The following is a 144179-nucleotide window of genomic DNA, read 5'->3' as shown; positions in this document are numbered from 1 at the left end:
CCACATCTTTTGCTTTTTTATAATCATCCTTCTTATGGAAAAACATTAACTACCAAAACAGCTTTCTGTTGCCAGGTCCCATAGACTGCTTCTAAGTTGTGTAGCTATGTACCGTGAACTATTAGGTTTTAACAAAATTTAGACTGTTATTAATCTAAATATGTAAGCATGAGTTTTCTGGTCTGACTGATTCTGTAGCTCTTAAGTCTCAAATAACATAGGACGGCTATATTATAAAATTGTTGACTGGTGACTTGGGCTTCTTATTGGATAACTCCATCATGATTAGTAACCCATTTCTACTAATCTAAGTATTTCCAGGTGGTCTTATGTTATGGGAGAATGTCTGGTGCATCCTTTCTTCTCTGTCCTTACATAGCGACTCTGTCTGCCTACGTTTTCCAGAATTCTCTTCATATCCTAGCCCTGCCTGTAAGTCCTATTTGGCCAATTGCCAATCAGTGTTCTAGTCATCAAGCAATAAGAGAAACATATATAGAAGGGCAACCCCCATCATGAATGTGCCCACAACACAGTCTATGCTTCTGAGATTTTCATAGAAATTCTTCATCCTCAGCTTTTTCACAGAAGTATGAACTAAATGTTTATGTAGTTAAATACCACACAAACTCATTAGGTACTTGTAACTGAGTATTTTGTAGCTATTAATGAAGTTAATCTTAGTGGGAAAGTTACTCTTTTTAATTATATAACTGTATTGTGTTTGCCTGTCACAGCATTAATCTCTGGTGTTTGAAAGAACAAAACAAGTTTTGTCAGATAATAACTCAAAATATACAGGCAGGGTTGTTTCATTAATACAGAGTATACTGTAAAAAGAAGATAATTGCACATACCCTTGTTTTCCTGTTTATTTCTCTAAACTGAGGTAATAATCCAGGCTACTTCATAGAAGACAATGTGACAGTATAAGGCTAATTTCTAAGGCTGTGGTAGATGACCTGTCAACAGTCATGTGGAGGAATCTATAATGGTTGACATAGTCAGTCTGTTCAGAGTTAATAATAAACATTTCTGATTCATTAAACTTTCCTTCAATCAAAATACACAAACAATATAACATGAACATTTGTTAGACAATATGTTAGCAGAATAATATGCAGCTAAACCTTATGCTTTCTCACTAGTTGGGAAGTATCCATAAATACTGCTTAGTTCAACTGATATACTGCAGATCCTGAATTATCTTGCTCTGACTTTGTGAAAATCTTACATTTCCTCTACTTTAGTGTCCTATACAACCAGACACCTGGAGAGACAGAGTACAGTATCTTTATTCTTTTTAAATACAGAGAATGTTGCTCTAGTTGGCTCTCTGTTCTAGTAAACACCATAAACAACCTAAAGAGAACTGTATTTTATCCTGCCACTTATAGTCCATTTTTGAGGGAGGCCAAAGGATGAACTCAAACAGGAACTCAAGGCAAGACCATTAAAGAACATTTCCTACTGACATACTTCCAGACTAGTGTACAGAAAAAAAAATATGAATACACACACACAGAGAGAGAGAGAGAGAGAGAGAGAGAGAGAGAGAGAGAGAGAGAGAGAGAGAGAGAGAGAAAGAGGGGCGAAGCACCCAGAGTCATCTGCCTAGGGACATAACTACTCACATTACTAGCCCATGTAGTAATAAAGAAAATGCTTTACAAAGTTGGAACCTATCTTGACTTATTCCCTAATTGAAGACCAGAAAACTCCAACGTGAACAATGACTTGTCCTAGAGCTGAAAGAAATGAGCTGAGGATGAAGAAATTAAAAAAAAATTCTCTAGCTTCTATTGCAGTGTGGTGTGCAGTTCTCCTTGTTTGTCTTTAACAGTAGTTGGAACTTGGAGAACTTGCGTCCTGATGTATCTCTCCAGTCTTTAATTTGTCTCCTCCTCTCTCCTTTCATGGGGACCTCTTTCACAGACCCCCAGCTCTTAAGGTCTCTCACTATGAAACCAAAGAAAACTAATGTCTGTTCATAATGCAGTAATGACAGGAGATCCGAGTGCTTCTATCGACAAATGCTCAAATACAGATGCTCCCTTGTTGGTACATTAAAATTCTGAAAGATTCTGAAGGTTTACAAGATGTCACTCCCAACCCAGACTGCTTCCCTCCTGTTCCTCACTTGCATGTGTCCTCTTATACTTCTGGATCTCAACTCAAGTTGTCTTAGGTAAATGATCTCTCCCTCACTTGTTTCCCATACAATACTCTAGTAATTTTCCTCTTTTTTCTAGGACCTTTGAGCATTCTGTATATGATTTTCGCATGTTTGGTTGCATTGGTGTATTTGCTGCTGCAGAGAAGGAACCACACCTGACTATTCCCATCATTTCCTTTTACAATGATCACATAGAAACTGCTTCCTGAAGAGAGTTCTCCAGTCACCAAACATTGCTATGCAAAATTATCAACTTGTTACGTGTTTCTCAGTATGTTATGGACTGTTTATTCAGGAGGATCTCTTATCTAGAGGCATTATCATAAGCATAAATTCCTATGAGGTAAGAGGGCAGAACGCTATGGGTCATCTCACAGGAAGGTGACTATATCTTTACCTTTTCTGCATAAAGCAGATGCATGCTATGAATCTGAGGCTCCTATGCTGTGGACCAAGACAAATATGCCTATTTTCTGTAATAAACCAGATTCTAAGAGATAGTGAGACAATTTCCTCTCTGCCTAAACTGTGATAGTCTTCCAATGAGAAGAAAAAGACAAATCCTTCTTTGCATCTTTAATTTTTGAGATTATGCTATAATTGCATCATTTTCCCCTTTCCCTTCTTCCATCCCATCCGTCTCATATTCCCCTCCTTGCTTCCTTTCATATTTGTGGTCTCTTTTTCATTGATTGCTGTCATGGGCATATATGAAAGCAAACCCTTTTGAAGCTGCATCTTGCTTTACATGCTCCATGTAGTTTAAGAAGTCAACAAAAGACAAGTTAATTGACCAGCAGGTGGCCCAACAGAGGATGCTATGCTCTAGCCTCAATCTTATCCCCAGTAAATTCTAATGCCTCAGACCATCCATTGAGGAAAAAAATGCTGGTTATCTTAAAAACATATAAATGCTTATGCCTAAGTATCTGGCAGTTTATAGTAACGTGTGTGTGTGTGTGTGTGTGTGTGTGTGTGTGTGTGTGTGTGTGTGTGTGTTCTGGCTTCTGAAGTGGTATTCTATCTCAGACTTTCCAGTTCAAAAGCTAGCTGTGCAGGGATCCACCTTTGTTCTCTGTGTGTCTTCTCAGGGGTTGTTTTCTTCTTAAATTTCATTCCATTTTTATATAGTGTGTCTTTTTATTTTTAACTACCAAGTCCTCATTTACACACCCCATACCTATATATATGTTTGAATCATTCAATAACTCTGCAATTTCAACTAGGAGAATTTCAACGTTATCTCTGGAAATAGGAGAAGTTAGCATTCGTAAACACTGAGAAAGTGTCAGTGAAGATGGTGATGCCTCAAGTCATTGTATTTAAACATACGTGTCCAAAACCCATCCTCAAAATGGTCTTCCTAAGTTCTAAGAAAACAATGACATAACTGTAAAAACCAAAGGAAACCAGAACGAATACCCAAATAACTCAAAGCCAGGAAAACTGCTTAGACTGGATTTCCATTTTATCTTATGAAACATTCATTATGGCTCCTCAATGAATAGAAGTGGTTGACGATAACCCCGTTTTACATTGTTCTCAATTAGGTTTCAAGCACTTTTCAGCTGCTTAAAGAAACTTATTTTTTTTACATGGGATATTCAAGATGTGATTATGTTAGAGCTAAGGAAGAGGATCCATTAAAGATTGCAAGGGCTTTTATAAAGCTATTGTCCTTGGAAATGTTCAGACGCCTGCACTTTCACCTAGCATACAGAAGAGATTTAGTACGTATTTGTAGGAAGTAAAAAGGAGAAACTAAGGAGGAGGGGGATAGAGAGATGAAGGGAAGGGAGCAGGAAAAATGAAGGAGGGAAGAAGAAAAGAAGATAATGGGGAGGGAAGGGAGAGTGAAGAAAGGAAGACGTGAATGAGGGGTGAGGCAGGAGAGAAGAAGTGAATGATGAGTGAGGAGGGTCTTCAGGTCCTGCCACTTGTTTCAGTACATCAAGGAAGAGGCACATAGCTTCCTCCAGAAGAGCCTGAGAGAGAGGAGGGTTAGTATGACCTTTTGAAACTGCAACCACACCCAGACTTGGTCACATCCTGAAGCATCGCCAATGTCCCATTATTTGCAAACTAGAGCCCCAGGCTAGATGGAGGTAAGGACTAAAGCTGAGGTTCACTTGTAGACAGGAATATCAGATCTTTGTGGGGAATGGCAGGGAGCCTGTGCTAAGGCTTTCCGCCTGTACCAACATCTGGATGGCCCAAAACTAGGTGTCCTGAGAACAGTCTGTTTCAGTGTGAATACAATCTACTTTCTCCAATAACAACATTTGGGTATTCTAATGTAAATGATTATTGAGACTTTGGAAAAGTCATTTATTTCATATGAGTGTATAGGAACAGTAATGTAAAAAACTCAAAACAAAAGCAACAATAAAAAAAACCGATTACAAAACAGAATTCATTGCCTAATACACCATGCGTCTATTATGCACAGCTCAGATGTTGGGCTATGTGACTCTCTAGTTGTGACGGTCTTGTAGAACATATTCAATAAATGTCTCTTAATTCATTGCTCTCAACTATGGTGCCCAAGATTAAATCGGGTAGAAAAGCAAGATTTGAAAATGTGTCCCTCTAATCTTAATTACTTCCTTATGTAACTTAGTCTTCACTATCTCCAAAAACCTGCAGCAATGCAGAAAAAATAAAGAGTTAATTTAGGCAGGTTTTTTTTTTGGTGACTTTGATTAATGCAGAAAGATATTACTCACTAATTACAGACAGAAACCCCTTATTTGAACTCAATAACAGTTCTAATTAAAATTCTTACTCTCCCAAAGCATGGTCCCCTTAACCTGGTGTAATTATTTTTGTGAGTCTTGCCTATGACCTCTTGTTAATTTGTATGGTGCAAACATGCTTCTTTATTTGTCTAGCTATTGTGGGAAAATTTCACATTTTAGCTAGCATCAACATTAACCAAAGATGCCAGCTGATTAATTGGACTTAGAGATGTGTCACATGTGCACTAAAAGTACAGATAAATGGTGAACATTAGTGTTGACTATTTAATAATGACATGAAAGATTTCAGTTGATTCGTATCATTTTTATTATTAAACTTGAACTTGTTAACCTTAATTAGTGCAATTTCAAAGGGCAACCTTATCTTAAGATTCTAGAATCTGTGCTGTTTCAAGATGGTGCCCAAGTCAAACGCAGCATCTATATCAAAATTTAAAATACATAGCATACTTGGTCTATGAATTTAAAATGAGTTCCAAACATGTAAACAACTTCAGGAATTTATTCTTTAGCCAGGAAGACACATACAGAAAATGACTTCATAAAGAAGTTTTTGTGACAGGAGTGACAAAGTCCTAAATATTCATCAACAATATACATATATAACAGTATGCATGTCTCTGTGCATACTTATATGTCTCTATATGTATGCATAATATTTACAACAGTATATTTAATATATATCTATATACACATATATATTTCTCTATAGTACAAGCATGTACATCCATACATGAGACCATGTCGCCATGCACTGTAGAGTGCTACATACGAGTTTCAGAGATGTGGAAAGCACATTCTGCCACAGCTGTGTCCCTGATCCGTACGAGTGTGTAGAGCATGCTCACACTGGGTGATGTCACAGGGAAGAAGTGCTGGTCTTCCTTGTGCACTTTTCCTTGCTCCATGCCTCCTGAGTGCAGAACCACTGCTGAAGACGCTCTCACAGAGTAGGCCTCTGTGGGTGAGGAGCAGTGAGTTGGATCTTTGCTTTGATGAATTTTAGCAGCAGAATGACCACATCACACAACACAGAAGAAAAACTGGTGTCCAGGTATCCTTGCCCTGGGAAGTTTCTCCTTCGTAAATTATGTAGCCAAGAATGAGGAAAGGATGAGATGGATGTATGCAGAGGATTATAAGAGGAGGGAGAGAGAGGGGAGAATGGAAGGCCATGGTGAGAGAAACCAAGGAAGGGAGGGAGGGGAATAAATGACGAAATGGTGTTCACAATGCCATGCATTGGTTCACGCTCACTTCATAAGAATAGAATAAATTTCACAAAAGCACCGGGGAAAATCACGTTTAATTGTCAGTTGTATACTCTTTCTTTTTTCTGCATTCCTCAAGCATTTTTAATTAAATATGCAGACCTTATTAATAAGATCACAAATGTGCTAACTTTAACACACTCAGTCATTTAGTCCTTCACTGACTTTTATTAAGTAGAGTTGGAAGGCTGGGCATTGGTGGCTCACACCTTTAATCCCAGCACTCTGGAGGCAGAGGCAGGTGGATCTCTGTGAGTTCGAGGCCAGCCTGGTCTACAGAGTGAGTTTCAGGACAGGCTCTAAAACAATACAGAGAACCCTTGTCTCACCAAAAAAAAGAAGTAGAGTTAGAAATATTGAAGGTAGTGGTTCTAGCTTCAAAGTACACACACGCACACACATACAGAAGCACACACAATACATGTACAAATAAATATGCACAGATACACACATGAACACAGAAAATGGACACATACATGCCTACATACTTATATATATATATATGTACACTCACACACACACACACGATAATTTATCTTACATACTTTAGCAGTGTCTTTGCTACGGTACATAAATGTTTTGCAGGGACCCTCAACGATACGGAGTGAAGAAACTGAACAATATGCTTCAGCTGGAATTGTGTTTGGGCCTTAGCTTAGGCTGTCTGCTAGCTCTCTTAACTTAACCAGTTTCTATCCATCTACATTTTGCCACAGGGCTTTTTGCGTTTCTTTCATTCTGTATGTCATACTTTCCTGTTTCCTGTGTCCGTCTGACTGGTTGGCCCTTGCATCTCCCTGTCCTCCCCTTTCATTTCTTCTTCCCAACCCTAAGTTCCTCTTCCTACTAACTCTCCCCCACCAGAAGTTATGCCTGCACCTTCTCCATTACTATTGGCCATTCAGTTTTTCTAGACCAATCAGGTGCTTTAGGCAAGCAAGGTAAAACAGCAGCACATCTTTACATAGTTAAACAACTGCAGCACATCTTTGCTTAGTTAAACAAATGTTCCACAACAATATACATGTCTTCCTGTCTTATCACCTGTATACCCAGGCACATATCTACATAGCCATGAAAAAGAAAAATACATGATAAACTTGTTAAAAGCAAACTTTCATTTCTCACTTGTGGAGATACATCCATACAGTTGAGCGGTGTTTTCTTAAGACAAAAATCAAGGAAAATGACATACTTGTCATTTAATTCATTTGAAATACATAAGAAATGAATTGTGGCCACATATGTTTCCAAATGTCTCCCTACTGAGAAAGTGTCTCAACTTACATGACAAAGACAATATGCAATGGTAACACAGTCACAGGCAGACTAGGTAGTGCCGTGGCCCACACTCACTGCCCATGCTGCACCAGTATTTTGAAATCTACAGTTTGTACTTAGATTTGTTAGAAGAAAAGTTCTACGCCTAAGAGTTGCTTTAAAACTTTTGGCTAATGTAGATAATTTAGGAATGATAAATCATAAAGCAACAAAATTAAATGATTCAAAGGTAATCATATAGCAATATACGGCATCATGTTACTTAAAAAAAATCAAGCTGGGCAGTGATGGCGCATGCCTTTAATCCCAGCACTTGGGAGGCAGAGGCAGGCTGATCTCTGTGAGTTTGAGGCCAGGCTGGACCGACAGCCTCCAAAATAATACAGAGAAACCCTGTCTCGTAAAACCAAAAAAAAAAAAAAATCAAACCCTTCACAACATGAATGGTGTCTGATCACTTACAAGCCAACAAGCCTCTATGGAGTCACTGCACTACATCAGGTTTGTTTATTGCAAAGTTCTTACCCAAAATGTCAGTGGTATGGCTGTGGCTGTATGAGTGTGTGACATGTGGGCTGCTGTAATTCTCGATTTCTTTCTGTGTCTTTTCTCAATATCTTTTAATATTCTTTTAAAAAAGAAATACAAACTCAGGACAATGATTGTGATGGTTGTCTCAAATTAGATCCGGAATCAACCATGAGACACACCTTCAATTGGTATGATAGTATTTCCAGGAAGGATTAATAGGGGAAGATGATCCCCTTGAAAAAGCTTGCTGCAGGCAGCCCAGATGCAAACATCTGTGAGGGAAGTGAGGCTGCTGTTCCCTGCCCACCTTCTCTCCTTGTTTGTGAAGGATACACACTATGTTGGTGCCCACAACTGCTCTTATCCTTTATTGACTTCAGGTCTTCCAATGCGTACTGGAAACCTGCAGAATTCCAGGAACCCTCTGAACTTCCAGCACCAGTTTGCATTGCTGAGGAACCTAGCCCCATGGTCTCAGCTCAGGTTTCAATTGCTGCAAAGAGACGCCATGAACACAGCAGCTCTTGCAATGGGAAGCTTTTAATTGGAACTAACTTAACATGGTTGAAGTTTTAGTCTATTATTGTCATGACTGGAAGTCTGGAGACATGCAGGCAGAGATGTTGGTGGGGAAGTAGAGTTCTACATCCAGATTAACAGGCAACAGGAAAAGTGACAACGTGCCTGGCTTGAGCTTCTAAAACCTCAAAGCCCATCCCCAGTGACTCACTTCTTCCAGCAATGCCACACTTTCTAATAGTGCCACTCCCTAGGAGCCTGTGGAGCTATTTTCTGCTATTTTTATTATTATTAATTTATCGTGTATACAGCATTCTGACTGCAAAGTACGCCTGCATACCAGAAGATGGCCCTAGATCTCATTGTGGTCCCTTGGAATCAAACTCAGGACCTCTGTAACCCTGAGCCATCTCTCCAGCCCCAGGGATTTTCATTCAAATCACCATCCCCATGATTGGAGCAGCCATCAGGGAATTTGCATATTAAATATCCTTCTTTGACTACAATTGAGAAATGAATTATGATTCATACCAGCTGCAAAATTACAACTATGAAGCATCAATGAAATAATTTTATGGTTGGGGGTCGCCACTGTATTAAAGGGTTAGAGCATTAGGAAGGCTGAGAACAACTGTTCCAGTGTGAAGACAGCCATATAAAGTAAGCCAATTTAATAAAACCCCTTCATGCTATATATTCTATATTCTTTTTTTCTTTTTCTTTTTTTTTGGTTTTTAGAGACAGGGTTTCTCTGTATTGTTTTGGAGGCTGTCCTGGAACTCACTCTGTAGACCAGGCTGGTCTCGAACTCACAGAGATCCACCTGCCTCTGCCTCCCCAGTGCTGGGATTAAAGGCTTGAGCCACCAACACCCCGCTATGCTATATATTCTTATTTAATGAGCTACACTCCTTTTCTGCTTTCCAGCCATCCTGTCAGGTCTCTATGAATAATCTCAGTCATGGTAAGAATTACTGATTCCTCTGCTTCCTTGACCCACCACTCACCTCATCTTTAAACTTCAAAATATTATGCTTGAATGCTATTGGCTCCCTTATGATGCTTCTGCGGTTTCAATCCTCACAATCAAGTCTACCTTGCCTTAATGTCTGTAACAGAGCACAGTAGAACTTGACTCGTTCTGTATTCTCTGGGTATGGTTATTTAAATAACTGTCCCCCCCCCCCATGGGCTCTAGAATTTGGATACTTGGCCTCCATATGGCAGTGCTGTTTGCAGAAGGTTACAGAACATTTAGACAGTGTGGCCTTGCTGCAGAAAGCATGTCACTTTGGCAGGCTTTGAGAGTTTGCCGTCTTGCCCCATTTCCAATCCTTGTTGCTATTTCCTGTGTGAGGCTGATGTGATTTCCATCTTCCGATTCGGGCTGCCCGCTGCCATGCCTCTCATCCCTCTGAAACTTTAAGCCAACATAAAAACACTTCGTCTATAGTTAACTTTTGGAGTGGATGTTTTAGCACAGCAGTAGAAACGTGGCAGATACATTGGGTAAATGTCTCAGATCTACAGTTCTGAAAGGTTTGAAATGGTGAAAGCCATGTGTGCAGGATACTCAAGTCTTCTCAGTCTTGTTGCTTAACATAACTGGCTCACTATCAGCACTCTCTGTCATCCCAGAGGGCGATTGTCAACCTTTCTTACTACAGACAAATCTCATCACCCAGTGAAGTGGGGGGGAAGTTTATCCATAAAATTCCAGAGCTGACCTAAATCAGTGTTACCAGCAATGATAATTTCCCTTCTTTATTTCTCTTTGATAGAGAGCGTCTAACCGCTGTGTTGGAGTGCACATGTAAATGTGTATTGTGGAAGGGTGTGGTTGTACGGATTCAGGCATTATGCTGGCCTGCCTCTGTCACCTGGAAGAATGCACTCACACTCAGGCAGTACTCTGGTCAGTCCAGGGTTCCACGAGTACTAGTCTGCACACGTAGTGCAAAGGACCCCTTCAAAAGACAGTCCCCCACCCACTTATGCTCTCTTATTCTCTTGCTCTCTTGCCATTTGCCCCCCCTTTTCATGCTCTCTCTTCACCCCTGCCTCTCGTCCTCCCCGCCCCCGCTTTAATAAATTTTTAATGGATCTCTTGGTTCCTGTTCCATCACGATATCTAACAAAAGAATAACATTTTGGTGCACGTGACTGGGCAAGTTTTCCTGGCATTTGTTCCTGCCTGTGGTAGTCTGAGATATGCTGGGACCCAGTAACCTTCAACTCGGGCACTTTTCCAATTCTCTGGAATCTTCCACCCACCACTGCCATGTCTGGTAAGCCCGCCCTTTCCTTTCTACCTCTGCCCAATCTTCCATGAGTTAAGACTCGTACTCTTATGGAGACTGTGGTCCCTAGCCTTTTTGGCCCACTCAAAAATCCCAGTACTGGGTGATCATGCATCTGTCGAGCTCCGGGAGTCCTGGCCCCTGATTTGTGCTCGAGGGACCTTAAAATCAGTAGGTGCTTTAAACATCTGATCTTCCCTTAGTCTCTGGGACGCTGCAGATGATAGTCTTTGGTCTTCTCTATCTCTTTCATGCAAGTTGGGTCCCCTATATCAAACCCACTTATTGGCACCCTACATTCTACATGCATAGTTGGGGGTGCGGCCTCTGCTCCTTTTCACCTGTCTGTTTCCCTTTTCTCCTGCCCACCACAGCAGTGTGCTGCCACTTCCCAGCATGGCTGACCCTGTCTCAGGGCAGGAACCTCCTTCCACTTGGAAATGTTCACTTTCTCGTAGACCTCTTATGCTCCTGTTTGAAATGCCTCTCTGTTAAAAGAAGCTTTTTCTTTGAGAGAAGCCTTCCCGCCAGCCTGATTCCAGAGCCGCATCAGTCCCAAATAAACACACAGGTGGCTATATTAATTATGAAGCTGTTGGCCTTGCTTGTTTCTTACTGGCTAGCTCTGACTTAAGTAATTACCCCATAATTGTTAATATAAGTATGTCTCTTACCGGAGAAGTTTCTGGGCTTCCTACCCCCTGGCGTTATATCTCGACTCTCTAATGTTTCTCCTTCCCAGAGTCCTCCTGGACTCCTAGTCCCACCTATCTAGATTCCTATTGGCTCAACAGTGCTTTATTGACATAAGACTTCCCCAACACCTCTCACTCTCCTGTTTGTCCTATTTCTGCTCTCCGACAGTGTTTCTTCTCTGTGCAGATGCCAGAAGCTCACAGTGGCCTGGCGTCTGCTCAGGACACTCTTGAAGTCTGTTTTTTAATTCCCCCCCCCCACATATGCGGTTTTCAGGTTTTGTACCCAATCGCCCCTCATACAGACTGCTGCATTCGTTCCTCAGACCCCCAAGGTGTCTCTCTGGTTTTGTACCCCAGCACTGCCATAGACTGGTGCCATTGTTTCTCAGACCTGGGGTGGTCTTTTTGGATGTTGTGCCCCTTGGACTCTGGTGTCCTGTTGGTTTCACACATCTTTCTGACTCACTAGTGGAGAAAAAAGCCAACAAAGTTACATCTCAAAACTTTCTAACAACGAAGTTACATCTCAAAACTTTCTAACAACGAAGTTACATCTCAAAACTTTCTAGCAACGAAGTTACATCTCAAAACTTTCTAACAACGAAGTTACATCTCAAAACTTTCTAGCCCTGTCAGCAGACGGGAATGGAGTTATGGCAGCCGCCATGAGGCCTAGCCATAGGTCCGCCTACTCCATGCCTACACGCAGGGGCAGGGTAGCCATCCCTGCCGGACATAATCCATTTACCTTTTCCCTTTTATTTGTTGTCTCTAATTCCTTCTTTCACTGGCCCTGTTGCTCATGGCTTGTTTGTGGAATGGTGTGCCTTTCCAGGGCCCTGTAGGGGACACGTTTCACACAAAAAACTTGCCTGATGTATCTGCAATCACTCTGCTTTCTTGTTGCTGGCAGTTTTAAGTCTACTCCTTATCTTTAAATGTCTTGTCTGTTTGCTGCAACATGAGAATCAGAGGTCACACTCTGGTTCCTCTCACTTTTACCTAGTCCTATTTAATATATCTATGTGTATACACACGTGTAGCTACTGTTTAAAAATGTAAGCTAACTCTATGTAACTTAAATTCAACTGTGCTTAGTTTCATATATTTCTAAAATGCTATATATCTTTAAATGATGGCAAACATTTTAGTTTATAAAGGTCCATTTCAAATTAACAAAATATTTATACCACCCAGTCCTTCCTGTAAGCTGTTTACAAAGTTTAAGCTTCTATTACAAAAGGGAAATTTTTTTTCTGTTTTGTAGCCATACTAACCTATAGCCATACAAATTAAATTACAGGCATAAAGCCTTACCTAACCAAGTAACTAAAGACAACTTTGTCTGCTGAGATATACTAAACAGACGGACAGCCCTCAAATGCTCAGAGATCTAGAGAATACGGCATTTAAAATGTTTTATTAAAAAGCATTTTATAACAGAGACAGGCCAGCTGCTGGCTCCACCCCATTTTCTTCAAGGAGACTGCTGGGCACTGAAGAAACTCCACCTCACAAAGGTGGCAATGCTAGCCACTGAGCAACCTTGACTTTAACCTCAACTGCTGCAAAGGTCTCTTTAGACCGAGGACAAGAGGACAGTGGAATCAACTTTCTCCTTGGGCCAACAGCAGGCAAGCCTTCCTACAACTCCTAATGAACAGGTCCCATGCTATCAGCAGAAGCAGATGTCCTTAAAGCCTCTGCCCTTAACAACTACGGAGGACCTTGGAGGTGGCTGTCTGTGTAGCCAGATAGCAAGTCTCTCTCATTGTGTAATAATAATTCAGGTAAATTTTTATTCTACTCAAGAACTCTGATGCTTTTGATGACTGTATAGCTTTGCCAGCTTAAAGCAACAGCCAAAGCTCCAACTGTCACAAAACAGATTTCAGGAACAGGCATTTTAGGGTTTATCTATGTGAAGATAGGAAATTGTAAGGTTATGAAGGTCTGAATATGTAAGTTACAAAGATCTGAGGTTGGAAAGGTCTAACAAGGTGGATAAATGCAAGTTATGAGGGTCTGAAAATGTAAGTTATGAAGGCTTGATAATGGAAGGTCTAAGATGGAAATGTAAGGTGTATGAATTAAAGTTATGAGGCCTGAGAATAGAAAGCCTTAAGTGATGACAAAAAAAAAGTGAGTTGAGACATTCAAAGGAATGAAACATGTCACAGAGTTCTTTCATTATGCTACTCTTCATAGTCTTAACAATAATTAATAAAGTTTTAATAAGCTACTAATCTAAATCTGACAGAGTACAAAACAACAAACTATACCACTATACAATCATAACTGCAAGGTACAGATTAAGGTACTTTTTAATTGTGCTAAAAATATCTGTCAGTTTTAAAAATGTTAATGCTTTCAGCCAAATATTTCCCGACCTGAGTATACTGCTTATGTGTCTAAAATCTATGTTTTCACAAGCTCAAAAAATTCTTGTAAGTTCCAGGGAGCCAAATTGGACCCATCCAAACAGGTCAGATTCACTCTAGATATTATTCAACCTTTCCCTGGTCCCAGCACTCCCTTCCCTCACCTCCCTCACCTTGGAAACCCCTAGGGAACCCCTCCTTCATTTTACAATCCTCCCCTCAAGTACCATAACCTAAGAATTTTTTTCCCTAAACTTAACTTTGTCCTCTGCTCTGCCAACATCTTTCCAGGACTATGATGAAGCAACAAGCTAACCTAACTTTCTCAGGTACAAAGATGGTCAACACCTCCCACCCCCCAATCAGCAGGAAGTAGTCTTAAGAACTCAGCATCTTATTCCCTAACCCACCATGCCTAACTCCTCACCATTTTAATAATAAGTAAAGGTGGGAATGTAAGGATTCAGGAATTATGCTGGCCTGTCCCTGTCACCTGGCAGAATGCACTCAGGCAGTACTCTGGTCAGCCCAGGGTTCCATGAGTACAGCCAGCACACAGCTGCAAAGGACCCCTTTAAAAGCACAATCCCAGCCCACTTGTGCTCTCTTACTGTTACTCTCTTGCTCTCTCCCTGCTCTCTCACCCTTTTCCTCACACTCTCTCTTTGTGTTCCTCTCTCTTTACTCACCTAACTCTACCACCTTTAAATAAACTCCATGGTTAATGAATCTCTTAGTTTTTGTCCCATTGTGCCACCTGTAATTTAGAGAAAAGAACAGTAGTGGTGGTTTAAATGAAAATGATCCCCAAAGGGAGTGGCACTATTAAGAGGTGTAGCCTTGTTGGAGAAGGTATGGTCTTGGAGAAAGCACATTACTATGAAGGTGGGCTTTGAAGACTCATATATGCTCAAGGCACACATGTATGACAGTCTATTTCCTGTTCATGTGGCTGCATGTTGTAATAGCTACCTCTCTAGCACTATGTCTGCTTGTACACCGCCATGGTTTTCCATGATGAAAATAGACTGAAACTCTGAAATATAAATGACTCACCACAATTAACTATTTTATTTGTAAGATTTACCATGGTCCAAGGTTGTTTTGGCTATCCGGGGTTTTTGTTTTTCCATATAAAGTTAAGAATTGATCTTTCAAGTTCTGTGAAGAATTGTGCTGGGGTTTTGATGGGGATTGCACTAAATCTGTAGATTGCTTTTGTCAGGATTATCATTTTTCCTATGTTGATCCTACGTATCCAAGAGCATGGGAGATCTTTCCATTTTCTGGTACCTTCATTAATTTCATTCTTTAAAGACTCAGAGTTCTTTGTATACAGGTCTTTTACTTGTTTGGTTAGTGCTACCCCAAAGTATTTTAGGTTGTTTGTTGCTATTGTAAAGGGTGAAGCTTCTCTCATTTCTTTCTCAGCCCATTTATCATCTGTATATACTAGAGCTACTTTTTTTTTTTGAGTTGATCTTGTATCCTGCCACTTTGTTGAAGGTAGAATTTTTCAGGTCACTCATCTAAACTATCATATCATCTGCAAATAGAGACAGTTTTAATTCTTCCTTTCCAATTTGTAACCTCTTGATCTCCTTTTGTTGTCTTATTGCTCTAGCTAGAACTTCAAGTACAATATTGAAGAGATATGAAGAGAGTGGACAGTCTTGTCTTGTTCCTGGTTTTAGAGAAATCACATTGCATTTTCTCCATTTAGTTTGATGTTAACTGTTGGTTTGCTGTATATAGCCTTTATTATGTTTAGGTGTGTTCCTGTTATCCCTGATCTCTTCAGACCTTCATCATGAAGGGATGTTGGATTTCTTCAAAGGCTTTTTCAGCATCTAGTGAGATGATCCTGGGCTTTTTCTTTTTCAGCTCCCTTATATGGTGAATTACATTACTATATTTTCATATATTGAACCATCCCTGTATCCCTAGGATAAAACCTACTTGATCATGATGGATGCTTTTACTGATGAGTTCTTGGATTTGGTTTGCAGTATTTTATTGAGTATTTTTGCATCAATGTTCATGAGAAAGATTGGTCTGTAGTTCTCTTTCTTAGTTGTACTTTTGTGTGACTTGGTACCAAGGTAATTGTAGCCTCGTAAAATGAGTTTGGCAATGGCCCTTCCACTTCTATTGTGTGAAACACTTCGAGCAGTACTGGTATTAGCTTTTCTTTGAATTTCTGGTAATTCTGCACTGAAACCGCATTTCCATGGGTTTTTTTTTTTTTTGTTGGAAGACTTTTGATGACTGTGTACAATTAAGGAATGTGCAGAGACATCACCGGGTCTAACTACAAGCTGTACTTCAAGCTGTAATATAAAACTATATTAATGAAAACAGCTTGGTATTGGCACTAAAATAGACAGGTAGACCAATGAAATCAAATTGAAATGTCTGATATTCACCCATACACCTATGAAACCTGATTTTTGAAAAAGCTAAAACTATACAAAAAAGAAAAAAGAAAGCACCTTCAACAAATGGTGGTTGCATTACTGTATGATGGTATATAGAAGATTACAGGCAGATCCATATCTATCACCATGCATAGAACTTAAGTCCAAATGAATCAAAGTCCTCAACATAAATCCAGCCACACTGAAACTCTTTGAAGGGAAAGTGGGAGGTACCCTTGAAAGAATTGTTACAGGAGATCACATCATGAACATAACTCCACTAGCACAGACACTGAGATCAACAATTAACAAATGGGACCTCCTGAAACTGAGAAGCTTCTCAAAGCCAAAAAACAGTCTATAAGACAAAAGGCTGCCCGTAGAATGGGAAAAAATCTTCAACATTCCCATATCTGTTGGGGGAAGTCCTCCTGTGTTTATGTTGTCCTATTTGTTGATAACTAAAGCACTGTTGGTCAATAGGGAAGTAAGATAGGTGGGAGCTGAGAAGGATTCTGGGAAATATAGTCAAGAGTGGAGAGTTGTCATGTGATCCAGGGAAGAGAGGACACATGAGCCTGTATCCTAGGTAAGATAAGACCTTATAAAAATATATATTAGTAATTATGGATTAATAATTAATTCAGACCTAGCCGATAAGAAACTATAGCAAACAGTCAACAGCTTCATAATTAATATAGTGTCTTGTGTGTTATTTGGGTGGCTAAAGTGGTGATGGGACGCAGGTGGGAATCCTGCAACACATATGTGACAGAGGTCTGATTTCTAAAATATACAAAGAACTCAAGAATCTAGTCACCAAAACACCAAACAATTCAATTAAAAAGTGGGGTGCAGAACTAATCATTCTGACTCTATCTCCCATGCACTGGAGTTAGAAACACACTGGACTACTTTTCAATGGGTTCTGAAGGATGAGCTCTGTTACTTGTGTCTACAAGACAAGAACTCTTTACAGATTGAGTTTATCTCTCTCAACTTTTTCTTAGGTCTGTCTAGCTTTGTTTACTTAGCAGTTGTTAAGGCTTGGCATCTTTTCACATATTTTACTGTGAGTTTTCAATTTCCTTGCAAAAGAGAAGAGAATTCCTTCAACTGACTTGCATCTTTTCATTCCCTTTGATTCCTGGGAGGATGAGGGTTGCAAGTGAGGAGCCAGATGCCTGTTTTTCTAATAGCTTATAGTAAAAGTCTTTAAGATAAAATTGTATAAGCAAAGGTGATTTAATAAAAACTCTGGCTACTGAGGGCATGTCCAAGTTCTGGGACGAATAATTGTAAAATCACTGGAGAAAGTGCGGTGACTTCAAGATCAGCTGGGTATGTAACACCCCGTTTAACAAACAAACAAACAAAAAGTGTTATGTTCTCAACTTCGTCCTAGATAGTTCAGGCTCTGTGGAAGTACAGAATTGAGAATTTCTCAGATGCTTCTTGCCTCAAGCACAGGGTCCTGGCACCTTCATATGCTCACCTACAAACATCATTCTCGATGTCCCCACCAACTTTCCAAGTGGCCTGCTTGAATGGATGTTTTCCCTGGAACATCCACCTCTCCCGTGTCACTTTCTCACTTTACAATTCCCCTTATGTCCATCTGTTACTCTTTATTCTATGATTGACTCTCCCTGAGAAGCCATTTGTGGTCCCTTATTATGAAGAATTTCCTATAAAAATAAATTATATTATGCTGTGTTTGGGAGATAAACCTGATGGGGAAACAGCTGCAGACAGCAGCTTTGTGCAAACAAGTTCAAAACAAAATCCAACCAGCTGCTCTCTGTGAGTCCTCTGAGAGCTGAGATCAGCTGCCCGGCTACCCACCCATTACCCTACAGAGAACCGTGTGCTGGGAGAAAAATGAAAGAGAAACTACGATGAAAGGCAGGAAAAGGAAAGATGCCCTGTTCAAAAACCGAGGCTCTGATAATGATCCCTCCTCTCTCCCATGGGTTTGTGGCAACAAGGGAAAATAAGATAGATTCTGTCTGAAGGAAGACATTGATATAGGCACAGCTAGGGTGTTTCTGTGCTGAGAGACTGGATTTGAGTGTTGACTAACAGGGGAAATTTAAACTACCTCCCTCTTGAGAGGTTGTAAGCTTATACATTTTCTGATAAAACATTTTCACAGAAAATTTTGAAAACTTAACCCGCTTCACGTTATTTTTTTTAACTGCAAGACTATGAGTAACATCCTAAGGATCAAGGATTGACTTGTCTTTGAGGGTCAGCTAGTGTACCCTGGACGCTTTTACTCTTCTAAGCAGGAACTCACTCTTCAAAGGAAAGAGAATACTTTCCTCCAAATGGCCTACCTAACTATGCAGATGCCTTTCCACTTAAGATGGGCGTCAGGTCAAGATAAGGATATAATACACTAAAAAAAAATGTTACAAACGGAAAGTTAACATGAACAAGTATCTACCACCACAGTCTACTGAACCTGATGGCAGCAAATGGGTGCACTGTAGGGTGTTTGCCTTGTTGGATTGTGTGGATAATTAGCTAGAGGCTCACTGCTGTTGCTCAGCATCACGCAACAACCTAAAAAAGGTCAAACATCAACAACTGAAATACAGTTCCTAACATATATATGTGTGTATGTATGTATGTATGTATGTATTTATATAACCACTGCTGTGTTACTTTGAAGGTGGAAATTCCTAAGTCCCACTTTCATACACACCAGGCTTCATGGAAATTGCCCAGTAGTTTCCTTATGTACTGATTTTAATCAGTCTCTTTGTATCTTTTACCTAATAGTCTTTTTGTTCTCACAAGGAGAAATAAATCATTGTCAGTCATTTGTAAAAGGAGCTAATCTTCATATCACAAAGGTTACCATCATCATACTCTGGGAAAACATGGGTGTTTGCCATCATCATACTCTAAGAAAACATGGATGTTTGCTTTAACAAGGTCTCCCACACCAGAGTCAGTTCCCTGAAGCAAAATCATTTGAAAGAGTTCCAGCTGATTTCTGTTAAAACTTAGGGCTCAGAATTATGTGAAATATGCAAATTGCATTCTGAGAAATGAGGATTAAATTGTGATCATTATTTTTTAATGTTAGATGGATGTTAATTTCAACCTAGGTTGATTTATATTTTGGATGTTTCATAATATTTTCATTCACATTTAGTAATTCATTTAAAAAGTGCTTTCATTCCATTATTATATGTAACTGTACTATGTAGTCTCCCTTTTTAGGTTTGTATAGTTAGATAGTGGCTTCACTTTAAGAATTAGCTTTAGGCCTAAAATATTTTATTATTGTTTTCAACTTAAAATGTGTGAGCATATCTTTATATCTTATTTTTTCCATCCAATATGCTTTCTATTCTTTTTGCTTCTAACTATCAAAGAAATTGAAGCATCATTGTTTTCTATGAATTTCTCCATTAAATTTCCAACCCTATATTAAGCTAGGTTATCTTAAGGACATGTATCACAAACCATTTTTTTTTATTTGGTTTTTACGAGACAGGGTTTCTCTGTATTATTTTGGAGGCTGTCGGTCCAGCCCAGCCTCGAACTCACAGAGATCCGCCTGCCTCTGCCTCCCGAGTGCTGGGATTAAAGGCGTGCATCACCACCGCCCAGCAATCACAACTCATTTTATTCTATTTTTAGTTTACCCCTTCTACTTTCCACAAAAGTATATTGGAGTCACCTCTCTACAGTCTTCATGGACCAGGGGACCTCTCCATGGGAGGAACACTTGTAAGCCTCCACAAAATCTTTGCATAAATCTTGATCAATTCAGATAATGAGTGGAAGACAATGAGAAACTGATGAAAAGATAGATAATCTGTTTTTCCAAAAAAAAAAAACATAATTGTAGCAATATATAGTAAGGAATCGTCTCCTCATTTGTATCATTAGTGAGTCACTCAGACAGCTCTTGTAGTAATTATATATAGCATTTCCTTTGTACTTTCGTTTACTATAATCCTTTATTATTTTCATTTTCCCATTTTACAGTTTTTGTTGTTTGGTACATACATGAACATACCAATACAATGGATTAGCTTTCATATTGGTATAGTTTTCTATTTGTTCGTTTGTTTGGTTGGTTTTTTGAGACAGGGTTTCTCTGTGTAGCTTTGTAGACCAGACTGACCTTGCACTCACAGAGATATTCCTGCCTCTGCCTTCCAAGATCTGGGATTAAAGCTGTGCACCAACACTACCTGACTTAATATTGGTATAGTTTTCAAATGAAGATTAAATACTTTCTACTCTCTGTTTCTGTATCAGTGAAGTTGGTTAACTTCAACTTGTTATTATCATTTAAGTTTTCACAGTTGCTATACACAGCATATTGTACTATATAATATTGTATCCTAAGCATAATAGCTCTACTCATACTCTCCATCTTCCCATCTCATATGTAAGGCTCAAATTCCAAATTTGGTTTTGACTCTGACAAATTCACTGAGTTAGTCTTGCCACTCACTATGACCAGCATCCCCGTGTATCCCCAGAAATACTGGCAGTTCACACTCATCCTAACTCTGTAAAACAGGGGTCCATTTGAACAACAGGCAGTACTGAATCAAGTAGCCTGTATCAAGTCTCTTCTTCAACCCCCTTAATACTTAGATATCATCTAATTGCATCCTAACAACACCATCAATTTTTCAAAATACAATAAACTTTTGCTATTTTAGCTTCTTTCTTGGTTACTTTTTATATTGTCATGGTCTCCTTACTAAATTACATATTTTATAATGCAAGAATTTTGTCTTTGGTGTTTGCTTCTATATTATCAATACCAATCTATCCCCTGGCCTGAAGTGATAGTTCAATGATGATATTTTGGATATATTGATAAATATGAATTTTAACTTTACAAAAATAACAACACCAAACATTTAAGTAAATTTTAAACAGAGTCTGAATCACTTTCCTGTTGTATGCTTTTCAATATAGAAATCACATGAGAATTTCCACTCATACTGATGTGGTAATGAATGCACAGATCCCTGCAGTAAATTAGAGACTGATGCTGGTACTGTGGGCCTCAATGTAGAGTGTGGGTTAGCACTTGAATAGCACTTGAATTGTTACCTGTATATCAATTCATTTTTGCAACACAAATAATACACACCAAGAGACAGACATTGGGGTTCAAGCTAAATATCAGAGAAAAGTAGCTAGCCAGTAGCTCTTACCTCTACCAAGGCTGAAATGGAGATCCCATCTTCCCTGTGACTGGAAATTCAATCTCTCATGAGATCCTTTGCTTTGTCCTCATATACCTCTCTAGTGCTGGGATTAAAGGTGTGAGCTCTGTTTCTCTTTTAGACCGATTCATTCTTGTGTAACATAGGGTGGTAGGCTTGAACTCACAGAGATCCATCTGCCTCTGTCTCATGAGTCCTGGGATTAAATATGTGTGTAACCACTGCCCAATTTCTATGGCTGTGATGAGTTTTGCATTCTGATCTCCACTGGCTTTATTAGATCATAAACAATGTATCACCACATATTTGAATCCAATATCAAAATGGTAAAAGATCAAAAAGTGAACTTGACTTCTCAGATGAAAAGCAAGCAGAAAACAGGGATGGGACTACTATCGCCAAGAGAATATCATTGTGTAGACCTGACACTTCTGATGTTTGCATCTTCAATGTCCTTTTGTTGTTAAACCAGCAATGTGATGTGGACAATTCAAAACCATCCACTGTGCTGGAATTACATAATTACATAATTATTAAATTGGTACACAAAGGACGTGCTTATCTTTTTTAGGGTTTGGAGATCACTTATCAAAAAACACAAGTAATAGAAAAGATTTGGCAAATATTTTAAAAGCTAGAAAATTACATGAATGCTAAGATAGAAAAACCTCAGTGATATATGAAGTCTCCTCATGTTTTGTCATTAAAGGGAAGGAGGATAAGAAATAGTTAACTGAATTTCAGGTGGTCCTTGAGGACTTTCTTCAGGAGATATGATTAAAACATCTATTGGATTCCTCGGAACAGGATCTTCCCTTGCTCTTTGTTCAAGCATGCATGTAATATTGCATTAACACCAGAGTGACAGTGTGTCATTTAAGATTATGTACACCTTACCAACTTGGCTGATCCACTTATGAATTAAAGAATTAATAATGCCATATGCAAGCAATAAGCTGAAAATTATTGCAATGCTTAAAGTACAGTTGTAACTCATATCTATGTCATGTCCCAAATTAGCAACTTTTCACTTTTGTTTTGGAGGGAATCTTGACATGTTAGATTGTTGACAACAAATAAGAATAAGCCATTTACAGGCTAAATAATTAATACTGGAATAAGATAACATTAGTAGTAATTGTAGGATGAAGGGAATGAAACAGCCACAACTCAATCTGAAATGTTAGATTGAACCCAGAGTAAGCTTGCGAGGGAGCTTTACAAGTGAATCATGAACTACTCTGCTGCCCTCAATATTAAGTCCAAGTTTTAAAATATAATTGCCAACACTTTATATTTCTTTCTTCCTCTTTGTGTTTGTTGAAAATTAAAGTGGTGTGTTCTAAGTTATATGTACATTCCTCATCATTAATAAAAATAGCACTTTTCCTAACAGCTTTGTTCCAGCAGAGATGGGTGAGCTACTTGTGGCTTACCATCTGTGACTGTATCACTCCTATACATTCCTACTCACTCTGTTGAAGTTGGACACATTCCATTCTTTAAGGCTTAAGCAGTAACTCTCCTGCTTCTTTCTTATGGTGACAATCCCTACTTTCCTAGAAGTCTAAGGCATTTCTGTAGTCCTCACAGATACTGAGGCCATGAACTCACAGATACAGTGAACTCAGGCCATGTATTTAGCGGTTGGTATTAATGTTTGGTAAGGCTGCAGAGTGGAGGGGTGTGGGCACTACTCAGCAACTGTTAAGCTTAGAGGTCTCACGTCTGATAATGTAACAGAAGCTCTAGAATGAGGGTAGTTTGGGTGACTAGTTGGCGTCTCTGAGTTTGTTACCTCTGAGTTTCTGTAGATTCATTTCTTATGTTGGTAGGGCGGAAGTGATATCTTAAGCACTTACAGGAGTGGTACCAAAACTGTTCAATTTTCCCGTGGAAAATTGTTTCCCCACTAACTTCTAGGAGCCTCAAGAGTCAGACCAGAAATTCCAGGAGGATGTGATGTAAACAGATCGGTGGGATGAGAGAAACAAACTGGAAAGCAGGCATTTCTTGAAAAGGAGAGAAAAAGCAACAAAGGCAAATCCTGAACCTGACATACTAACTATCTTTGTAACAGACTTCGCAAAGACCTTGGAGCAGGAGAGACAGTCGTTTCCAGGGAAGGGTAATACTACACTTGAACCCTTTTTGACCCAGACACAGGTTACTCAAATGCTGAAGAAGAGAAACATCAGAGACATAAAACTGACAACGTGCCCCAGCACAAGTCAAGGTGGTAACAGAGCAGTGGTTAGAAAAGGAGCTATCCTTTCTCAGAGGGACATTTCCAAAGCTGCATTTCCAAAGCAAGGTGGTTGTCAGACTCTAGAAGAGAAATGTGGAATCAGATGTCTACACTGTGGCTGCCAAAAGGAAGTCAGCTTAGTGAAGGGGAGGTTAGCAGAGCAGAGGCTAATGAAGAGGAAACCAGCAGGTAAGGGACCAGCATAGGGGAGGGCTGCAGAGGGGAGGTCAGCAGAGGGGAGGTCAGAAGGGGGAGGTTAACTAGAAAATAGGTCATCAGAAGGGAGGGCAGCAGAGCAGAGGTCAGTGAGAGGAGGTCAGCGGAGGATAGATTAGTAGAGGGGAGGTCAGAAGAGAGGTGAGCAGAGGAGAGGTCAGCAGAGGAAGAATGGCGAAATGGAGGCAGCAGAGGGGAGGGCAGCAGAAGGCAGATCATCGCTATTGTACAAGAAGCTCCAGAGAGGCAACTAATGCTAGAAGGCTGATAGGAACACATGCAAATGAGCAATTTCCTGAAACAAGAAACAGGATGGTTGCAACAGAGAATGGTGATGTGCCTCTTCATGGAGCAGGGCCCGGGACAGTCTCATTCTCTGGGCAACTCTGTCTGAGGACCGGCTGTTTGTGCACTGGTAAATTGTATGAAAGGCAGAGCACCCCTAAGAAGGTAAAGCAGAGATGGGGCAGAACCTCAGTAGTGAGACGTACCTGCACTGATGCTTGGGCCCATGTGAGGTTGTTACAAAAAGAAAGCTGCTGAGTTCTGTAACTTGCTAACTATAAATGGAATGAAGTCATTGGCATCTGCTATTAAGATGGAATAGAGCAATGTCCCGCGCTACCGTCTCGCCAGCAAGAACGACGCAGCACACTTAGGATCCTTCTGCAGAACAGCTTTAATGCGTCTTGAGAGGGAGAGCATAAGCTTACAGAGTGGAGACCCCGGGGAGCGAAAATCCCAACCCTTATATAGTCCAGCAGTCCCCGCCTCGGACGTGTCATCTCCTGACTGGCTCCTGCTCGTCAGCCCATATGACGCCATGGGAGAGGCAGAGAGTAAGGGATGGAAAAGTACCAGGCACATGCGCACCAAGGTTGTTTAGTCCAACCGACAACGGGTGTCGGCGCCATTTTGTAACGGAGAATGTGGGGGCGGCTCCCCACATCTCCCCCTTTTTGTTTTAATAGCAAACAGGCTCTCCCAGGACATTAGAGGGTAGAGACAGTGGTTGAACTTCCCAAAGAACAAAATTAGTGAGACATGTACGAAACCTATCCCTAGATTCATCAAAATCCAGGATGCTTCTGACCTGTCCTCTGCCTTTTTCTGGGAAAAGGGAAAAAATACAGCAGGTAACCCTTATGCAGGACAACATGTCTCTCAGAGGAAAATATCTCTCTGTGCGATGCCTTTGCTCAACACCCCTCTTGGGAGGCCAGACTAAACACTCTACCCTGTGCAATGAACCTAAGTTCCGGGTGTGCAGGAGCTGTTCAGTCGGCAGCCTATTGCTTAAGCATAGTCAACCAGATATTGGTTGACGCCCCTTGCTCGAGCACAGCCAGTGCTTGTGCTATGACCACCTTATCTCTTTTGTTTTGGGTTCTGAGCTTGCAGACCAGCCAGAGAATAAACACTATTCCGCAGCATAGGACTGCTCCAAACAATCCCACCCCCATCCATTCTTTGAAATATGAAACACCTGAAGAAATCCACGAAGACAATCCCTCCGTGAAGGACAGGTCAAGGCGGGTAGAATTAATCTGAACAATGGCGACCCTCAATTCGCGAAGCGTCTGCTCAAATTCATAGGTCCAATTCATTGCAATTAGTGCCATCAGTGTCAAGTTGTTCCTCTTTGTCACGGGAATATGTCTCGCCATCCTTTTGCTCCATAACGGTTCTGGTGAGTCATTCTGGGACCCAAAAGGGATTTTCTTCATTCTGTGGAAAAACACAAACAGCTCCCCTGGATCTTATTAGAATAGGATCCGGGCCTTTCCATTCATTAGTTAGCACATCTTTCCATTTTACAAATTCTTTGGGTCTTTGCGGATCCGAGCAATGCCTTGTTGCTGCATTTTGACCCTTATCATCCAGATTTTAAAAATTCATAGTAAACAATGCCATGGCAATAGCCACTCTTGGTGTTGAGGGCAACTCCTTCATAATTCCCCCTTTTTGTTTTATTAGGTAAGACTTAAGTGTGCGATGTGTTCGCTCCACGATGCCTTGTCCCTGAGGATTGTAGGGCAGGCCTGTAGATCATCAGGATGATATCTCTCTTCCTCATACCTGGCCGCTTCTTCTTCCAAATCATATTCCTCCTCTGGATCTAGATCGTCCCCTTCTGTGTTCTCTCCACTACTAAGATTTAAAGCTTCCAGTTCCTGAAAAGGGTATAAGCCTTCTCCCCTTTTTTTTGTTTATCTTCTAATGCCCCTCTTGGGGACTGTAAGGGCAAACCCTTATCCTTAGATTTACCGGGGAGGTTATCTTTCTTAGATACAACCGGTTTCTTTTTTTACGTGCACCTAACCTCTCACTACACTTGGTTTCTGACGTGCTATCCTGAACTTCTTCAAGGACATCTCGTCCCTCCGCTACAGCCCCTTGACAGTTTTCATCCTCTAGACAATTCTTAACAAGCTTCCAGATTGGCCTGGTCCCTTGTCTCAGGTCCCCTTCGATTAATTTCCTATCCAGATCTTTGCCTAATTTATTCCATGAAGCAATAGTCAAGGACCCTGAGCAGGCAAACCAAGGAGCTACCCGGTCTACCTCTTTAACAAAATTCTTTAATGTCCGGTGACCAATCTTTATGTCTCTTTGTTTAAGTACCGACTCCAGAGCAGTAATGACAGATTGAGAGGAGCCCATGATAAAAATAACCACCTGCGGCTTATCTACTTCCGACTTATGGGCACAAATGAAACAAAAGTAACGACCACACACAGCTCTTTTATCTACAAGAGACTAAAGCACACAGTCAGGCACTGCCGCTTATTTACGTCGGACTTAAGGCACCTAACAATTGTAACAATGTAACAATTGTAACAGAGGCTCCAATCCAAAGTCCCAGAATAACATACCTCTCCGAGCGTAGTCACCTGCAGTTCTGAATCCTCCTTGAGTCCAAGGGGTCTCCGATGGTGCTGACGATGATAAGGTCTCAAGTTCCCGGGTTTCGGCACCAGATGTCCCGCGCTACCGTCTCGCCAGCAAGAACGACGCAGCACACTTAGGATCCTTCTGCAGAACAGCTTTAATGGGTCTTGAGAGGGAGAGCATAAGCTTACAGAGTGGAGACCCCGGGGAGCGGAAAGCCCAACCCTTATATAGCCCAGCAGTCCCCGCCTCGGACGTGTCATCTCCTGACTGGCTCCTGCTCCTCAGCCCATATGATGCCATGGGAGAGGCAGAGAGTAAAGGATGGAAAAGTACCAGGCACGTGCGCACCAAGGTTGTTTACTCCAACCGACAATGGGTGTCGGCACCATCTTGTAACGGAGAATGTGGGGGCGGCTCCCCACAGAGCAATGCCTTGATTGCACTTGATAATATCTTTCTGTTACCTTCATTAAATTTTAAACAACCTATCCACTTTATACCAAGACCATAATGCTTGGAATATATAGTAGACATTAAAAATTGCCTGTTAGCTAAACATATAAGTGAAATCTTGTCCAGAGACTAGAAAACATGATCCCCTCCTGAAGAACCTTGTTTCATCCTACATATGCCTGTGTACATTTGTGGGTGTGTATTGAACAGCATGTGGTCCATGAAGAAAGATGTGTATGTAGTTATGACACCTTCTAAGAAGAGTGGGACACCTGTGATATAATAAATTTTGTATCAGCAAGTTCCTTAGACACTTGGGAGGTGTTGAACTGTAATGAGCAAAATGTTTTCAAGGGCCCAAGGGTTTTTTTTCATAGATCCTCATTCTCTTTCAGACAGTTGAGCAAATTTGTATTAGTTACCTTGACGGTAGCATTCTAAGCTGTGAACAAAGGCTTCTAGGACTCACTCTATGAACGCCATCTGCATGATGGTCCAGAATTACTGGCTCTGCCTAGATGCTATTCACATTCGATTCCGTAGGGCTTTCATCAGAAATTCCCTCGACTATTGCAAGTATTTGGAATCCTAACATTTTAACGTACAATGAGATCTTACTTCCATAGAAGGCAAGTGTGGAATATATAGGTCATATTTGCAAGTAAGTAGATTTCTGTTCAATTGAAGTATTGGATATTTATAATATTCTCAACTATGTTGTGCTGTTCCTCTCCTTGGAGGTGTGTGTGCATAGGACCATATGAGCATCTAGAAGACACACAGTGGTAGTAGAGGAATCTAGAAAATAGGATTAATGGGTACAGACTATGAACTTTTTACTTTGATTTCTTTGACTATATTTGTCTCAGAGAATTTGTCTTTTATAATAACCTCACTTCTCTGGACAAAACGTATTCAGTATCCCGTTACCCCCATTCATATATATTCACCACTCAAAACACACTTAAGACTGTATCCAACTGAATATGCGTATTCAAACTTTACCTTTTACTTACAAGTTACTTGATGGAAGTCAACTCACAGACATCACCAGAAGATGCTGCATGCTCAAATAGGAAGTTCTTTTGATGGTAAATTTGTATTAAAAATTATGCTGATAGGGTGTGGGGACCAGAAGGCAAATATAAGGACAGAAAAACTTTAAATAATCATAAAAATGACCAGAAAATTCAATCACCTGGTCAGTCTCCAACCAGCCCCAAGAAAGACAAGGAAAACATGAGTTCCTGACGCATCTTTAGAGCACTGCTTTGCACAGCAGAAAGTTGAGACCGAAAGCCAGAAAGGGGTAGACTGAAAACTTTAAGTCATGATACTCTTATAGTGGTTTTTGCTTTACATTTGGATTTGAGTTTTTCAAGGTGATAAATGTGGATCTATTTTTATTCTTTTATGTGCAACTATTCAGTTTGGCCAGCACTATTTATTGAAAATGATGTGTTTCAATAAATCAAATAAAGCAAATGTTTGGCTTTTTGTCAAAAAAAAAAAAAAGCCAGGTGTCAGGAGGTGTGGAGTTCACCTTTGATCCTATTCTCGTGATCAATGAATCTGTTTTTAAGCCAATGTCAAGCTGCTTTTGTTTCTATAGCTCTGTAAAGCAACTTGTAATCTGGCATGGTGATACCTATAGAAGGACAGTTCTTTTATTATTTAGGAGATTGGATTGACTGTGTTTCTTTTGTAAGTCTGTGAGACACAATCTGATATTCTAGTAAGTATGATAGATTATTAAGATTTCATAGAGTTTAAAACAAAAAAAAAAAAACAAAACAGAATCTCTGTAAAATGAGCTTTGAGTCTAAAGCTCAGGGAACATTCTGGAAGAGGGGGCAGAAAGAATGTAAGAGCCCAAGGATGATGACATTCACTGTAGGAATGTATCTCCTAGAAATGCCTGAAGCTACACGTATAAAGTCCCACCAATGTGGCTGCCTGAACATGAACTGAATAGGAAAACATGTATAAACATACTAAACTGGTATAGAGGAAGTCCATGGGACCTAAGCCCTTCTCAGAGAACTATAGGCAGCAAAGGGATGCTGAGGGTAGAAGAAAAAGTATTCCCCCAGGGAACAGTACACCAATTGGTTATTCAATAACAAATAGCCAGCCCTGAAAGCATACAAACATGTAACACTACACAGCCAAAGCAGGCTGCATTTATGTATTTAGGAACATGTATGTATATGTACGCAACAAGGCTTAATGAAAAAAGAGGCCATACATTTTGCAAAACAGCAAAAAGGGGTATATAGGAAGGTTTGGAAGGAGAAAAGGGATGGGGGAACGATGGAATTAGATCTCAAAAAAATAAAGAAAAATTAAAACTGCAGAATTAAAAAAATAGCTGCAGTGTACAATACAATGTTTGTTTTGCAAGTAAGTTATCTCCCTTGCTTTCCTGCATGTCCTCTAAACTGGACCACAGGAAGTATTTCAGAGTATCAAATTTGTAACTAATTTTAATATTATAAATGTCTATTCTAATCTTCTTTCTCAAAGAGAGTACAATCTCAGAATTATTTAGATTGTCCTTTACATTTTTTTATTTCAATTTAGACGATTGCTAATTAGTTCTTTTTCTTTCCAGTGTCCCAGAACCTAGCTGACTAAATTACATATGGAAAAATATGTGAATACATGAAAGCTAAAGGCTACTGTTAAATATTCATGAAATTTATATGAGAAATCCAGTTCTGATATCCCAGTATTTCAGATTAGAAAATTCATTTTTATAATAGATGATTGAGACTTTTTGCTATTGTTTTGCGTTATGTATGATCTGGAGTTTGTATGCAAGAAAAAAAAACCTTTCTTATATTCACAAGGTCTTTGCTGGGGACCTTGGAAGGAAAGAGACTGATACAGAGAAATCAAATGAAACTGAGTTAGACAAAGTGATGGTTTCAAATTCAGACTTAGCTGCCAACTTTGAACTGAGGTTGTTTGTGGGAGTCACACCTATGTTTCAGGGTCTGTGGTCTGATTGACGGAATTACAGAGAGGATTCCTGAATGTCTAGAGCAAACTTTACTGTGAGCTTTCTTTAGTCTCCTCAATAGTCACCTTAACAACATGTGTTAAAATAACTAACCGGACATCCTTGTGTTTATCCTAGCATCATTGTGACTAGTGAAGTTCTGAATTTATCAACTTAACAGACCAGTAGGTACAAACAATGCTAAAGCCAAACAACACTAAAGCCAGCAATGTCATCAGATAGAAGCTGACATGTATAGATATTATTTTCCTGCTCGGCTCTTACCTCATGCCCCCGCAAACAATGAGTTTGGCAAATGTACTAATTCATGATTTTCTTTTGCTGTTACTATGTAAGTTTGTGTAAACCATTTCACAGCTTGCCATGCCATTCAGGACAATGTGAAACTGTGTACTCATGCAGAAGTTACTAATATTGTATCTCAAAGTGAACTTACATTCCCTTTAAAGCAAGAATTTTGTGTCAACAATTTTGTACACAAAAATAAAAGAAGGCTGTGGGATTGAACACTTAAAGAAATAGTGACGAGAAAAAGGAATGATAAATATTTGTAAGGATTTCCATGCATAGTTAAAATATTATTTTCTCTATTTAAAATATTTATATTGTTCTTTTTCACAGAAGAAACATTCACAAATGGGGTATCATTTTACAAATGGAAACTTTCCTTATAAAATGTTCCGTTAGGCGATATTCAAGATTTGTTTCCTTTCTGCTGTTTCTTAAAAAATAATTGAACCCCAAGTATTCTTAAGCAGAAAGCCAAAGCAGGAGAGGCACCTTCTCCTCTTCTAACATTCTCCTTCGTGGGGTATAATCTAATCTACAAACTGCAGCCAAGGAAAAGAAACTCTACATGTGAGATGGAGGGAAGGGAAGGAGATTGACCTGGATGTCCTTGTTTCATTTGAATATTTAACTCTTCTCAGTTTCACAGACTGATAAAAGCTAAAATTCCCGGGCTGGACCGATAGCCTCCAAAACAATACAGGGAAACCCTGTCTCATAAAAACAAACAAACAAACAAAAAGCTAAAATTCATTCCAAGATGGAGGAGCCCGCAGAGCCAGAGGGTAAAAAGGCCATTTTCTTCAAGGCTATATGTCCTCCCCACACTGATTACTTCGGTTCTGATTTATCTGTTGCTTGGAAAAGATAACCAAAACAACTTGGTTCTTTCCCACAATCCACTTCTGTACCTCAGGACTTCTCCTGTATGCATGGAGTCTACTGGGGGTTGGTGGGGTGGGGCGTGGATGGGGGACGAGGGAGGGACCTGTTTCACTCTGATTTCCTCCACAGACCCTGAGGAGGAATGTTACTCCTGCAGGTTGGTAGACTCTGCAAAGGAGGCTTCTGTATTCTTGAAGACCCTTACGGAGGAGTTGCCAGTCATTACATGAAATAAACCAACTTAATACTATTGAGAACAGAAGGAGCATTGGACTTCAAAATAAGAGCATATTCAGCTGAGAATGTTGCTTAGTAGGGAGACTATTTGACTAGCATGTCCATGGCTCATGTCTCCACTCCAGTGTGGCATAAACAAAAGGCATAGAGGCTCATGCTTCTCATTCCAGCACTTGGAGGCCAGCTTTAAAAGGATCAGAAGGCCTAGTTCATTCTGTAGTAAAGTGTTCAAAGGTAGGATGGGCTGCATGAGAGACCATCTCCAAGGTGAAGATTACATAAAATGAAAGCATATTTAATTTGCTTGTGGTTTGCAAAAATGAGCTTTTCTCACTTCTTAAAAAATAGACTCTACAAAGACAGTAAAAGTCCTAAGCCTCCTACAGGACTCTCAACCATCAGAACAGACTGGGTGGGTCTTTGAAGAGATCAGATCTACATATCAGCCAGGTCACAGCACAAGATACTTCCTCTTCTGCTAAGGGTCCATTCATTTCCCCCCCAGGCATCATTTCTTCTTCTCTAAGGTATCATATACCTATTTTCTTTCCTGTGAATATGAAAACATATATATATATATATATATATATATATCACTGGATGTGGTTTTATTCATTTGTTGTTTTGCTTTGAATGGCCCCTATAGACTCTGATGTTTATAGGACTCTTCCAGATGGATTAGGAGGTGTGGCCTTATTGGAGAACATATGCATTTCCAAAGCTCACCGAATCCCAGTTAGTTCTCTGTATGCCCCAGGATTGTGGGCCCAATGTAAGATCTCTGCTGCTACTCATAGTTATGTATGCTTGCCTGCTTCCATGTTCCCTGCCATGACCATCATGGACTCTGTCCTTATGAAACTTTAAGCAAGCTCCAAATAAGGTCTTCTCTAATTTACTTTGGTCTTGGTGTCTCTCCACAGCAATAGAAAAGCTGAGTGATCAGAGAGAAGGAGTAAGCCACTTTATCTCCTTAGTGCCTCAGCTGGCCAGAGCACGAGGTCCTGTTTCTCCCTCTGTATATCCCCTCTCTGCCCAGCCATCTAACTTCATGTATGTCTGTACAGACCTCCAAACCTCTATGGTTAGCTAGTGGCAAGCTCCATTCTCTGACCTTCAGACAGTCTTTATTCATACAAGCAAGGTATCTGCACATAAGATACTTGTTGTTAAGGTGAGGCTGTGATACCCACAGGTACATATTAAATTTGTATACCTTTCTCCTGTTGATATATCTTATAACAGTCCACTTCATGCACTCAAATTGAACTTTTAAATAGAAAAATGGAAATACACTTCCATGCATATATAGGAAAGAAAAAGATTTCTTTGTTCCTTTTGGAGGAGATGTTACAAGTTAGACAGAAAAAAACATTTATCAATTGGTTAATAGCAAATTCATATTTTTTTTCAATCAGTTTCTTATTTTTATTGAAAAATCACATAACCTATTGCTTCATATTTCATAAAGCTGTACCACCCCTCTGTGATATATATCCTGATGTTTTATTTTTCTCTTCCTTTTTTTAATTTAAGTTAGAAACATGTTTGTTTCACATGTCAATCCTAACTCCCTCTCCCTCCCCTCCTCCTCCACCCTCTTCACCAGAGCCACCAGTCCCCCATCCAATCTCCACTCCCTTCCCCAGGGAGGATGAGGCCCTCCATAGTGGATCTCCAGAGTCTGTCATTTCATCCAGGGCATGGCCTAGGCCCTCTCACAAGACTCCAGGCTGAGAGAGCATCTTTCATTGTGTGATGGGCAATCAAAGTCTATTTGTATGCCAGGAATAACTACTACCCAAGGCTCCATAGATTACCTAGGCCTCCTCAGTGACACCCACATTCAGGGGGTCTAGGAGAATCCCATGCTAACTGCCCAGCCATCAATCTGGGGTCCAAGAGCTCCCCTTTGTTCAGGTCAGCTGTTTCTGTAGGTTAAACCAGCCAGTATTAGCTCCTTTGCTCATCAGTTCTCCCTTTCTGTCACTGGATTCCAGGAATTCAGATTGGTGTTTAGCTGTAGGTGTCTGCCTCTGTTTCTACCAGTCACTGGATGAAGGTTCTGTTTCCCAGACTCTCTGGCAATGAGATTGTATGCTGCCACTCCCAGACTCTCTAGCAATGAGATTGTATGCTGCCACTCTCCTGATCCATGTCTAAAAATCTATATATGAGTGAGTACATACCATGCGTTTCTTTTTGTAACTGCGTTGCCTTACTCAGGATGGTTTCTTCTAGTGGTATCCATTTGCCTGTAAATTTCAGGATTCCACTGTTTTTTTTCCACTGAATAGTACTCCACTGTGTAGATATACCACATTTTCTCTATCCACTCTTCAATTGAGGGGCATCTAGGTTGCTTCCAGGTTCTGGCTATTACAAATAGTACTGCTATGAACATAGTGGAACAGACATCCTTGTTGTATGAATGTGCATCTTTTGGGTAGATGCCTAAGAGTGGAATTGCTGGGTCTTGTGGTAGACTGATTCCCATTTTCCTGAGGAATCTCCATACTGATTTCCAAAGTGACTATATGAGTTGGCACTCCCGCCAGCAGTGAAGGAGTGTTCCCCTTTCTCCACATTCTCTCAAGCATAAACTGTCATTGGTGTTTTTGATTTTAGCCATTCTGATAGGAGTGAGATGATATCTCAGAGTTGTTTTGATTTGCATTTCTCTGATGGCCAGGGATGTTGTGCACTTTCTTAAGTGTCTCTCAGACACTTTAGACTCCTCTACCAAGAATTCTCTAGTTCTTCACCCCACTTTGGATCGTTTGTTATTTTGGAGACTTGCTTCTTGAGTGCTTTGTAAATTTTAAATATCAGCCCTCTGTCAAATGTGGGACTAGTGAAAATATTTTCCCAATCTGTGACTTGCATTTTTGACTTGCTGACTGTGTCCCTTGCCTTACAGAAGCTTCTCAGTTTCAGGAGGTCCCATTTATTAATTGTTGATCTTAGCATTTGTGCTACTGGAGTTATGTTCAGGAAGTGGTCTCCTGTACCAATTAGGACAAGGATACCTCCCACTTTCTCTTCTAACAGGTTCAGTGTGGCTAGATTTATATTGAGGTCTTTGATCCATTTGAATTTAAGTTTTGTGCATAGCAATAGACATAAATCTATCTGCAGTCTTCTACATGTCAGCCTCCAGTTATGCCAGCACCCTTTGTTGAAGATGCTTTCTTTTTTTCATTGTATAAATTTAGCTTCTTTGTCAATGATCAGGTGTTCATACATGTATGGGTTAATGTTGGGGTATTCAATTCAATTCCATTGGTTTATCTGTCTGTCTTTGTGCCAATACCAAGCTGTTTTCAGGACTATATCTTTATAATACAGTTTGAAGCCAGGTATGGTGATGCCTCCAGATGCTGCTTTGTTGAACAGGGTTGTTTTGTCTATCCTGGGTCTTTTGTTTTTCCATATAAAGTTGAGAATTGTACTTTCAAGTTCTGTGAAGAATTGTGCTAGGATTTTAATGGGGATTGCTTTAAATCTGTATATTGCTTTAGGTAAGATTGCTAATTTTAATGTTGATCCTACCTATCCAAGAGCACGGGAGATCTTTCTGTTTTCTGTTATCTGCTTTCATTTCTTTCTTTAAAGACTCAAAGTTCTTATGATATAGGTCCTTCACTTGTTTGGTTAGCATTATCCCAAGGTATTTTATATTGTTTGTGACTGTTGTAAAGGGCGATGTTTCTCTGATTTCTTTCTTAGCCCTTTTATCATTTGTATATAGTAGGGGTACTGATTTTCTTGAGTTGATCTTGTAGACTGCCACATTGCTGAAGGTATTTATCAGATGTAGGATTCCCTGGTAGAGTTTTTTGGGTCACGTATGTAAACTATAATATCATCTGCAAATAGTGAATGTATGACCTCTTCCTTTCAAATTTGTATACCCTTGATTTCCTTTTGTTGTCATATTGCTCTAGCTAGAACTTCAAGGACAATATTGAAAATGTATGGAAAGATTGGAAAGCCTTGTCTTGTTCCTTATTTCAGAGGAATCATGTTGAGTTTCTGTCCATTTAGTTTGATGCTGGCTGTTGGTTTGCTGTATATAGCTTTTATTAGGTTAAGGTAAGTTCCTGTTGTTCCTGATCTCCCCAAGACCTTTATCATGAAGGGGTGCTGGATTTTTTCAAGGAATTTTTTAAGCATCTAGTGAGATGATCATGTGATTTTTGTTTCCCAGCTTGTTTATATAATGGATTACATTGATGGATTTTTGTATGTTATCCCATTCCTGGATCCCTGGAATGAAGCATACTTGATCATGGTGGATGATTTTTCTGATGTGTTCTTGGATCAGATTTTCCAGTATTTTATTGAGTATTTTTTGCATTAATGTTCATGAGGAATATTGGTCTGAAGTTCTCTTTCTTAGTTGTGTCTTTGTGTTTCTTGGATATCAAGGTTATTGAAGCCTTGTAGAAAGCCTTTAGCAAAGAGCCTTCCGCTTCCATTGCGTGGAATACTTTGAGAAGAATTGATATAAGCTGTTCTTTGAATTTCTGACAGAATTCTGCATTGAGGCCATCTGGACCTTCTCTTTTTTTGGTTGGGAGACTTTTGATGACTGCTTCTATTTCCTTAGGGGTTATAGGTCTATTTAAATTGCTTATCTGTTCTTGATTTAATTTTGGCAAGTGATATGTATCCAAAAAATTGTCCATTTCCTTTAAATTTTCAACTTTTGTGGTACAGGTTTTCAAAGTATGACCTGATGAATCTCTGGATTTCTTCTTTGTTTTGTCTTCTTTTTGTTTCTGATTTTGTTAATTTGCATCTTCACACTCTGCCTTTTAGTAAGTTTGGATAAAGGTTTATCTATCTTGTTGAGTTTCTCTAGGAACAAACTTTTTGTTATATTGATTTTTTGTTTTGTTTTCATAGTTTCTACTTTATTGATTTCAGCCCTCAATTTGATTATTTCCTGGTGTCTACTCCTCCTGTGTGAGTTTGCTTCTTTTTGTTCTAGAGGTTTCAGTTTGTGTCTTGTATTCCTGTCTAGTGGTGAGAGTGGGATGTTGAAGTCTTCCACTATAAGTGTGTGGGGCTTTATATGTGATTTGAGTTTGAGTAATCTTTTTAATTAACGTGATGCCTTTGTATTTGGGGCATAGATATTCAGAATTGAAACTTCATCTTGGTGAATTTCTCCTTTGATGAGTATGAAATTACCTCCTTCATCTCTTTTGATTGATTTTATTTTAAAACCAATTTTGTTAGATATTTGGATTGCTACTCCCACTTGTTTCTTGGGTCCATTTGTTTGGAAAATCTTTTCCCAACCCTTAACTCTGACATAATGTCTGTCTTTGAGGTTGAGGTGAGTTTCTTGTATGCATCAGAAGGATGGGTTCTGTCTTTGAATCGATTCTGTTAGTCTGTGTCTTTTTATGGGCAAGTTAAGAGCATTAATATTGAGATATTGAGGGATATTAATGACCATTGATCCATTGATTGCTCATTCTTGTTTGTTTTGGAACAGTTGATGGTGGTGGAATCATATGTGTATTTCCACCTCTTTTTTTTTCTTTTGGCTGTTAGTAAGGTGGAATTATCTATTTCTTATGTTTTTCTAGTTGTAGGTAACTTCCTTGGGTTGGAATTTTCCTTCTAGAACTTCCTATAGGGCTGTGTTAGTGGATAAGTACTGTTTAAATCTGGTTTTGTCATGGAATATGCTGTTTTCTCTATCTATAGTGATTGAAAGCTTTGCTGGGTATAGCAGTCTGGGATGGCATCTATGGTCTCTTAATGTTTGTACAATATCTATCCAGGAACTTCTGGCTTTCAGAGTTTCCATGGAGAAGTCAGGTGTGATTCTGATATGTTTGCCTTTGTATGTTACTTGGTCTTTTTCCTTTGCTGCTCTTAACATTCTCTCTTTATTCTGTGTGCTTGGGTGTTTTAGTATTATGTGGTGAGGGGACTTCCTTTTGTGGTTCACTGTATTTGGTGTTCTGTAGGCTTTTTGTACTTTCATTGGCTTGTCTTTCTTTAGGTTGGGAAAGTTTTCTTCTGTGATTTTGTCAAATATGTTTTCTGCCCTTTTGAGGTGGTTTTCTTCACCTTCTTCCTAGGTTTGGTCTTTTCACGGTGCCCCATGTTTCCTGGATATTTTGTGTTAGGGATTTGTTGGACTTAAGATTTTCTTTGGTTGATGAATCTATTTCCCCTAGTGTATCTTTAACACCTGAGATTCTCTCTTCCATCTCTTTTATTCTGTTGGTAATACTTGCATCTGTAGTACCTGCGGCCTGTGTCCGAGAACGTGCGGAGCGTGTCGGGGATTGACAACACAGAGACTTGTTCAACGATGTAAAGAAAACTTTAAGCAGGCCCCAAAAAGGTTCAAGAAAACTTCCTAAGAAAGGCTCCCACCAGAGGAGCTTCTGCTCTCTCCTCTCCCCTGGCTGGTTCTGCTCTGACACCAAAAAACTGATCTGGGCGTGGCAGAAGAGGCAGTTAGTCTTTGGACAAGGTCGAGGTCAGGGTGGTTTCTGTGGGCAGGCCTTTTCCAGGAACTTATTGCCCCCGGGCATTGTATTGTTTTTAGTAAACATGTTTTTAGTAAACATTGTCTTACAGCTGCCTACTCCCAGGCAGAAGGGGAAGTGGGTCTCTGCTCAAGGTCTGGTGTTCCCACATTTGTATTTACAGCATTCCTTCAGACTGTGGTTTTTTTATTATCTCTATTTCAGCTTTCAGCAATTGCACTGTTTGAATTGTTTCTTGCAATTTTTGCTGTGTCTTTTCCTCTCTTTCTTGCATTTGTTGGATTTTTTGGTTTGTCTTTTCTTCCATGTCTTGCATTTTTGGGTTTGTTTTCTCTTCCATTTCTTTAAGGGATTTTCTTGAGGGCCTCTATCATTTTCATGAAGTTGTTTTTAAAGTTTTTCTCATCTGATTCTTCTGCAATGGGCTGTTCAGGTCTTGTGGTTGTAGAGTCTCTAGCCTCTGGCAGTGTCGTATTGCTTTTTCTGTAGCTGAGTATTTTTTTATATTGTCTACTTCCCATCATTTCTTCCTGTGGGTGTAGAAAGAGTCTCTTCTTCTCCTGATGGTTGTGTGACCATGGTTCCTTTCCAGTGGGTGGGAGCATGTTCAATACCCTGGTGGCTTTCCTCTTGCATGGTTGGGGGGTCACCCTAGTATTAGTATCTTGGCAGTCTCTGGGTAGGCTGGACCCTTCCCTGTCCCGTGGGTGGAGAATGGGACTTGGATGCTGGTAGTCTCTGGGTAGGCTGGCTCTTTCCGGGATGGGGGCTGCAGTGTGCACTACCCTGGTCTCGGCTAGTTGTGTGCAGATCACCAGAAGGTTGGCTGTATACAGGCCTATCTACCCCTGTGGATGGAGAAAGAGACTATAGTGCTGGAGGGCTAAATCCCATCAGGTTGGGATCTACCCTGTGCAGTCCCCAGATCTCCAGTGGTTCTGTTCTGGGCACCGAAGGCAGGATGGAGACAGTCCCACACTTACCTTGCCTGTCCTTGGTTGGAGAATGGGACTTGGAAGCTGGCAGTATCTGGACGGGCTGAATCCCTTTGGGCTGGGATCCACCATTCGCAGTCCTCAGGTCTCAGGTGGTTCTATTCAGGGCACCAGAAGTTAGGCTCCAAAATACATGTTTTTTAAATATTTATAGTATATATAAATAATGTAGGAAAAATCATGATGAAAACCCAAAGTGATTGATAAATTTACTATATATAGTGACTTTAAAAAAAAGAATAACTTTGTCAAAATCCCTTTGTGAGATTAAAGAGGAGGTGTTTGGTTCCTAAGGCCTAGTATGAGGATCATTCTCTATTTTATTGATAGTTTAGGTCAGACATCATATGTGTCCCTTCCTATATGCATCTGATTTCAATTATATGCATACCAGTTATACATAGGCATATGGTAAATAAGAGATTTCCCTGAAAGTTCACAAAGAGACACAAACTTGCTTTTCTGCATAGGCATCTCAAACAAGCTTAGGTAGGATGGACCTTTCTATTCTTTGTACTTTGATCTGTTGAAAATATAATTGAAGAGAAACTCTCTTAGTTTGATCATTATTGAGGGAAGGGATAACTAATTCACTCTTCAGAAAGGTGTTTAATTGTTTCCTGATACAAGTGGGATCTAAAATTACTAGTCTTAATCCTATCAGGTAAGAATAAAACCTCTCCCACAGTTTCTGAGCCAAATGTGCAGCAAGTTTTACTAAATACTGGTCAGAACAATGGACATTGGCCAGATCCATGCCCAGGATTCTTAAGGAATGGCAGTGAATTACATGGGGACTCATGAGGACAAAACCCACAAGTCTATATGTACTTTCCTTCTTCATGATTTACTTCTTAGTTACATACCTCCTGCCTATGTGTGATCAAGAACATCCTGTGAAATTGGGTAAACCAAACTCATTTGCAGAAGACAAAACACATGGATTGTTTTCTGACATGAGCAACAGCCCTCAGAATTCCAGGATGTTCCCTGTCCTTGGACAAGTGGGGCTTTCAGATTAGAGGCAGATTAAGCACAGTAATTTAAATTTAAAACTTTAACCACCACACTAGCTGCACTGTTCTGATAGGGATAAGTATACATGTTGCCTACAGATAAAAGAGCTACACTGCCAAGTGGACTGTCATAACATGGTCACATACCTAATCCAAACCAAGTAAAGTCCCAAGTTGCTGAGCTAGTCCCTATGCTTACCTGCCTCAGCTTTCTTCATGACCCCTGGTTTCCTTCCCATCTGGTCCACATTCAGGCATTCTGCAACTTCCTGGGTTCTCCGTTGTATCTTTAGTAGTTTCACACTGCATCCTGAGATGGGGAAGTCTGAGTAATACTGAATCTGATTACATGGCAGGTGTACCCAGGCCTTCCTTTGACTCCTGCGTGGAAGCTCACATAGTTGCCATAATTGTTTCACGCAACCTGGGTGTCTGGGTAGGTGACATCACCAAGATATAAAGATGTTTCTGGATCTTAGAGCTAGGAACTAAGAAAATTGGTGTTTTTCTTCTCTCACTTCCCCTGCAGCCATCTGACTCCTTCTTCTTCTTCCTTTTTAACATCTTGGCTTATTCTACCCAATTTTCTATCTACAGACAGTTTTGACATAATTCCTTGAGTGTTATGAAGAGTCATGTAGGCTGGAAATTGATATTGACAATCTGCCCAAATGATTACTGTAAATCCAAAACAGCCACTAATATTCAATTCTTCAAAGCTGAAATACTGGGTAGCCGAACATTACGAGGAGGGAAACATGAAACACACACACACACACACACACACACACACACACACAGAGAGAGAGAGAGAGAGAGAGACAGACAGACAGACAGACAGACAGACAGACAGATGGACAGACAGAGACAGAGACAGAGACTAAGAATGAATGAGTGAATTAATGAATGAAAACAAAAAACCAGACTCAATTCGTGACTAGAGACCCGCTGCTGGGTCTGAAAATAGGGCATCTTTAATGGAGGCTCATTTTCTATATTAAGTATATTTGCTATACTTTAAAAGTGCAAACTACACAACACTGAAATACAGCAGACAGATGATGAGCTGAACTTCAAATAGGGGAAAATGGTTTCCAGTTCTCAATAAACTGAAAAATGATGTCACGTCTTCCCTGCCAAGATGTGAGATCTGTGGATTCCAACATATTGGGACACACTACAGAGAATGCCTTATCTGAATTTTGACGATGTACATAGTATCCAAGATTATCTAAGGAAAAGCTATTCTGCACAGGAGGGAAGGGAAGCCTCTTAAAAGAATTCTGTAACTAATTTCAGGAGAATCTAGGTCTCCAAAATCTGCTCACTGTTCAGTCCCTTCCTGTTAGGTAAGCAAATTACATGCACTTACTTCCTTGTTCAAGTTTTGCAAGTGGGCACTCCTTAACTCTTTGTCAGCTTATTAAGCTGGGCTAGCTTCCTGGGGCTAAACACACAACCATTTTTCATTTCTTCCCAATCTGGTCTATTAAATTTGCATATTCAAATATGCAGCATTTATGTGTGATCCCTAAAAGAAAACTCACTAAATTCCTGGTAGGATTATTCTCTCCCTTTCTCTTTGACTGCAGATAGAAATTTGAATAACAACTGAGAGAGAAAGCAGAAGCTAGGCAATGCATAAATGAAATTAGCAATTTTCTACAATTTAAAGGTTCTATTTGTAATTCTAAAAACATTTCCCCCTTTTCCTTGCTTAGCTTCAGGCATGAATAAACGTGGTGGGGAGGGGAGCAATGTTTGCTTTGCTTCCTCTTAATGGGCAAGAGATAACTAAATGCTGAATTTACAAAATACATCTGTTGGTTCTGGATTGAATGCCTGAGCTCAAGATGAATATCATGGCTTGGATCTTAACTGAGTAAATTCTGCAAAGCCACTCTGCTGCAGATAGGAAAAATCTACATTGTTTAACTTGACAATCTTCTCAAATGAGATCCACGAGTATTTAGCATTAAAAAGCTCAGTTTAGGATTTGAATTGCTAATGTGGAGCTTCCAATTCAAGGTTCTACAATCCAAAACAAGCTTGAAAGGGGAAAAACAAAAAAGAAACAGGCAAAATTAAAGAGAAATTGTAGGACTGGCTCCAGTTGATGCCTTTGCTTGTGGTAACTCCAGGGGCCTCTGCTGGGCTACTTCCAACAGCCTCCCATCGTACCCAGTTCTGGGTAGAGCTTCCTTGGGAAAATATTGACGTTATTGTTACTCAAGAGAGAACGCACTATTGATTCTACTCGGTGAGAATAAGACCACAACCACATTAATTTAGCCAGGTTTGAAGCAAGCTTTATTCAGTCCTGGCCAGGATGATGGACAATAGCCGGTTCCATACCTATGATTCCTGTAGAATGGCCCTGAATTAGCTTAGTCAGCTGTTTATAAAGGTTAAACCCACAAGACTACACTTCTCACCTTTGTCGCATGGGTACAAACATACATCCTAGTTACTTCCTGCCTATGTGTGATGAAGCACATGCAGTACATTTACGGCATTCCAGGAAGTTATCTGTACTTGGGTAAGTGATGCTTAAAAGTTAATCTTAGGGCAAATGGGGCTTAAAGGTTAGAGGCATTTTTGTTTTCTAGATGGCTTAAGCACAGTAATTAAGATTTGAGACATAACTTTAACCCTTATAGCACACACACACACACACACACACACACACACAGAAAACTCCAGCAAAAATTTTAAGGAAAATGATACCTCCCAACTTCTCACATGTTGATTCTGTTTTTGTTAAGAATTCTTTCTAATTATATCCTATTCTTTCATTCCAGACAAGATTTTCCCTTTCTGTGGACAATTGTCTAGAGAATGAAACCTTGTACTGTGTTCATTGGTCATGTCTCTGGCAGTAATTTTTTTTCACTTTAAGGTATATAGGTACCATCAGCACATTTCTGATTGAAAATCACTAAGGAATTGTAGCTAACTATGGTGGAAATCAAGAATCAGCGATTAATCAGGTCATATCCACCTCCTATGTAGAAGCTATATTTATACAATTGATAAAAAACAACCAACTCCATAAAAGTTTTGCTATGCCATCCTTAATCCATGCAAAGATTTTCTGAAGCAACAAAACCACATTTTTCATGGGGATATAAACTGAATTTGTCTCAAAGACTTTATTGCTCTGGATTTTAAACAGGGTTTATATGAATATCACATCTTGGATAATATTCTAGCTCATTGATTAATGAGAGCACCACTAATATTCCTGATTAGAGGAATGTTAGTTCCTGATTGTATGATGGCATTTAAAAGCATACAATTGGGATTTAGAATTCTTGGATACATGTATTATTGTTTAGTGTTTTGTCTGTGGAAAGTAATGAAACATTGTTGAAATTCATTTTCTCAAGTGGTGTCTAGCCTTGTTAGACAAGACTTCCCAGTTTCAATAAGAAATATACATTAGTTTAGGAAAAATACTAAAACACACATCACATAAGATCATTTATCCATTTTTTTCTTCTCTCTCTCTCTCTTTCTCCTTTAATCCCAGTACTCAGGAAGCAGAGACAGGAGGATCTCTGATGGGTGATATATGTTTCTTTTATTGGTTAATGAATAAAACACTGATTGTCCAGTAGCCAGGCAGAAAGTATAGGCAGGGAAAACTCTTGGGAGAGGAGGCAGCGAGAGGCCACCAGGGAGATACCATATGGCAGCCAAAAGGAGAACATGCTAGAACATTATGGGTAAGCCACAGCCTCATGGCAATACATAGATAAATAGAAATGGGCTAATAATTAAGAGAGAGTTATCCAATATGAAGTCCAAGCCATTGGCCAAACAGCTTCTAATTAATGTTTAGTCTCTATATATTTATTTGGGGCTGAATGACTGTGGGACCAGCCTGGATAGAAAGTCCATTCACAGATCTCTGTGAGTTTCAGACCAGCCTGATCTATGGAGCAAGTTCCAGGGACAGGCTCCAAAGCTACAGAGATATCCTGTCTTAGGAAAAAAAAAAAGATCACCTACCCTTCCTTCAACCGGGATCCAGTCAAGCACAATCTCAACCTTCCCTGTGACATTTTCCTCCTCATAACTTTCCATCTGTACCTATCCTTCTGCTACTTCCTGCTGCTGGGGCTCAAAAACACTGTTAGTCAGGTTTCTGATGCAGATACAAAAAACCAGAAAAAAACCTCAGAAGAAATATTCATTTGTTTCATGGTGATGCAGCTGTCCATGGTCAGTTGGTCATATTTCTTAACATCCTATGCTTGAGGCTACACTCGAGGGAGACACATGGTAGAGGAAAGGTATTTACTTAATGGCAAGGGCATGGGAAAAAGAAGAGGGAAGACAATTTCCTATAATTCTCTTCATGGGCAAGCCCTTAAAGACATAAAACTTTACAGTAGGCCCCCACTTATTCAGATTTCTATAGAATACAACAGCACCAAGCTGGGACCAAACCTTTAAACTCTGTGTCTTGTGCAGTGGATAATTTCAGATGAACATTTTAATAGAAAGCAATACCCTAAAGTGTGCTGTTCTGCTGCCCTGGGCACTTTGATCTATAGAAACAGCCTCAGGGACAAAGTCTCTCTTGTCCTTCCCAATTCCTGCCTCTTTCTTATTACCCTTGGCTTGTGCTGAATTTCTCCTATGTGAGTAAAACAGTCTCCACAATACAGTTCAATTATGATGCCGCTGTTAGAACAGGAATGAAAGTCCATTATGGAAGAACTCATTCTGGTCAAGATAATAGAATGGCTCAACTGGATGGAGACCCAATATTTTAGTTGAGGGGTCAACCACCAGGTCAAAAGACTACCCCTCAGCAAGGAAAGCTCACCCTTAGGTGAGGCCAGCCTTAACACATAGAAAGAGATAGGTGGAATAATTATCCTTTTAACGAGATACTAGCCCTTTTTCTCCCAGAATCCCTGACTGGAGTCATAGACTCTGAGCATAGTTATGAAGTATAAATCTGCCTGCTTTTCAGAATTAGACAAAGGGATAGTCTTTCATTGTCTTCTTTCCATCTCCTTTCTAATCAAGCTTCCATAAAATATTAGGCTTCCCAACACTTTTCTCTGGAGACCTCTGTCCCTCTGCCATATAGGTATATGCTTCTGTCTGGCTAACTTCCGTGTGGGCTTAACTGAAGCTTCGTGGCTGCCCACCAGCCTTCCCATACTACCTCCCTCCTTTTCTGTGGGCTGCTGAGATTTACAGCCTGCATATCCTAGGATATTTTCCCTTTGTTTTCTTATAAAACTGTCCTGAAACTTCTATTTAAGTGAGTCCTTAAATTATTTTATTAGTGATTCTAAGAGTCTTAAAAGATGACTCAATTTTTCTGGTGATCCAGTTGGGACTCTCCTCCACACACTTCTGGTAATATAGTGCTGTGAGCTCCTTCCTTGGAACTGCAGCAGCCAGAGAGAATTAGTTCATATTAAGGGAAGACAGCAGTTACAACACGTTTCTCACACAGAGGGGCATTGACACAACACTTCACCTGTGCTGAGGGCTAAAGATGAATGACACAGATTTTGTCTGCCACATTTCTTTTCTCACCCATTCTGTAGCAGGTAATGTTTTGCCATCACATCTCCTGAGTAATATCAGGCTCCATACCTCTCTGCTGTTTAGGGTACTCAGTAAACTCCAAATGTCTGCTCTTTCTTTGAGTATTGTGTAGCTCCATTGCACAGGCATGTAGTTTATCTATATGCTTTGTCTGCTAAAAACACATCTAATGCAAGTCTGAAATTAAAATTGTTAACATTTTCAAAAATGCTTTAAGATGGGGACTTGGAAGATTCTCTTGCAAAAACAGAAAAAAAAAAACACCGAGTCTTCATTGGGGAGCAATAAAATCAGGGAGCAGTCCTGGCATCTCTGTCTTTATTCTGTATATCTTTATTCCACATTTTTGCTAAAGAATTAAGATATGTGATTGTTCTTAAAGTTTCATCTTGAATTCCAGGAAGAGGAAAACCTCACAGGACACATTGCACTCCAGGTGAGGATCATGATTCATAAGGGTGAGCATACACTCTCTGCACTAAACAGATTAATAACCTTGAAGGATAGAACTTGAGGACACCTTGACCAGAACTGTTTCGTTTGTCACACCTCTTGCCCTCTGTGATGTTGAGTATTAACTGTCAAGTTGACAGAATCTACACTCATTTGGGAAACGGCCCTTTGTATGCACATGTCTTTTCTTGCAGTTTTATTCCATAGAGTGAAACTTCTTAAAACATAGGATTTAAAGGAAAATTAATAGAACAGGTACTTTTGGACAGGATTGGATGCTTATAAGGATGTGAAATGACATAATCTTCTGGGGATGAGGATGGATTAGAGGGAGGGATGAAACCTTTTGTTCTCCATTGAGGATCCTTTAATACAGGAAATGAACAATACAGTATTGATTTAGGAAGCTCCTGAAACTGACAAGTTTCACTGGACTCCCTCCAAAACCAAGAGAAAACAAGCAGTAACAACTTTTAGGGACACTTTCAGATAAACCAAGCTGCAAAGATTCTTAGACAAGCCCAGAAGGCTGGAAGAAATAGAGACCAGAATAGCTACCTAGAAGAGGTTCAGACCAATTGAGCCACCTGAAAAGGACACTTTTGAATGTGTTGAGCAGCCTTTAGGCTGTATGGTATCCTTCAGGTTCCTAGATTTTGTGAATTATCACACATTCTGGGGTGGGTTTGATAATTCTTCTTTCAGTCCTTGAGTCATTTCTGATTTTGTGAGTCATGCTTTTGTAAGTAATCTCAATAAAATTCATTGATTCACCAAGTTGAATTTTGGTGATATATTTTGATTTGTTATAGGCTATCTGGAGTGACCAGACCATGTGCTTTGGAGAAAAATGATTCTGTCAGGAGCTGGCCTACTGGTTGTTCACATGATATTTTGGTCAAGAATTTAGCTTCATGATGTCCCTGTCGAAAGAACTAGAATGAAGTAGAATTCAGTAGTAATAGATTAATTTGTTTAGCGGGAAATTTTAAGACAGATGTTCAGAATTGTCCTGGGAATGAAGCTGCAATTGTTAAAGAGATCAGTAACACTGAAGAGAAACCTGCACTGTACAGCCTCTTAAGAAGAAGAATGACTTGAGAGCAAGACACCATTCATGAAAGGCTTATATTAGTACAGAAAAAAATCTGTATGCAAAGAGAACTGAGAATGCAGCAAAAAGTAGCTGTGTTGGAGAGTGTTTCTGCCTGGTCAATACACAGAATCTGAAGTAACTGGTCCACAAGTATGGGCTCCATCTTGAGTTGGCAATAGAACTTGACATTATTATTGATGGGTCACAGACAGAGGCTGGGGATAGCTAATGTGTGGCTAGGTAATATCACATGAAAAAAACAGAAGGACTTGAAGAACCATTAACTGAAGGCTTCAAGGTGAGAGTTGGGTTTTAATTCAAACTCTGGGATATTGGGGTTGCCAAAACAATGAGAACAACCTTCATTAAGAAGAGCTACAGACATAGTAGATCTTACTTAAGTGAGAAACTGTTTTTTTTGTTTTTTGTTTTTTGCTAAATATTGTAGATCTGCTTGATTTTGGATGCTCATGAATTTGGTACCCAGTTGATACATTATGAATCCTGGAGACTGGATATAGAGCTGGAGGATTTGAGGCTGTCCCCATGGGAGTTTGGCTTTTGGTTTTTTTTCTTCTACACATTTCTTGCAGCACCCTGATTCTTCCCTTTTAAACTAAAAATGTTTACTGTGTGACATTGTATGATGGAATCATTTCACTAGTTTGTGACTTTATAAAAACTCATAAATAAGAGATATTTTGACTGTTAAAGTGTTGGAATTGTTAAAGACTATGGGGAATTTTCAAAGTTAGACAGAATAAACTTTAATTGTAACAGGAAACAGTTATTTTAAGTGAATTCAAAAGCTGAACAAACACTCTCCTCTGAAAGTGAGGAGCTAAAATTTTCTGCCCAGGAGCCGAGTCACATGAAATTAAGCTAGGTGTACTGTGCTGCAGTTGGTACCAAATCTATGACAAAGGATTAGCATTTAAGTCAAAGTTATATGCCTTGTATAAAGGATGACTGCAACATAAACTAGAAACTCTAAGAAAATAAAATAAGCTTCAACTTGACACTGAACCTTCTGGGGCCCAGACAGCTGAAACAAGTGAATTCTCTTTTAGGATGGCAGAAATGTGTCTGAGATATCATGGGTTCTTGAGTCAGTGATGAACAATAATAACTGTTGGCATGGTAATCAGTGTATAGAATGTGATATTAGTTAGAAGAGAAATTCAGTGTGTAAAGAACATATTGGATAGAAAAATCCATGTAGTAATAAAAGACAGTAGGTTATCTGAAAAGACTTTTAACATAATTTGTTTAAGACACTCAAATAAAGTAAAAAAGAAAAATGGTTTAGTGGAAAGTGATGTCTTGTTGACAAATAGCAGACTTGCATGCTTTGCCTTCACCTGTTAACTTAGTTAGACTAAGAAATACTAAGAAACTAAGTAACTTAGTCTCTTAACTATGTTAAGAAACCCCTTAAATTGCGGTGCTAAGGAGTTTGCCTTTGTGTAAGGATGAAGTGTCAAGAAGGGATGAACTGAAGAGATAAGACCCATTCCTCTGAAGATGGGTCACATATGCAGGGGCTAGGGTACTTGAATTACTAGAAGGGGGAAAGGAGACATTCACTTGGATTCTGGCATTCCTCATTTTTTGTTTCCTCATCCACTAAGAGGTGAGCAAACAGACATATGCTGCTGTGTCTTCTCAACCATGACTGACTAAATACCCCGAAGTGTGGGGCAAGGTAAACCTTTCCTATCCCACAAAGCTTCTTCTCAGATGGTTCATCAGATCAATGAGAAAAGTCATTCACAGAGTAGGTATCTGAAAGGCAGCATAAATAATTAGGTAAAATTGTAGAAATGAGACATTATCAGTGTAATGAAAATCTCATTGTAGAGAGCAGTGAAGATGCTGCATAGCAAATTCAACTGAATAAAAGAATAGGGAAAATAGATGTGGGAAACAAAATCTTTCCCTAAATACAACAGATGGACATAAAGTTTTGGCCAACACAGTACACACATAAAATCATGGGAGACAGATGGAAAGATTCCAACATTCTATAGTAAGAGACTCAGACAGAAAACAGAGAAAGAGGAAGAGGCTTGAGGAGATGTTGTTGACAAAAATCGTTGACTAATGAGTAAAATTTCAGAATATAAAGTCTATGTATTCAAATATAGCAATGGAAATGCAGACTACCATCACTAAAGGATAAATGTCCATGCCACTGCAGTAACAGGCAGATTGTCTATGTGGATACCAGAATGATGGCAGACTTCCCCTCTGAAATGTCTGTGTGACAGCAGAAGAAGAATAAAGGGAAAGAAGGGCAATGATAGGGAATGGAAGGGCTTTAAATTCTTCCAATGTATCTAGCCAGAAAGAAGGTACAACATAAACAACAGCAAAAACCAATCATGAGAGCTAGTATTAAGTTAGAAAGAGCAGAATCTCTATATTAGGAAGAGAAGAAACACACTAACTGGTTTTAGACTTTATATATACATATATACAATACACATATGACTTTGTGTACTATAATATGTGCAGTTCCAGAATAGATACTATAATATTCAATGTTTAAAGAAAATCATTGTAAAATTCAAGCTATTTCACCTTTTAAAATAATACACACTTTATTACTAAAGAGAAATAAAGACAGAGGCAAAATAGAAGAGAAAACTAGATGATCAAAACCAAAATAACCCAAACAGTTAGAGACAAACTACTCCTCATTATAAACATGCATAGGTTGCACTTATCATTACAATTTTGAAAATAAAGTACAGCTGGAAATGTCTACTTTTCCCCCAGGCCACAAATAAGGTAAAGAAACACTTATATTTGGGAGTAATCAAATGGTTGAGGTGTAAAATAACATAAAATTAAGTTTCAAGTAATAACACTAAAAGGGGTCAAGAGGAAAACATGATACGAAGGAAATAGCATGAATGAAATCCATAATCTAATGTGCATATAAATACATAATCTTATGTCTACCAGGAAAAAATATGAGAAAATAACAAAAATTTAACCAGACATCAGTAGTAGAAGGTACAACATGGGAATGAAGACATGAAATGTGACTTTCAGTTTTTGTTCATTATGACATAATTCTGGGAGCACAATACTACTTCAGCAAGTTAGACTGTTCACAAAGAAATGTTCACATGACACAATAAGTTACCAAATTTCAATGTTACACAAGCTCTGTCTTTGGTCACTACATGTTCTGCCAAGGTATAGGCAATGAAAACATTTCTTCAAATATTTATGTGTACTTTGAACCCAACAAATAACCACACTAAAGGATATAATAAGCTTCAGAAAAGTCATGGAAATTGTGAAACACTTAAAACTTAAATCCTTACAGTATCAAAAGTTGTGGCATAAAATTAGGCTAATCCTGAGAAAAAAATAAAGATATGTTGTTGAGAAAGCATGAATAAGTGAAAACACAGAAACTGATATTCTGACAGATTTATGAGTGAGCATCTGTCAAACTTTATAACAGTAGATCTTTTGGTCATAGAACCAATTGCTAGAACTTGGGGAGCTAATTTCCATAAAACAATCTAGTCTGGTAGATTGCTTAATTCTAAGCACAGCCTGTAGGCTTCCACTACAACAGGTGCCAAAAGGCCTAAGTTAAGTCAATCACATAGTTCTCATTTTCATAAAGAGCTCAGGGAACCATCTATAAGGAAATGACCGCTATTTATATGTTTTTTTTCACCTTTTTGTCTCCTGCCTTGATGTAACTATCTCATTGAGGGTGAAGTTTAGGTTGTAAATCATCTTACATTAGTTAAAAGGTACTGTGAGTCACGTGCCTTTTCTTTGTTTGCCCAAAGAGCTATTTCTTTGGTCAATAACCAGGTATTATTTATAATGCTAATTTTCATTTTTGTTGAAAATTTAAGCTGTACTGAATATATCAAGAAGGAACAACATCTGAGTTATGAGAACTAAGGCAACAGAAACTCCACAGGGACCCTATGTATAGGTTGGTGTTTCTCTTGATACAGTGACCTACATAAGGTAAGTGAACAAAGATGTCAGACTCTTGTACACAGTTAGTATGAAAAATACAAAGCTGAAGGCAGAGTGGGAGTGGGGCTGAACTTGTCTCAGGGCTGAGGCTTCAATTATAGAAGAAGAAATTATAAATTTAATGTTTGAAACAACATAAGGCTTATACATGTTCATGACTCAAGTGGGCTACCAAGTATCTACTTCTTATAATATCCTACTTAGCATTAGTGCCCTTAAAATTAATTTGTATAGTATTCCTTCTGACATTTGTTATCATTTTCTTTTAGAAAACTCAGTTTCCTTCCTAAGGGAGAAAGAAATAGGTACTGGAGGCATAGGCACTGATACCATAGCAGATGGATCCCTCTTCCTTTTGGTTTGCTGCCTTGGGTCCCTGTGGTTCTCCTAGAGTCTTGAGGTAAACAGATCTTTCTTCTGTGCAAAGTGTTAGGAAAGAATGCCTTAGTCATTATGTAGAAATGTATAATGGGCGAGAGAACAGTCTGAAGGAGGGGATGCCCAAAATCTGTTGTGTTTGTGTCTTTTTTAATTGTAATTTTTATTTTTGAGATAGTAATATATTTACAACACGTCATCATTCCTCTTTCCTCCTCCCAAATCCTCCCTGCTGTACTTTAGATTCATGGCCTCTTTTTTAATTGATTGTTATTTCATGTAAACACACACACACACACACACACACACACACACTCCTTAATATAAAATGCTTCAGTCTGTATAATGTTACTTGTATGCTTGTATGCATGTTCTCAGGGATGATTGTTCAGCATTGGACAAGCAATTTTTGTGCCCTTTCTTAGGGCACCTCTCTTGCTCCCAGCTTTCCTTAGTTGCCTATAGTTCTCTGTGTAAGACTGAGGTCACATGGGTATTTCTCTGTCCACTTTAGTATACCCATTAATGTTGTCCTTGCTGTGTGCCTTTGAAGTTTCAACCTGTGTATGCAAATAGAAAGGTAACACAGTATGCTCTTAGTTTGGCATTTATCCACGAATGTTTTTCTTGTCAATATACACACTGTCTTCCTTTCCTCCTCTTTCTCTTATCTCTTCTATGTTTCCACCACCAACATCATCTAAAGTCATTCATTTTGGCATTATGATAGAAACCAAGCATGAGGGATTTCATCACCCAAAATTTCCCTCCTTTTAGGGACTATTCCCCCAAGATGGGAAAGGACAAACACAGAATAATATGATGTGGAATTAGATGACAACACAATGGGGTATTCAAAGGCAGATGGTTCATAGATGCTTGTAGCTGTAGGGTGATGAACCCTCTTGCTTAGACCATGAAGTCTGATGGTAGAGAACATCTTTTTGTTCTCTACAGTCATCTTAGTCTTCTTCTAGAGAGACTTTCATCTCTTTACCTGCCCTCAGCCTATGCTTTTTTATAGCTCAGCAGGAAGACTCTTATCAAAACACTCAATATTTCTTATAGCCCTTAATGGTAATTTGTTTATCTTTCTAGATAAACACACAGAGAGTAATTTATACCTTTTCCTATCTGCAGCACAGTGCCCCAGCCTGGAAAAAACACAAAACATTGTGGTACAGTTAAGGAAGGGTTTGGGACAAAGGACAGTGCATTTTAAATTGTGCCTTTTCTGAAAGAGATGAATTTGAATATTTAGTAGGAAATTCACACCTGTGGAAGAGGGGGAATGACTTCCGAGAAGGGTGAAATTATGAAACAATACTGAAAATTATGTAGAGAAGTGGCTGAGAGTCTGGGACTTCGAATTAACTAGACTTAAGGACAAGATGTACTTGATGATAGCCGGGTGTTTGGAGTCCATTTGCAAGTTATTAGCATTTTTAATTCTGTGTTTGATAATATTTACACTGCTATTCTTAGTGATAAGAACTCAAAATATTAAACTAAAAGGCATATTAGAGGTGTTTTATAAAGTTCATAGCAGCACTGAGCACACGAAAAGTTATGCCAGTTCCTATAGGTGTGTGTCATTGTTGCAGTCATTCCTGCTGTCTGCTGACTATTCCTTTCTATTGTATTATTTCTTTAGCATGAATCCCTAAAAACAATCTGTAATTCTCTATTATGAAGGACACAAAGTGTTTCTTATCTTTGAAAGATCTAGGCCACTGAACCAAGAACAACCATTTGTAGTGTGGATTTCAGGGTCACACTTGCCAAAGCTGGAGTGCCAAGTGGTGCCAGGAGAGCAGTGCCCCCCTTTGCAGTGTTCATGAGACAAAGTATGAATATCTTATGTTCAAGTTTTTGCCAGTTTCATAGAGCCGAGCCAAACGATGAGCAACTTGGCAGGTGATGGGCCTAAGCAAGAGGGATGAAGGGAAAGGAGCCAGACTGTGATACGATCAGCTGAAGGCTCCCTTTAATGCTGTGAGGGGCATGATTGTGGGTGCCAAGGCACATGAGGCATTGTTCATTCCCTGCATGTAAAAAGTGGGAGCTTCAAGTCTCCAAACACCTGTGTACTCCCAGTTTGCAGTCAAAACTGGTACTGGATGAAAATGGAACTGTGCGCCTGGTGTGAGTGAAAATCGCTGAGGGAGCTAAGGGCTTATCCATGCACACATAGTAAATTCCTGTGATGTATTTCACATTAGATAAGATGGATAGAAATGTAAAAAAAAAGCTTTCAGAAATACATCTGCTCAGGAAATCTTGTCTCATTCCCCATCTCTCTTAGGTTCTTTGCTGATTCCTAGACAGTGGGATTGTAGGCTGGCACTTCCCTGATCAATATCTAAAATCCATATATGAGTGAGTACATACCATGTTTGTCTTTTTGTAACTGGGTTACCTCACTCAGGATGGTTTCTTCTAGTGCTGTGCATTTGCCTGCAAATTTCAAAATTCCATTTTTTTTCACTGAGTAGTATTCCATTGTGTAAATGTACTACTTTTTCTCTATCCATTCTTCAGTTGAGGGGCATCTAGGTTGCTTCCAGGTCTGGGTATTACAAATAATGCTGATATGAACATAGTGGAACAGATGTCCTTGTATGAATGTGGATCTTTTGGATATATGCCTAAGAGTGGAATTGCTAGAGCAGATTGGGAGCAGGGGGAAAGGAGAGTAGGAGCTGGGAAAAAGAGAGGGGGAGAACAGGAGGAGAGAGGAGGCCATGGGGAAGCAAGAAGGTTAAGTTGGGGGAAGAATAGGGGAGAACAGGATGAGATATTATAATAGAGGGAGTCTGGCACCAGTGAGATCTCTAGCAATCTACAAGCATGACACCAACTGGCAAACTAAGCAATAGTGGAGAGACTGCCTTAAATAATGAGTTTGACATCTACCTTATATGCCATCCTAGAGCCTTCATCAAGTGACTGATGGAAGCAGAGGCAAACACCCACAGCTACACACTGGACTGAACCCATGGGACCCAATGACAGAGAGGGAGTAGTGATGAGCAAAGGGGTAAAGAATGGGCTGGTGAAACCAACAGAAACAGCTGACCTGAACATCAGGGAGCTCTTGGACCCCAGAAAGACAGCTGAGAGACTAGCATGGAACTGATCCAGACCCCCTGAATGTGGGTGTCCGTGAAGAGGCCTGGACAATCTGTGGGGCCCTGGACAGTGGATCAGTATTTATTCCTGGCATACAAATGGGCTTTGTGTGTCCATACCACAAAGAGGGATGCTGTCTCAGCCTGGACTCTTGGGGGAGGGCCTGGACCCTGCCCTGAACGAAAAGACAGACTCTGGATATCCCCTATGTGGAAGGAAGTGGGGATAGGGTGGAAGGCTGAGGGGGATGGTGGAGATTGACAGGTGAAGTAAGCTTTTAAAAAAAAATAATATAATGAAAATAATAAAAAAACAAAAAAATTCATCTGTCCACGTTCAGATTTATTTAAAACGTGAAGGAACTATCACAGGAGGTTGGGAGGCAGAGAATGTAGAGAGTAAATTGAACCTCAAATTTTCAGAAAAGGATTATAGCAGAGCAAAATGAGCTCTAGAAAAGCCAGTAGCATGATTTCAGCACAACTGCACTCTTCCTCGGCCCAGAGGAGCTCTGTGACTTGGGCGCTTTTCAGTTCTTAGAGCACAGCCTATACTCATGTGTACTTTATAAGTAATTCATGTGGAATGTTAGATCTGTGAAGGATGTTCAAGGACAAGCAGCAATAATGAAACAAGACCCTGAAAAGATGAAGGTAGAAAGAAGGAGAACTAAGAGAAAGAGGAATAAAACCAAACATACACTTTGCATCCAGGGTTGCCTGTAACTGAGGTGAAGCCATTCAAAATTCGAGAATTTGTGTTCTTGGGGTAATTACCTGGGTAGTTTCAGTAAGTGGGGTCTCTGAAATTGGCCGTACTCACTGTTTGGATCAAGAATTCTCTTTGGAAACCAAAATACCTTCTAGTTTTATTTATATAATTCCTGTGATTTACACCCTTGTGATGATTAATATTCATTGTCAACTTGATATGATTTACCACGGTATCACAACTCTGTGTCTGACTTTAACAGTGCTTCTAGAGACAGTTAATTGACAGGGAACATCCGTTCTGAATTATGGTTGTACCATGCTATGGGCTGAGGACCAGACTAAATAAAAAAGAGAAAATGAATTGAGCACAAGCTATTTTCAATCCCCTGTATCATGTCTAGCTTAGCACAATGGACTAAACATCAAACTCCAAGACAAAATAAGCACTTTCTTAAGTTTCATTTTGTTGGCTTCAACGGACGCTGTAACGATACGCGACACACAATTACTGAAAGTAACGCTAAGTATTTTATGTAGAAAATTACTCACAAGTTACCAAACCCAGAGAAGCCCAGCAGATCTCAGCTAGCGACTGGACCGGAAGCCGAACTCCAGGAAAAGAGAGCGAGACTTCCTGTGCGCTGTCTTTTATGCCTTCCCCCCCTAACGCCCCTAGCCATGCCCAAAAGTGGGCTTGGCTAGTGACGTAGTTCCGCCTACGTACGTATACGTCTTTACGTCCAGCCGTATACGTCTTTAGTCCTGCCTAAAGTGGGTGTGGTTAGCGGTGTGGTAAACCGCCCTTTTATTACCTCATCTGTATGCGCCTCTAGTAAGTCACATGTTTAATGGTGGCATAGACTTAGTAAGTCACATGTTTAATGGTGGCATCAGACTTCCTCCTACATCATTTGTCAAGTATTTTGCTTTCTTTTATAGTCAACATTATATAATGAGACTTCTCAAATGTTGTATCTAAAATCTCTGGTCTGAGCTTAACTGCTATTTCTGGGCAGATTTCTTTACACTTTTCAAATTACCTGAAAAAAAGTTAATATGTATAAAATAAGACATCAAAATGCATTTTCTACATATAGCTTGTCATTTAAAACTTAAAAGAATTAAGTGTATTAATTTTTGCCATACCTCAATTTCTTCGTGTAGAGTTTGGATACTCTGATATTTCCTGACTTACCAACAGAACTTCCCTTAAATGATTGAAATGAGAAGACAGAAATCATTAGGAAAATCTACAAATGTAAGAGTCCACTCAGCACATCTATGTTTCATCTTAAAATTTTCTGTTGTCTGCCACACTGTCAGTGTGCACAGCTTTCTGAAAGACTTGAGGCATTCAGAGGCCAGATGCTTTTGGAGAGGAGAAGAGCCACTGGCTGTGACACCTTGTAAGTCCCCTTGTTTCTTATGCTCTGCTCTCTAGTTTTCTCAGGCAGGCTGACTTTTCTCCACTCACACTTACCTGACCATGGAGTGGCCTCAGCTCTAGTAGGCCGGCTAGTAGCTGGGGAGTGGAGGGGTTGGGGACAGGGCTGCAATGGTGAATGAGATCCTTTTTTAAGTGAGACAGCAGACCTCCCATCAAACTGAGTTCCACTGACACCTTTCTCAACGTGCAATGGAATCAACAGAAATTCATATTATTCTTTTTTATTGGTTAACGCTTGGTACTGGGGATGGTAGCTTGTGTTTGGAGGCAAGGTTTTACCATTGTAGCCAATGCCAGCATAAAACTTGCAACAATCCTACAGCCTCAGCCTCTGACTGCTTGTAGCACAAGAGTGCATGCCCTGCTGATGTCATTCTAAGTTTCCTTTCACCTACCATGGCTTTACTCTGCCCTTCCTGATGATTCAGTGACACTGATAACAGTTTGCCTCAAATTTCCAACTTGTCTGATATGATTTTTACAAAACACATTTGGCGACTGATAGTGGACAAATTGTTTATAGGGTATACCCACTTATACTAGGCTATGGTAGAATCCACAGAGGTAATTTTGTAAGGTTACACTTTGACACAGATGATGACCTGGACTTGCACGAATAGACACCCAAGAGATACGGAAATGTGTGGTTTAGGGACGAAGATGGGTGTTGCCCAGGAATAAGCTGACTGAGTTGTGTTTTTTTTTTTTCTAGCTACCCTTTAAAATACACATGACAATTTTTTTTGAGGATTTGGCCTCAGGGCTTGGAGTTCTAGCGCCTGGGGGTACCAGCCATTTAACCACTGTGTTAGATAGGCTTTCTATGCTGTGATGAAACGCCATGCTCAAAAGCAAGTTTGGGGGAAAGGATTTTTCTGGCTTACACTTCCACATCTCAGTGCATCATTGAAGGAAGTCAGGACAGGAACTCGAACTCAAACTCAAACAGTGCAGGAACCTGGAGGCAGGAGCTGATGCAGATCATGGAGGAGTGATGTTTGCTGGCTTCCCTTGTGACTTTCTCTCCTGCTTTCTTCTAGAAACCAGGACCAGCAGTCTAGGAGTGGCACCCCTGGAGCAATAGGCTGGGCCATATCCCATCAAACACTAGCAGAGGAAAAACCAATGGAATCTTGAAATTCGTAGGCAAATGGATGACACTAAAAGAAACCATCCTGAGTGAGGTAACCCACTCACAAAAGGACACACATGGTATTTACTCACTCATATATGGATTTTAGACTTGAAGCAGGGGAGTGTAAGCCTACAATCCCCTCACCAGAGAGTCTGGGAAACAGGGAGAACCAGAAGAGAGTTATACATGGTACCCCAGAGTAAAAGAATGGGGCAGGATCTCCTGAGTAGACTGGGAACATGGGGGGGGGGGGAGGGAGCTGGGGAAAAGCGAGGGGGAAAAGAGAAGAGAAGAGTAGGACATGGGGGAGCAGGAAGGCTGAGCTGGGGGAAGAATAGAAAAGAGCAGGATGAGAGATACCATAATAGAGGGAGTCATTCTAGGTTTGAGGAGAGATCTGGCAATAGTGAGATTTCCAGAGATCCACAAGGATGACACTAACTGGCAAACTAAGCAATAGTGGAGAGGCTTCCTTAAATGCTCTTCCCTGATAATGAGATTGACAACTACTTGTATACCATCCTAGAGCCTTCATCTTGTAGCTGATGGAAGCAGAGGCAGACACCCACAGCTAAACACTGAACTGAACTCCTGGAAACCAGTTGCAGAGAGGGAGCAGTGATGAGCAAAGTGATCCAGACCAGGTGGGTGAAACCCACAAAAACAGGTGACCTGAACAAGGAGGAGCTTGTGGTCCCCTGAACGTGGGTGTCAGTGTAGAGGACTTGGCAATCTTTGGGGCCTTGGGTACTACATCAGTATTTAGCCATGGCATCCGAATGGACTTTGGGAGCACATTCCACATGGAGGGATGCTCTCTCAGCCTGGACACATTGTGAAGGGGCTAGGCTGTGCCCTGGATAGGATAATATGACAGACTTGGGAGACCCCCCATGAAGGGCCTCAACTTCCCTGGAGATTGGAGTGGGGGTTAAGTGGGGGTTGGAGGGGGCCCTGAGGGAAGGGAAGGAGAGGGAGCTGGGATTAACATGTGAAGCAAGCTTGTTTTTAATTTAAATTAAAGAAAAAGAAAATCCTCTACAGGTGTCTCTACAACTCAGTCTTATGGAGGCATTTTCTCAAATGAATGTCCCTCCTCTCTGATGACTACAACTTGTGCCAAGTTGACATAAAACTAGTCAACACACCATCAAACCCAGACCATCAACCTGACAGCAACAGACACCTACTTAGTTCTAGTTACATCAGAATCTGTTCTGAAGAACAAGCTAATTCTAAGACCAAACAGTAAGTCAGTCTTGGGAGTCCTATGATAGATTCTTGAGCTGGCAGAGGAAATTGCTGTCTTCTGGGACTATGTATTAGAGACAAAATATGTATACAAGTCATTGCCAAATTTATCACTCAGGAATTATGTGCACCTTGGACAGAATTACCAAATGTCCAGTAGGCTATAGGCTGCTTTTTTGAGGAAATTCTTAACAGGACTCTATTCTTTCTCATGTTTCCTGATTTAGGACATAAATATATTATGAGGTCACCATGATTTTAGGTTCTCATCTAGAGAGTGAAGGTTAGGAAGGTAATAGGGAGATGGCTCAGTGGTTAAATTCTTGTCATACAAGCATGGCGCTGGCACTTGGATCCCCACTATAATGAAGCATGTAAATGCCCAGCGTGTTGGGTGCCTGCCTATAGTTCTAGCTTAGGAAGATAGACAGGGCTTCCCACAGTAAGTGCCCTGGTAAGACTAGCCATATTAGCAAGCTAATCCTTTGATTAGACCCTGCCATCATGAACAAGCAGAAGTACAGGCGGTGTTTTTCTGTGTCCCATCAGTTGCTTTCAAATACCCACAAAAAACTTAATATTAATGATAAATGTTCAGCCAATAGCTTAGTTTTGTGTTTAGCTCTTAACTCTTAAATTAACCCATTTCTTTTAATCTATGTGCTGCCCTGAGTTTCATTTACCTCATCTCCAAACTTCCCATGTTGCTTCTTATGCATTTGGCTCCATATTCCTCAGACTCTATCCTCATTCTTTTCAGCATTCTCTCTTCCCTGAAAATCCTGCCTTGCTTTTATTAGCAATGAGATTAACACATTTTCACAGTGTACAAAGGAATTATTCCACAACATGGAAGAGGACATAGGATGGTTCCAGACATGAGCTTAAGCTGTACACCCGTGTCCACACACATGAAAAGAAGCATATACAAACATTCACACTTACATATGTAGACACGCAGAGACACACAGACTCACACGAATACACACATTGATTTTCCGGATTCTTTCTCTAAATTTCAACTTCCCCATAGCTGCTACTAGCTTTTCCTTACTAAGCTTTACAATACAAAGCTTTCAGAATATAAGTTGGACTGTGTTATGGTGATGTCATATATGTCATTGTCACTCATGTAATGAAAAAATATTCACTTTTGAAAAGAGATGAATGTGAGGAAGTAAGGGTAAGTTTGAATGTAAATTGAAATTTCTAAACACTGACAAGGGAATAATGCTGGCCTTCTTCCAAAATATTGTTCACTGCATATTTAATATTAATGATTATATAAATATATGTACACTTGTAAGGTAGGATTTTATGAAGTGTTCTTTAAAGTGATTACTAGTCTAACTACATACCAAGATAACTAATATTTAGTAATGGTAATGATGCTTGTGTGTTTGTCAAAGATCGCAAAGGACTATGAAGCAGTTCAACATCCTTGAACATTCTGGCTATGTGGCAAAGATTCTGTGTCCTGACTCTACACATGGAGAAACTGAGATTTGAAGGTTCAATGAAGATTATTATTGAAGACATTTAACACCCAAGGACACTGATGCCTTGATGATACTCACCCCTCCTTTGCACGAAATATGTAGTTTGTATTAAATGAAATTTGAAGTACTTTCTGAGTACAGTTTTTAGGGTAAAACTTTTTTATGAAATATTTTGTTATCTTTGAGATTGATTTACATTCCATGTAAAATTTCCACAAGTTCCTTGAAGTCGGTTTTGGGAGCTCTAGATTTCTGAGTAACTCATGGCAGAGTGAAGAGAACCTCACTAAGTCTAAGGTTCTACAGTTAATGGTATATAGTCCAGTTACTAGTAGAGGAGGGGAAGAAAAGAGCAAAAAGCTCAAAGAGATGCAGTTCCATGAATCTTGAATTCTTTCTCTCTGTCTTTATATGTCTCCCCTTTTCATGCTATATCTTTAAAAAAGAGAGAAAAACATGATTTTTATAGTCTTTTCATGTCCTGTCTTCATTTCTCAGTTAACTAATCAAGCTTACAGTTTTGCAAACTTATTGACAGATACTATATTTAGAAGGGTGTTTGTTGTTAAAAAAAATACACGAAAAGTTCCATCACAGAATATTTTACAGGTCATGATATTTTCTCAAGTGCATAAATAGATAAATTACTTATGTAGAATAGAAAAGTTATTGAATTTCAGTTAAAGCAAAATGAATAATTTAATGCATCAGTACAAATCTCAAAACATTTTATTCTCAATTTAGTGAAATATCTCAATGTATTCTTTTGCCTTAAAGAAGAAGAATTCTCATTGGATTAGTGGTGGATGTATTGAAAAGTAGCTAAATTATGTTGTTTTTGAGAACAACTAAATTACACATAAAAGGCTATGGAAATAAATATAATAACTTTACCAGAAGAGCATACCTTTATGTTTCCAATCTGGCTTGCTGCCAGAATTTTGGTTTCTACATTGCTCTGTGCTTAAAGAACACTGAGAAAAGTATAGGGATCTTGGGAAAACTATAAAAGATGTTGAAGGAAGAAAGATAGAAATGATATGGGGAGCAACTAGGACTAATAATTTCTGAATGATAGTCAAGCACCAAATCAGAGCTCAACAGAAAAATAAGCTCCTTAAATACAAATAAGAGCATTTACAAATGCATCGTATTCAAACTTCAGATCATCAAATGTAAAGAAAATTCTGTAAATAGGTTAGAGGGGGTGGGGAGTAATCGTCCTTTTGAAAGAGTTGGGTATGTTAGCACATGCCTGGGTTACTGCCACTTGGGAGGCAGTGGTCAGAAAGTATAAAGGACACTCCATCAGTGATTAAAACAAGTAAGATTAATAAATATTACATAAAACTTCACTGACCCAGAATTCCACATTTCTTTAAATTATTATTTGATAGTAAGAAAAATGAGATATATTGTTGTAAGTGTAGACATTTGCTAATAACAGATTCAGCATGAAAATCTTTTCAGATAAAAAATAAGACACAAGTGCTGGAAAGATGACTTATGGTTAAGAGCACTAGTTGATTGTTTTTAGAGAATCAAGTTCAGTTCCTGTCACCCACCTAGTGGATCTCAACTGTCAGTAACTCTTGTTCCAGGGAATCTGATGCCCTCTTATACTCTCAATGGGCAGACACGGGACACAGACATACACAAACAAAATACCATAAATGAAAATTAAAAACATTTAAGAAGCAAAAAAATATATTAAAATAGAGAGAGCAGACCTCATTTTCAGAAACTACCATGACCCTGACATGTAGGCGAAAGACATCAAGAAATTACACAGCAGACTGATGCAAAAATAGAGAGCTCTCAACCGAGCATGTGCTATGTGTTTTCAAAAGGAATTTTGCAACATATGAAGGTTCTTACACACTGTGACTAAGTTAAATTCATCTTGGAATACACAGTTAGCTTAAGGTTCAAAATCAATTAATGTAATACATTATATTAATAGAATAAAGAAAAAATCTATATTATCTTCTTAGTCAGCACTCACAAAATCTCAACAAAATCAACATTCACTCATGTTTAAAACTTAAAGTAGAAAAAAAAAACAGAGTTGTCTCAGCCAGGAAAAAAGTGACCTTTGTTGAGTGGGAGAGATGGCTTAGGGATTAGACTGATGATAGTTCTTAGAGAGGACCCAACGTTGATTCCCAAGACCAACATCAGGAGGCTCATAAACTCCTGTTACTCAAACTCCAGGGTTCTAATGACCTCATTTGGTCTCTAAGGGCACCCAAATATGCAATGCATACAAATAGCACATGCGCGTGTGCACACACACACACACACACACACACACACTTTTAGAACTATTATTTAGAAACCAACCCTGGAAAAGCTCTTAATTAGCATTCTATTTGTTAGTATAAGACTAATCATACACAGGATACATACTGAAGGTGGGAGGTAGAAGCATAACAGTACAGCAACATTGAGAAGGTGAGACACATAGCAGCTGACTTGTCTGATGTCATTGTTTGAGGGAAGCAGTCATTATTTGAAGAGCAGCTTGTTTTAAAGGTGAATCTTGGGTTTTTTCCTTTCATGGATGGTCACTTGCCCATTACTTTCTATGTATGTCATAGGTCAATATCAAAGGGCTCAGAAGCAGATGGATGATTTTGAACTTACAATCCTCTAAAGCCATAAGACAAATAACATTTGTTTCCTTGTAAATCATGTAATTGGTTGTATTTTATTATAGCAACATAAGATGAATTAGATAAACTGAAATCATACACAAACCTAGACACTTGTCATAAATAACTTCTATTGATTGCATTCCTGGAGTGTCTTCAGGGCCAACTGAAAAAAAAAGAAACAAGACATCCTGACTAAAAAGAAAAAGAAAGTATTTCATTATTTATTGATCACATGGTTAACTTTGTAGAAAATAGCAAGATACACAAAATGGTTAGCATTAATACATTAGTTTTTGTCAAACTTGAAAGATAACTGTAACAAAATAGTTTTATGTATGTCATGCATACATATTATATATATATGTATATATATACTAGAAAATACTCTATGGACACCCACATGGAAGGCCTCACCCTCCCTGGGAAAATGAGGGGATATTGGAGGTATTGGTGGGAGGGCGTGGGAGGAGGGGAGGGAAAGGGAGAAGGACCTGGAATTGATATATGAAGCAACCTTGTTTCAAATTTTTAAATTTAAAAATAAAAATGAAAGAAAATGCTCATTGAAAGTTGATAGTTTTATAAAAATCACTGATAATAGCATCTAAAATATGTAAATGTAGAAAAAATTTTAAGAAAAGTTGTCAAAAAGTCCTATAAACTAATTATACCATATTGTTGGAATAGTTGTAGCCAGAACCAAATAAATGGAGAAATAAATGGTGAGCTGGGCTGTGTTCCTACTGTTGTTAAGACTTGAGCCAGACATCAACTTAAAAAGTAGAGTCTACTTTCCACCCCAATGAATTTTCTTCTTGTTATACTGCATGTTGACTGAATCATAGACTTGTCAACTATTTAGTCAATTTCCCAATCTAGTTGAAAACAACATTTTATACTTTTTGCTTTATTTTCCCTTTATTTTTTGGGGGATTACCCTTCCCCCCTTGATAAAAACCATTACATTACATTTCTAAAGCTAGCTACCAACCAAAGTTGATTTCCTTATTTATCCACATCTTCCTCTTGAACCTGACCACCAAGATCCAGCTATGAAAATATTGAAGCCTAAAAATCAAAGCCCCTTTTGATTCCCCTAAATAATATGCCCAAACAAAACCAAGACTCATACCAACACAGCATTTCCACATTTTCCTTTACAAACCTTCGTTTGCTAATGGGTCACATCCTTCTTTGTCCCTCCTGTGCAAATATCCCTTCCTCCTCTCCCTGGTCCCTTTCCCCTTCTCCCCTGTCCTCTGTTTCATTTGTCTCTCATTCCCATCCTTTTGTTGCTCTGGGGCAAATAAATCTCCTTTGTGCTGAGATCTTGGTCTCTGTGTGTCTTATGCTGATTTGGGTCCTGTCAATGGGAATATGCATGCAAGTGTTGGTCTCTAGATGGCATGAAGCAGTCAGACCTGGCTAAGGGGCTTCTGAGTATCTTCTCTCACTCCTAACAGGAGACACCTGTGTGACAATTCCTCATTTCTCACCACCAGGCTGCTGCTGCATGTAGCAGCTGGAGCTTGCACAGTCATCCGCGTACTTGTTAAGGAGGCAGAGGTCACTGAAGCAGTGTGACTAGCAGGGGACTCAGGTGAGGGCTGTGGAGCCCTATTGACCTGTGAATGTCTCCAGACTCAAATACACATCATTACTGTGACTCACATACATCTGGGACAGAATCTTGCTAACTAGCCCCAAGTCCCAGTGAGTTGACAGCCAGACAGCTGCTACAGTTGCCTTCAGTGACTTCCCCCACGAACACAGCTACACCAGTGACCATGGTGTCATATTGTTCTTCTGCCAGAGTCCTCTAGGATTTGAAGAGGTGACATACTTTTCTATTCTCCATTCATCATTCAAGTAAAAAAAATTATAATATATGCCTTTTTCATTTAATTTATACTTAATAGACACCAAAAACTTTCTCTGATGATGAAATCATCCTATCTGCTGATACATAAAAGAAAGCTTTCAATGTTCAGGAGTGTTTGGTCTACAGAAAGTCACAGAGCCTGAAGCTTGGACTCATTTAATAGTGTCTCTCATATATATGTATATATACATATATATTTCTAATTTATTTAAATTAGAAACAATCTTATTTTACATATCAATCCTAGTTCCCTCTTCCTCCCATCCTTCTATACCTGGCACCAACCCCTCCACCCCAACCCCCCTCCCCTCCCCAGGAAAGGTGAGGCCTTCCATGAGGGAATAATAAAAAACTGTCAAGTCATTTGGGGCAGGGCCTAGACCCTCCCTGTGTATCTAGGCTAACAGAGCCCATGGGAAATGGGCTCCCGAAGTTCATTTATGCACTAGGGATACATCCTGGTTCCATTGCTAGAGGCCCCATAGACTTCCCAGTGATCCTAATTGACACCCACATTCAGGGGGCCTGGTTTAGTACAATATTGGTTCCCCAGCTGTCATACTGGGGTCCATGAGTTCCCACTTCCTCAGGTCAGGTGTTTCTGTGGGCTTTCCCATCATGGTCTTGACCCATATGTTGGTCAGTTCTCCCTCTCTTAAATTGGATTCCAAGAGTTTGGCTCAGTGCTTGGCTGTGGATCTCTGCTTCTGCTTCCATCAGCTACTGAAAGAAGGCTCTAGGATGGCATTTTAGGTAGGCATCATTCTCATTATAGGGAATGGGAATTTAAGGTATTGCCTAGTTGAGGTCATCCTTTGGATCTCTGTATAATTCCCTAGTGCCAGATTTCTCTTTGAACCTCTATTGGCTCCTTCCATTGATGTTTCCTTTTTCTTGCTCTCCTCCATTCCTCTCCCCTCTCAATCTTCCTGATCCCTCATGCTCTCCTCCCCCCTCTTTTTCTTCCCTCCTCTTTCTCCTACCTCCCTTCCCCCTCTATTCATACTCCCCATTTGTTCAGGGGCCTCTTGTCCCTTTCTGTTTCACTGGGGGATCTTGTGTATCTCTCTTATGGTCCTCCTTGTTCCTAGCTTCTCTGCAGGTGTAGCTTGTAGGCTGGCAGTCCTTTTCACTGTGTCTAGAATCCATATATGAATGAGAACATACCATGTTTGTCTTTCTGTGACTGGGTTACCTCACTTAGGTTGGTTACTTCTAGTTCCATCCATTTGCCTGCAAATTTCAAGATTCCATTGCTTTTTCTGCTGAGTAGTACTCCATTGTGTAAATGTACCGCATTTTCTGTATCCATTCCTCAGTTGAGGGGCAGCTAGGTAGCTTCCAGGTCCTGGCTATTACAAATATTGCTGCTATGAACATAGTTGAACAGATGTCCGAGTTGTATGAATGTGCATCCTTTGCCTAAGAGTGGAATTGCTTGATCTTGTGGTAGACTTATTCCCATTTTCCTGAGGAATCCCCATACTGATTTCCAAAGTGGCTGTACAAGTTTGTACTCCCACCAGCAGTGGAGAAGCGCTCCCCTTTCTCCACATCCTCTCCAACATAAACTGTCATTGGTGTTTTTGATTTTAGCCATTCTGACAGGTGCAAGATGATATCTCATAGTTGTTTTGATTTGCATTTCCTTGTTGGCTTTTCCAGCTTCCAATAAAAGACAAAATTAACCTGAAAATATTTTTGTGGGTTTGGGAAATACCTGAAACTTAGGTTTTGATAGAGCCTGAAACAGAAAAGCATCGACTAAATGGAACTTCACCTCATCTGACACCATTGGACTTGGTAGTTTTTGTCAGTACTTGCTGCATGGGAAGAGCTTATGACAGACTTTGACATCTGTTGTGTTGAAATCATAGCCCCAACTTTAATGCTATAGGAGGTAGATACTTTGTCAGGTATAAAATCATGGACCTTCAGGAATTGATTAGTGCCTTTTAGAAGGAGATTCCGGTATATCAGTTATTTTTAGTATTGCTGTGATAAAGGAACTTAAAGGAAGACTTGTTCATTTGGATGCACACTTTGGGAGATTTATCCCACTGTGCTAGGGAGGCATTGGGGAAGTGGTCAGGGATCTTATAGTCCCAGGGTCACTCCTTGAGACCTACTTATATGTTAGATCTCCTAAAATATCCACAGCTTATCAAAGTAATGGCACCATCTGTGGACCATGCTTCAAACCACAAGCTGGTGGTGTCCTTTCATATTTAATCCCTCCCACCAGGAAAGCTTTCAGGAGAACCAACCCTTTCCTTGTTCATCCCTAATAGGATGGCAGACTGAAACCCAAAAGACTGTTATCCCTAGACACTGCTGGTGCTGTAACCTCAGATTTCCAGACACCAGCACTAGGAATACAATATTTCCACTGTCTGTGACAGACTAGGGTACTGGGTTACAAGTCTGGTTAACACCATTAACCTCTGTTGGTAGAGTTTTCGTTTGTCCCAGCAAGAGACTTAACATAAATAATAAATGCTTGGCTGATAGCTCAGTTTTATTACTAACTTGCTCTTTGAAGTTAAATCAACACATTTCTATTAATCTACCTATTGCTACGTGGCTCATGGCTTTACCTGTCCTCCAGCATGTCTTAATCCCTCTGTCTCTACTGTCAACTCCACGAACTCCTGCCCTTCTTCCTCCAGCATTCGCAGTTTGGTTGCCCTGTCTATTCTTCCTGCCTGGCTACTGACTCTCTCAGAGAAAGAGTCTGCTGTGGAAAGAACAGGTATTTCCTAAAATGAGGCCACTATAGGTGAGGACTTGTTTGTAAGAACCACCAGTGGGAACCCGGAAACCACACATTCTTGGATGCTTCTGGCACAACTGATTTCTTGCATTTGCTTATTTTGGATTTCTGTTCCAGTACATTTCCTGGGCAAGACATACCTGGATTTCTTGCTGCTGCTGTATCTTGCCAGCTCGATGTCCTCTGGAACCTCCAGAGTGCCCTCTTATTATCATACCCCTGCTACCCTTTCCCCTGATAATCATCAGTGGTGCCCTCCATCTGCCCTCTTCCCCCAGCTAATTGCCTTCTGTTTTTTCATCTCTTGGTCACATCCCTGGCTCTGCCCTCCTGTCACCTCCTTCCTGGCTCAACTTTGCTTGATTTGCTGCTTGGACTTCAGTGGCCTGGGCCTTTGTGCCCTTCATCCTGCCTGCTGCTGGATGATTCCTGCACTGCTCTGTCCACCTGCTGCATGCCCAGGGTCACCTTCCTGCTGTCTGCTGCACCTGTCCCTGGCCTGGTTGATTTTACCCCTGAATCACACAAATCGGATCTCTTTAGCTTCAATGTTATTGTTCTAACAGAGAAGCAGACTGGAAATCAGAGTACAGAATAAGTAGAAAGGAATCAAAAACAAAGAAAGAAAAAGAAAAAAACACACAAAAACAGAGGTACCAGTTGTGCAGAATCGAGCATCATTTGCCTATAAGCTTTCTGTCTCAGAACCAAGGCATGGAAAGAAGTTCAAAAGGGGAGAAGAAAAACTTGGTTACCCTGGCTAAAATACACCTCTGTCTGGGTGAGGAGAATTTCCAGAGGGTAAAAGTTCTTCTTTGACTTTGACCAGTGCAAGTGAACATCAGGCTTTGGCAGAACACAGACATATTCAGAGGTGATAGCTGTCTTTCCCTGTGTGACATAATTTAGATGAGACCTTTACAACTGCTGTAGATATTTCCAACTCATCTCTGGCATGAGGCCTTCTCCGTCTATTTTATAATCTCTTGGCACATTGAGCAGGAATCTCTTTTTTGGTGATGTTTTCTCTAATTTGTTTGTACTGGCACTAAAGATTTTTAAATTGGGTATAGTTGAAAGTTGACAGAATTTTCTATTGAAAACATTGGTCTCAAAGACATAGTTCTGTTTAAAAGTGAAGTTACTTTAAAAATGAATATTGACAGTGTGAGTCAGAACGTGGGGAACTTTATTCTTTGAGGGGATGATGTGACATAAACTTCAACAGTGATTCTCCACATGTGTCTAAAGTTTCAAAGAGAAGGTGAAGGGTGAAGGGTGAAGGGTGGCATATGGGGATACAGCTCCTGAGATTAAGTTTTCCTTCGCTTCTTGAAGGTGAATGGGCACTTCTTAATTACAGGCTTCTCATGCAGAACTCTGAAGATGCATGCTCTCATCTCTAGCTGGTATATGATTACTTACCCTTATCTTAATCAAAAATACTTCCCAACATAAGATGCACTGCTTCCAAATGAAAGCTACGTTTCTTATCATGCTGACAACCAGAACAAGTTGTTTTATTATTCACTTCTTAGGAGTAGTTTTCTTGATATAACCCAACTTGAGGTATTATCAGTGTAAACAAGAACAACAGGCTCCATGTCGCCTTCTCTTTCTAAAAATACTTTCGTGGGTGTGTGGGTGTGTGCGCACATGTGTGTGTGTGTGTGTGTGTGTGTGTGTGTGTGTGTGTGTATGGGGTATATGTGCCCGCATGTAGGTGCCTGAAGGCAAACTTAGGTGTTGTACCTCAGTTTCCACCTATCTTGTTCATGGAGATGTTCTCTCAATGTCCTGGAATTCGCCAATAGACTTGGATACCTGGGCCTCAAACCCCAGTGTTCATCTTGTTTCTTTCTCTTTCTCCCCAGCTCTGGGACAACAAACTTTGCCACCATAGCTAACATTTTTTTTCTTTGGCTTCTGGGAATGCAATTTAGGTATCATACTTCACAGAAAGCACTTTTCCTACTGTGCTAACGTCCCTGGTCCCTGTCCTTTGCTTCAGTTTCCTAACTTGTAAAATTAAACAATATGTCAGAAAAAGAAGCATCATTAAAAATTTCCTATACTTGTAAATACTGGAATATTTTGTATTCAAAAGCCTATCAGACTGAAATATTATCAAGTTAGGTATCAGAAAAATGGCTCATAAGTAAAGAACTCTTGATACACAAGCATGACTACTACAGTTTTAATCCCAGCTGGGCATACCCATGTGCACCTTAGCCTCAGTGCTATATGAAGTTAGAGACAGGAGGTATGTTTGGGCTCGTGGACCATAAAACTTAGCTGCAAATCACATAGCTCCAGGTTAAATGAGAGAGACCCACAGGAATGGGATGGAGCGTTATAGAATATGACTTCTGTATTTCTAGGGTTTCTGTTGCTGTGCAGAGAAACCATGGTGATGGCAGCTTTTACAAAGGCAAACATTTAAGTGGGTGGCTTGAAGTTACAGAGGTTTAGTCCATTGTTACCATGGTGAGACATGGTGGAATGCAGAAAGTCATGGTGCCGGAGAAGGAAATGAGAAAGCTACATCTTGATCTGCAGGCAACGGAAAATAGTCTAGTTGTCATACTCAGCGAGGTTTGAACAAAGAAGACCTCAAAGCTCACCCCTGCAGTGACATTCTTCCTCCAACAGGCCACACCCAATTCCAGCAAACCCGTATTTCCTAATAGTGCCGCTCCCTTTGGTTGCCATTGTCTCACATTCCACTACAACGTCTGAGGATCTCATCTAGTTTCTATGTATACATACATACGGGTGCACCTACATACATATGCACACACACACATAGGCATATACACACACACAGTGTGTGTGTGTGTGTGTGTGTGTGTACAAGTCTATACATGATCAAGTTAAGTGGACAGATTCCAATGTTCTCCACTGATAACTAAGTATCAACACCTACTGTGGTGATATATTATTTCTGATTTAATAAAGCTTGCCTGAAGGTTAAGGGTGCAAAGCCAGTCACACCAGTTAACTATAGATGCTAAGCAGTGGTGGTACACAGCTTTAGTCTCAGAACTCATGAGACAGAAACAGATGGATCTCTCTGTGTTCAAGGCCACCATAGGCTACACAAGAGTAAGTCTGTCTAAAAGAGAATTAGAGCTCAAGTCTCTAATCCCAGCCCTAGAGAGGTGTATAAAAGACAGGAACCCACAGTCTCTAATTGCATTCTGAGATTTAGACCCCAGCCACGTTGAAGAGAGGCAGCAGTCTGTGGCTTGGTGGAAAGCTTGTGGAAACAGGACCAACCCTTCCAGCCTGAGATAGATGTTAGAGCTAGTGGCTTGGCTGCTTTGTTTCTCTGATCTTCAGCTTGAAGCTTGAACAACAATACCAGTTTCTGGGTCTTTTATATTTTGTGTTACAACCTACCTTTGACAGAATCCCTAACCTCTCTGTTTCATAATATGAGGAAATAAAGTTGCAACAGATCTAGTATCTTCTATGGAAGGTAAGATTAAACTCCCTTGACACAGTGAAAGGCATAGATTGTATCAATGTGAATTATAGAGCTAGAGTAAAGGAAACTTTAGCTATAGTTAGTCTCATATCTCTAATGTGACGATATGTAGTCCAGGTCTCTAGGAGACAAGAGTTGCTTGGTTACTGCAAATGCTGATGCAGGGTGCAAGTCCTTTCTGTCTACCTTAGCTCATGAAGTTTTTTATATTACATTTTTCAGATCACCCACTATTACTTGACCCTTATCTTTGGACTAGTGATAGGGATAATTATTGTAATAAATCACAAAGTGGTACTGATTTGGCAGATGTGAAGGAAAAAATGTGGAATTGTACTAGGCTTAATTGCATAAATCTAAGACCAGGTCACAGTCCACATCATATGAAAAATATGAGCACTGACTTCATCAGGTTAACACGGGAATCACTGCACATCTCTCATCTCACAGCAATTAAGCACATGGTCTTTGTCACTCAGCACTAGTTCAATTTTCCACCACAGGTGTTTTTAATTGTTACAGTTCTTACACCAAAGACGATAGGAAAATAACGGAGCTTGGAGTTAGTTTCAATGATACTGAAACAGAGTACCTTTATCCTATATTTTTAAAGTTGGATTTATAGGGCTTTAAATATGTGAGAAGATGTTATGAATTCCATGTTCTGAAGAAGAGAATCTACAGCTGTTATTCCCCAACTGCCATTGGTCCTATGGACCACGCACAGGCATGTCTTCCCTGTGAGTCTTAGTCATCAGTAAGGCATTCCCCTTCCCATTCTACACTGCTGCTGGCTACCCAGACTTGCCTGGCTATAACTGAACTGCACCTTTAGTATTTATAACAGGACTGTGTTCTGGAGCAGTTGGAGTGGAGCCTGCATGTTGGAAGTCTTCCAGTCATTTTAACATCTGTGACAATTCTTTCATAATCTCAGCTAGAAATTAGAAGCAGTGTTTCCGTGAACAGATTGTCCCTGTGGGTAACAGAAAGCAGCATTCCCATGTCTAATATAGCAATACTGATATGACAATCTGGGACATCGTGGCACTGTGTGCTCCTATGGACCCTCACTGTATCTCCAAATCTTGTGAAACAATGGTAGCCAGCCACTGAAGATGCATCCTTGCCTAAATGTGTATTGGCTGACTCGTTCAGGAACTTTACCACTAGCTACACTAAAATTTACATTTGCTTGTCTCTTTAAATAGTACATTCTGAGCCATCTATCCCAACACTGATCTTATGCATGGAGCCTCTTCCACTCCTAACTCATCTAAGCTAACTACAATTTGCTATTGAGACTCCATAATTTTCTATGATTGCAGTTTAATATAAACTAAAGAAACGTAATTTTATTAGAAGGGAAGTCCAAGATACCTTAACACAAGCCCCCACAGACAAATATGACACTCACAATGACTTACTTAGGGCCTCCTTTCCTGTAATCCCAACTTTCTAATGTTCCCCCACTTAACAGAAATAGTAATTTTAAAATAGTAAGCAAATAAATGAGATCTCATGATGAATGTTATAAAATAAATAAATTTCATTAGCCCTAGGTTATTAAAATATGCATATAAACATTAGCCATGAACTAAAAGGCATCTTCATCCTGTGTGTGTCTGCTTCCTGTACTCAGCTCTAGAGAGTTAGAACACCACTTTCCCTACTTCATTAATCTTTTTGGGTTCCCTGAACAACTGAGTATGTTTTAGCTTCCATCATAGTTGTACTTTTTCTTTCTCTCCAAAGGGATTTTCCCCTACTTCCCACCTATCTGATCAGTACACGATTAGATTTTCTTGGTCATTGAGACTTCAGTCAGCCTGGTTTCCCTTCTTTTCAGTCATTCCTCATTTGTCACTTCTTGATGGGGAAGTCCTGTGTATATGTTGGCCATATAATAAAGCACTGTTGGCCAATAGGGAAGCAAGATAGGTGGGACTAGGAGTCAAGGAGGACTCTGGGGAGGAGAAACACAAGGAGTCATCATGTAGCTGCCATAGCGGTAAGAAGTCGGGACCCGTTTCTCCGGTAAGATAAATACTTAGATTAAAAATTATGGAGTAAATACTTAAATCAGAGCTAGCCAGTAAAAAACAAGCAAGACCAACAGCTTCATAATTAATAGTGTCTTGTGTATTATTTGGGGACTAAAATGCGGCAGAGCCCAGGCGACTGATGGGGAAAAACCAAAGTGGCTGGCAAGGAAAAGTCTTCACTCAACAACTTCTAATGCATTCTTATCTTTTCCATATACTGGAATTTCAGGTTGGAGTTGCATCTTCCACACATGTGTTCATCAACTCTTTGCTCTATTACAATAGTACTAAGCCCCTCCTTACTGCATAAAGACTGAACAAGTTATCCCACCATAGGGAGTGGGCTCCAAAAAGCCAGTTCATGTACCTGGGATAATTCCTGGTCCCACTGCCAGGTGTCCCACAAACAGATCAAGTCGCACAACTGTCACTCACATACAGAAGGCCTAGCTCAGTCCTATGCATGTTCCCTAGCTGTCAGTCCAGATTCCAAGAGTTCCCACTGGCTCTGGTCAGCTGTCTTCTGTGGTTTTCCCCTTAGGAAAGATATTTTCTATATTGGCCACATCTGTATGGGCCTTACCAATGAGATCCTTAATCAAAGAAACCAGGTAAAACATGCCAAGCCTCATGAAATTATGGCACAGAAATATGAAATAAGTGTGTGTTGCTTAAAGCTTCTTTGTTGGTAGGGAGAGTTCTGCAGTGCAATGTACTTGGAGGGTCTTTTCTGCTCTCTTCCCAGCCTTTCCATTGTTCCTGATCCTGGGCTATGTATGCTCCCGTTGATACTCCAGATAGAAAGGTCTGGTTTCTGCACACATTCCTCTATTTCAAAGTAGTAGGAAAGAAGAACAGATATAAATCTCAACTCTCTCTGTAGATTCCAGATTCCAAGCCACCCTTATTCCACTTCAGGCTGCTTATACTTTTCCCTGCTCCACTCCTGTTTTTTACTCCTTGGAGGCCAACACCAGTCAAGGCAACCTGGTAAAAACTGGATACCCCAAGTCAGTTTCATGTTATTGGTTTATCATGCTCCATATCTACATAATATCTATCTATCTATCTATCTATCTATCTATCTTCTATCTACCTATCATCTAAGTATATATCTCTCTGTCTTTATCTACCCAACTTTTGAAATCTGCTTCTTTGGATAAACTCCAATAAGGCAGACAATCATATAGTGTAGGTAATGATCCTAGGTAGTCATGAACACAGTTCTCTCTGAACAATGTACCCAGCAAAATGTTAGCAACCTAGAACCCCCTGTTATACTGAGGTCCACATATCCCAGCAGAAAACAGTGGGAATAAACTGCTCTCCGTAGCAGCCTTGATAGTACTCATTTCTATTTAACAATATAATTGAAAACAGTCTGGTAACTACAGACAATGCAATGATCTGATGGATTTTAGGCTGGTACATGTGTGTTCTCAAAGAAAACTTTCAGGGTGATTGCCTATTTAGCATCCAATGCTTATTCAAAACCTGATGTATATTAGGAGCAGGGACATCCAGAGAGAGAGAAAGAGAGAATCTCTTTCTCGCTCTCTCTCTCTCTCTCTCTCTCTCTCTCTATATATATATATATATATATACATATATATATATATTACTCTGTCAATTAAAGCAGAAAAATCTCCCTAACTATGTCATTAGCAACCAAACTCCTTCTGTGTAACCTCATAAAATGAAGCACCCATTTCCATTTACTCATGTGACACATTATCTGTCTTAAAGCATATTTGCACATTTCTTTCAAATTTGTACTATTAATTTGCTTTGAACAAAGTACCCGTTTGTTTTAATTTGTTTTTTTTGTTTATTTCTTATTACTGAGACAGGGTTTCTCTGTATAACAGCCCTGGCTGTCCTGGAACTGACTTTGTAGACCAGGCTGACCTCGAACTCACATTGATCCATTTGCTTCTGCCTCCTAATTGCTAGAATGCTAGAATTAAAGGCATGTATTCTTAGTCTTTTGCACATTTATTTCATTTTCAGGCAAGATGCCAAGACACTGGAAAAATCCAGACATTGGCCACTGGCAGCCCAAATAATAAAATGTATATTTTGTAACAGATTATGTGTTAGTATAACAACAATGGGTGAAACATGAAGCATGGTTACTCCAGTTGAAAAATAATCCATGGTGATGACAAACACACACCATAGAATAGAATATAACCCAACATGCAGCACACCATTTAGATCTACAGTGAGCTGTGGTATCATAGTTGGATGGGTAGCCATGCTGGAGGCATGACTACGGCAACCTAGGAAAACAATAAAAATTAAGAGGAATATGAACAAATATGAGCTTTCTTGGTGGGGGGACCTCAGAAGAGAATGAAGATGGTATTGGGGTGAAAATATCAGGGCCCAGAGACAGGACTGTGGTATTTGAGAAAGTAGACAGACAGAAGGACAAAGAAAGATTGTGAAGAGGTAGAGTTTCCACAAGATTGATTCACAGTGTCCTAGAGTTTATGAAAAGATCAAGTGATGGATTACCCAACCTTTGCATGCTAAAGAACTGCAATCTTTTCATATTTATCACAATTATTGACCAGCCTTCAGGAAGATAACTACTGTACAGGCAACATAGAAAAGCAATTGGAGAGAGAGAGAGTGTGTTGTAGGTTAGAAAAACTACACATGTTGAACAGTCCTTGGAGATGACCCCAGAGTCAAGTTAGAAAGAGAGCCAGAATAGCTGCTTCTTAGAGAAGCTCTCAGGATTTACCTCAGAGGTTGTAGCTATGGCAATGATGGAGATTTGTTGATTTGTTGACAAGTTCTATTAGGTGACGTTCACTTAACTGGGTCTGATAAGTACTTCTGTTCAGAAAAGTTCAGAAAATTTTGGGGAGAGGTCAAAGTTTCTTCTTCTTTTTTTTACTTGTTTACCGTAGCGAATGGATGGAGTAAAGAAACGAGCGAGAGCTGAAACACAGCAAGCATGCCTGATGGATGCTATTGGAAGCATTCTGATAGAAGAAAAATAATGACCATGAAGGAATAGTTTCTACTTTAATAAAGATAGCTAATACATTTAAAAACTTTAGCTGTAAAGAGTTTAATAAACCATGGAAAGATTATAAGACTTATATGTTCTGAGTAAGGAAGAAGTAATCAGTAGACAGGAAAGCTAGGTATTTCCACAAAAATATAAATGTAGTCCAAATTGTAAATTAGACTTAGATGTTCCACTTCTAGAACCTCATCTAAGAAAATAAAAGCTATGCACACAGAGTAACTAACACAAAATTTGCATACCCACATTATCCACAATAAGCAAAACAAATACCTCAACAGCCATTAACTAATGAAAAGACAAAAATGTGTTGTGTTCTGGAAATGTTGGATAGGATATAAAACTTTAGGCAAATCAAAGTAAATCAGGGATGAAAAAAACATGTGTAATTCAAGTACATTTACGTGGAGTGTATAGAACAGCACACTAATGGAAACAAACATTAGATTAGTGGATATATGAGGCAAAAGAAGAGGAAGAGGAGGAATTAAAAATGCACTCAAGATGCAGCAAATGTTCTATTTTAGAGAAATAATGGTGGCTTAGTGTTATGAGTAAACAGAAGTTTCCCAGTTATATTTAATTTTAGGGAACTTGAATTATTTTTTGAAGCTATTAGACATTTCTGTATTTTTTTTAAAAATTCACAATATAAAAATTCTAAGAATTTTGAGAAATTCTTCTTACCATGAGTGAATTAAAGCAATATTTATATTATACTTTCCAAAAGGGGAGCAATTGCAAGCCTGTCAATTATGTTAATGACTTATGATTTCTACTAGTTCCATAACCTAGCATCCTCTGCTCCTCTTAGGTGGAATTATGGCAGCCCAATGACTGTGTATACCATACCAGCATTCTGTCTGTGAAACAGGAAGATAGGGCTGAGTCTAGCTTGCAAAGCATAGTATGTGAGATTTTGGTTTTTCAGTACTTTTCTACTCATAGACAAAATGGACTATAAGGGGAAACTGAGAAACTAATGTAAACACATCATGTCTACAGAATTGTGGCTTGGTTGCACTTCCATCACTCCTGGCAGGATAACTACATCCCACCTCCACAGGGTGTGGGAATATGTCTTGTAATGAAAGAGGACTTCAGAAGCTTAGAAGTGAATACCCTCAAAGACCACACAGAAGGCAAATCCCAAATGAGAAAACCGTAAGTTAGGCTGAATGCCCATCAGAGCTCTATGTGTTTCTTAGATTTCTTTCTTGATTTCATGTCTTAGCTAATTCCGTAGTTATCCTAAATATTTGTACAAAGGCAGGGTTCAATAATGAATTCTTGAAGAGGCAGTAGTTGTGAGTTCAACATTTCTGGTACTGCTTTCATGACTTATAAAGAAAAGGATGACACCCAAACCAATTTCGATTAAATAAATAAGATTCTGGTTCAGAATTATTGTTCTCTAGGAACTTAACTTTTTTTTACAGGGTGGGAGTGGGAGCTTAATCCTATAGATAGGACCAAAATAGGACAATGGAAAAATTTTTATAAACTCATTTTCTGTCTTTAATGGGTGGGGGGATTTCACAGCACTAGAATTTTCAAAAACAGTTTTCATTCTTGCTTTAAAAATATTCTTAGAGTTGAAAATCTGTCTGCATTTCAGATCTTATGGCTACATCGATCGGTCCTCTAGGAAGCCCATCTGTAGCAGTAATCCTGCTCCTACATCTTTGCAAGCAGGAGGGAAGGCAGGAGAGAAACACTGCCACGGGGAGTCTGTATTTAATCTACAACTGGCTTATCCAAGTGTCTTATTGCACCCCGAGGGTCCTACCACATGTGCTATTGTGAGAAAAAAAAGATAGAGGAGGGAGGAAGAAAAAGTTCATCCAAGGTTGTTCTTCGAGTAATTAATTTGCTTCAGAGTTGGCACAGAAATTTACACTTTGTTATTCACACCAACTCTGAGGAAACTCCCTTCCTTGTTCCAGTACAGATTGCTCTCTGGCTTTGCCCTGTGGCTGCTGTTGGGAGATGCCTGGGCTTTGTCTTGGCAACAAGGATGAAGGCTTCTGGGAATCACCTGTAAACGAATCCACCTGTAGTTCTATCAAAGAAGACCTTAAATCCACACCACAGTTGTTTATGGGCATTCTCACTGAGCAACAGTATATTTATTTGAGACAATCATAAAATCAATTATGAAATAGGGAAGGCTCTAAATTATTAAAATGTAAAATGTAAAAGAAATAAGCTTTTAGTACCCTTCTTTATATACTTTTCTCATTGTTCTAGTTACAAGCAACTTGTCTGATGCCAAACCCAGAAGACACCTGAATCTATGCTGATTCTTGTTTACTAAAATAAAACATCAGTCCAAATCACCATCAGGAAATAAAATGATGCCTTTTCCTGTGGAAAGCCATTATTATCAAACAAAATGAAATTGACCTTGCTATAAGTGATGCAACGAGATATGTCTTAGTCTCTTTCAGGTGCCTAGCTTTAGAAGATTTTTTTTTTACTTTTAAGTGATTATCAGTATATAATGACAATGTCCCTCAGAAACATCTGTGCTAAATTTCACTAATATTCTATCACTTTGAATTAAAACTATATAATCAGATAAAATTGACAACAGGGTATTTGCCTTAGTAATGGTAGTAACAGTAAATAGATAATGTTCTCATCTATTTACACTGTGTAGTGTTGATCCTTGCATTCATGTTATGCAGCCTTGACTTTTATCTACATTGTTTAGGGCTGACTCTTCAATGTACACCCCGAAGCATAACCCTTCCAGTGTTGACCAGTCCTTCTACACTGTCCAGTGCTGACCTTTATATTGTTCTTGCTATTCTATTTTGTTCTTTGGGGCTTTGTTGTTTGACGACACATCTCTAGCTTTCGTTTTTAAATTTGCTTTCATTATTTTTTCACTCTTCACAAATGTTGAGCACTGTATAATATGCAGTAAAACTTTTTTCAACCTTTTCCATCTTATAATCTTTTTTTTTCTTTGTTTTGAAATTTTAGAATATCAAGTATATTTTCATGTATGGCCAGTTGAGGTCATGCATGTAGCCTCGGGTTTGTAGCCAGAGTTTCTAATGATTATGACCTCTGATCATAGTCATAGTCATGTATGTGACCTGAGATCGAGGTCAAACTGTGTAATGATTTTTAATACAGACCACAGTCATGGTCAAGCATGTAGCATGGAGTATGAGGCTAAGCTGTTTACTTATTACTGTAGCTTTTCTTCTCTTACCATGTCGTGTCATTTCGTGTAATCTACTTCTTATTCATTCACAGATATTCTCTGCTTTCCTTTCCCTTTTTAATAATGAACACATACTTGTGGTTATGCGATTATTTAATAACAACATAAAATAATTAACTAATCTCTGGCTGCTGGCAACTTTCTTATCTGCTTTCACACACCAAAGCAAATTCCATTTTTGCTTGCTCATAAGTTTCTAAACTCGTATTCTGCTGATTGTAGAATTTGGTGAAGTGGAGAATTGGGGGAGTAGGCAAGGCAAAGTTGATTTATATTGTAGAGGGCAGGCTTGCTCTTGGGAAAGGAAAGGAAATTTATTGTCACTGAGAACAAGGGAGGCATATTTCAAGGCTGGCTTTTCATTTAGGGATAGAGTAGGGGGAAATTTGGAGTTGAATGAAAGAGACTTAGGAGTATCTGTCCTAAGTGGGAACAATTGGGAAAGAGACCCGGTGAGTCAGCATTCCTTGAGACCGAATTAACTTAGCTGTTTAATGTCTTTCTTTACCAGTCAGCTATGAAATTCCACAGTTGGAGACACAGTGTTGATCTTCTTTACTGCAGTGTTGCCTGCCCCATCAATAGTCCTGAGAAATCATGGTGGTTGGACAGAGGCATCTTCGTTAGTGATTTCTATCAGTGTGGTTGTTTTTCTGTGACATCATGAGTTTGGAAAATGAGTTTCAGTGTCCAGTGAGGGAGTGGTCGGCACAGCTGAATGGAATAAAGAGTTGAGGCACCTTGAGAAGAGATTATGCACACGTAATTGAACTTGGTTTCACTTCAGGCTTAGAACTACACTATTTTCAAAACCTTAAGAACTCAGTAACTTTTCAGATTCCGCTGACTTTTTGCTTAGGTGGTCAAAAGTACTCACAAAGGATAAGAGAAGAGAAAGATTAAGAATAATTGATCAGAATAAAAATTTAAACATTCTCTAGAGAGAATAACTTTCATATATTAATTCAGTTGTTTATACTTATTGCAGCCTAGCACCTTGACAGTGTTGCATGTGAACTATAGTCCACAGAGAATCATTATTTACGATATGGAGTACATGTTGTAGGTACTAATGGGAACATTTTAATCACATGACAGGCTTCATGAATTCAATCAAAATATCTCCTACTTACATAATCCCTAAGGAAAATAAATGATAGAATGAATATGTATATGAGATTTATTAGAGTGGCTTACAGGCTATAGTCTAAGTCAAAGAGAATATCCACTAGATTGTGTTTCTCAGCAATTGCATTGTGTTACTGGAGTACTGGGGAGAGCCTAGAGAGCTGTCAGTTTTCAACCCCGTTTAACACCCTGAAAAAGTGTGTTCTAACACCATTGTAGGCATGCTTCAAGATAGATGAACTTGCCAGTGAGAGTGAAGACAAGCAGAAAGAGAATAAAGCTTCCTTCTTCCATGCCCTTTGATGTGGCTTGCCATCAGAAGGTGTAGGACAGGTTTAGGGTGGATCTTGTGACCTCAAATGATTTGGGCTTACAGGTTACCTCCCACCTCAAACAGTCCAAGTGGCATTCCTAATTGTCATCTTTCTACAGTGAATTATATTTAAATATTAAATTTTAAATAGATTAGGACAATATTTATGATAACTTCGTCTGATAGGAACCTTCAGAAAAATGGCAAGTAAATAAAGTAAAGTCAAAATTTTAAAATATAAAAAATGTTCAAAAAAAGGCAGTAATAAGAAATGGACTATGAAACTCAAAATAGTAAAAAGACACAAATAGTAAGGTTATAAGTAATTTTCTATTTATATTTGATAATCAAATTACATGCTAACTAAACTTCTGAGATCTGCATTATTTTAAAACTCAATCTTCAATTGTAATCAATCCTGAAGAAATGATTCAAATGAAACAACTAGGAAAATTAAAGAAAATTACTGGAAAAAGATGGACATACATACGGATATTTGACACTGTCTCCTTTTTTTCCCCTTTAAGACAGAGTACTATATCGTCCAGACTGTCCTTGAAATCACCATGCAGCTGACCTTGGCTTTTTGCCTCTACCTGGCCAGCACTGGGCTTGCAGGTGTTGACACCATGAGAAGCTGAATCTGACACATTGAGATAAAGATTTGACAACAAGATGAAAAGGTATGAGTGTGGTGAAAACCTTTTTATGATACTAATATTTCATAATATTGTCAGTCAGCTAGTTCTGATGTATAAATCTGTTTACCAATGGGATGAAAAGACAGCCTAAATTTGGCAATGCGCCTAGGAATAAAATCAAAACTAAAGCAGACAGAAATTCAGAGATTTTAATTAAAACAGAAAATCTTGATGTTTTAAACCATGATAGGGGGGTTTTACAATCTCTCCCAAAGCTTTGTAGAACCATTAGTAAAAGAAACCAAAGAAGAAATGAATGAGTCCTGAGGATATATCTCAGTGGTAAAGTACTTGCCTTACATGAACAAGCCTTTGGATATGATCTGCAGAACCAAACAAAGTAGTGAAGAGGAAATAAGTTATAATTTATTTAAACAATATTAAGAAAAGTCAAACAAATAAGATCTGTTGAAAATGCATGAAGGAAAAGCACATGACTTATTTTTGCTGTTAGTCAACATTTGTCAAAGCAGACCATATAGTACATATCCAAAGGTCTACTAAGATAGTGAAATGAATAATAAAATTTTACAAGGTAGATCACCAAATAACAACAGACTTTTATTCAAACCATAAACATCTTCAAGTAGGAATCTCCAAATATTTAGAAACTAACGAATGTCTTGTTAGTAACTGGGTTAAGCACAAAATCACAGTTATTAGAAAATAGTTTCATCAATTGAAATGTTTGTGAGCTGAAATAATGTATTGTGGGGAAATACTTTACATAAATAAATATTTTATAACTTTTTATTGAAAAAAGAAAGAAATATAGAATCATTGATCTTATCTTTCACTTTACAATATTAGCCAGAGGAATTAACAAGGGAACAGAAACATAAAGTACAAATACGAATATAAAAAATAAGTATTTAAAAGCACAAAAGGATAATAAAATAAAGGGTGGATTAGCCTGAACATCAACAGATGCAATTTAACTAATTGGGCAAGTTTCTTGAAAACCAGAGATGCAAGTCAAAGACATACAAGAAGAAATGAAAACCAGGGAGTCTTTGGGGACATTCAGGATAGCTGAAGTGTGTTTCTAGGAATTGATACAGGAGACCACTTCCTGAACATAACACCAGTAGCACACACACACTGAGATCTACAATTAATAAATGGGACCTCCTGAAACTGAGAAGCATCTGTAAGGCAAAGGACACAGTCAACAAGACAAAAATTCACTCCACAGAATGGGACAAGATATTCACTAACCCCACATCTGACAGAGGGCTGATCTCCCAAATTTACAAAGAACTCATGAATCAAGTCTCCAAAAATACCAAAGGATCCAATTAAAAAGTGGGGCACAGAACTAAATAGAGAATTCTCAGTAGATGAGTCTAAAATGGCTGAGAGACACTTAAGAAAGTGCTCAACGCCCTTAGTTATTAGGGAAATGCAAATCAAAACAACTCTGAAATACCATCTCACTTTTGTCATAATGGCTAAAATCAAGAACACCAATGACAGCTTTTGATAGAGAGGGTGAGGAGAAAGGGGAACACTCCTTTATTGCTGGTGGAAGTGCAAACTTATACAGCCACTTTGGAAATCAGTATGGAGATTCTTCAGGAAAATGGGAATCAGTCTACCACAAGACCCAACAATTCCACTCTTAGATATATACCCAAAAGATGCACATTCATACAACAAGGATGTCTGTCCCACTATGTTCATAGCAGTACTATTTGTAATAGCCAGAACCTGGAAGCAACCTAGATGCCCCTCAACTGAAGAGTGGATAGAGAAAATGTAGTACATTTACACAATAGAGTACTACTCAGTGGAAAAAAAATGCAATGGAATCTTGAATTTCAGGCAAATGGGTGGCACTAGAAGAAGCCGTCCTGAGTGAGGTAACCCAGTAACAAAAAGACAAACATGGTATGTACTCACTCATATATGGATTTTAGACATGGATCAGGGGAGTGCCAGCCTACAATCCCATTGCCAGTGAGTCTGGGAAACAGGAAGTTTCCCAAGAGAGTAATGCATGATACCCCAGAGAAGGGGAATGAGGCAAGAACTCCTGAGCAGATTGGGAGAATGAGTGGAGGAGAGAGCGAACAGGAAAAAGAGAGGGGGAGAAGAGGAGGGGAGAGAAAGACATGTGGGAGCAGGAAGGTTGAGTTGGGGGAAGAATAGAGGAGAGCAGGATGAGGGATACCATAATAGAGGGAGTCATTATAGGCTTGAGGAGAGAGCTGACACTAGTGAGAGTTCCAGAGATCTACAAGGATGACACCAATCGGCACACTAAGCAATAGTGAAAAGACTCCCTTAATAGCCCCTCCCTGATAATGAGATTGAGGACCACATTATCTGTCATCCTAGAACCATCATCCAGTGGCTGATGGAAGCAGAGACAGACACCCACAACTAAACACTGAAGTGAACTCCTGAAACCCAGTGACAGAAAGGGAGGATCAATGAGCAAAGGGGTGAAGAACATGCTGGTGAAATCCACAAAGACAGCTGACCTGACAAGTGAGAGCTCTTGGACCCGAGACTGATGATGGAGAGACCAGCAAGGGACTGATCCAGACCCCATGAATGTAGTGTCAGTGAGGAGTCCTAGGCAATCTATGGGGCCTTGGGTAGCAGATAAGTGTTTACTACCGCATATGACAGAACTTTGGGAGCCCATTTCACATGGAGGGATGCTCTCTCAGCCTGGATACATGGGAGAATGCCTAGGCTCTGCCCCAGATGAAATGAAAGATTCTGGAGATCCCCCATGGAGGCCCTCACACTTCCTAGGGAATGGTGAGGGGATTGGGTGAAGGGTTGGGGTGACTGGTGGAGGGGCAAGGGAGGAGAGGTGGGAGAGGGAGCTGGGATTGAAATGTGAAGCAAGTATGTTTCTAATTTAAATAAAAATATAATGAATACATAGTTTATAGAAGGTGAAAATAATCTAGAAAGTGTCTAGAGCAAGAAGATCATGAAACCACAGCATATCAAAATTTATAAGACATGATTAAAGCAAAGGAAGAAATTTACACTTGCAATTCTTTATATTATTAGATCAGAATGTTCTATGTTTAATAACTTTACAGTTGAGTTATTAGAAAAAAAGAACAAAGTTGCAATTGACAAATATTACCACTCTTTATCCTTCTTTTCAAATAACTGTCCATCATGGAAACTGACATTTCCTGACTCTTCATTTTGTTACAAATTTATTTTTATGTTTTGTAGGGCGTGGATAGTTAGTGCTTATGCAATAATACTTGTGTCTGCAGAAGCCAGACCATGTTGCCAGATCCCCTGAGGGTGGAGATATGGGTAGTTGTGTGGGCATAGTTGCTAGAAATCAAACTTTCATCTCTGAAAAACCCAACCTCCTGCAAATCCCCAAGTAGTATTCTTTGTTGCTATGGTTTTGTTTCTTTTTCCTCTGTAAATGCGTTCTATGTTCTTTTCTCCATCTCATTCCTTATCTTAAGGGTAACGTAACTCACACCTTAAGCTTGGCTTTTTTTCCCTTTAATTAAGGTCTGTCCATGCCCAACTCTATGAACTTTTTACATATAAAGAAATATACATCTTCTCTTCTGTTGTTTGAATGTTTCTGTGTATAGAAAGGTAAATCTAGATTGGAATTTCCCCATCACATTGAAAACATACCATTCACTTCTATTCTTGTTTCCAGAATTATAGACTAATTCTCATAGTTATCATTCTTATGGAGATCTGACTTGTTTTCCTCTAACTTTAAAGATCTATTGTGCTTGTTTGCCACAGATTCTGAAGTGTATGAGAGTCCCGGTGTTTATCTTAACTGCTTGAATTTTAGGGTTTCTTGAATATTTAGATGTAGGCTCTGATTTCTAGAGAGCTATCAGTTGCTACATCTTCAAAGAGTGCATTCATATTGTTTCTTTTTCCTTTTAGATATTAAACAAATAGTGGCCCCGCTCCAGTTAGTCCTGAAACCTTATATCATAGCTCATAGTTGGGGGTTCTTTAAGTACAATTATAGATATTTTTCTTTCAAATTAACATTTGTTTAGGAAATCTTTCTTTTATGTCCAACTTGTAGTTAAATTTATTATGAAGTTTTGTTATATATTCCTTATTTCCTAAGTTCTGTTTTCACCCCCTTTGGGCCACTTTGAATTGCTTTTTATTAGCTATGGATTTTTCTACTTCATATTTTTAACGAACATTATAAATACAATGAATAGAATTGTTTCCAATGAGTGTTCATTTATTGTGTGCTTGACAGGGATACTCCCATTCCCTGGTAAAAGCTCTTTCCACCTTGACAGGTGTACAAGGCCATCAGCATGGCCTCACTTTAGCAGAACTTGGGACTTGAGGTGTTTAGATTAATCCAGGAGAGGGAAGCCTGTGCTCCTGCATCATCTCTGTGCACACAGCACTAGTAGTTAAGAACCTGCTCATCTCAGGTGCATCCCATCTCTTCTACATCCTGTGTATGTTTATAACTTTGTCAGGAGAGGCATAAAGTTCTGGTTTACCCTGAAATTGAGGGCAAAGCCTTTGGGATGAAAGGGAATTCTAGTTGTTTTATTATTCATTTATCTATTAATGTACAGGATATCTGGGCTCCTCACTTTTGACAAATATTAAGCTTTGTCTTCTGTTTCACAGACTTCTTCTAAGAATAGAAATTAGTGGATCCAGACTAATTTCCTTCAGGTCTCCGCTCTTCTAATTACCACCTTCATGTCCTAGGGAAAAACACCCATTTTCTCCTGCATTTACTTGGCAGAAAGTAAGATTGGAAGCAGGACATCTATCTCACACAGTCTTGTTAAGTGGATGGCACATGCAAAGCTTGTAGATAGTTTATCTCCAGATAGGCATGCATTCAATTATTGTTAGGTAAACTTAACCTTTCACAAAAAAATGAGTTTTAGTCCAACAAGAGAGTTGCAAGATGTATAAGCAGTTCTAACAAATCTAATGTGATATTTCCAACACTTTGAACAACTAATATGCCTTGATAGTTTAAAAAAAGACATTCCATAAACACCAATGGACAAAAGAAAATCCATACAGAGATAGGCACCTTCTGTATGGAAGCCTCATACAGAGTTAATCATCAGCAACGGAAACAGATACAGACACACAACACAGTTCAACAGGCAAGCAGACCTTCACTCTCCTATATACCCCAAATGGCAAAAAGCAGTTCCATCTATGTCTTTATAAGGTACCTTAAAAAATTATTTGTTTTATACAACAAATGCGTGCACGCACAAACACACATACACGTGTGTGTGTCCATATGTGTCATCTATGTATTTATGGACTAACCTATCTATGTAAACATCTATCATTCACATATTTATCTGTATAACATCTATTATATTTCTATGTGTCTATCATCTATCTACCTATCTACTTACAACTATATATATACTTCTCTAATCTCTCAATATCTATATATCAGTCATCAATCTATCATATGCCTATCTGTCTGTCTATCTATCTATCTATCTATCTATCTATCTATCTATCTATCATGTTTATCACACATTCTCAGAAACAAGCCACACTGTTGCCTGAGGGATGATACTAGTTGTGAAATGGTTGGAGATTCATAAATACAAAGTTTTGGAGTGATACTGATACAGAGTCAAATTAACTAGTCTTAGTGCCCTTAAAGCTATTCATCACAAATTGTGTTTCTGACCTAAAATCCTTTCACATACAAAGTCAAAATTTTGATTCGTGTTTGTGTATAGCAGAAGCTTGTCTGCTTTGCTACATAATCTTCCCATTTGTATAAGAAATAAATAAATCTGTTCCATTTTTAGTATGAAGGGCTTTGAGAGATCATCAAAACCAACAAAAAAAACCTGGAACACTCTAATCCCCTGTATTCCCTTGTTGGTAGCTAGCACCTGCTTGTGTAGGAGCCATTTGTTCATGCTAGAGTAGGAAAGTCACATGCAGTCTGCTATACGATTATGGCTGGATATCAGAAGAAGAGAGAATCATGAGTCCCAGGGTCCCCATTAGATAAGACTTTGCATACTGCAATGGCAGGATGGGGAGTTTGCAGAGGGGGAAAATGACAGACGCCAGGAAGATTGTACATCTCTAAAGAACACAGTCAGTGAGAACTGACAGAAAATCAGCTGCATGCTCTCTATGCTCGTCTCCAAGTCTCCAAACTTGTGAAACAAGAGTCACAGCTTCTCACCCTTGGGACTCCACAAATGTTTGGTAAATTCCTGCATTTCTGAATTTCTTTTGCTCTGGGACTACAAAAGTTCATGCCACTATTTGCAGGTCAACATGGTACTTGAGACAATGAAATCTGTGATCCCAGGCCATGACCACTCATTTTTGCTCCAAAATAAACTGCATCTCAGTCTCTTTGAGATAAGATCTGTGTTTTGTATCAGCAATATGTTTCAAATATATAAGAATTTAAATTTCTTTTCCCCAAAGTGGACTTTAAGCCTCCTGGAATCATAATATACTCTCTTCACACTAGGGACACAGTCTGTCTTGCCTTATTTTATTATGACGCTTATTAGTGCTTTTGATTCAAGCCTTGAGGTCTGTCCACAGTGGCCTGAATGCTCTCCCAAGCACCTGCCTTTAATCACAGACAATATGGTTTGTGTTTAGGATCGAATGAGTGTCATCATCTAGCACGGATGCTCTCTGTCACAGGGACTTTAACAACTCATTTGGGGAACACTCTCAGAGACTCTGAGATTCAATAGTCTCTCCAAGCTCTCAGTTTTTCATTAGCTTTGCCATGCCGGTTGCAAGGTATGGTGTCCAGTGGCATTACTTTTCCAAAGATCTCAGGGGAAAGAAGTATTTTTCTCTTCCTTTTTTGTAAAGTGCATACTTTGTATATGTAAGCCCACTGCAGTTTCTATGTGGAAGTCTATTCATACACAGCTAACATTCAGAGTAGTCCGATTTGACATGGAAAGTGCACTGGCCTTTGGATAGCGTCAGAAGTAAGTGCCACAGGATGGGACCGGATTACAAACTGCTGTTGACCTTCTGTGAGGAGCTTAGTTGATGCTCTGCTATATATTTTCTCAGTGGTTTCTCCCTGATTTATTTTTGATATTGCTGTTCATACAAAGGGCAGATTTCTGAAGTTCACATTGCAATGACCAAAGGAACTAGAAGTTGAGGAATTCATGGTTGTGATGTGCAAAGAGCTTCCAAACATTCTGAAGATGTGCTCTGTCCCTCCCCCCACAAGGCCCTGTGAATTTATTCAGTCAGTCTTTACAAGACTTACAAGTTCTTCCCCCTTAATTTTCCCCATGACCATCACTTTAGGAACTCTTCATCTTATCCTTTGAAGACTGACATTTTTTTTCTAATAATATTCCAAATATACAAGTCAGTCCCTTGATATTCATGTTTCCTGGCATACAGGATTAATCATTTCTTCTTTGCCCATGGTACTCCTACCTCAATAATAAACACAGAAAGAAAAAAAATGAAGCTATAAGGGAGATAAAGAGGTTTGAGAAAAAATTAGATACGGAAGATGATGTGAGGAGGCAAAGGACTTTCTGTTAGGAAAAAGCCCAGGAAGGTGGCAGAGGACGGACAGAGGAGAAGGCTCATGGGTAGCCTGCGAAGGTGGAAGTGTAGAGCTATCCTTCTATGTCTTCCTAATAGCATTCTTGCTTTACTAGGACTCATTTTAACGAAGGGGAAGCTTGTGCCGCTGATGGTTTAACTTTTCCGCATGTATGCCCCTTTGCTCATCCAAATATAGGGTCATTGTTGCTAAATCCAAGCTCAGGGTGATGCAATTAGGGCATTTAATTGGACACAAAAAGCCACAACTTTCTGCCTCACCCTCACCCCTACCAGGGGGCATTACGTATTTGGTATGCAATGAACTAGTGAAATATCCTACTTGTTGTGTGTATGTGGGGAGGGTCGTGAAAGGCTGTGAAAAACAAACCAGGCTAGCGCTAATTGTGTTACTTGTACTCAAAACTGAATACATTCCCTGAGACAAGAAGCAGTGTTAGGAGGCTGAAATCTTCATAGTAAAAGGAAGGTAATTCATGATCTGATAGAAGACAGTTACTGTGTATTAGGAATGAATATGGTTCATTTGATGATTCTAAAGACCAATTTACAAAGCGAGGTGATTTTTTAAGTTTTAAATTTCAAGATTATATAACAATGGCTCTACTGTACACAAAAATCAAGTTGGGAATAAGAAAGTAAGCACAATGAGAGAGCGACAGAACTGAAGATGTTTAAGGTGCCTAGCAACACTTACAGAATGTACAAAGCACAAAATAACATCCATATAATTATACAGCTTCACAAATAATTCAAGGAACTCTGGCTCAAAGAGCCCAATTTAAAAAATAGTAAGACGAGAGGAGAACAGTCATTCTCTAGCTGAACCCTACATTGGGCATCTTTAACATCTCCAGTCTAACCACACATAGTATGGCTGAGAAAGTGTTAATCCTCCATTGGGATCATTCAGTTATTACTTGGAGAGTAGTTTAATTGTTCCTGGATCATTAAAAAGACATTGCTATACTTGCAAGATTTCTTGTGCCATTATAAGGACAAAGACCACTGATATTTCTCTCAGTGATTCATGATTAGTCTAATATTCTGGAAAACATTTTTATTGCAAAATACATATGAAAATTGGAAATTTTCGAGGTTGATTAGTGGTTAATTGCACTTGTTACTCTTGCAGAGCAGCCTGGTTTGTTGCTGAGCACTCACATGGTAGCTCAAATTCCATCGGTTACTTTGGTTCTAAGGTATCTGGCACCTTCTTGCCATTCTAGGACTGAACACACATGGTATGATTACATAAATGCTGGCAGAATTCTCACACACATAAAATAAATTAATATATTAAAAATAAACATGCAAATAAAAATCTTAGGGAGTGTTACAATTCTAATCACACTCACTGTTGTCCATAGCTTAGTCACTATATATATATATATATATATATATATATATATATATATATATCACACACACACACACCCACACACACACACACACACACACACACACACACATACTGGGCTCTCAAACTCTTCTTTATGGGAAATCACTGCAAAAAATAGAATACAATTCTCAGCTTATATGAATTCTATTTGTTTTGAAGAAACTAATACTGAAAAATGCCAACAATAAAATATGGACATAGTACACTTATGAGAAAGTAAAAATAAAACGAAACTCTAGCTATGAAATCCCCATTTTATTATATTTATTTAGGTATGTCCATGTATGTGTGTCCAGAAGAGGGGATTAGATACCTGGGAGATGGAGCTACAGGTCCTTGTGAGATGCTGAGCATGAGTAGTGGGAATGAGTTCTGGTCTCTAGTCAAACAACATCTGCCCTTCCATGATGACCCACTCTTCTAGCATCCAAGGAAAAAGTTTTTGAGAGTGTGCTGTGAAGCTGGTAAATGAGTACAGACTACATGTCTACAGTTAAAACTCACAACAGATAAAAAGTATCCCCATAATTCCTAGATTAGCTCAGGTTTTCCTGTTCTCTGACCAATTGCAGGTCTGAAGCCTGTCAGGCAAGACAATCTCGAGGAGATGCTGACATCTTCCGTTTTGCTGTGCTGAATAAAGTCAACACATAATGCTGATGATGAACAGGTTCATGCGCAGGGGAATGCTTAATTTTCTGTCTCTCATTCCTGGGGGAAGTGGAGCCATAGGTCTTCTTCTGCACATGAAGGCATCACATCTTTCTCAGTGACAGACAACCAAGTGGAGGCAAGTGATCAGTGTGAATTGGAATTGCAGGAGTTGCTTCCAAGCTCCAGGAAACAGGTGTCCGGTAGACTCCAGGAGCTCCTTGGGAGACAAGAGCAGTAGAGAACTCACATAACTCCAGGCACCTGACCCCACAACACCCAGACAGTTCTTGTTTCCCTGTTTCATATTTAAAGCTTACACAAATATTTTCTCAAATAAATGATTTCTTGTCAAGAAAAATAATTAGAAATTTGTTGATCTAGAGATGATGCTTTGGAAATTTAACCACATATAATAGCAGTATAAGTCAAAAAAGTCAAATGGATTATTAACTACATAGAAAAATTAAAAGAGCACTATGAAATAATACTAAATAAAAGAGCATAAGGGTAAAAGTGCTAAATAGATTTCATGAGTGTACACCATAGAAAAAATATTACAGAAAAATCAGTCTGCTACCAAATGAGAAGAAGCACTTGAAAGCAATTACTTAAAATTTTTGAGGCATTAGGCTTACTTAAATCAGTTTAATAATATCATTACAGAAAGTTAAATCTGGTACTTTGACATGAGTGCAAAACATTCTTTAAAAGTTGATGAATATTGCATAAGTTCATACCTGCCTCTTTCCCATGATGTCATCCCAATGAGATAATGAAATTTAGTTGAAAAAATTTAGTTGAAAATAATAAAATTTGTTTTTTGAGTGTGTTACTTAACTTTTAAGTAAAAAAATATTTAGGACACCAAACAGTGCATTGTGTAGAAAAGAAAGGACATGTTTTAAATGATTGAAAGTGGCATTGCTGTTGCAGGAAGTTAGTCTAAAACACAAGTCGTACAAGATATTCACAGACTTCAGATTCCAGACATACTAGGGTGAAATATTGAATCCTGTCACTTGAGTCCTGAACAAATCTAGTCCAGCACTTGATGCCTTACATGAACTGGTCTGGAATTCATTCTTCACTTTCAGAGAGAAAGTTACCGAGTGCTGTGTGCAATGTGAAACACGGGGCAGTAAATACAGCAATGCACATGCTGCCTTTAACCACTTACTTATGGTACTCTGTTTATTTGTGATGGCATCCCCCTTGTGTGGGCCAGGGTTACACTACCTAAAAATAAACCTCTTTCATGGAGCCTTCTTGGAAAATGCAAACTCAATGATAAAACCTTTTCTTTGAAGTTCTAAAACAAAGTGCAAATCTTTGCTTAGTTATGTCACTATGTTTTCTATGAATTCTTTTTATTGTCCTGTTTCAAAGAACATTGTATTTGGCAAATGTTTAATAAGCATGAATTGACTTAGTATTACTTGAATTATATTTACCTACTATTAAGGTTTTTGTGAGTTCCTTAATATTTCTTTCAAAAACTGCTACATAATTTGGCTATCATATAATATGAAATAAACCTAGCTAATTATAATTCAATAATAAAAACATCAGTATAATTAAACAGCTTTTGTGAATTAAATTAAGATTTATTGACTGAATTTTGCGGAACACATTTCTATCATCAGTTGCCATTAATTGAATTTCCAATGAAAGTTTTTAGTTCTACTAAAAATTATATCTTGATTTTATAATATGCTTTTCATTCTAGAACTATCTGTTCTTTCTTAGAAGATAAGTACTCCCTGTAGTGACACCACCGAATACTGTAGTGACATCACTGCTTTGTCTAGTGACATTGTTGTATTTCTGAAATGATGTCACTATATTCCTCTAACCAAGCATTCCTGCAAAGACTGGATATTTAAGCTATAAGATAGGTAAGACCACTGAGGACTCTGATCCAAAACAGTGACCTGGTTTGTGAATTTTGTGTTTGTGTGTGTGTGTGTGTGTGTGTGTGTGTGTGTGTGTGTGTGTGTGTATGTTTATTGCTTTCAATTTGTTTTTGTTCCCTACAGCCCACAAAACACATCAAAGACAACTGGTGAAACATCTTGTCAATGACCTTTTATTTAAAGAACATTTTGCTGTAGAAAGTAAAACTGGAGGGAGACAGGAGTGACCGTCTTCTGGTGGCTCTCATGGCTGTTTTGTTGATTCATCGAGCACAACACTTTGAATTGTGGTTTCTTTATGCTTAATATTCAAACCAGTGCAGTTTTTCTCCTTCCTTGAGTTTTCCCTTTAAAAGCACCACCATGTGTGAAGGCTCTAATGTATGCTAACGGCATCACGATTTCCAAATGTAAATCTCTGAGATGGGAATCTTCGTGGCTGCTGTCATTTTGACATCAGATTTCCAACTTATATAATCATCTGGTTGTGTACAGGGACACAACACAGATGCTCAAAAGGGAATTAATTCTTCTGTCTTTCACAGACAAACTTTCCCTAATTTGTTTTCTATCAAATTCAGAAAACTGAAATAGGACTTGCCAATTCAAACTCAAACCATGACATTCATTTGTCTTCCCTCACCCAAACTGCATGAGACAAGTGAATTTCAGGATCCCTCTTCAGTTTTTCTCAAATCCTGCCTTTTGTTTTCAATGTTCTGTAGCAACTCAAGTTCAACATTCATTTTCCCTCCTTATTCTTGGTGACGCCGGTGTTTCATTCCCGCCCTTTGGATTTCAATTTATAACCTTCCCAAGCTCTGTGAACCTGTAAGTATCAAATATAAGGATCAAGTTAGAAAGATTCCTCCATGCTGTTCAGATGTTCTAAGTAGCATAATCTTTGGAAGACCTGCTGAGCATCTGTGATGCACCCTCAGTCTCCTCCCAGGCACCTTTGCCTTTGAGCAGACTATCATTGTTAACACAGACATTTTTACTGTATAATTAGAAAATGTATTCTTCTCTCAATCTCAAAGAGTATGTACATTTGCAATGGAGTTATAAAGAAGAGCGCCATCTGATGTTATAGAATCACAGCTCGACTATACATTATCTCGACATAAGGATCACGCCTTATATTATTTTGACTTTTATAATACAGAAGGCAGTGGTGTTTTTTTCATCATTTTAAGAGGATCTAACATACATTTCTGTGATGGATAAGTGAAGATGACAAATAAATCAATAAAATGATTCTAAGATTATTAACGAATTGACATAATAAGTGGTTAGAAACAAAGGTGAGACTGGTAAAGTGTGGTTCATTTTGTGAGTTAATGCCTGTGGTGGGAATCAGGACCAAGAGAAAAGCAAATTGTCCAGAAAACAGAATGGATTAACCAGGCAAGAAGAAGTCTGAATTAGAAATACCCACTAGATGACACAGCACTGGTAGAACATGCAGTGTTCAGGCAAAGAGTGTGGATATGCGGAAAAGTAAATGGAGAGCTGAGAGGAAGAGAATGTGAAGACTCACAAGCATAGAAGCATGATGAGACAGGAGATACACAGAGAAGGATAAATACGACAGCACAAGCTGTCCAGGCCCATCGAACACCTCGTGTGGGGCCTGGGAGGGAAAACAAGTCTGTGGTTGTTTGGAGTAACTACTGAAACTCAGACTTGTGCTTTCCTAACTTCAATTTCTGACCTGTTTGTAAGAATGCCTCCAACAAAGGGAAAAGTTGTTAGAATTTTAAAGATAATGTTTTTAAAACATAACGGTTGGCCTAAAAGTTTGATTTAGAATTTACAAATATACAAGTATAAATTTTATTTTCATAAATCTTAAAGGAGTAATATGAGCATCAAATGATTTCTTCCTCTAAAATATTCTGCTGTGAGCTGCCTATAGATGAACACATTCTTGTAGCTTTTTAGGATTTTTTTATTTCATGTTTATGAGTATTTTGACTACATGTATGTACATCTACCACGTATATGTGCGATATCTGTGGAGGTCAGAGACATCCTCTGTACCTGGAGTTACAAATGGTTGTGAACCCTTCTGTGAACACTAGAGACCAATCCTGGGTCTTGAGATAGAATGACTAGTGCTCTTAAGCACTGAGCCATCTTTCCAGCCCTCAACATTTTTGTTTTTATTTCCAGACAACACACCAAAATATCAGTTAGTCCTAATGTCTGTCTGCTGCTCTTTCTCAGACTCATTCAGACTGGTTTTCAAATTCACCAGTTACAGCTAGCTTACCAAAAATATCTGTTATGTGTGGCGAGCTCATAGCAGGTGTCTCTCAAGGCACTTCCGTTTATAGAGATGCTTCAATCATTTTTATTTTACTTAAAAAATTGGTCCTCAGTAAAGGTTTGAATGTGGCATCCTTGTGATTGTATTCAGGATGTTTTGCACATAAATCCCTACCTTTTTTGCTCATTCTTCCTTACAGAATGTCAGAGACACAAGACATTTATTTGTTTGTTATTAATACATTCATGCCCATTCTGAGTAATATATTGGATAGACTTTTGTTAATTTCCTGTAGCTCCCTTTGTCAGTAAAGATTTTATGAGATGCCACTCTGATACATGCCTGCACACACACACACACACACACACACACACACACACACACACACACTTTATTAAATCTTCCCAGTTTTTATACTTGTATCTACAAAATTGGTAGTTTGTTAATTTTTGTAACTGGACTCTTTCCAGCCTATTACTTGAGAATCTGTTTAAAGAAACTCTGGGGATGTAGAAGGGACCAAGTTTTGTAATTATTCTTACGTTTTTTCTGAAGCTGACTAATGTGACAATTATTGTCATGCTGGATCTTCATCCCATCTGATTTTAATCCTAAAAGTAAATGACTTGAAGGAACTTTTGGATATTTCAAATTTAGGGACTCATTACTAAATTCTATACAGATGACTTTAATGTTGATCCCTTTGTACTTTTCTACAGAAATGCTTTTTTTTTTTTTTTTTTTTTTTTTGGTTTTTACGAGACAGGGTTTCTCTGTATTGTTTTGGAGGCTGTCGGTCCAGCCTGGCCTCGAACTCACAGAGATCTGCCTGCCTCTGCCTCCCGAGTGCTGGGATTAAAGGCATGTGCCACCACTGCCCGGCACGGAAATGCTTTTTAACAATCAGAAAGGATTAAAAATCTAGTGTATCACTTATTGGAAGTAGTTATTCTCAAAGTATCCTTTGTGATAATTCAAGGAATGTTAGAGAGCACAATGCCCCAGTCTCGTTCATGAGGCCTCTAAAATTGATATAATATGCAGAATAAACAACCAATTTGAAATTACTAGAATCACCTAAGGAAAACCTGGTCATGCTCAGTTCAAGTCATACCTTTCAGAGATAAATCTTAAACTTAGGTGAATGAAAACAATGTGTAACAAGTTTGAAAAACAGCACCACGGGACCTTCTACATTTAAAGGGTGTATCCCATTACAAGCCTCTTACTTTACAACGGGGTGAACATAACATTCCATGTTAACTACATACAGCAAGCCAACAGAGTGCTCTGAACACTGAGCTTAAAATAATCATTGCCCTTTATCCTTTATTGTATAAAGCTTTGGTATTACATAGTTGATGCAAAAGAGATGTAACTCAACGATTGATGCTGGTCTACACTACATGAACAATGTTAGAAAAGATGTATGTCCAGATAGCACTGGTCCACCTGAAACTTTACTCTCAGCATTGATACCCCTTCTGTTTTCATTCACTGTGGGTAAAGTTTGTCCTTTTGAACTCATGCATTTCAATTTATCTATCATTCCTTGCTTAGAATACAGCTTGCCATAATTAAAGGCATTTAAAAAATTTTACGAATTAATAGTATGCATGAAAATCTCAGAGGCCCTGAAAGTTTTCTTGCAGATAGGAAGAGTTCTGCAGGGGACAATTCTGAATGTGTAACTACACTGTGACGGAACAAAGACAATACGACAGGGTGAGTGCTAGTATGTGTGGCAGACATATTGAAGTGTGTTTCATTCTGACTTGGTAAATGATTTTTCCCAAGCCTGTACCTACAAAGTGGGAAAACAATAACCACCACTGAGGATTTCTGAGACTCAAAGACAAAGAGCAGCTTACACATGAAGCCTGGCACACTCAAGAAGCTCACTGCACAAAAGAATCATGGGCCAAGTCTTCTGTGAAATTATTCCTAAGGCACATGAGCCAGGATAAACCTAGTGTCTGTTCACACTGAAACTCTAATGTCTCTGAAGAAATTGTAAGAAATCTGGGATCCTGAGTTCCACACAGACGTTGTATTCTAGATGAAACTTCAATGTGACTTGTACAGCTAAGTGTAAGCAGATTTCAAGGCAGATCCATCATAGAATAAAATGTATTGGTTGAAATCTTGAGGGGCATATGAGAAATGTGGAACTTGGGAAGTTATAGAAGCTGTACAGGAAAATTGTGTAAATTAAAATGGGCTTCCATGACTTAATTTTAATTCTAATTATAGTCATCTAGAAACTATACACTCTGGGGACACAATTTTGGTTTCTTTTGTTGTTATCCAGCCAATGGATTTCTGAGTCAGCTGGGCACGCAAATATGCTCATATTCATGATGATTTCTTGCTGTCATTTTTCCTGTTGGAATGAAGTTGATGCTTATTTTCTGTTGAGGTTCTATTATTTCTTTCTAATAAGCAGGTAAAATGTTGACAAGGAAATGCACTAGTCAGCTGTCTATGTCTAACATTACAACTGGTCAGCAGTGTTGTGGATGCATTGGAAATTATGTACTGTCCTAGGGTCACATCCCTGTGACAAAAAAGAAAAGGCCATCCAGTCTTATGACAATAACTGAAATGGGGCAACAGAAAAGAGGAAACAGTAAATTGCATCCTCTTCACGTACAGTGGGTGTTCTCAGCTACAGTTGCTATATGTATAAAGCCACCTCGGACGTTTTCAAAACATAATCTATAACATCTACAGTTATGACACCCCCAGCATTTTGCTCAGAGCTTTGAGAATCTGAATGCTTTTTCTCTGATTATAACTATCGCATGGTGTGCTCTATTACTTCTGCTGTTTGCTACTTTCCAAAGAGGAACTGAAAGTTGCTCTTCATAGGATGTTTGTGAAGGAAAAAAAGGAAGGTTATGGGGAAGAGAAAATGTCATCATAACAGAGCTGCAAGGGACACCATATTGCATGAGGCACTGACATGGTGGATGGGCCTTATTCAATGAGGAATGAATAGAAGCCTAACGGCCAGATGGCAGAGCTGAACACAGAAATTCCATATGTGTGATGGCAGCAAGGGACTGCCATTGACATACTTGCTTTCCAGCCAAATGCCTGAGCAGATGCAATTTTACACTTTAACATAGCAATATGGCACTCAAACCCAGAAGAGTTAGCAGCAAGATTCAAAGCTGACTTAAAGCGGCAGAGTTGAAATCCAAGGCTTGCTATTGGGGTGGAAGCAAAGAAGAGGAATCGAGGGGGGTTGCCGCTTTCTAAGCTCCTGCTTCAGGTCTCTGCTCTTCACATGAGCTAAAGGAAGGATAAAACCTGGTTTAATGGTTCCAAGTATCATCTATCTATCTATCTATCTATCTATCTATCTATCTATCTATGTATCTACGTATCATCTATCTATCTATCTATCTATCTATCTATCTATCTATCTATCTATCATCTATCTTCTTCATCATCCTCACCTACCTATATCCTCTCTCTGTTGTGATAGGTTGTCTTTGTAGGAAGAAATCCTGTCTGTTATGCAGGATAACTAGAAACCTTATTAAAAAAACGTTGAAACAGACTTTTGGTCTGTCCTAATAAATATGCATATTAGAGAATATTATGAAGCAGTTACTTTTTAAATTATTAAACTGTGGCCTGGAAAGTCAATTATGATTTTCCATTAAATTGCCTATCATAAGTCATCAACAGCAAAGATATCTAAAGCTAACTCAATTTCTTTCAAATACATCATCAGTTGAAGCAACATGAGTTAAGTTAGTTTTATTTTGTGTTAATTTAGACTCCGTCTTTCTGTTGTATTCAAGGTTTTGAAGGCAACAGTATGAGTCTTGATCCTATCTCAAATTGCTCCTCAGTGAGTCATAATGTAATGTTTGAAACAACAAATATATTCTTTGTGTACTACCATCTCTTTTCAATTTACCTATCTTTTCTTATGTTAGCCTTATAATTGAAATATATAAAACTGCTGTTCTCTTAGCATGTGTTTTTATGTCCCAACAATGCTACAATGATGATAACTTACCTTTTTTGAACATAAATATATGCAATCAATATTCTTTATAGAACTAGAATCAAGGTTCACTTCTTATGTCCTTATAATACCAGGGTCATGAAGATATTTCATTAGTCTTCACAGAACTGATTAATGATAAGACTCATTGGGTCTATGAACCACACCAAGAATAGACAAGAAGTGTCAAGAGATGAAGTGAAATTCATCACAGGATCCATTGGATAGGGTACAAAGCACAGCTCATGTAAGATGTTTGCAGTAGACTTGATGCCTGCTAGGTAGTAAGTTTTCCCTCATACTCCTCATGGTAGCATTGTGTCCACCACAACCATCACACGATAGCCCAGTTGAAACATTATCTCTTGAGTAGTTGTGATGTCACAAATAAGATATATATCCTCTGCATTTTATAATTTCAAAAAGGCAACTATTTAAAATTACAAGTAGCCGGGCGGTGGTGGCGCACGCCTTTAATCCCAGCACTCGGGAGGCAGAGGCAGGCGGATCTCTGTGAGTTCGAGGCTGGGCTGGACCGATAGCCTCCAAAAAACAATACAGAGGAAGCCTGTCTCGTAAAAAACCAGAAAAATAAAAATAAAAAATAAAATTACAAGTAACAACAGTCAAGTGTTTTCACAGCATCAGCATTCAAGTAGAAGACACACATTATCTCATTAAAAGCAGCACTTCTACAAATTGGACATTATTTCCCCTTACTTTTAAGTATTGTATATAAGATACCATGCAACTTCTCTAAGGTTACACAGATATGGTAAACAGTAGGGCTAGCATTACAGGGAAGGGATGAAGGTTCTCTCAATAAGACACAGTTGTGCAAGCATTAGGACCTTAGTTCTTATCCCTGTAACCCATATAAAAGAGTGACGTGACAACACACACTTGTAACTCAGTGCTGAAGAGCACTGAGCAATGTAGATAGGGAGGTTTATTGAGCTTAGCATCTAGCCAGCCTAGTCAATTCCATGAGTTCCAAGATCAGTGTCAGACAATATCTTAAAAGATATAATGGCAAGTGATCAATCAAGACAACTGCTATTGACCTCTGGCTTTGAGATGAATGTGAATACTCATGAATGTGCATCTGCACACACTCTATAAACATGCCCCATATATGTGCTTTTACTATGGACAAACAAATGGCTAAATAATAAAAAAATGAATTAAAGGCAGCTCTCTTTATTTCTAGAAGACACATCTTAATTATTCTAGCCATTAGGATTATTCGATATGATCACAACATTCCTAGTAAATTTCCACCCAAATATTTGTAAGCAAATCTCCAATTGACCTTACTCTTCTCAGTTTAATATTGAAGGCCTCTCCTTTATGCTGGAACACAGTTTCAACATCACACAATGGAGATTCATTTTATATGCCATTTCTTAAAATATGTCTTCTTATTCATCCTGCTTCCTAAAACCAACTACTACCTGCTTCTAAAGGTTTCTGTCCACTTCTATGTCGATGTGGAAATTTCCTCTGAACTTTAAGTACCAGGTTATTGATTTATGATTAGTGTCTTAAAACATGCCCATTTCTCCTGACCTTCCAGAAATTTTTCCAGTCTTGCTGTCATTTTTCACCCAGAGGAAAGGTAGAAATACAGGTTAAAGATGTTTTCCATTTGAACACTTTAATTTTAGGTCTCCTCAATTCTTCTTCAGAGGTTTGAGGATACTGAGCATTTCCCACCATGCCTTGTTTTCTAGTCTTTCTGCTTCTTTTCACATCAGATGAGTATCACAACTGGTAACTACGTGTTACATTCTTTATGGGAATTTCTCTTGTTATGTTCTTGTTTCCTGAGTCTTGATGAATGGAGTAGATGAAAAATACTTTGAAGCAGAATTACCCTTTTTTGTTGCATATGCAACAGACATTTTGCATTTTGTGAATACTTGCATTGAAATGTTATCCAAAGCTTGAGAGGAAGCCAAAGGAGGTAAAAAAAAATCATGTTCTCCAAAATATTTTAGTTAAAGTTCACACAGAGCCATTATCCAGGACAAGGTATCTATATCAATCTTTATTTTTCAATTAAAACCAAACATTTTAAAGTTGTATATATACTGGTAGGCTCTCTATAAATGGAAGAGGTAACTTAAAATTTTATTGCTTTGTAGGACATTAGTGAATTTTACATTTAACTTATCAAATATACTATTAACTCTCCTATTCAAAATATCTCCAATACTTGTCTTTTTCAAATGCCTTTCATACAGCTTTATTTGATTATTATCACTTCATAAATGAGCTAGGAAATCTTTCAAGTATGCTCATTCTATACTTGTATTAGATTCATATATTTAACTTCTACATTTATATTCTGACATTTTGCTGAAGGTAAAGTAGAATTTGGTAAATTCATAGATTGTTGAATATAGATGGTACTCATGGTTATTAATTTCTCTTTCCTCAAAATTCTAACACATTTGAATTGTTACCATCTTCCAAATGCAAATATACTGTAAGTTCAATTTGTATTATTCAAAAGAATCTTATATTGATAAGCACATTTCTCCATTTCCAAACATATAGTGTGATCTTTTATTTTGTAATCATGCATCTCCAAAGTGTATTCTAGCCAGTGAATACATTTTGTGTGATCTCAATTATATCAATTTGCATGACACTGGATTTGTGGCCCAACACCTCTTTTCATTTTAGAGTTATTCCATGGGTGCATGGTATTGTAAATTCAGAATTTACATGCCAGGAATTTAAATTCAGTAGCAATCCCTGCTATCACTTTGTTGATGTACATTGAGTATGTATTCCCAGGTGCTGCTCTGACTTTGCATTTCAGCTCTCCACATGGTATTATAATAGGATCATGATCATTTGCACTTTTGGTTTTTTTGAATTATTTTCAAACTTATTTTGAACTTGGGGCTGTAGATATAGCTCAGAGATTGAGAGCAAATCCATTAATCATCTTCAGAATATTACAATTGCCTTTAACTTCAGCTTTAGAGGGCTTGATGCTCTCTTCTGGCATTTGCGGGCACATACCAACCCACAGACACACATATACAACTAAAAATATTAAATAAATAAGAATGTGAAAAAAAAGCATGTTGAATTTACTTCTATCTGAAAGAATTTTTTTCCTGGATTTTAACCTTGTCTTTAAAAACTATGATTGTGCATGTGTGGAAGGCGGAGGGCAGCTGTGCTGAATGAGGGACTGCTCCTACCAGGGGCTCCTGAGGACAGAACTGGACTCTGTGGCAAGTGCTTTCATCTGCTGCTGAGCCATCTCATCAACCTTTATTGAATTATGACTTTGTTTCTTTCAGTGTTGACCTAGCCTTTTGTCTTTCCAGCACTCTTTCAGTGTTTTCTTTTTTTTTTAATGGAATTTCATTGTGTTTTACATTTGCTAATTATTTTGATTCACTTACCAACCTTGTTGATTCTGAGTGACAGTCATTTTGGACTTAATATTTGTACTTCTCTTTAGTTTGGGACCATTGAGATTTTTTTATTGTCTCTTAGTAGTTTAAAACTTATTATTTGTTACTCCTTCATACATTTTTTTTGGCACATTCTATTCAAGTGTATAAGTAAGTCTTTCTTCCCATATTCTCTCGGTCATATACAGTTTTTCATCTGATTTTCTCCATATGCTTCATTTTTTTACTTAATTTATTTTACATCTCCACCACAGTTTCCCCTAACTTGTTTTCTCCCATTCCATGCCCCCTCCTCGCTGGCCCCAATCCAATCCTCCTCTGTTTCTGTTCAGAACAGGGCAGGCCTCCCGTGAGTATCAACAAAGCAAGGCATTATCTATTTGATGCTGCATTTTGAAACTCTCACAATCATTCACATGTGCTCTGTCTATGCTTTCTTAAGCTCAGTCTTCAGTTTTGATTGCCATTATTATCATTTTCAGTCCTAAGATCTTTTTCCCTTGCTAATTTTCTAATTCCTTCACAAAATTTCTCTATTTTCCTCATGATGGGCTATATCTTGTCATTATCATGACTACTGAATACCTTGTCTATAGTATCCAGAGAATTTTAAGGTTATGTATTGTGACTTTTAATTTATTAATTATGAACCTTTTTATTTGTTTAATTTTTGAGATTATATTATAATTACATCATTTTCCCCTTCACATTCCTTACTCTAAACCCTCCTAAATGCCACTGCTATCTTCAAAACTCATTAACTCTTTTTTGTTATTGTTGTTACACCCAAAAATGTACACACACACACACACACACACACACACATACACACGTATATATATGGTCCTAAATATTACCTGTTTAAGTCTGTATAATATTATTCATATGTATATTTTTCAAGGAAGACTATTCTACATTCTCGAGATTTAAAGTAAACAAACTGCTAAACTCTCTAGAATAGAATAACTTAATTTAAATTTGATGACAAAATTGTCGTATGCCAGAGTTAACTTGCAGTGTAAATGATGCATCTCATATTTTTATTTACTTTGGTCTTTTGAGACTGTGTCACACTTGGTAGGTCTGGCTGGCCTGGAGTTCACTATGTGAACCAGTCTGGCCTTGTGCTTATGGTGATCTTCTTGCCTTGGTCTCCTAAGTGCTGAGATTTAAAGGGTGTGCCACCATGGACTTTTACATCAAGGAGTGTTTTCTGCAGCAGTGCTTTGCAACCCTAACACAGAAAAAAACTCCCTTAGTTTGTATCTCATCAGGGATAGATAAAAGGAGATTTGTTTTTTGTTTACTTTCTCTGCTATATTTTTTTACAATTTATTTATTCTTTTTAATTTCATTTCACATTCCAACTACAGTTCTCCCTCCCACCCCTCCTTCTGTCCCCCCCTTGCATTTCCCCTTTGCCTCACCCCCCCCATGCCACCCCTAGTCCATTACTCGTCACGGGTGTGGGCTCCCATGAAGAATGAACAAAGCCTGGCACAATAGCTTGGGGTAGGGTCAGTCCCCTCTCCCATGCATTAAGGTTGAGCTCTGTATCTTACCTTAGGGAATGAGTTCCAACAAGCTAGCTCATATACCAGGCTTGTATCATGGACCTACTTCCGGGGGCCCCTCAGATGGGGGAGGTGCAGTGACAGAGCGATGAAAGAGACATCTTAACATAGAGCGCCACTATGGGGGTTACAGAGAAAACTGGTGCTAGAGTAATTCCCCAGAATCCACAAGGATGACCCCAGCTAAGGCTTCTAGCAAGAGTAGAGAGGATGCCCAAACATGCATGTAATCAGGTTGGTGAATACCAAGTCTCTCATCATAGAGCCTTCATCCAGGAAGTGATGGACCCAGACACAGAGATCCACAACAAAGCACCAGGACAGACTCCGGGAATCCAGCCGAAGACAGAGAGGAGGGAAGATATGAGCAAGGAAGGTGCAGATTATGATGGAGAAATCTACACAGACAGCTGAACCAAGCTCTTGGAAACTCATGAACTCTAGTCCGACAGCTGTATCCCTGCTGTTTATTTGAGGGTAGACAATAATAGGAGCAGAGGGATATATGTATATGTGACCCTGAATGCTGAATTACTGGGTTTGTCTGAGACCTTGGCTGTTGTGTTTGTTCTAAAGAAGATGTGTCTTTAATTTGCCCTCGTACCTGAAGACCTCAGATAGGTTGTCCTTCACTTTCAAACGTAGAGCGAGGATTCAAGATGGGTTTTCTGTTCCTTTCTCCTTTTTGGGTTCATGCTTATGACTCTGACATTGCTTATCTTGCAGAGTCTTAATCAAAATGGGTTACATGCTCCAACCTGGGAGTCCCTCATCTATCAATGTTTATGAGCCCTGCAGTAAGAGACTGCCCCATTGTCTCCAAGTTCTACCTCCAGATTTTTCAAGTTATCACACAAGAAAAGCAGTCGCAATTGCTAGAATCTAGTTCCTAAGCCCACATCTATTCTCTCTGAAACCAATCGTGGAAATTTCTTACTTTGACTGTGTAGATATTTAAAACTCACTCAGACTCTCTCTCTGTCTCTGTCTCACTCTCTCTCGTTTTATCTTCTCTCTTCTTTTTAAATATGTGTATACATAGCATATATGTGTTGTTCACACAGCCAGTCATCTTCCACTATGTTTATTTACACTGCTCTAGATTATTTACTTTGTTGCTACCACTTTTCTGCATTTCACTTGTCGATAGGTTGGACTCTGATAGCTAAAAGTATAATGTCTGCAATTCTAGAGGGATCTATGCAGTTGGTATTTTCTTTGGATGACGAACCAGTTCTGATATAAAGACACGGAGCCTTAATACTGTGAACGATGAAAGCTCAGTCTTAGTTTAGGCTTGTCTTACTAGCTATTCTAACTTAATCTAATGTTTCTATTCATCTATGTCTTTGCCTTGGGGACAGGGGTTTTCAGCATTCTCTCATTCTGTATGTCCTACTTTCCTGCATCCTCTGTGTCTGTCTGTCTGACCCCCTAGAGTCCCCTTGTTGGCTCCTTTTCGTTTTCTCTTCCTTAGCCTAAATTCTTTCTCCTCCTTACTCTCCCTGCCCGGAAGTCTGCCCTGTTGCCTCCTCTCTCACTATTGGCTATTTGACTTTTTGTTAGAACAGTCAGATGCTCTAGGCAGGCAAGATAAAACAGCAACACATCTTTACATAGTCAAACAAATGCAACACATCTTTACATAAACAAATGCAACACATCTTTACATAGTTAAGCAATATTCTCCAACAGATCCATAGTAAAGACTCTGAGGTATACATCACTATTTTCCTTAAATAAAAACCACAATTCAGAGAGTATGAATTATAACATGACACAAACATATCACAGTTCTGCAGTCTGATTATTCTGTTCTTTGAAAAATTGTAGGAACCAATCTGATCCGAGTATTAGATGGATACTGGCTCTTGTGTAGGTACAATTATTAACTGCAGATAATGTAATGGTTGTCAAAGAATAGTTAGGCAAAGTTGAAGTTATTAATTTAAAACAATATAGTGTTAGAATAAGGTTTCTCCTACCTCAGTACCATGTAAGGATCTGTTGAGCAGTATTACAGTTTAAAATTACATTTCCATGCCTTGCCTAAACTACAAAATGACAGTCAGTGAACAAGTAACAAAGCTTATGACACACACTGGTTTACCTTTGTCAGTTTCTCAGCACACACTGGTGCTTTTCACATGAATTCCTCAGGAAGCCCTCCTTTGGTGATGGCTTTTGAAAGTGTTTCCTTCTTTACACCACTGATTTCTTTACTCTACCAATCATAGTCAATCCTATATAGCCGGTATTCTTATATGGGTTGAAATAAGCAATTTACTTACTCCATTTTTATGGATTTATTTTAAAACTCAAATCCTGAATTTAGGAAACATTTTTTTTCATGGCTGCTCTTCACTCTGTACTGAGCAGGGCTGTGCTGTTGGAGTCTTGCTGCTACAGCACATTTCATTTTTGCTGAGTCTTTTACTCATTTTGGCCAGCAGCATATATTGGAGTCTTTAAACTATGACTTTTCTGTTCATATAACCATGATGTATAACAAATTGGATATCAAGTTCACTTTTGGACTTGTTTTATTTATTTATTTTGATCACTAAACTAAAGCAATCTAGTGCTTATCTGACCTCTACTCAACTCTTGGAGTTGACTGTATCAGAAGTGGATGTGTTTCTGAAGAAATAGGAATTTGTTCAGGAAGCATTTCTTGGTCTGCACTACCAAACAAATTATATACATTTACAGATGGAAAGTGAAAAGAATAAGAGGGCAAGAATAATATTTGCAAGCCTAGCAGATTTTGCTAGCATAAATCACTAGTCATTCTGCTTCAAACCATTGACCTCACTCAGCTAAAAGAAGTCATCTTTTCTTTCTCTCTGAAAGATTTTCTTACAGGGGTAATGTCTAGAATGTGTAGCTGGGGATAGTAATTTATTCTATAAAGCAGATATCTTTAAAAACACCCTAGAGATTTTTTCTTTTTATTGAGTATTGAAACACTGTATTTATGAAGCTTAAATAAACCTACTAATCCTATTCAATAAAAAGCCTAAGCACTTTATAAAGTCTATTAAATGTATTCATGTCCTCTCACTTCTTGAACACCACACATCTTAAAATAACCATGGATTCCTTGTTAGGAAGATAGCCAGTTTAATTATATCTATACTAGGAGTCATTGGCCTTTGGTACCCAGATGAAATGATGCTAAAACCTGCTGTAAGACTGACAGTCTCTCATACGAAAAGAAAAACATACCTGAAGTAGTAGGTGATAGGTGGATTTTGAAGAATTTAGGGTGGAAGTAAATTAAAAATAAAACCCTGTAGAGTATACACTATGTGGAAAACAGGCATGGACATGAACCTATCTAGACACTTGAGAGAGAAAACAGACAAATCAAGAGAAAAGGGCCAAGGACAACAGAACAGAAATAGAGGAGTTTTAGACATAATCTGAGTCCTGACATCTGGGTAGAGAGTGAAGAATTAGCTGAAAACAAACAAAAAATAAAACCAAATATTAAATTATGAGAATATGAGATCTGAGGAGAATTTTCTCATTGGCTACACACATCCAGAGTGGAAATTTCTTATTCTATTATTCCAAAGACACATCACTTTGTCCTGTGCTATGGCCACTGTGCTATGGTATGAGAAGCACATACTTGAAGGGCTTGAGGATGTCTTTAGTGTGAGCTTGCTGCATCACTGAGATACTGGGAATTTTCTAGGGACACATGCAGAAACTGAACAAGATAGAAAAGGGAATATTTTTTTAAAAAAAAGCAAAAGCAGAGGCCATTTGAGTATTCCAAATTGGGGAATCAGGGAAAGTAAGGCCAAGACCAAGAAAGTTGAGCTCACTTTCAAGACAATGCTCTTTCCAGCCATTTTATCACTGTGGAAGCAGTAGCTGAGAGAGAAGGACACTAACCAGCATTAGCTTCAGTAGTGAGAGGGCAAATGCGTTAATGGGGGGATTTCTAAGGTTTAATCTTCAAAGCCTCATTTTCTGATTTTAATAAGTCCCTCTACTTTCAGGCCACCTGAGAGATGTTGCTCCAGAAAGTTCATGTATTTGATCCAAAAAAAAATATAAAAAAAGAAAGACAGAAAGAACAACAAAAATAATCGAAGGGGCTGGAGATACAGCTAAGAAGGTAAAGACAACTGATGCCAAGTCTGTTGACCCAAGTTTGATCCTCAGGGTCAGCATGACAAGACGAAAGTTGGTGACTCCTGGCGATTGTCCTCTGATACATGCCTGGTGTCGCATACATGTGTCCATACATGTGTATATACACACACGGACAAATAAATGTTATTCTAAAAACTGAATAATTACTAAAGACAGTCATCTGAAAAAGGAATGTGGTTTCTCCGCAGCATAAAAATAAAATGGAGTCGAATTCGTTCCCATATCTCTGCAGCGTGAGCCTTTCCTACTTCTGTCCCCCCCCCCCACACACACACACAGACTTTGGAAAGTTAGTTAGTATCAGATCTGCACAGGTCACCTCACTCGAACAGGAAAGTTTCCCTGCTGTCACTGGGCTGTGCATCTATCTTCACCTGTCTCTGAATATTCACCCATCTGTGGACTCCTGCCCTTAGCTCCATCTGCATATGGGATGAACGGGACCATCTCCAGAAAAAGATAATGTATGGAATACATGATCGGACACACTATGTCTGCTAAATAGTACAATCCACATTAGGTCTGGAAGGAGAGAGAACATTAGGAAATATGTATAGGAATACCAGAATGAAGTGGATAGAGGCATGTCTACTCATGATCTTAAGGAAACATGTTCTAAGCTCTGAAGTTTTATTTAGGACATGAATACACACCATCTACTGTCATCTTACATTACCAAGATTAGGTTCATATTTTCCTAAAATACCTTTGAGGATACTTTTGAGAGTTGGAATCTAAAACCGATTTAAATTAAGTTCAATTACACATTCTTATTGCTAATCTTCTGAATTCCAGTGATTCATTTCTATCCACTTATTGCTAATTTCCTCTCTAATATTTTTCATTTCCAAATAGGCCTATGCAGTGTAAACTCATTATCAATGACCTTGTGTGACTTCATGAAAAACAAATCTCTGTTTTGTAAGGACTGAGCTTTTTGTAGTCATTGTTAAAGTGTAAAAACGTCATGAATCAAATAGTAGAAAATGTATTTAAAGTCATTGTCTTATACCTACAAAAATTGTGTTTAACTTTCTTGACTCATGATAACAATTATAAAATGTGTTTCAAAGCACAATAGTCACAGCACATGTTTAGCTAATGCAAAGTGTCTTATTCCAGGTATTAACTAGCCTTATTATCCATACAATAATTTATAACAATCTTACAATTTTTTTTCATCCAGAATAGCATATCCATTTATAGCTACTCAGAAGGGGATGGTGATTTTCTCCTGAAATGTTTCCTGCTACCAGAATACCTCCATTTTGCCTTTACTATGGCCTTTTCAAACTGCACAGCTGTTTGGAGGATTGTGGAACGGGTATGGGCATTTGAGAACAGACGTAGACAAAGTGTGCCTTCAGTTTGAGTAATGCTTACAACTCACCCTTTAACATACACCATTTCATTAGATATTTCGTTACAGTAATATCTGAGGGGAAAATTACAAAAGACAGAAAATGGAGAAGGAAGATGCTTGATTCAATAGAGCATTTAGGAAGAAAAGGACAATTTAAAATCGAATAGAATCTTTATCTTGACCTTGAGATGGCAAAATTTCACAATTGGTAAAACAAAAGGGTGTCATGAGATCAAGATGTGATCCAGACAAACCCTCTTGGCAAATGGTATGTTTCTTATTTTTAATATATCATCTCTGGTTCTTTCTTTCAAATAAATCCTCTTGGAGAAAGCATACATTCCAGAAAATAAAATGCTCAAGCTACAAAATGACACCTCAATTGCTTCTGCACTCAATCATCCTTACAAGTAAAACAAAATTGATCAATAATGTTTGCTGTGGTGTGCCGTATTAAGCTGCTTTTCTTCCTATTATATCTTCATAAAGCTTTCTGTTCTCAGAAGGACAAGGATTGAAATAATAACACATATATATCACAGAGAAGGAGCATACATGGTACTTATGCTAATCCTAATTTATCCTTCCAAAGTGAATAAAATAAGACCGAGAAAGCACAGCTTCTCATTCAGGAGGCTCTTTCTCTGGAAATCATCTTTCCTCAGATGTATTTGGAGAGAAGCTCACTCATTGACTTGATATCCCAGGTTTTCAGTTTGCCCTTGGTCATTCTATTAAATTTCTCTGGTCACTCAGATTGTTCATTAGTCTATGTAATTCAGTTTCTTCTTCCCCCATTTCTCACCTTGTCATAGATTTTTGTTGGAGACTTAGCTATGACTCTGCTTACATACAGGGAATTACTTGGTAGGTGGCCCAAAGTAATTTCATTCTCTTATTTTTTTTTCATTCCCCCCACTTCCCTTTCTGATACATGCTCTTTTATTATTTCAAGTAGGCAGTAATAACAATAAAGATTTGCCGGCTATTTGATTATTGCAACTATATTGAATGAGAAGAGAGAAAAAATACAGTCAATCACTTCTATTTCATTATTAATTTTAATTTTCTTCTTTTATTTATATTTCTCATCTCTCTTCTGTATTCTTGGGAACTTAAGCTTCTGAAGTCACTAATTCCAGTGTCAGAGATGAAGTGAGTGCAGAGGAAATATGGAGGCGTCAGTAACTAAACCACACATGGCAGTGTTCCAGCTTCCCTCTGGTGTTTGGTCCTCACCCTTATTGACCTCAGAAGCTTCATAATCTCAGTTGAACACTGTATTTAATGTGGGCTACATTTTGGTACGTCTACAATGTGATATGAATTAAGATTGTAGTAATTAACAAAACTACCCCCATCTTAATGCTTCTATTCTCATGAGGGAAGAAAGAAAGAAAAGAAAGAAAAAAATCCATTAAGTATCCTGTATAGGGTATAAACTGTGTTAAAAATACAAAATAAAATTTGGCAGGAAGTTCAGAGTGAGGCCATGGTTTCAGGTTGTTAGGAAATCTCTAAAACATTGACTGCTGTGTTTGATTATGGGATGTTTGTGAAGGATACTCATAGATATGCTAAGACTGAAAGGCTCGCCTGCATGTGTTGCAATTGGGGGACAGGTGAATCATTAGAAGGCAGAAGCTGGTGGACAGTCCTAGAGCATTGGTAATATGTCTTCTCAAGCAAACTTGGAGAACCAGAATTTCCATTTCTTTTCTTTGATAACTGCATTAGTTAGTTTTCAGTTCTGTGGTAAGATACCACAAACAAAAGTGATTTATAGAAGGAAGGGTTTATTTTGCCTCATGGTTCCAGAAGAAAAGTCCATGTGTGTGGGGTATGGCACAGCAGCCAGAGTAGGAACTTAGAGATCACAACTCCAACCACACACAGATAACAGAAAGGGAATTAGAAGTAGAACAAGGCTATGTACAATTAAAGTCCATTCTCTAACAATGTATGTCTTCCAGTGAATCTTGATGTCCTAAAAGCATCTCCAAACAGTGCCACTAACTGGAGCCCCAGTGCTCAAATATACGAATCTATGGGAAATGCCACAGCAATATTGGCTTTTTCATAGCTTACAGTTCCATGAGGTGCTGGTTTCCACAGTTAAAAACTTTTTTCACAGATAGGCATCTCTGCCATAATGGTACTAGCTAGAAGTCCAAATTAGTACAGGCACACTGCCCTTAAACCCTCAATGAAGAATATTAATATTTTTGGTGTATTTATTTGCTTCAGGTTTTTCATTATACTGATGCACAACACACCATTATAAAAAGAACACAAAAGAGACTGGATTCTATATTGTACTCATACCCAGAGACAAGTAGGCATTTTTGGAACTGATGTGTGGGAAAGGACTAGAACACTTTAAAGAGTCTTATAATTTTGCAAATAGAGGCTGTGGTCAATTCTAGTGATGACTGAGAAGTCCAGATGCTGGGAATATAGCTACGCTGATGGGGGTGTGAATTAAGTTACTATGTATTAATGTCCTAAAATCTGTAGAAAAGTAATCTGAAAGTAACAGACAATTTCCATGGCAAAGGAAATTTCAAAATATGGAGTTACGCAGGCTTTGTCATAGATGTTCCTTGATATGCTTAGTGAAACTTTTAGTGTTTAAAAAGGAACAGAAAAACTTCAGCAAACTTTTCTTCTGACCCTTAAAGGAGTGAACACAATTCAGGAGTCTGGGTGCTCTGGGTCTGGAGGAGTGTGTGTGACCCCTTAAGTCATGACAGAAAGGCCCAGCCGCCTTATCTACTTTCTTCTGTACCAGATATGAGTATTGGCTCTACATTGTCTATCAAGATGGTTAAGCCACTGAAGTCAGAAGTCAAGCAAGAGGGATCATACAAGCTTGGATTTACACCTCCAAATTGTGAACCAAATCTGCCTTTTAATTCTACATGTTAAGTCCCTAGGTGTGTTTGGGGATGCAAATAGGAATCAAATAACCTGAGACAGCTGGGTGAGTGAACTCTGACTTTGAGTTGTAATAGTAGAAAACTAAAGTGATGCTGTGGTGTGAGACTACTTGTGACATCTAAGAAGAATGCAAGGGGTGTCTTTGTTTGGAGGACAGCAAGAAAAGGAACTTTGTTTGGAGAGATACTCATTTCCTTTTGTTCTGTCTGAATCTGCTTAAGACAATTATTACATCCTACCAACAGACCATCTTTTGCATAGGAATTTGATTTTCTCCCAAATATGTAATCTGGGGTCTTACCTGAAGTCAGAGTTTGATTCCTTGTTAGGGCTCTTTCTAGTTTCCTGAGATTTGTTTTCTTTCTGTCTCCTCATGAGACAGGAGCATTGAGGAGAAGGAAAAGACCCAAGAGAGACCCAAAGCACTGGGACTTCTCTTCTAAGTGGTTCTTGCTTCTCCAGAGAGAAGAAAGTTCAGGCACTTAGACACACTAATGTTTCAGGGGCTATATGTAATATTCTCAGTCACTAAGGTGCTTATGAGTTAGCTACTTTCTTGCTTTTAATCCCCATTGCTCCTATCCAGCATGTATCCAGGTTTCAGATAGGTGGGCACTTATTCTTATTGCTTAAGTGAACATACAGGGGAAGGATTACTTTTTTTTCCTTATCTGTCACATGGGCTGTGGCTGCTTTCTCTGTAAGAAAAGACAGACTGACAAGAGGAAAAGTTTAATACTTAGTTGATTAAAGTTTTGCATGACATATTAAAATTCGGTCATGTAAATTCAAAGAAAGATGGGAGTTGCTAATTTTCCTGACTAGCCTGGTCCAGGAAAAGACAACACAATGGAAGTGTCATTGTATAAAGAAGGCATAGCTGAGCCATAGTAACTTTGGAGGGGGTGATGAGACAACCCAACAAAGGTCACAGGCTTAAATTATTCTTGGTCTTTAGTTGCAGTCAGGAACTCTTTAGAATAAGATTCTGGCCTTGACGTGAGATGACTCCAAAATTACAGAGAGAAATCACAGAAAGATAGGAGTCAAAGTGACTGTTAAACTTCTGTACTGGTCTGATAGCTAAGCTGAGCATGACAGTAGCATGTTCTAAACCCAAATATGTAGTGCACAAAGAATTATCGTCTCTTGTAATAACTATAGTGACTGGCAATAGCACAACACAAAATAAAAAGCCAACTAGTGTTGTGTCCATGGGGATGATATTTCATTTATGTTTTTCTCATGAGGGAAGCCTTTCCATTCAGGATGTAGTGAACAATTTGTGAAATACGATTGAAACCGAGCATGTGTTTTTAGTCCCATATGTGCATTTTATGTGTATTTGTGTGTATGTATATTATGAAAAGAGCTATGGCAGAAGCAAGCGTTTATACATAAGATGATTTTCTGTTCAAGATATTGTGTGATCATTCCAAAATTGTGTTTTCTCAAGGATAAGTTTGGTTGAATAAAAAACATTCCATGAATATTCAGCTGCTCTCTCTGGCTAGACGTGGCTATGACTCAATTTCAAGAGCTTTTATCCATTTCGGCTTTTCCTGCATCTGAAAGGCTAGCTCCTTCTTCAGAAAAGACCTTGATTTGTAGACTCTTCCTTGGCAAGCAGTTAGCTACTGCAAATGTATCAGCCAGAGAAATAGTTACACTGTAGATATGTTTTATGCCTCTGAGCATTTTTATAGAGTCAAATGTTTTCATTTTTGAGATATTAGACAATCATTCTTATCTTTGTTTTCTGGTAATCAATCATATAGCATGATTCCAAAAGTGTGTTTTATAATTTATAAAGTGTATGCCATGTGTCAGATTTCTGAATATAAAATGTTTTATGAAAACACAATAGTAGAGCTACTATACTGGCTTATGAAAGAAATTTATGGTCAATAATCCTGCATTAGTAGAATCAAAATATTAGAGATACTTTAGTCGAAAACAGCAAATAAAATATTGTCCTGTTCATATCTCAATCCAACGGAATCACTTCGGGCAAGATATTACTGTAGTTGTTTGAATTATTTATCTAGAAGGAAAGTGGCAAAGAATATGAACCACACTGAAGTTTACTTGGGACGATTCAGCCAGTGAAGAGTGATGCAGAAATGCTCCTTAGTGAAGTGTATGTTATTTTCACATTGAGGAATCTTCACAGAGTCACCGAGGAATTCTCACAGATGAGGACTGCTGCCAATTTTGGAAAGAGGGATATTTAAAATCTTCAATTTAAATGAAAATCCTGAAAACAGAAAGTCGTACATACTGATGGAGGGCCCAAATTATCTTTCTCACTTTCAAAACTAAGTCCTGGAAAAGGAAGTCATCAAGTTTCATGAATTCCACCCTAGTATAGTTTTCTTCTGTTGCTGACATTCCCTTGTTCAGGATGAGTTGGGATGCATGGATGTTTGTGGTCTCCAATCACTCTGCCTGTGACTTGGAGTCTCCCAGATTGGACCATATTAACATATTCCTGGACAGCAGACATTATCATATGCCTTTGTAGCATAACTTGTGAAAGACCCTGGCCCAGTCTAAACAGGCAGCTGAGGCTTATGGAAAATTCCGTTTCCACACAGCTGCGTAGTCATTGCCTATCAGAAGGGAGCTCAGCCCAAGGTCCCCACAGCTGCGTAGTCATTGCCTATCAGAAGGGAGCTCAGCCCAAGGACACAGGCTGCCGGGTGTCTGCGGGCGACTGGATGGCCAGCTCAGCAGGGTTGAGCAAACACAGAGACCAATTGTTCCTCAGATAGGGCCAAGGCCGAGACTTGAGTTCCAAGAAAAACCTCAATTGCCCGCGCTCTGAGCCCTAGCCTCATTTAAATTGCCCAATCAGGGTCCTGTTACTAGGCTTCTCGCTTCTGTACTGCGCTTTTTGCTATAAAAGAACCCCTGAGTCCCCAGCTCGGCGCGCTCAGTTCCCCGAGACTGAGACGCCCGGGTACCCGTGTGTTACCAATAAAGCCTCTTGCTGTTGCATCCAAGCTCGTGGTCTCGTTGTTCCTTGGGTTCGGGTCTCCCTTCCGTGAAAGTATCCCTATTGGGGTCTTTCATTTGGTGCATTGGCCGGGAACTTTGAGACCCCCGCCCAGGGACCACCGACCCACTTCTGGGAGGTAAGAATTGTCCGGACTCAATTTCTGTTGTCTGCTGTCTATCTTTGCCTGTTATTTTCTCGCGCCTGCATCTGTAGTGTACAGCTGTATGCATCTGTATCTGGCGGCACCAAGCAGGAACTGACGAGTTCATGCTCCCGACCGCAGCTCCAGGAGACGTCCTGGTAGCGTCTGGAGTCCTTAAGGACTCATCTGGGTTAGGGGTAGATGTCTAGGAATCTGCCCCGTCTGTTTGGGGAAGTCCCGCTGGCCGAGGGATTTTCCATCCTTGTAGGGGACGAGGACGGGAGCACGAGGCCCCTGTCCCCGAGCCCATCTGAATTTTTGCTTTTGACTTTACGTCAAAGCCGCGCAGCGAAAATCTGTTTGTTTTTGTTTCTTATTTGTTCGTCCGTCTTAGTGTCGTTAGTCATCGCTCTCGAGGAGATGGGCCAGACAGTTACCACTCCGCTCAGTCTGACCCTTTCACATTGGCAACAGGTTCAGGAGTACACTCATAACCAGTCTGTCGATGTGCGCAAGAAGGAATGGATCACCTTTTGCTCTTCCGAATGGCCAACTTTTAATGTTGGCTGGCCACGAGACGGCACCTTTAACTCTCAAATTATCTTCCAGGTGAAAGAGAAAGTCATGGATCCTGGGCCCCACGGCCGTCCGGACCAAGTACCCTACATAGTCACCTGGGAAGCGTTAGTTTATAACCCTCCTACCTGGGTGCGCCCCTTTGTGCACCCAGGAGGTCCCTCCTCCTCCTCTTCCCTAACCCCCGCCAATTCCAACCCATCCGCACCCCCCCTTCCGCCCCCTCTGACCCCCTCCCCGCATCCTCAGTCCTCCCATTCTGGCCTTTACCCCACCATAACTAAGCAGAAAGAGAAAAGAGGAGACCCCAAGGTCCTCCTTCCGGAAGACGGTCTCCTGTTGGATCTTCTGACGGAGGAACCCCCACCGTACCAGGCTCCTCCGGCAGGTCAACCGGCAGCTGCAGCAGCCGAGGCCCAACCTTTGCCTCCTTCCGACCCAGAGCCCTCACCTATGGCCTCTAGACTGCGAGGCCGCAGGGAACAGCCCGCTCCAGATTCTACCGCCCTGCCCCTCCGGACAGGCCACGATGACCAATTACAATACTGGCCGTTTTCTGCCTCTGATCTTTATAACTGGAAAAATAATAACCCCTCCTTTTCAGCAGACCCCGTGAGACTGACTGATCTATTAGAGTCGGTTCTCACTACCCATCAGCCCACCTGGGACGATTGCCAACAGCTTTTGCAGGTCCTCCTAACTTCGGAAGAAAAACAGCGGGTCCTTCTTGAAGCCCGGAAGAATGTTCCTGGGGCAAATGGACAACCTACGCAGCTTCCAAATGAAATTGATGCTGCTTTCCCCCTTGACCGCCCAGACTGGGACTTCACCACTGAGGCAGGTAGGACCCATCTACGTCTTTATCGCCAGTTGCTTGTAGCGGGTCTCCGAGGGGCAGGTAGGCGCCCTACAAATTTGGCCCAGGTAAGACAGATAGTTCAGAAGGCAGAGGAATCGCCAGCCGCATTTTTAGAAAGACTTAAGGAAGCTTACAGAATGTATACCCCATATGACCCTGAGGACCCCGGGCAAGCTACTAGCCTGACCATGTCCTTCATTTGGCAGTCGGCCGCTGACATCAGAAACAAATTACAGCGGCTAGAAAATTTACAGGGTTGTCAGTGAAGAGGCCTAGGGAATCTATTGAGCCTTGGGCAGCAGATCAGTACCCATCCCAAGTATACACACGGACTTTGGACTCCAATAGAACAATGTGAGGTGCACTCTCACCCAGAACTCTTGGGAAAGGGTCTAGGCCCTGCCCTATATGAAGTGACACACTATGGACACCCCCATGGAGGGCCTCACCCTCCCTGGAGAAATGAGAGGATAACGGGGGGGGGGGAGGGGAGGGCACGGGAGGAAGGGAGGGAATGGGAGAGGGACCTGGAACTGACTTGTGAAGCAACCTTGATTCTTATCTAAATTTAAACTGGAAAATAAAATTAAAAAAAAATTAACAAAAAAAAAAAAAGAAAATTTACAGGGTTGTACTCTACCAGATGTATTAAGAGAGGCGGAGCGCATCTTTAACAAGAGAGAAACACAGGAAGAGAGGGAAGAGAGATGGAGAAAAGAGGATCAAGAGAGGGCAGAACGTCAGAGACAGGAAGCTGAAGAGAGGGAAGAGAGAGATGGAGAAAAGAGGATCAAGAAAGGGCAGAACGTCAGAGACAGGAAATTGAAGAGAGGGAGATAGCGAGGGACAAGAAGCGTAATAGAGAAATGACTAAACTGTTGGCCACAGTAGTCGCAGAGCAGAGACAGGATAGGCAGAGAGAGGGACAAAGGGGGCCTCGCCTAGAAAGAGACCAATGTGCATACTGCAAGGAAAAAAGGACATTGGGCCAGGGAGTGTCCCAAGAAACAAAGAAGGACATTTCAAAGACCCAAACCCCGTTCTCAGACCTCCGACCTCCTGAGCCTCGAAGATTAGGGAGGTCAGGGCCAGGAGCTCCCCCCTGAGCCCCGGATAACCATACCAGTAGGGGGGGCGTCCAGTCACCTTCCTGGTCGACACGGGGGCCCAACACTCTGTTCTAAATCGGTCACCCGGCCCCCTGAGCCGCCGAACTGCCTGGGTACAAGGGGCTACCGGCGGGAAACAATATCGATGGACCACGGACCGCCAGCTCCACCTAGCGACCGGTAAGGTGATGCACTCCTTTTTACATGTTCCTGACTGTCCATACCCCTCCTGGGTCGAGACCTCCTAACGAAGTTAAAGGCTCAAGTACATTTCGAGAAAGCCAACATAAGAGTCACGGGGCCAAAAGGGGCCCCACTCACGGTGCTGACCATAGCCTTAGAAGAAGAATGCTGCTTTTACGCAGACCTTACCGGAGTGGTAAGAGACAACCTGGCCAAGATAAAAGAAAGACGCCAAAAGTACCAACAACTAATTGAGTCCCAACAGGGATGGTTTCAGAACTGGTATAACAGGTCCCCTTGGTATTCGACCCTCATATCCACCATTATGGGACCCCTGATCATTATACTTTTGGTTCTGATGTTTGGGCCATGCATCTTAAACAGACTGACCCAGTTCATAAAAGAAAGGTTATCGGTTGTACAATCCCTGGTCTTAACCCAACAGTACCAGCAGCTAAAACAAAGGGATCTCGAGATGACAGAAACTCCTGAATGAAAGATTCCATTCAGTTACAAGAGCAATGGGGGAATGAAAGACCCTGGCCCAGTCTAAACAGGCAGCTGAGGCTTATGGAAAATTCCGTTTCCCCACAGCTGCGTAGTCATTGCCTATCAGAAGGGAGCTCAGCCCAAGGACACAGGCTGCCGGGTGTCTGCAGGCGACCGGATGGCCAGCTCAGCAGGGTTGAGCAAACACAGAGACCAATTGTTCCTCAGATAGGGCCAAGGCCGAGACTTGAGTTCCAAGAAAAACCTCAATTGCCCGCGCTCTGAGCCCTAGCCTCATTTAAATTGCCCAATCAGGGTCCTGTTACTAGGCTTCTCGCTTCTGTACTGCGCTTTTTGCTATAAAAGAACCCCTGAGTCCCCAGCTCGGCGCGCTCAGTTCCCCGAGACTGAGACGCCCGGGTACCCGTGTGTTACCAATAAAGCCTCTTGCTGTTGCATCCAAGCTCGTGGTCTCGTTGTTCCTTGGGTTCGGGTCTCCCTTCCGTGAAAGTATCCCTATTGGGGTCTTTCACTTGAACATGCTGGAAGGCAATTGTGAAAACAGATTTTTTTCAACAGAGAGCATGCCAAACACTTGACATGTGAAGTACTTATGCCTAATGTCTGTCATTCTCTCTCTGCCAGTTCGTCTTTCCTGGGCTGGCTGGATGCCATATTGGCACCTGAAGTGTTATTATCGTTGTAGCTGAATGCTGAGGTGTGACCGCAAGTTGCACTTATCCTCCAAGCAATTACCATAAGGTTTTCTACCCTGTTCTGCGTCTCTTTGTATGATTAGAGAAATCAGTAAAGACAAAAATATCATTTATTAATGTATTTGATCCTCATGGACAATTGTATTTTTGTATCTCTATGCCTTTGAATAAATTTATGTAAGAAGATTTTAGGGCAGCAGCAATGTTTAGTCTTTTCTTCAGAGTAGATGGTTACTATGGATAAAGCAATTCTAAAAGAAGCTTGACAAGGGAATGAGGTAGATTAGCATATTGAAACAGGATTAGGGAGAAATTTAAGGAAAATAAATTATCAACTGAAGCACGCTGCTACACAAAGCTGTCCCTACATGCTTCCTTGTATTTCCAATTATGAATGTCCTGTCATGTTCATAGAATAAAACAGAAAACTAAATGTGTTCTGGTGGTGTCCTGCTCTCGGCAATATTTCTTGAGATTCTCGCCAAAAGTCTGGTTGAAATTCCACCGTTATTGATCTTATAAAACAGAGCACAGACTTGGTTTGGTTTTCTTTTACAAATGGAAAATAGAAGAAAACTTTAGCAAACTATAGAAACATTGAGTTAAATTTGAGGCACTATACAAAGTTGCATTTAGACACTGAAATAAATGCCATCAATGTGCAGAATTCTCAAGGTTGTCTGGGCTTTAGTGCCTCTTCTTCATGATGCTCTTCGGAAAGAAATGAGAGTCTGCGACCATGAGGGGCTTCAAGGATGAGCACGGTAACACGTGGGTGTCGGCAATGTCTTCTTGCCATCCATTTTATAAGAAAATTGGAAGAAAACTGTCTCTGCACCACCGTTTAAGGAGAACTGACAATATGGATAAGGTATTGACTCATAAGGAGCGAAAGCGGAAAAGGAGGACAATTTAGATGTACACAGCACATGCGCCCTGGTGAACCCGGAACAAAGCAATTCCGTATTCCCTTTAGGGCTCAAGGCAGATAACATGGGAAAAGGAGAATCTGATTGGACATCTAAAAGCAAACCATGATTTTAATATTTGTCATGACCTCAGAGCAGCTCAGAGAAAGGACACACCCTGAGGAACGTATAGGAATGCACCTGTGTGAAGTGAGACGTCTCAGAAGGTAAAGTGGTGTGTTACCCAAGGCTGAAAACCTAAGTTCATCCCCAGGACCCAAGGGGCCGAAGGAGAAATCCCACTCCAACAAGTTGTCTTCTGACTTTGAAGTGTGCACCGTGACATGAGCACTACACACACACACACACACACACACACACACACACACACACATACACTTATACACACACACAATTATTAATAAATACATTTTTAATAAAAGGAAAATCCAAATGTAAAAAAATGAATGACATTTACACTCTAGAGAGTTATGAAGATTTATAAACTACTTTGTGTGGCTGTGTAGGTAGAAATAATATAATCATAGGTCAGATAACACACACACACATATATACATATGTGTGTGTGTGTGTGTGTGACATAGTGACAGCTTTAGCTACAATTCTGTCTCTTACACATGAATAAAAAAGATGTCTGAAAAATTAAAGGTCTCACACAAAGTGATGTACATATTTCACAGAAGCTACACTAGGCCACAACGCATTGTGAATTATCCTGCCCGTAGGCAAATATCTTTCATATGATATGAGGGCTCTTCTAAGCCTCGTCCAAGCTTGCATTTCTGATCTTTTTCCCTAGAGGTCAAATTGAAGTTTCATGTTGCCTGAGCCTCTTTTTCAACCACCATGACACTGTAAATGCTTTTCTTCCAGGAGTTCTTCCTGACTATGGATGTTCTCATATATCACTGGAAGCAACAAAATGTTTCAGAAGGAGAGGCTCTACCCTGCTTGCACAGTCTGGGGTAGGAGAGGGTGGGAGGACTTGGAGTTAAGTAATATATGGGCATGACTGTGATGTTCACCTATTTACATAGGTAGTTATAATTTATAGCCTGCTTGCTTCCCGAGAGAACTTGATTCAGCTAGCTAGAAGTTAAAATACTTGGGAAAAAAATCCCATTTTGAAGTTCTTTGATGTGAAAATTATGCTGCACAAGTTGGCACACCGAGAATGTCTCTTCTGATTTCTGTCTCCATGTCTGATCCATTTCAGCATTGCAATTGCTTGATGATTTTTTTTAAAAGAAAATTTACCTGAACAACTCAGTCTTAGAAATGCTTTGATTTTTGTTTGGTTTGTGCTCAGGGCATAAACTTTAACTCTGATTTCCCATCTGCAATCACAGATTCACTTTAAATAAAATGCAAAAGAAAATCAATGTCCAGTGAAAATTAAATTAAAATAAATACTCCAGATGAATGAAATAACCCAATCTCTTTATAGAGACCTTATCAAAGAATCAGGTGTGATAAACCTGGGGTTGTCTAGTTAGGAAATGACTACAGGGCAGTAAGTAAGAAACTGGGGATATTAGTCTCCTTATTGTTGACTTGAATATATTGCACATGAGGTAGGAGATGTTTTCTTGTAAACACATCTCTCCTTGCTGCTCATTTTCTGATGCTTTAAAGGTTCCTTCCCATTTCTCCAATACCCACTGCATTTTCTTAGGTTAAGAATATGGAAACATCTGTCATATAATGTATTGTTCTAGTTGTGGCAATTGTAATACCTTATAATTAGGCAAATTAAAACTTGAGTTGTATCTCTATGAAATTCTGCAACAACTTAGTTATTATAGATTTCCCCCTACCCATTTTGGTAGGGCTTTCAGCAAGAAGCATTCAGTAGCAGTAATATGTCAGGATGGGTCCTGAAAAGAGAAACCAGGTAGCTCCGCTAGCACATTCACAGAGAAAAGGAATGACACCATCAGTGGGTGAAACACAGAGAAACTAGAAGTGGAAGTTCTGACTAAAATCTTGACAGCACTGCACACTGCGGAGGAGGAGGTGATCACAGCGAGGACCCAAAGAAGGGACACCAGGAAACTAATAACTGGAACAAAATGTAAACACAACCAGTGATCCCTGGGCTTCTGGTCTAAAGATTTTTTTAAAAATATGGATTATTTTCGAAGTTCCTGCTTAATTCAGGCAGATATTCTGTGTTGGTACAGGAGATTGGTTGTAATTTTCTTACAGGAATCCAGGTCACCTTCCCAAAAATGTTTCTGCTAAAAAAAAAATTAGTGTGCTTCTAAATATTCATTCATCTCACAGTTTCTTCTAGAACAGTAGGGTAGTCACAATTTCTCTTTTCTAGCTTCCTAAAAGAATTCTTGTTGAGTTGTGAAATGCTGAGAAGAAAGAGCTATGCAGACTTAAATTAGCAAGAGCAGGAGTAAGGGAAGTTTAGTTGAAGAGGAAGAAGCCAAGCGAGTAGGTTGTGAAAGGACATAAGAAGAAAGGAGAAGAAGACCTCTAGGGTGTTTATTTAAAGTCATCTGTGAATGCCCAAAATACTGACAGTATAAAGCTCAATGTTAGTGAAAGTTGTTTTACTTGTTCATTGCCAAATCACATACAGTTTTTGATAGCATCAGAAATGGACACATCCAGCAATCATGAAGTTTGAGATCCAAATGTTGGTTACCATGCCATCTCAAAATGGAAACACTGAATTTAAATATTTGGCACACTGCATTAATTATCTTTTTTCAGTTTGTCCTATGGTAATACTCATTATTCTACAGATTTGTTTTCTCTAAACTTTATCAGTCCGAGAGAAAATGATCACGGAACTGTTACTTGACGTGAAACGGCCGTATCTCCAGCTTGCTTTGTTGTGTATCATGTACCCTTTCTGACACAGGATCTCACGGTGAATCCAAGGTATCCACTGACCTTCTGGGCTCAGGTGACCCTCTAAATCAGCCTCCCACCTACTTAGGACTATAGACACCTGTGACAATACATCAGCTCTGACCTATATCTCCTCTGTCCTCCATGAACAAAGATTTGAAAAAGTCAAAAGCAGACTGCACTAATTTCATCTCTTAAATTATCCTTATTCCCAAAATTAAAACGTATACTCCAGTGAAAGACAGTATCATTTAGCAATGTCCACCGCAATAACTGACTTATTTTCATGATGGGAAAACATAAATATTAATATATAAAAAATAATCAATCATTGATGTCTTTACCACATCATAGACTTCTCAAACCCAGCCTTCAAATACTTATATTAGATGCTGCCTGATCCTTAGCAACCATAACTTCAATCAGATGGCATATACCTTGCACCATTTGCTAATTGTTAATGGCTAGAGTCACTATGCCAGAGCACTCCCTTTATTTAAAGCAATACTATGAGTATTCTAAACACACTAACTAATGAGATCCTTGAAGTTATCCTAGGAGGCAGGCACTGTCCCTGCCCATATTTTACCAATGAGTAAACAGGCAAATATGGGTTGTTAAATTTTAATGATTGCCTCTTACAGACCCCAGAATAGATAAGAGCACATTTATGAAATTTCCTGTTTGAATTTAACTAACACACAAGTAGCCAGTTAGGGACCCCCAGCCTTGTATCAGTAATGGGGACAAAACATTAGAAAGGTTAGAGTTCTAGATTTCATAAATGGTCATGTATTAGCCCAGAGCTGTTGTGGTCATTGTTGTCATCATTATCTTCATCATCACAATCAATTTTATTATTATAATGCTCTGTCCATACTGCCTTGGATACTTTGATACTCTATATTTCAAGAACTTTGACTCCAAAAAACATTTCAGTGAAAATCCTAAAAAGGGCAAATAAAAACCAAAAACAAATCAAAACAAAAAAATCCTGAACCCAACAACAATTTTTAAATGCCATAATTAACATTGTTTTTCCTCAGCATGTCACCAAGTATTTATTCATAAAATGAAGATCCCATTCAGAGATGAACATGCTTTCGTTGTGCTCATTAGAAAGTTTGGTAGCACAGGGAGGTACAGCCTGAATCCTCTCGATCTAATGAGTCAAATTATAGAGTCTAGTGCTAATATTGAATTGCTAAGACCGGGAAACAAATTTTTTTACTAAGAACATCAAAAGCAAATCTTTCTTTGACTGGCTAAAAGATGGGCAGCAGACAACATTTAGGAGTCTTTTAGAAGCAAGTTTCAGAAAGTGTTCACAGACACTTCTTGTAGCAGGCAAGAAACTCACTTTGTAGGATGGAAGTTTCATGCAGGACACACTACTCAGTAAAGGAAGATTTTCAAGCTTGATTCTACAAAGAGATATGTGAAGATCTTTCAAATCCTCATTACAGTGCAAAGCTTTCGCTTCCTCAAACTCTCATTATTTGATTGATTTTTCACAGATATTTTTATCTGTGTAGCAACTTAGGGTCATGGAGGTACTACGACAGTGTGCTGCTTTTGTGAACCTATCCTGTGTCTTTATTTGGGTGCCCACAAGTCTAGAAATTGCATTGGTCACATTACTATCAAATTGAATTTGTTAGAGTTTGCAGTATGAACTGTCTTTCCTTTCCCTCTCCCTGTCCCTGTCTTGGTCGTGTCTCCCTCTCCCTCTCCCTCTCCCTCTCCCTCTCCCTCTCCCTCTCCCTCTCCCTCTCCCTCTCCCTCTCCCTCTTCCCCACTCTCCCTGATAAAAGAAACAGTCAAGTAGTTAGCACTCTAGTTTGTTAGGAGGGTGTCCTTGCACAGGTACAAGGCTGAGAAAATACAGTGTAACATTCATAGTTCAGCATTTTCAGAGAGTTTTAATTGGTAATTTAACATGCATGTGAATGGCATTTGAAACAATGCATCTCAGTAACAGAACCAAGCACAGCTACTGAATAATCATAAAACTGAAACGATTTGCAATACATATATCTAAACTTACAGGGTCATAGCACTTTCATACACAGTCACTCTCACTGAACCTATTAGCTAGATTCTGCTAGATTCTGCTAGATTCTGCTAGACTAGATGACCAGGTGATCTTCCTGCCTCTGTGTCCCCAGAGCTAGGATCACACAGGTGCACGACACAGTAGCCAGCTTTTCTTTTATTTAATGCTGAGCTTTCAGCATAGGTGCTTGGGACTGGAATTCAGGCTTTCCTGCTTTCCCGGCAAGCACTTTACCAACTAAGATGTTGACGTAGCCCCAGGGATTGCAGCTCTCTCAAGAATTATTAGTGATGCACCCATCTTAAAGTCAGACTGAGAATGTGACTGGGCACAAGCAAAGGATTGGTTTGGAATATTGTGTAGTCTGACAAAATAATGAAACTTCAAAGAAGGAAGAGCAAAACCCAAACCAAGACCCAGAGGGAAGAAGGAGAAGATCAATGCGTCAAACCTCACAGTAGCCTCCTCTGGGTCATTTCACCTGGAACATCATATGCCATGCTCTTGACGCCCAGAGACACTAGGCATCTCATACCTTCCCAGTTCGCACACCAGGCTGGCTAGCTTAAAAGGCAATTTTATATGTGTTTGCTGTTGCCTGTTGTAAGCAAATGGTCACCAGAGCTGCCGTCTTGGATTTCAAAAGTAAAGGAGCTAAAGAAGAATCGTGTAGATAATCAAAAGCGTCTCTGGTTGTCCTACCCGCTGTCCTATGCCTGTGTTGGTCGTCATCTGTCTGCTTTCTTCTTTCCCCTATGTTAATTACATTGGAATGTTGTTATGAGGCCTTGCCTTTCCACCACTCACATACTTAAATCTGGTTAGTCTAGAAAGTTTTGTGCAAGGTGTGTGTGTGTGTGTGTGTGTGTGTGTGTATGTATGTATGTATGTGTGTATGTATTAGTGTTTTTCTGTGTGTTTCATGTTGTACTGCTTTTTTCATTTTCTTCTTTAACACACAGATAGCCTAGCCAGAGAATTCACTGTGGTCTTTGGGAGCACAGGTTATCAGACACACTAGTCTTCAGTCACTGAAACTCCATGGAGTGACTGCCATCACATTCATGGTTCTTTGAAAATTTCATTCATTCTAACCTATACTACACTTTATGAAGTTTAGAAAAGGAAATTACTGATGTATTCTCTCTGTGAGGGGAAAAAGTATAAAACTGATTCTATTTTTTTTTTGGTTTTTACGAGACAGGGTTTCTCTGTATTGTTTTGGAGGCTATCGGTCCAGCCCAGCCTCGAACACACAGAGATCCGCCTGCTTCTGCCTCCCGAGTGCTGGGATTAAAGGCGAGTGCCACCACCGCCCGGCCTGATTCTATTTTTTTATGTAGTTGATTTTGTCTTCAACTGAAGGTGTGTATAACTTTTATTTTTTCATTTTGTTTACCAATTATATATATTGTATACAATATTGTGCTGAACGATTAAGAATTAATAATACTTATGGCCATCTTTAACATAGGATTACTATGCAAGCTTGGAACTTTTTACTTCTGCTTCCTTTATTTCCATGTTATTATTTTTCACATTCCACACACAAACACAAACACAGACACACACCACACTACTACCACCAACAGCATCAGTACCACCACCAATAACCTTATTAAAAACACAATAATATTCCCATTGTTAAACAGTCTCCAGATCTACTGAGGGAAACAGACACCGAGATTCAGGAAGCACAATGTCCTGAACAAGATGCCTTTCTCAGTGTCTACAGTGAAACCTGCTGTGGTTTAATGGTCAAAGTCAGTCAAGCAAGCAGAACTGTGACCTGTCAGGTACAGGTAAGCAATAAGCACCAATCTCCCTCAGAATGACTGTGAGTTTCTCAGCGAGTATTTTGACTACTATGAAAAAATGGGCTAGAACATCCAATTTGCTAAGTTTAAAAAAAGCTACCAACTAGTAATAATATACTTTTCAAAATCCACTGATCAGGATATGGTTTGGCTTGCTGAGTATGGTAGAGTGGGAACATGGCTGTCATGCCAACACTTAGGAGGAGCTCAAGGTCATAGAGAGAGGGAGGCCACCCTGGGATATGTAACAATTTCTCTTTAAAACAAAAAAAAGCTGAATTATTGAAGAAAAAAGACTTCACAGATACAAATAAAGATCCAGATGGTAGTGATACATTTTTAATCCCAGCACTCAGGAGACAGAGACAGATAGATCTCTGTGAGTTTGAGCCCAGCCTGATCTACAAGGCTAGTTCCAGGATAGCTAGGGCTGTTCTGCAAAGAAACATTGTCTTGGGAAACAAAGAGAAAAAAAAAACAAAAAACAAAAACACAACACAAGTGAAGAAGTTCTTCACCACCAGACTTGCCTTACCAGAAATAAATATATGACATACTTCAAACTGAACTAAAGAGGTTATAAACAACACAAAAAAACTTTTGTTACGCTTTCACGATGATATAAGCATGACCTTTAATATTGGCATGCATTCAATAGGAAGGGACAAGAATGAATGCCATCACAAGCATTCACTGCAGAGAGTACATAATACAGAAAGCAAAAAGTCTGATCAGACTCATGAAGTATTCATGGTGGGAGATGATACAACACTGAGATACTCCAATCTTCTGGCAATGTTAGCAAATTCAAACAAACTTCTAGAAGCCTAAGAGGCAGAAAACAAACCTCACTGTAAACATACAATGTATAAAAAATATAGAAAATGATAACATGAATAAAAACATACTGTCACGAACAAAAACTCTCTTAAAATTTATGTGATGCATTAATACAGTTCATACAACATGGGATCAAAAAAGAAAACAAATCTTTAATAGTCTAAATTTAAAATTCCTAGTTTGGAAAAAGGAAAGCCCTAGTAGACATTTAGGGAAAAATAATAATTAGGGCAAATTACAAGCTAAAGATGATGGAAATCAATTAAAATGCAATTCTTTCATTTAAAGGAAAAATATGCAAATTTTCAGGTGTTACTAAGGGGAAAAAGATGAAGGACTCACGTAAGTAATAACAAGTGGAAAAGGGACATTGTAATGATTCCACTCCAGTAGAAAATAAAAAAAAACATCATAAAGGGCAATTATGAACACATATATTTGAACAAATAAAATAAATAGATAAATTAATAGAGTAATAAAACCTACTAAAATTAAATAAGGGTACTTAGCACAAGCAAAGAAATAATGAGAAGGAAGAGGAGGAGGCTACTCACAAGCAAACCCCTCTGAGCAAAACATATCTGATGACAAAGAGCTCCAAAGAGGGTGAGGCTCCAAAGGTTGACTCTCCGTGGTCTCATGCTGCTTTCTTTGGTCATGTTTGTTCTTCAAAGGATTATTAATTTTTATGGTGGAACTTTCTCCCAGAGTCTTTGGTTTTGCCAGTATGAAAGTATGCCATCATCACCACTGTTCAGGCAGTGAAACATATATGGAAAAGGAAATTCCAGACTCGTAAAACTACAGCATGATGTCAAAATGAAGAAGAAAGCCAGAAGTTTCTTACAAAGGCACCATGTGAATTTCCCACAGGCAACAATCCTATTTCCTCGACGCTTATCTGACATTTGGCTGCGCCCTACATGAAGGACATTTCTGTCCCTAACCCAACTAGGAGTCGAAGGTTAGCCAAAGCATCCATCCCCTGATGCAAACAACAGAAGATTCACAGGAGCTCTCAGAGTTCCTTAGTCTCGAGAAAAAAGGGGCATCAATTCTCAGACTCAAGGAAAGAAAAAGAAAAGAAAAGCAGACTCAGAGCAAAAATGTTAGCTTATATGGAGAACCATTCACACAAAAGGTTAATGGAAATACTGAACACACTGAAGATTCATAGAAGATACAATAAGGCACAATGCACCTTTGAGTGAAAAGTAACATTCTTAATATTTAAAAAAAGAGTCCACAAAAAGGGCAAGTATACAACAAATTGGACAAAGTAGAAAGAAATAATTAAAATAAGTATAAATTTAAATCAAGCAGAGCAACAATCAAGATAAAGTTAAATAGTACAGCAGCAGAGAGACAATCAGTGAAGATAAAGAAAATGTGAAAACATTGTTAGTCTTTTTTGCTTTTTACAACTATTCTTTTTAGAAAATTCCCGCAAATCAGCAAAGTTTTTTCCGAGTTCAATGCAAAATGTATCGGATCAATAAATTTCCTAATGAAATGATTCTTAACATACATAAAAGGATATAATCCTTAATGCATATGTTAAGATGACAATGCAATTAAGCTAGAATGAGTAACTACAACAAAAACAAAAAAACAGAAAACATTTGAAAATTAAGTAGCATATATATATAAACAAAAGTATATTCCAAGGAGAAAGTTTTATATAACTTTGACTGAAAAGAAGCAAAATTGCAGCATATCAGGGTCTGTTTTATATAACTGAAGAAATTAAGGAAATTTTTGTAGTGATATACAGCCATATGGGGAAAGAAAGCATTCATAAATAGCTAATATAACTTCTACTTTTAAAAATGACAAAAGACAAAAATCACAAATATAGAAAATAAACCATGAATATCATTAAAATCCAATAATCAAAAGTTAATTAATAAGAGAAATATTGTTTTTTCAGCTATTAATGAGACTAGTAGTTCATTATCAATTACAAAAAAGCAGAAGGAGGAACATTCAATAAAAGAGTGTCACTGATACACAAATTACCAGCATCAGATATAAATCCAAGAAATAGATTCTACATATGGTAGTATGAATTCATTCAACTGGTTTGGAAACATACTTTGAAAGTTGCTTTAAAAACGATAGCATTCATACTTAAAGATGTCATCAATTAACTAAGAGGAAAAGGATAGATGCCCTTGAAAAACACTTTCATAAAAATGGATCTTGTACATTATTTTTTGTTACAACCACAGATTTCCACTGAAAAAATGGATGTGGCCTGATAGTATGTTATCTCCCATATCTTTGAGTCTTGTAGAATTTTTTGCCAATAAGAACAATCTAGGTTAAACCTAGATATTTAAAATAACAATAATAAACTTTGTCAAGGAACTCAAGAGTTTAAAAATTAAAGACAAAAAGAAACAGCTCAATGAAATTAAAGAGAAAGGGCTAAAGCATAATAAATGTCAGAGTAGTGACCAATAAAACACAAACATAAGGATGATGAAAATGATGATGCTAATTCAGGACTTGGTAATGAAATTCAATAAAGTGATAGAAACATTGAAGAAGATTCAGAATGAAATGATGTTGTAATTGAAAATTGCCAATAATGCAACTAGATATCTCAACAGAAAGCCTTTCAAGTTGAATGAATTAAACAAAGATAGAATATCATGATTAGAAGACAACACAGTAAATCTAGAGCAAATAAAGAAGGATTATGAAAATTAAAAAAAACAAAGGAAAGAAACACACAGGAATTTAGGATACTATCTGTCTTAGGGTTTGTAATGCTGTGAAGGGGCATCCTGACCATGACAACTCTTTTAAAAGGAAAATATTTAATTTGGGTGTCTCTCTTAGAGTTCAGGTATTTAGTTAATTATTGTCATGGTGGGAAGCCAGGAAGCATGCAGGCAATACATGGTTCTAAAGAAGTAGCTGAGTGTTAACACATTTTGATCATTCTAAAATATAAGGGAAGGAATGTAATAAGGAAATACTGGACCAAACAAGACCAAATGCCAGCTGGCAAAACTCAAAACTCTTCATTTCTGTGTCTGATGTCATAAACACTCTTCAGTTCTCCAACATGCATTAACCAACTTTATTCATAGAATCAGATAATCTATACTTTGAGGGTTAAGAGACCTGTAGTAATTAATGGAAGATATGGATCAGAACTGCCATCTTTTGTCGCAAGGCAAAGCTTCTCGTGGTGGAAGTGGGTTACATCCCTTTGAGTTGCTTCGTGAGGGCGATCCTGTTGAGATCCCCAAATAACTTAGGCTGATACGAAGACAGAAGTTCACTCGCTGAAAACCGAAAACTGTCGTATTTTCAAGGACAGCATTCACACTTCTCAACATATGCTGAACATAAAGAGGTGGAGTTGGGATAGGCATAGAGCCCTCACCTCTGTCATCTCGTCTCTTTCATGTGAAGATATACTCCTCAGGCTATGGAAAGAGAAAGTTGAACACTCACCCAGGCACAATACTCTCTGCCTACACTCTGTCCTGCCCGAAAAATGTGCTGGGCGATGGTGGGGCAACTTGAGAGATTGGCACCCATTTTTTTGGTTTAACTTGAGAACCAGGCTAAGGATGGGAATCCATGTCCTGTACTATGGACATGGACAGGAATTGGAGACTGAATAGCCCAGAGACCTAGAGGACAACCACATATAACAATTGGCCTGAAAAAATACACAGAAAAGAAATTGATGAAATGGTTCTTAATGATAATCTGCTATACTCATAGATGAGTGCCTTGTCCAGTCTTCATCATAGAAGCAACTTCAAGTAAAACTAACCAGAAGAGATAAATAAGTACCTTTCATTCTAACCAAGAGACTAATTAACCTGTCAGGCATTACTATTCCAAACATGCATGCATTGAACTCTGGGGTAATCAATTTTAAAAGAAAAAAATCTACTATTTGATTTAGTAGTAGGTGATTTCAATAACCCAATAGCATCTGATGTCCTTTTCTGGTCTTTGAATCCCCCGATTCCCTATGGTACGAATTCATATATGCAGATGAACACTCATGATGGTGATGTTCTTCTGTATGCTGCAACTATATGTTTCTCCTATTGGTTGATGAATAAACCTACTTTGGTCAATAGCTTAACAGAGTAAAGTCATGTGGGAGATCTGAACAGGGATATAGAGAGATAATAGGCAGGGTTGAAGACATACCATGTAACTGCCAAGGAGTCAAGATACCAGGGCATCACTGGTAAGTCAAGGCTATGCAGTGATATACAGATTAATAGATATTGGTTAATAATTAAGAGATGATTGGCCAGTAAGAAGCCCAAGCTGTCAACCAAACAATTGTAACAGACACTAAGCCTGGTTATTTCCTTAAGCAGCTGCAAATACCTGATAAGCAGAGAAGCTGGTCCAGTGGTCCCAAGATTGATGGAAGAAATCTCCTTCTACACATTCATAAACATAAAACAGAAATAAACTAATATGATAACAAATCATTTATACTTCTTGTCTTTGTAAAGTCTTTCTTGAAGAGTGACAAGCATAATATATCAGCAGAATATATTATTGAATTTAAAAACTGACATAGCATATGTTTCTAGATATAGACAATTTCCTGAATGTTGGATTAAAAGAAACAATCCCTGCAATAGAAGCATAAATACACAAGAGACAGAACATGTAGTCTAAAAACTAGAAAGCTATGAAATGGCATTATATGTAGAAATGTTCGTACTAACCAATGATGAAAGATAGGGCATCTGTGTACATATATCGAATTAAACAGAGCCAAGAAAAAATGTTGGGTGATATTAGGGAGGGACATGCACTGTGCTCTTCTTAGAGTTAGTTTTCTTTTAGATGTTTCCTGATTACCTCAACTGTGAGATAGTCATATAATTGTTAGTAATAAACTGTAAGGGTTTTTATATAGTTTGGAGGTATGTAGTGAATACTCACAGTTGGTCTTGGGTGTTTAAAAAGCCTTCAAGGACTGACTACACCAAGTATGTTGGGTATACTCTATAGAGAATTGGGAAGGACACACATGTTATTATACAGTGAGAAATTTTTACCAACAACAAGCTATACCATACACAAATTTAAAGGCTGCAATCATACATAAATAGTAGTTATTTCACCAAAAACACTTACCAACAAAACTTTATAGTTTACTTTTAGATTAAATGTATTTTGGGGAAACGGTAATAGCAAAGAAATCAAATGTCATATTACATGTCTGGGGAAAGATGAATCCATGTCTGAGATGAGAAAAAGAATATCTCCCTTCAAAAATTTGGAGAGAATATTTATCATTTCCTGTGCTTCTTGATTTTATTGTAACACAGACCACTGCTTGTGTCACATTTATTCTTGTGAAACTCCGACGATTAATGATGTACCTTGCCAGACACTTCTTTTGACATTTTCAAAAACCCTGACCCACTCCTACATCACCAGACAGCAACTCATTAAGCAGTTTAACAAAGAAAGAACTTCTAATTAGGTGGTTTGATAAAAATTTTAAATCATGAAGGATTATGTAAGCTTTATGCACTGCGGTGATTTCTACTACTAAGTGAATCCACCAAGATTAGCTCTTTCTGATAGCCTGATAAATAAATGCATGAATCAGAGGAACTATGTGTAGAACTGTTTCTCTTTGTATCCATTCTTCTAGTTCATTTTACCAAATGTGACATGTAAGAGCACACAGTTTTTAAAACACTTGACTCATGCTGATTTGTCTTCCTTCGATTCTGCCTTCTGACCACAATAGATGTTTTTCCCTTTGTGAGGTTTAAACTTCCTGATTAGGTTGGTTTTATTGTTTGTTTGAAATTGCTGGTCTTATGTTTTATATACTGTTTGTTGAATGTTTACGAACGTGACAGGTCTTCATAGAGAATTTGGAGTGTATGTGAAAGAGACTGTTTTAGTTACTTTTCTGTTGCTGTGATAAAACACCATGACCAAGGCCATTTATAGAAGGAAGAGTTTGCTGTTACAGAGTGGTAAGTGTCCACTGTGCTAGAGAAACGCAGAAACAAGTAGCAGACATGGCAGCTGTAACAGGAAGCTGGGGATTGACAACTTGAGTTGAAGGTGAATATGGAGTTTCCTGTCCTGCCTGGTCCCACAGCCGCTTTGCCCCAAATAAACACATGGATGCTTTATTAGTCATAAAACTGTTGGCTGATGGCTAGGCATCTTTTGGCTAGTTCCATCTTAGTTATTAACCCATTTTTATTAATCTGGCTTCTTATTGGCTAGTTCTGTCTTAACTATTAACCCGCTTTTATTAATCTAAGTGTTTCCATGTGATCTTACGCTACTGGAGAATGGTCTGGACCTGTTACTCTTTCCTTCATCACATAGCATCTCCTACTGCCCTCACTCTCTGCCTCTATCCCCAGCATTCTCATTGTCTCCTAGCCCTTTCTATCTTCGTGCTTCTACTGGCCAATCAATGTCTTATTCATCAACCAATAAGAGAAACATAGATACGGAAGAACATACCCCATCAGAAAGCTGGAAGCATAAAGAGCAAACAGGAAGTGGAGCCAAGCTTCAACCTAAATGCATGCCTCCAGTGACAAACTATTTCCAGAAAGGCTGCAGTACGTACAGCTCCCTAAGCATCAGCTTGGAACTAGGTTTTCAAATATGAGAGCTTATAATGCACAGTTCTTACACAATCCATTGCAGAGGCACAAACTCTACAACCGAGAAAGAGAGTGAAACAGGTATTTATTTCATATGATGTATTTTAGTCTTGTATTTTGGTAGAAACACTGTCCTGGTACTCATTCTGACCCAAAAAGAACTACATTTATCAAAAGCCATATGTCATGCAAACCACTGGCGAGTTCAAAGCTTTATACCTTTATTTTCAATGATCTACCTTTCTGAATTTTCTTCCCTGACACATGTAGCTTCCACAAACTTTTAATATCCTTACTTTGCTCTTTTGGCCATTGGTTAAGCTAGGGGCTGTACTACAGAAAGTCATTTTCACCTTTGGAAAGTATCCTAGTATGTATTCTCTTGTCCCAACACCTGAAACCTTATGTCACATGTTCAACTATTTTTTTTTACATCACATACAAGTGTCTAGAGCCCTGTAATGCTGATTCATATTTAGAAGTCATTCTTTGTTTTTATTACTTCAACCTTTCCAAATTACCCTCAGTGATTTGCTTATACATACATATTTTATCATCATCTTCCCTATTTCCAGAATAACCCTGCCTGGTATGTGATTAAAGTTTCAATGTAGCAATTAGTCGAGACAGGACAGCATTTCAGCATTGTTTTTAAACATTATTTTATTGCTGTTTTAATCATGTGTATGCGTCTGTGTAAAGATATGGCATATGACTACAACTACAATTGCATATGAAGGTCAGAAGAGAGTTTCAAAACTCCTAGAGCTGATGTTACATATGGGTGGCTATGAGTTGTCTGATGTAAGTGCTGTGAACTCAAGTCCTCCAAGCAAAGCAGTGTGCACTCTTGAATCTCAGTCATCTCTGCCCTTCAGTATTGCTTTGCTTTGATGTAGACAACATTTACATTCTTCTTTTAAGTTTAGTATTTTGGGGGATAATTTTTGTTTCATTCCCTGAATTTTCCTTAACAATTTTAATATGTTTCTAAATCCATTTTCAATTAAATGATTCAATTTATATAATTTAAGACATTTTTCCATATTTTCTTCAAGTGCTGCTACAGTATTTCCAACAGTGGATATTGGTGACTAAATATGAAAAGACATATTTCTTAAATACATTTAGTAATTTTATTTTTAAAAGACCATTTTGGAGAAAGGAATTCTATCCCCTAAAATGTTTCAACTTATTTATTTCTTCAATAACATTTACCTATATTTTCTTCCTGATACTCTTTATATATCTGTTAGAATTTTCAAAATTAAAAAGGCTAGTAAACAAATATTTGACATTATACTTCATTACTTCATGTAAATGGCCCTAGAAACATGTAAGTACTTACAAAATTTCTGTAATATTGAAGTAATATATATGTTACTGTAGAATCAATTACAAGGGGGTGTTGGATTCAAAACTTCCCCAAGTTTTCAGTGAATCCATAAGGTTAGGGTTAAATGGCCAGGCGTTGGTGGTGCAAGCCTTTAATCCCAGCACTCGGGAGGCAGAGGCAGGCGGATCTCTGTGAGTTCGAGGCTGGGCTGGACTGATAGCCTCCAAAACAATACAGAGAAACCCTGTCTCGTAAAAACCAAAAAAAAAAATAAGGTTAGGGTTAAATGAGGGTATGTGGAATGTGAGTTCAGGGGATGAAGCATGTTGACTTTAAGAAAAGGAAGATCCGGTCATATCTAAATTTCTCTTTGCAGAAATGCTAGTTATCAGAAGGAACAGCAGGATTGGTAACTACTATTGCTGGGCAAACAAGACAGTCTTCTAAAACTACACAAAGCTGAAAGACAAAACATAAATGTTTATGATTAAAACTTACCAGAGTAGGTCGGATATTATGCTAAACATAATTGCTATCTTCCATATATGTAAATGGAACTGATGTTTGCTATTTTTCATGTCTCTCATAGAGGTCTGATTCATTCTCTTTATCTATTTCTTTTATCTGTCTCTGTCTCTCTGACACACACACACACACACACACACACACACACACACACACACACACACACACACACAGAGTTCTGTTCCCAAGTTATGTATTCTGTTTTCCTTCAACAGAAATTTGAGTCAAGAAAAACTACTACAAGGTAACTCGTCAAGAAACCTGTTTTTGTTTGTTTGTTTGCTTGTTTGTCTTTTTCTCTTAATTACTGTTCTCAGTGCAAGACAAGTTCCTGGACTCTGTCTAATGCTAACCCTAACCAAAACACAAATGATGAAATAGAGACCTGAAGATGGATATGCGCCAAGGAGATTCAAGACTTCTTGCATACAGTATAGCATTGTGGCTGTAACTTCAGTAGTGGTTTGAAATGAATCACCTGTCTCTTTTTTCATCAACATTGAAAACTTTAGACCATCATTATCATAAAGAATGCAAGAGTGTTTGAGAAGTTCCTGTCACACAAGACGAAAGTGATAGAGCCTGATCTTCCTCCTACCCCCTAAATTTACAGATCACTTTTAGGTTTTCAGTTATGCTCAGGAATGAACTTACTTTGTTTAGTAAAAAAAAATTGAAAGTATGAAGTAATTCCACAAATTTCCGTTCATAGAATAAGATTTTATAGGCACATGCATACATATACATATATGAATATAGTCTATGGATGTGACCACATTCAAGTGAACTCCTAATTATTTCATCTAAATAAAATGGATGTGTGTGAAAATGGTATAGGGCACACCACACAGAAATGTTTGCAAGGGCTTAGGTTCTAAGAACAGAATAGAACAAAATGCAATGCCTTGAAATAGGTATTCACTCCTTCTGCCCTGTTAGCTGATGGTGCATCGTCTACATGTGAAATGGACATAAAACTTCAAAAGTAAAACTGATGGATGTTGGTTCATAGAAAAGGCTTCCTTGGTAATTAGAGGTACATAAAACCTCCCTATGTAAATAGGTTAGGGAATTTGGTACTTTATGTTTACAGGGGGAGCATGCAAGTTTGCATAATTGTGTCCTCAGATTTTCAGAAAGCTGCTGTGTGGCCTGGTAGGGCACATGACAACCAAAGGATAGAGTGATGGTAGGAATGAGTTCAAGGTTATAACAACTTGATTTTCTTAAGAAGTGTGTCATCTTTGGCAGACACTGAGTTGCTTCTCATCAGAAGTACTCAAGCTGAGTGATGACAGTCGATAATCACTGGTCTCTTCTGATGCTGCGTTTGTGATGTACAAAGAAGCCACACGAAATCAGTTTTCCTATTTTCCTTGATAATAATTACAATTGTGTTCAAATCTTGGAGCTGACACAATCATAATCAACATCCCTAGAATTCAAGGGTTCCATCCACTCTTTCATTTTCTTTGCTAACATAGCTTATTTTTAGGGGAAAAAAACCCAAAGGCACCATACACATCAAAATGCTCTTGAAATATAACATTTTGATGAGTTAAGAAGTAAAACAGTAAGAAATAAGTATGGATTAAATGTCTCTTAAAAAAATGGGTGTTAAAAATTGATGGAACAGCACCTGGCAAAACACACTAAGGACTTTGCCAAGTCTCCAGCATTTGAAATATTCTTTGTTACACTTGACAAAGTCAACCCCACTGAGTGTCTCAAAAGATATTGCCACTACAGGCTGGCACAGCTACCCATAAATACACAGTGTGAGTTTCCAAACATATTCATCCATTCAGAAGCAAAACATTGTCCAAGTCTGGTTGAAGGAGGGGTTCCTGGACATCTTCCAACCAGAGAAAACTAATATGGAAAAATACAGCTATTGTGTTAATAAACGAGCAACCCACATTTGGTGTTGTTCGGTCCATTGTTGTGAGCCTATTGTGTTTGCTGGTATTGTTTACCCTAAAGAAATCTATTCACTGATACATCCTGCTCTTTCAAAAAAAATTGCAGCACTGCTTTCATAATCTCTTTGTGACTCTTCCTTTCTCCATTGTGTTAACCCATCAGCTGCCCCCTCGTCTCAAGTTCTCCATTGTTTTGTACAGAGACAGCAGACTTCTGTCTTTAACCCTGCTCCAATTAAAATGCTACAACCATGGTCAAGATCACCAGGATCCTTAAACCTTTCATATAGAAAGGAGGCTGTAAGAATGGGCGCAAAGGCCCGAAACAGGCCACGAGTCCTTTCTCCTTATCTGCAAATTTTTCCCCAGCCTGACCCTCCCTGCTGAATTCATTTCATTGTGAAGAGCACACTCTTCCTTACTACTGCTAACATGAGCATTTGGTACTTTATAAAATCAAGTTCGTCCTAGCTAATTTATCAAGAGGGTACAGCTAGGTTCTGTAAAACATTGATTGATACCACAAGATATAGGATTCTGTCATGTTGGAAAGACATTTAAAACAGCTCTGAGGTTACCTGTGGCCCACCATGACCTGTTACCTGGGAGCTGTGCACCCAGAGAATCATCAGGCTACCTCTAGGCCTAAAGGCTGGCCGTGTCTGTGGGTACTGGCTACATTCATGAGCACAAAGGCCATGAAGATGCTTCCTGAAAGGGGATGACAGCAGCTGATGATGTCACTTGCTCTGAAGTAACACTGCTAATGATCAGAATATAGGTTTGGGAGGGAGTGTCAAAGTGCACACAAGGATACTAGGCAGCCCGAAACACATGCAATGCTCACAAGTCAAATGTCCCATGGTGCATGCCACACATGGCTCTCTGAGGATCTGCTAGCTACTGGTGTAAAATGAACAGCAGATTGTGAGGGCCTAATGCAATGTGCCCAGAAATAATTTCATATTTATTGCATATGAAACAATATTTTAGGTCACATTTTATATTAAAATTAATTTTAACCTTGAAAATATTCTTTTAAAATACTTTTTATTTTCTCAAGCTTTTGTAAGTGTATATACTTTTTGTTGAACAAACACCTACTCATATATCCAGGCTTCCTTTGCTCATCCCTTCCTAAGGTTGTTAGTTATCTTTGTCCTGCACACAGTTCCACTTCTGCTTTTATGAGATGTGTATACATATAAATAGTCTGTATATGTAAATATATATATATACACACACATACATGCATGTATACTTGTTTGCACACATAATAATATATTTATGTATCTATATAATCTAGGAACAACTTGTGGGAGAATGTGTGTCATGTATTAAATGTTGTAAGGGTTACACACTCATGGCTCCACATGAGAAGGTCTGTAGCTTATACCATTTTGAAAAGCAAGGACTGAGTATAGAATGAAAGAGATGACACTTGATGGGAAAGTTTCTGAGACAAAGGATGTGTTTCAGTTAAAATTCCTGGAGAAGGATGTTCCCAATGACAGGATGTGCTGCTATGTCAGCAAAAGAGGTCTGCAGAGACTGCTTGATGATGTGGATGACTGTGAAGGTAATAGAGCTTCTTTTATTGAGACTTACTAGCCATTATTACTGGCCTCTTTAAGTAAAATTCACCCTTCAAGGAGACACAGATGGAGGGTGTAGCACCTCAGACTGAAAGGAAGGTCAAAACATACAAACACTCAGTCATGCACAAGGAAATTGAAGGTCAAAATGATGGAGGATGTCCTTTTGTAGACATGTTTCTCTTATTGGTTGATGAATAAAACACTGTTGGCCAATGAGGCAAGAAGATAGGTGGAACTAGGAGATGACCAGTATAGGCAGGAAGATAGGTGGAGCTAGGAGATGAGGAGAATTCTGGGAAAGATAGGCAGAGAGAGCCTGCCAGAGAGAGATGAAATGTAGCTGCCAATGTACAAACAGGTCCAGACATTCTCTGGCAAGCCAAGACCTCCTGGAAATACTTAGATTAATAGAAATGGTCTAATTATTAAGACAGAGCTAGCCAATAAGAAGCCCAAGCCACTAGCCAACAGTTTGATAATTAATATAGTCTTTGCTGTTTATTTGGGGCTGAAGTAGCTGTGGGACCTGGCGAGACAAGAAAGAACCCCTACAACAGCAAAACTAGCTACAAATAGAAATCACAAAGAATGTGGAGTATCCATGTCAAGAATACGGCTGATGGTACATTGTGGTGAAACCCTTGGCCAAAAGAAAACTTAGATTTGAAGAAACCAAAATTGCTAAAAGTTGAACCACAGAGACTAACATACTTCATCATGGCAAAGGGTCTATGAGCTTGTGAATGAGTAAATGTTATTCATTTTCCAGATATTTGACTTGTCATTTATATATTAGTTATTTATTTTATTGACTTTAAATAAAATATAATATGGAACAGTAAGGTAGTTTAAATAATGGCACCAGCAGAAAATTTAAATTTCTGTAACAGATAATGTGATGTACAGTTATAATCCTAGGATTCATGAGGCTGACGCTTCAGGACCAGGTATTCTATTGGATTAAATCCAGCCTAGGAAACATTGTGAGAATGTGGGCTGAAAACTGAAAAAATGATTCAATGAATAAATAAATGAGTAAATGTTCATGTATAGCTATATTTATTAAAATATTTCTATTTTTTACATAATTTTTGTCAGGGCTACTTTAGACTAAGCATTTGACACCTAATCTAGCAGGCCTACATGAGGCTCAGTACCACTGTCCTAAAAACCAGGCTTCAGCAAACACAGATACCTGTTAGCTCAATGCAGGCTGAAGATGCCAGCCAACACAGGGTAGTCAGAGTGGGGACGTGCTGTGTGGGCTTCCTGGTTGTCTCTTCTTTTATACCTGTTTGTCACAGGAAGTATGTGTTTGGACTGTGCAGTCCTCAAAGGGTTTGAACAATTCTGCATTAAGAGGCCTCAAGAAGTAGGGGAAATCTCTGGTTAAGAAATCAGATGTGAAAAACTGGATGGTTCAATTTTATTTGATGGAGTTTGTACTTCAAATACTTGAAGTACGTTTAGACACCTACCTTCGGAGTTGTAGAAATTTCTGTAAAAGAAGAGCAAGTTTGTGTCATGTGTGAAGATAAATTTCCCTCTAGGAACTACGGAGCCCACGTTGTGTTGGAGAAAGGGTTGGCATGCTTAGTGATTTTAAAATGTACACTTGGAAATGCTGAGGATAGATTTGAGAGAGTACTGAAAGAACGATCTACCACGCAAAGGTGTGCATCCCTTTATGGCGTAAGCCACATTATTGCTCTGCCATATCCACCAGAAACAATTTTCACAGAAAATAACTCAGAACACACTGCACTCAGAAGCTGGAGCCAGAACAAAGCCAGTGCAATTTAAACCCATCATCCTAATGGTTTCCCCCTCCCCTCCTCCCTTCTGTTTCCACTCATGCTGGGAACGAAGAACAATGAGTGAGTTTGGCTGTGTCTCTTCGAGGTAACCAGGGATTATAAATTCAAACATCTATGTATAAGAGAACAAAACAAAATTCAAGACTGTCTTTTGTCGCTCACCCATTTACATGGTGAGAGACTCTGACTCAGAGGGAAAGAGGAAAGGATGAGAAACTGCACAGCGTGATTCCCCATGGTGCAGTGCCCTATGGGACCCTTTCCTGGGGTCTGGCAAGTCTGCCAGAGTCTGGATCTTTACAGTCTGGGAAAGGACAAGGTGCAGATCTGTAAACTGTAATTGGGCAGACCCAGACGGCTCTCAATTTGGCGGTTGCTCCACAAGCAAGCAGAGGCCTCCTCTGTTGACACTGATGATGGAGATGCTAGCAGAGGGCGGTGAGAGGCACTTGGCTGCCTCCTCCGGAGACCAGGCAGGGCATGCCTTCCTGGGTACTGGGGAAGAAAATCCAGCTCATTAAAAACAGAAAGTTTTCTCTGACATTTTCCAACCCTCTCTACACGATTCCCCTCTTGTCTTCATTTCTCAGCCTGAACTTCTCGTCTCACCTTTGCCCCAAGGGTCAACGTAACTTCATGGTTGATACTGATTTTTTTTTAACAGCAGCAATTTCAACCCAGTAAGAAGTGTCCCCAAAGCACAGAAGGCATCAGACTAAAGTGCCTCTCTATCAACTTGATACACTGGCTAATTCACAAACGGCGGAGAGGCAGGGATGTGCTGTTTTGTTCTTGGCTTTTTAAAAAAAAAGGTGGATGTTCCTGTGGCAGTGCCTCACCCTTTGGCTTTTATGAATAATCACCTTTAAATGCGATGTTTCTGAATCACACTCGAATATGTGTCCTGATGGTTCTGCCAGTGTAATTATCTTCGCACACAACTCTCAGTATAAAGCTCAAGTGACTCAAGGACTCACCTCTCTGCCTCAATTCCTTTAGTGTGCCTTAAGTTTATTACAGAAAGTTTCAAATACAATACAAAGTGCAGATTATTGTGCAAGCAATGACTGCAGAATCTTGAATCATGTTACATGTTGACCAGTGCTATGTAATTCTGTTACATCGCTAC

Source organism: Mesocricetus auratus, unplaced genomic scaffold, assembly GCF_017639785.1.
Source record: "Mesocricetus auratus isolate SY011 unplaced genomic scaffold, BCM_Maur_2.0 Super-Scaffold_100015, whole genome shotgun sequence".
Taxonomy (NCBI): domain Eukaryota; kingdom Metazoa; phylum Chordata; class Mammalia; order Rodentia; family Cricetidae; genus Mesocricetus; species Mesocricetus auratus.
Note: the sequence above shows the minus strand (reverse complement) of the source record.